Below are 122,871 nucleotides of genomic sequence, written 5' to 3' on the forward strand. Positions count from 1 at the left end.
AGTGTCTGGTCTTACATTTAGGTCTTTAATCCATTTTGAGTTTATTTTTGTGTATGGTGTTAGGGAGTGTTCTAATTTCATTCTTTTGCATGCAGCTATCCAGTTTTCACAGCACCACTTATTGAAGGGGCTGTTTTTTCTCCATGGTATATTCTTACCTCCTTTGTCATAGATTAAGTGACCATAGGTGCATGGGTTTATCTCTAGGCTTTCTATCCTGTACCATTGATCTATATTTCTATTTTTGTGCCAGTACCATACTGTCTTGATTACTGTAGCTTTCTAGAATAGTCTGAAGTCAGGGAACCTGATTCCTTTGGCTCCATTTTTCTTTCTCAAGATTGCTTTGGCTAGTTGGGGTCTTTTTTGTTTCCATACAAATTGTAAAATTTTTTGTTCTAGTTCTTTGAAAAATGCCCGTGGTAATTTGATACGGATTGAATTGAACATGTAAATTGCTTTAGGTGGTTTAGTCATATTCACAATATTTATTCTTCCAATCCAAGAACATGGTATACCTCTTCATCTGTTTGCGTCATCTTTCATTTCCTTCATCAGTGTTTTATAGTTTTCTGAATACAGGTCTTTTGCCTCCTTAGGTAGATTTATTCCTAGGTGTTTTATTCTTTTTGTTACAATGGTAAATGGGATTGGTTCCTTAATTTTTCTTTCTGATCTTTCAATGTTAGTGAATAGGAATTCAAGAGATTTCTGTGCATCAATGTTGTATCCTGCAAATTTTCCAGATTCATGGATTAGTTCTAGTAGTTTTCTGGTGGCATCTTTAGGATTTTTTACATATAGTGTCATGTCATCTGCAAGCAGTGACAGTTTTTTGTTTTTTTTTTTTGCGGTTCGTGGGCCTCTCACTGTTGTGGCCTCTCCCGTTGCGGAGTACAGGCTCCAGATGCGCAGGCCCAGCGGCCATGGCTCACGGGCCCAGCCGCTCTGCGGCATGTGGGATCTTCCCAGACCGGGGCACGAACCCGTGTCCCCCGCATCGGCAGGCAGACTCTCAACCACTGCGCCACAAGGGAAGCCCAGCAGTGACAGTTTTACTTTTTCTTTTCCAATTTGTATTCCTTCTATTTCTTTTCCTTCTCTGATTGCCATGGCTAGGAGTTGAAGAACTATGTTGAATAATAGTGGCAAGAGTGCATATCCTTGTCTTGTTCCTGATCTTAGAGGAAATGCTTTCAGTTTTTCACCATTGAGAATGATATTTGCTGTGAGTTTGTCATTTATGGCCTTTATTACGTTGAGGTAGGTTCCCTCTATGCCCACTTTCTGGAGAGTTTTTATCATAAATTGGTGTTAAATTTTGTCAAAAGCTATTCTGCATCTATTGACATGATCACATGGCTTTTTATCCTTTAATTTGTTAATATGGTGTATCACATTGATTGATTTGTGTATATTGAGGAATGCTTGCATCCCTGGGATAAATCTCACTTGATCATGGTGTGTGATCCTTTTAATGTGTTGTTGGATTCTCTTTGCTACTATTTTGTTGAGGATTGCTGTGTCTATGTTCATCAGTGGTATTGGTCTGTAATTTTCTTTTTTTGTGATATCTTTGTCTGGTTTTGCTATCAGGGTGATGGTGGCCTCATAGAATGAGTTTGGGAGTGTGTTCCTCCCTCTGCAAATTTTTGTAAGACTTTGAGAAGGATGGGTGTTAGCTCTTCTCTAAATGTTTAATAGAATTCGCCTGTGAAGCCATCTGATCCTGGACTTTTGTTTGTTGGAAGATTTTTAATCACAGTCTCAAATTCAGTGCTTGTGATTGGTCTGTTTATATTTTCTAATTCTTCCTGGTTCAGTCTTGGAAAATTGTACCAAGACTGAACCAGGAAGTTGCTTGTAGTAGTCTCTTAGGATGCTTTGTATTTCTGTGGTGTCTGTTGTAACTTCTCCTTTTTCATTTCTAATTTTATTGATTTGAGACCTCTCCCTTTTTTTGTTAATGAGTCTGGCTAAAGGTTTATCAATTTTGTTTATCTTCTCTAAGAACCAACTTCTAATTTTATTCATCTTTGCTATTGTTTTCTTCTTTTTCTATTTCATTTATTTCTGCTGTGACCTTTATGATTTCTTTTCTTCTACTAACTTTGGCTTTTCTTTGTTCTCTTTCTAGTTGCTTTATGTGTAAGGTTAGATTGTTTATTTGAGATTTTTCTTGTTTTCAGTTTCAGAAACAGAAAAAGTATTCCCTTTTTCAGTTGTAATAGATACTGATAAATGTCCAATCAAAGTGGTGGTACTAATTTTCACTCAACCTCACAGCCTATTAATCAACAAGTTCTCAGATTCTCCTTCCTAAGTAACTTTTCTGGTCAGTTCCTTTCACTCCATCCCCACCCACCACCCTTGTTCAGGCATCACCAACCCTGCATTGTTGCAATATCTCTTAATGAGGTTCCAGTCTTCATTGATTCCTATCCACATTGCAACCACAGTGAATGAAGACCTAATCTTGGGAATGAAGATCTAATCATGCCACTGGCTAATCTGAATTCTCTAGTGCATCCCCTTGACTTGTGGATAAAATCCACGTCCTTAGAATGAACTTCAAGTTGCCTCGTGTTTTGCCCTGGCCTCATTTCCACTCCCTTCCCACATTCTCTCCAGGCATATCAGAAGCTTCCAGCTGGGTCTGAAATGGGCTTCCTATTACACATTTTTTCTCTATCTGAGAAACTCTGCCTTTCCTTCAAGGCTTAGCTCAAGCACTGCCTCCTCTCAACTGGGAAGGATATCTCTCCATGCAACTTCTAGTCATCTCTATCGGTACACTTGTCACCCTGTTTCACCAGTCTTTTTTTACTGGGAAGTCTTTGAAGTAGGAAACCATGTCCTGTCTTGTCTCTTTAGAATCTAGCCCTATGCCTGGAGGTGCTCAATGGATGTTTGTTGGATGAATGAATACATGAACACATAAACACATGAGCTCCACCATAAAGTGCTTATGTTATAGTTATAAAGACAGAACAGATACATACAAATGATGCAAGTCACTAATGCTAAGCGTGAAATACCAAATGAGTGGAACAAATGACCAGAGCTATGCAATTAGAAGGGAGAATTCACCCCAGCTGTCAAAGGCAGGGCAAATTGGATCATTCCCAAAGAACAGCTGGAGAGACTAACATAGGTGTGTTCAAAGTTTATCTTGACTCCTTTCTCCTCAATTAAACACAGAAGAGGCCGAATGAAAGGGTGTGGATGACTTGGCATAATTATAACTTCCCAGAGACATAGACCCCTTTTGCATAAACCAGTGTTTTTCAACCCTTTTTTCATTTTTGTCCTCCTTAAGGAAGCTTTTCAACATATGTTCCCTTATCTCGTCCCCCCCGCCGCATGAAATTTTAATAACGAAATATACTGTCTATCTGTTTTATGTCCTATAGCCCTTTGGAAAGCCACACATCATTGTAATATCTAAAATCACAAATTTGTACTTCCTTGGGGGTCATAATGCCCCCTTTGAGAGCACATGGTGTAAACCAAAGGCAGAGTGTGATCCCAGCAAAGAGCTTGGTGATGCAGCACAGAGCTCATCTTCAAAAACACTGGTCTTCAAAAAATGTATTTTTAGCAATAGGCAGTGAGGGTTCTTTAGTGAGAGGCAGACTAGATGGCCTCAGAGGCACTTCCAAATTCTACATACGGAGCTGTCAGAACCCAGAGATCTCAGGGGGAATGTCCTGGTATTTAATTAGGAAACTAATTTAATTTGGAAAGAAAGTAATTAGGAAATTCATGTTCTATTACAGGGACTTGAATGAAAATTGCTTTCCTCTTACTCTTCTCCAGTCAATAACCAGGGTGACAACTATAGGAGAGAGGGAAGTGTTATCTAAAAGGATGAAAGGGATAAGCATACCTCTGGTTTAGGGACTTGTAGCCCAAAATAGATGAAATGCAAATCAGGAGACTGAGCTTACCCCAATGTGGTGGAAGCAAGGAGCTCCCTTCTATTCAGCCACACATGGCACCGATGGGGCATCCAGCTAGGACGGGGAGGGAGCAGCTGCCAAACTCACTGCCTGACGCTCTGTGACCTGCAAGTAAGGCCTCCTCCGGAGGCAGCACTCCTGGTACTGTGGTGGACACTTGGCCACTCACTGGCTTACCCTCAGGGACAGGGTCTGATGGGCACTTGTCTCAACAGTAAAGTATGCGTCTTGCTGCACATCAGATTCATCTCAAGAGAGCTTTTCTAAAATACAGAGTACTAAGTTTTGTGTGACCCTACTAAATAAAGGCTCTGGGTTGGGGCCCAGGAATCTGCAGTTTGAATCATACCCACTTCTCCCACCACTGGTGATCCCAATGCAAGGGCATCTTTCACCTGATGTTTGGAGACTATTGCATTCGACTGGAAAGCACCACCCTGGTCATCAGGTCTCACCTGGAAGCTATCTTCCTGCCCTCACTGACCCACAGACTCACACAGGAGTGTGGGGCAACATCTTTGTAAAAGCAGAACTGAAAAGGATTTCCCAAGAAAGGCTGGCATGCAGGAGGAAAGGGAGGGAGGGGGAGGGAGGTGGCTAAGAGGGGGATGGAGAGGGAAGGGAGAAGGAAGGGAGGGTGGAGGAGAGAAAGAGAGATGGAGAAGGCTGAGGGAGAACGTGGAGAATTCCGCACAAAGAAGACAAAGAGGGTGAACGCAGACCAGACCCTGGAAAGGAGAGGTGAGGAAAGGAGGAAACAAGGGAGCCAGAGGCCTGTACTTTCTCTCTCAAGGTGGGAGAGAAGTAAAAAGTCCTCACGTCCAGGTCCAGGAGATAGTACCAGTTGGTGATTAAGAAAATGTGTGTTTGGCCAATTGCTAGGCGGGTGTTCTAAGACAAGGTACTTACCTTCCTAACATTCATCCTCCTCACAGGTAAATGTGGGATTGTAATCGTGAGGACTCCATGAATAGTGCATCTTAAAGCAGGTTATAGATATAAAGCACTTTAAGTTGTTAATCTTAGGGCTGGATGAGACCATTGGGTCTATTTCCTCCAAATCCCTCTTTTCACAGAAGAAGAAACCGAAGCCCAGAGACAAGTGACCCACAGGGTGTCACATGGTGAGCGGTGCGTCAGTGACAAAGTATATGCTGAGATACTCAGTCACCAGCTGTCAAGAAGTACGAGGGAACTCCAGCCCACCCTCAGGCAAAAGGGGAGGTAAGTGGGCGAAGGCTGTGAGCCCTCTTTCCCAATCAGCCCCCTCGGCTGACGGCCCCCAGGCCACAGGAGAGCACAGCACTCGGGCCAGCCCGCGAGCTGGATCTTGGTCTGTCCCACCCTGCCCACCCCCTCGTGGTCTTGTCAAGAGGAGAGGCCAAAGGAGGCATCCCCAGAATTGGGGGACGAGGAGAGTCAGCATCAAACAAGCAGAATTGTCCCTGCAGGAGCACCCCACCCTAAGAGGTACTGGGCACCACACACATGTCCACCATTAAAATGCTCACTTGAATGTACCCTCAAGACTGGAATGCAGCTGGAAAAAGCAAGAATAAAATCAGTTATTTTGAGGCTGGGCTTCGTGGTAGAGGGATGTGTTGGCTGAAGGGGAGTGACTGGTCAATATGGAGCAAGAAACACATATAGTTAGAAGCAAGAATTTATCGTCTTCATCCAGTGCTAACCAAGGAGAAAGACTGTACTGGCGAGGAAATAAGTATTACAGAAATGAAATCCTTTTGGAGAAGGGGCAACTTGTCAAGCTTTTCCTTTACCTGCTTTATTTTCTCCCGAGCACATTTAGTTATGTATGTTCTGAGTCAATGTTCTGAGCTAAGCTATCCCTTGCTACTTTGATCTCAGGTGAGGGGCAGGGTGGGGGGCGGAGCGTGGATGGGTGGGGGCGGGGAGCATCTCATAAGCAGGCACAAGTAATTCAGTCACTGCAGAGACATATCCTTTAATGTTAATGAATACACAGGGCTTCTGGTTTATAAGCATCGGTCAGTCCTTCGGAACCTAAACAGACTGATAAACATGAGTTTCTGCATCTGTAAAGCTGAGGTCTTGGTCCTACTCAGGATTTATCCTGCCTTGCTGCGAGCCCCAAGCCCTGCCCCACCCTACTTGCCACCATCTCAGCTACAACAATACTCTAATACTGCCCAGATCACACACTTACATTTAAGGGAAACACCCCAGAAACACCAGTGCCTTAACCCATTTCCCTTCAACAAATGTATTAACCAGCTATGATCAGCCAGACACTACACTAAAAGCCGGTATTACAAAGGTGAATAAGACATGGCACCTGCCTTCAGGGAACTCAGAGGCAGGACCTTGCCACTGCAAGTGTGGTCCATAGGCCACCAGTGTCAGCATCGCCGCAGAGCTCGTTAGAAATGTAGATTCCGAGGCCCTAGGCCAGACCTACTGATTCTGAATCTGTATTTCACTAAGATCTCCAGGTGATTTGTATGCATATAAAGTTTGAGAAGCGCTGATCTAGTAGCAAAGATTCAACTAAAGCCATGTTGAATTAAACTTCATGACGATGAAGTAAACTAAGTATGGTGGGAACATCGAGAAGGGTTTGGTTAATTCTGAGGGAGAAGTAGCCATTTGCACTGAAATTGAACTGGCCAACAAGTTGGGGCTGGGGGCAACTGAGAGTAGGTAGGAGCATTCACCTGTGGAAAAGGGCATGAACAAAGCTGTGAATGTGCATGTTGTGTCGGTAGTGGGGGGGGGATGTTGGTGAGGGTGAGGGTAGGCCATGTGCAGAGCCAGATTGGGACAGACTGGAAGAAAGGTCTTTCAAGGGCTCCTAAATCTCACCCCAGCATGGATGGCTGCCCAGCCTATAGGTGCTGTGCTCTTTGCACTGCCCTTGTTCCCAGCCCTCCATGCTAGGATCTGACCAGTGCATGGACAGGGAGAGGCCTCTTCCCAACTTCTGGCCCTCAGTGACCCCTTGGGGATGAGGGGCTGATGTTTGCAGACAGCAAAGGATGCCGAGTCTCAGATCTCACGCCAGGACACCTGGTCCCTGGCAACAACTCTGCAGAACGACCTTGGTAGGAAGTGGATGCACAGATTCCCACGGATCCCACGGATTACTGGCAGCCCAAACAGCCTCCGAAGAGAGGGCTTCCCCCTTATTCAGCTTGTAAGAGAAGCTGACTCTGGAGAAAGTTGAGAAAGTAATGACATGTTATGGAAGGGGATTGGGTCAGAGTCTGGAGGCTGGGTTCCAGTTCCGACCAGGCCTCTAGCTGTATAACCATAAGGAAGTCTCTGGGTCTCAGCTGTAAAATGAAGAAGATGGACAAGGTGATTCCCAGGTCCTTTCCAGCCCTGATAGTCTGTGATTCTGGAACCTTCCAGTTGTAGAAAGGTCTGCCATGTTCCCCTTTTTCAGACTACTTGGATTCTTGTGGAATTTACTGCTGAGTGTCAAAATAAAACATCCTGAGGACAGGATCTCCATCCAACTAACAAGGGCGTCTGGATTATATTGTCCATTGGGTTGCATTTAGAGGACTAGATAGATAGATAGATAGATAGATAGATGACACACAGACAGATTGGCAGACAGATAAATTATGAAACTGACATTAAACCTCTACCATGGGTTGTGTTTGGCAATTGAGTTCAGCACCCAAAATGCAGAACCTTTGATTCTGGCCAAAATGTTGTCATATATCTTTGGAGAAATATGACACATATTAACAAAGAAGAAAGCACTATATAATTTCATAATAAAGTGCTCTGTTAATGATAATTGTTAACATTTTACAGTGCTAAACACTTTATAGGAATTTCCTCATTTATCTGCCTCAAATCTATAAGGTAATAAATCATGTAATATGTTTTTGCCTGTAAATAACAGAAAACCCTGATGATGCTGGCCTAAGCATTAAGGAATTTATTCTCTCACTTAACAAGAACTCCAGAGGCAGTGTACCTCCAGAGCTGGTTAATACAGTGACTGAATGAAATCGTCAAGGGTCCAGTTTATTTCTAGTTTTTCTCTCTGCCATTCTCATTGGCCTTGTCCTCAGATTAGTGACCATAATCGTTTCAAGATGCTGTCACACTTAAAGATGCCATATCCTCATAGAATGTCCAGAGGCAGAAAAGACAGCTCTATCATATACATAAAATATTCCTTTATGATGGGGGAGCACTTTACCAGAAGAACCAGAGCAGGCTTCCCCTCGCATCTCCCTGCCTGGGCTTGCATTTCACGCCCACCCCTAAACCCACCACCAGCGAGGGAATCACTGCGGGGCTCAGCCTGCTTTACTGTTGTTTTACTCCTTGCCTGTGGTGGGCACGCAGGCCCACCTTCCTCGGAGAGGGAGGGGAGCTAGTGAAAAGAAAAGGAGGGGGTGTTCTATAGGAAAAAAGAAAGGCAAGTGGTTTCAAGGCAAAAAAAGAAAAAATATCATTTTACAGTACAAGAAATGGAAGTTTCGAGAATTAAGTAACTTGTTCAAAGGCATGCAACTTGCAAGCAGCAGAGTTGGGATTCAAAACAGAGCCCATACCCTGACACATTCCAAATCAGGTCAAAGTCACCTGCCCCCTGCAGCCTCCGCTGCATTCCTGACCTCAGCCCCCAGGCAGTTACTCACTCTGGGGTCAGAGGCTTCTTGCCCCATCAAGGTCACAATGCACAGATGTTATTTGCTCTCCCAGCCTTCTCCAGGGCAGGGACTAGATTTCATCCATCTTTTTATTTCTCTTTTATCCCCACCCTCTAACACCATGCTTAGTTTCTTTTTTTTTTTTTAATTAATTTATTTATTTTTGGCTGCATTGGTTCTTCGTTGCTGCGTGTGGATTTTGTCTAATCGTGGCGAGCGGGGGCTACTCTTCATTGCGGTGCGCGGGCTTCTCACTGCGGTAGCTTCTCTTGTTGTGGGGCACGGGCTATAGGCACGTGGGCTCAGTAGTTGTGGCACACGGGGTCCGTAGCTATGACTCGCGGGCTCTAGAATGGAGGCTCAGTAGTTGTGGCGCACGAGCTTAGTTGCTCCGCGGCATGTGGGATCTTCCCGGCGGGAAGTGGGATGTGGGGATTAAACCCTTCTGCTATGTTGTCAAACAAAGGAAGTCCTTGGACTAGCTGTTCAAGATAAGCTCATTTTCTAATTCATTTATGCAAATGAATTACTTTTTAGTGACAATAAAACCTGTTTATTTGCCATCAAGTTGTCTAGGAAACTGGAATTAAATTCGGCGTTCAGTTTCAGTTTTTAAAATAATCTTAGACATGAATATTGCTAAAACATGTTGAAACTTCTCTGCTGCCTTTAATAAGGGATGGTGAAAGCAACTGACGTTTTTATTTTTTGTGGCTCAGTTAGTTATCTTGTTGTGCCATCATATAGGAAGGAACACCATGGGGTGGGGGGATACAGAGGCAGCGCTGTGATTATCTACACTTCACCCCAAACTGGTAAGATCGTTTAAGTTTTGCTTTGCTTGTCAGAGTTTCTTCTCTTAGGCTACCAGCTAGTTCTTCTCTGCTGTCAATATGTCAATTTTCTCTTCAATTAACATACTATTTCTAACTTATGACCGAATAAATGAATCAGGAAGATACACTTATTAACATTGCATATGAAAGAAGAGCGAATTGGCGCGGAGAGAGGTTTCCAGGTCCTCTCTGCGTGATTGCCACTGCTTGAACTTTAGAACGTTGATTCCAGCTGAAGTGTTTAAGGGGGCTCTTTTCTCTTGGACCTTGTCTGTATTCTGGATACTTGAGGTTTCCGATCTATAATCTTCCAGAAGTGAGTCAAGTATAAGTATGGACATTATTCTCAGAGATTCCACTCTTTAACACCTAACTCCATGTGTAAAAGTGTGGATTTGAGCACTCTTTCATTTTTCCTTTCTGTGTTCCCTCCCTCTCCCAGCTAATATTGCCCTGTCCCCTTCTCTCTAAGCATTCATGCCGGCAGCATATTGTCAGGAAATAAAATTGGCCTCTGAATTTGCACCACTCAGTCGAATTCCTAATTTTTCTTAGGACGTAAATTTGGAACGTCAAATGGCTGCTCTGAACCTCAATCACCTCATTAAAAAGAGTGATAATTCTTCTTAGATGGGAAAACTGAAGGTGGTAATGCTGTGAAAGCATTTCCTAAAAGTATTGTCATTCAACAGTGTAACCTTCTCACATGTCCTTGCTAACAATTATTGACAATTATTCTGTGACAGACACTGAATTAGGCTTCATAGATTTTTCTCATTTAATCTTCACCAAGAAATCCTAATTTATGCTGCAATTATGCTAATTTTATCCTCATTTTGAGAAAGAGGAAACTGATGCTTAGAAAGGCTAATTAACCCAGGTTGATGCAGGTGATAAGTGTTAGAGTTAAGGTTTAAGCTCAGGCAGGAGGACACCAGACCCCAAATCTGAGTCCCCATACGATGGCAGAATTCAGGTATCTTGTCTGGTGGGGGGATCAGGGAAAGAGGAGGGGTGAATTAGGGGAGCAGATTAGCAAAGGCCTCTCAGACCACAGCCCCACCGGTGGCTGTCTCTCCATCATGCTCCATTCAGGCCCAGGGCAGCCCCGGTCCCGCATTCCCACGACAGCTTTCAGAGTCCCACTTCAAGAATGATTCAAACTCCCTTCCAGGTAGAGGTCGGACCACCTCCCTCACAGGCCACGCTGAATTTCTATGGATTCCTGTATGTAGCTGGCATTGCAACTTTTCCGTGGTGAAGTGGGGCAAGCAAGGCCCTAACACCCATGGAAACACATCTGTGTCTCCATCATGCCAGCCAGCACTTGATGATCTAAGAGAAAGCTATAGCTCTATAGAGTTCTATATATCTCCAAGCTGCTGATGGAGCCCAAAGTCACTGGTTTACAAGCACTTTCATTGCCTGCTCCTTCCCTCTGGCTATGCACGTGCCTAATCTCTCTATGTGAAAAGCCCCAGGATCAAAAAGGATATTGAATCATTACCTAATAATCTAACAATCTAAAGAATTCAGCAATGACTGCAATCTCCTGTGAGAGCTTTCCTTGCAACTTGGACCATGTAAACAAAGTAGGATTACCAAAGAGGGGACTATAATCTGGGGCTAAGTGGGGTTTAACTAGGTGGAACTGTCACGTTCTGGCCAAAAAGTACTGGCGCTTCTCTCCCGTGGTTCTCCATTTACCCCATCATTTATTGACTCCTCACAACTGGATGGCATTGAAACATAAACTAATGGCATAACCCTTCTTATGCAACACGCTCTGTGGGTAGCAGATCCTTACAATAAGCGTCACCCTATTTGACAGATAAAGTAATTGAGGTTTAAGGACTTGTCAGAGGTCACATAGGCAGGAGGTGAAAGACTGGGATTCAAACCCAGGTTCAGCTGGGACCAAAGCCTGGTGCTTGCCCCGGGACCACATGGCCTCTTGGACTGACCGTCACCACTCATTCCCTGGGTAACTGGACTGTGCCAGCCATGTCTGGTCAGAATCTCAATACCATACGTGATAAGATGAATAATCCTACCTCTAAAATACCCAGCCGGCTAGCAGTTTTCTCGCCCTGATTCACTGAAATGAAGAGGCATTGTTAAAGCATATATTAGGCCCCTGCCTGAGAACCCAGAGCCTGCTGCTAACAGGCCGCTGACAGTAGTGCCTGGCTTTCTGCAGACACAGGCTGTTTTAAAGCCAGCATCAAATGCACTCATTCAGGAGGACCCCTTCTTCCCACCCCTCCTTAGATCCCTGGTGAGTTTCTATTCCCCATTAATCTTTATCCCAAGAATTGTATTCCCAGGATGGCCCTAACTCAGGAAGGAAACTGAAGGTTGGATTAGCATAAAAATATGTGCTTTTCATTAGATTGGCGGCAGGCAGCATGAGTTGTAACCTGCCCAACTTCAACACTTGGAATAGAAGCATAGCTCACAGTCTGAGAAATACAGTCAGTGCTAGATTCCCACTATGCCCCTGACTGTTCGGGATCTCTGGCTCCCTACTGGTTCATCAGACCCAAAATAAATGCCACAGTCTGGCATTCAAGGTCTTCTGTCTGCTGTCTCCAGGGCTCCCTAGTCAACCCTGGCTGCTCCGCCCAAAGCTCCCCGGCTTGGCAGGCAGCTGCCCCCAGCTCCTCCCCATCGTGGTGCCTTGGCTTATGCCTGAAACACCCTCTCATCTCCATCCTACCCCTCTAAGCCCATCATTCCTTTTAAGACTCACAAGGCTCCAGGAAGGTCTTCCTGACCAGCCCCTATGTCTGCATTTCTTTCCATTAGCCCTTACTCGGTAGACCTCCCATGGGTCATCAAGACCTTCTTTGGCCAACATTTTCTGAGCCCTTTCTGTGTGCTAGGCACTGGGATAAGTGCTTTGCATATGATCCTCTTGCTCTGCTCCCCTTTACAGGAAACCTCCTCAAAGAAGTTGTTTATACTCGTGTCTCAATTCCTGTCCTCTCATGCTCTTTTGAACCATCTTCAAACAGACCTTGTCCCCGCCTCTCTGCTGAAATTGTTCTTTTCAAGGTCACTGATGATTTCTACACTGCTAAATCCAATGATCACTTTCCAATCCTCTTCCTCGTTTCAACAGGATGTGATGCAAGCATCGGACTCTATCATACCTTCTCATGTTGAGTAAGTTTTACTAAAGAGAAGTTAGATAATACCCCACCAAAATTGTCTAGTTCTTCCTATTTGACCTTAAGAAATAAAGGCTGAATATAAATACACACACACCCCTACAATTACTATAATTGTTTCAGCTGCAACTGTAATGTCATAGGAGGTGTGACTACTCAAATAATGGGTCTTGCTGCTAACAATGTATTTTTTCCCCCAAATGGTAACTTTCGATAATATTCTGAACAAAGCAAAGTACAATGTTCCTTTGATTTAAATGATTAAATATTAAGTGTATGTTGCCATACTAAAAAGAATATTTTGTAAAGTGGAAAGAGAGTCGAGGTTCAAATAATTCCAATAATTATAATTTTTTTCACTTCAGTGAATGCCTGACAAAACATTCAAAGTTGTGTGGGACATGAGATCGTTCTCTTTGTGTGATACTTGTCTCGCACATTGCAGGATATCGAATAGCCCTGGCTCCTGCCTATGAAATGCCAGTAGCACCCCCAGGCATTGCAAAAGCCAACAGTGCCCCTTAAGAATTCCACAATGCTGCTTCAGGGGTGACACCATGTGGGGAGACACTTGTCCTGCACTCCTGAACAGCTCATGAGCAGAGAAGCCGACTGGCTTTATTCCGGACTGTCTTTCCAAGGATCTTTGTGTAGCAAACAGCTTGGAACATACAGATAGTGTCCGTCTCAGAGCAAAGGATAGGCGTGCCTACCTCCTGTTACAAAAGCTTCAGGCTCCCTCAGCCTGGGGTTCCTTTCCTGTCATGCAACCCACTGTGTGTATGCAGGCACCTCTGGCCCTCTCCACATTGCCTTAGGCAACTGAGACTCAGGGAACAGGGCAGGGAAGGGCGGGTACTCTGGCTACTGCTATTGCTGAGAGTAATAATGTCTTTTGTCTGTGACCCCAGGAACTCATGTTTTCTGCCAGCATCCGTGAGGCTGGGGTAAGCTGACCTTAAATAGGGTCAAACTCAGATCCTTCACAGTTCCTGACAATCACTCCACTGAAAATCAGTAGAACTCTACGCTAACTCCCATTTCTATATACTAGTCCTGACCCCTTCCTGAACTCCAGACACTTATAACCAATTACCATCAACACTTGAACGTCCAACAGGCATCTCAAACTTAAAGTGCCCCCCAATACACTCCTTAACTCTCCCCCAAATCCCTTCCTTCCTGAAGCCTTTGTCATCTCAACGGAATGCAAATTCATCTTTTCTTGCCTCAGGCTGAAAATCTTGGCGTTGGGGTTTGGGGAGGTGCTTTCCTTTCTCTTGTATCACACATCTAGTCAGTCTCTTAGTCCTCTTGACGCTACCTTCAAAAACCACACAGACTCTGACCACTTCTCACCGTCTTCACCTCTCTCACCCTGGTCCACACCACCATCACCTGCAATCTGGATAACTGCCATCGTCTTAACTGGCCCCTTCCCCAGACAGTGCATGACTCACTAGCTCATGTCACTTCTTTTAGGTCTCTGCTCAAATGTCACCATTATCGCACAGGTTTTCACGTATGACCCTATTTGAAATAGCATCCCCTTGCAGGCCTGGTGAATCCTATTCCCTTTCTCTGCTTTATTTTTCTCTCTAGACTTTATAGCATCTCATATATACATACATTGCTTGCTTATCTTTTATGATCTATCTCCTCCCATTAAAATGTAATTGTCTGTTGAATGGGTGAATCGATCGATACAATCTTCACAGCACACCCCTGGAATTCCAAAAGTAAAATTTGCAATAGTTGCTACAATTGAACTGCTCATAACCTGTATGGAGGGAGAGGATGAAATGCCATGAAACAACTGACAAACAAAACCTGGAACCAGGAAGCCTAGGGTCAGATCCTAGTTATACCGTTGGCTAGCTCTGTACTACTGGGTAAGATAATAACACTGACCTACAGTTATTTCATTTGTCGAACAAGTACATTCCCTGCTGATCCCATGGGTTGCGGTGATTGTCAAACTTAGTAAGTTATCCCCCAAAGCTCTGCAAACTGTAAAGGACTGTAGGATGTGTTTCTTGCTGTTTATCTTTAAAACATACCACATTTTTCATTCCCATTGTCACAGTTACAGCCTGTATGATCTTGATCGGCAAGCATTCCTGTGCTTTGTTGTACACCTGGATTGTCTCAAGCAGTTCTGTCTGTTTTACATGCCTTTGCCCCACCCTTGCCATTTGCCCTGACCCAGATCCCCTGCTACAAAGACTCCAGGTCCTACGATGGAATGTCTTTCCCATCCCTATACTGCTTTGGAATGGTACTGTCAGGCTTCTCAGGGTGTGAGTGTTATTAAAGGTGTTACTGCTCCTTAGCAGCTCCTAGGTTGCAGGTATTGGGCCTATTCACCTTTGTGACTCCCCGACTCCTAACACAGTGTGGTTATAGCACAGCCTCTACTTGGCTGAATGAGCTCAACATGTCAGGGAGCAAGCTGGAAGCAATTTATGATTTCTCACTGACATCCTCTGTAAAGAAATCACCACTTTCCAATCTCTTGTCAACCTCAACTTCTTACATGGGCTGCGTGATGGACAAAAGCCAGCAGCGTGACTCCAAGCCTCCCTTAGAAAGTCTTGCATAGGGGCTCCAGCACCTCCCCTTGGAATGACAGCAGGATTTCACATCAACGGTTGTATTACTAACCATTGAAGCCTCTGCTGAAACTTAGAGACAAAAGAGTGAGTTACAGTGAAGATCTTATTTCAAGCATTTGTTGACTTGAATACCAAAAATTCAAAATGACAAGATATAGCTCCAAACGAGGTGTATGACACTTGAGACGAGTCCAGAAGACCCACTCTGCTAGGAACAGAGCGGCTGATGAATTGTTAAGCTCCTTTCTGGAAATGTCTTCAAACAGAAGACTGGGAAAGCAGTGAAGGAAATGTCTTTGAAAGAAGATCTCTTTGGTGATGCGGATGTGAGAAGACACTTGCAAAAGATGCTCATGCCATCCTGCAGTTTGTAACAGGATGGGAACAGTTCAGTCCTGGACCCGAGGGCCCTTTGATGACAGGGAGGAACTACCTCTGCTGGGGACTGCCTGTGGCAATCCTAAACCTCCTCAGTTAACCCTCAGTATTGACCTGCCGATCCCTCCCTTTTTTGCCCCCAAATTCCATGTCCCAGTAGAAATTCCTGGGAATCTGCTTCTCACCAGCTTAGGGACTGCAGTGAAGGGGAGAAACAGAAACAGGCATGAGGGACAATAACTTCCATTATTCGAGCACATACAACGATCTACACACTTCCCTATTTTAACCCATTTAATCTTTACAATTATTCTGAGGAGTATACAGAACTAGCCCTATGGGGAAACTGAGGCTCAGGTTGCTGAAGACATTTTCCCATGAAAACACAGCTAGAAGAAACAGGGGAGGTACAATTTGCTGTTCCCAGAACCTTCCCTGGACTGCCCTGCTGGCGCTCACCCTGTGTACTCCACCTGAAAGACCACTGCTCATCTCTACTGGTCCAGATCCCACTCTTCTTAAAGGGGCAGCTCCCATCTAATTACCTGCATACAGCAGTCTTGGTTCCTTCCAAGGTGGAAGCAACGGCTTCTTCGTCCATCAGATGAAACTTTGTACGTTTTACATGTCACAGTCCCCCACTCCTGCCCCCAACGTGGCCATTTGTGTACATCTTATTTCCTCTACTAGAAGAAAAAAGCCTTGTGGGCTGTGACAGTGTCTTATTCACCTTGGTAATACCCAAAGCATATAATCAAAGCATTAGAGCAAGTGTCTTGCTCATAGTAGGTATTCAACACATGTTTGTTGAATGAGGAACACAGAGGCATTGTAAAAGGTGAAATCTCAGGTATTCTGGTCCCAGAGCCCCTTGTTTTCAGCTCAGATGAACAAGATCTGAGGGTTCGCTGTCATCAAAAGCAAACGCTGGCCCAATTCCAGAGGGCATCTACCCCTTCCTGGCTTCTGCTTCAAAGTTTCCCCTAAGTCCCAGTCGCAGCCCTCTTGATCTTTCCCTGTTTGCTCATTAAAGTTAATTTGGGACATGAAAAGATCCAGGACTGAATATTTCACTCAGGCCAGGTCTCCTTAATACAGCAACTGCAGACAAAACGTACAAAGATGGCAGAGGTTATCAGTACGAGGCCAGTGCATGGAGCACCTGTTTACACCCTGGACCCTCTGTTCATGGATATAGATCTTCAGTCAGCTTTGGGATGCTAAGAATAGCAGGAGAAGTAGATTGTGTCTCTTCATAGAGATGTCAAGAGTCTTCAAGAAGTTCCACAGCTCTCCTTCTGGGAGGGATTAAGAAAATGTCGATTTGTGTGAAAATGGCCTTATGTTGAGTCCTGGGTATGGACGAAGATCATTGTTAAGAATATCAGTTATTGGGGCTTCCCTGGCAGTCCAGTGGTTAAGCCTCCACACTTCCCTTGCAAGGGGGCACAGGTTTGATCTCTGGTTGGGGAACTAAGGTCCCCCATGCCGCATGGCGCAGCCAAAGGGAAAAGAAGCAAAGGAATATCAGTTATCATCTTCCGAGTTCTTCCGGTGTGGCGAGGATCGTGCTGAGTGTTTTCACATCGATCACCTCTTCCAATCCTCCCAGCCATCCTCCAGGTGGTATTATAATTGACCTTGTATTTCTTATGAGGAAAGCATGGCCTAGAGAAGGTCAGTTACTGGACTGAGATCTTACAGCTATTGGACAACAGGGAAGGTGACAAAGCTGAGATTCCAGCCATGGCAGAATAGGCCCAGGGTCTGGACTACTAACCACCACATCCTATTGCTCCTTAGGATGTCTCAAAGTGTATTTTTTAGCAGGCAGAAAAGATGCGAACCAATAACTGCTGCCTTAGATGGTGCCGCTCTGAAGAGTGGGGTAAGGCCTTGGCTTTTGTTAAATTTCACTTATAAAATTGATTTATTTGAGGAATGAAAGAACAGAGGTTGTCGCATAAACAGTTGGTGCCGTGAGAACCCAAGGACGACTTTGCCTATGTGACGTGCCTATATGGCATGTCAAGGTTTCAGGATTCAACGGGATGGTCTGTAAAGTTTACAAAGCTGGAGCCAGAGGGGTGAGGACAGTGGACGAACACAGAAGCACAGTAAAGTATCGCCATTCTCAAGTGCCCATCGCCTTTGATTCTAACAGACATATATTTGCTTTAGAAGAAATTTTAATTCTAGTCAATGTAAGTTACTCAGTCCTATGGAAATATTTTTAAAAGCGGAACTGGGGTCAGGACTAAAATAAGAAACAATGCAAGCATAAAATAAAATTCTACAACTACGTCCAAATATATCAATGATCACGGTAAATGTAAGTATCTTAAATTCCCGTCAAAGTAATAGATTTTCAGAACAGGTCAAAATACAAAGTCAAGCTATATGCTGATTATAAGACATATGCTTAAACAACTGGGCACAGAAAGGCTGAAAACATAGGCATTAAAGAAGACTAGAAAAATAATGAAAATAGATGTTATAATACTAACATCAGACAAAAGAACACTAAAGATGAGAATCACTAACATTAAAAGGGACAAATATATTTTGTCCTTTCTGTCACCTTCAAGTACAAAGAAGATATAACAATTATCAATTTTAATGCGTTAACACTGCAGCCTCTATATGCATAAAATAAAAACTGATAGAAATAAAAAGAGAAATGTTTTCCAGATAACTTTTGGGTTAAATAGAAAATAAATAAAGTAATAATGACAATATAAATGGAAAAATTATTCAGAAGTGAATGACAGTGAAAGAGCTCTATGTACCAAAATCCATGGATGCAGCGAGAGTGGACTCAGCTCAAAAGAAGTCACCTTGCCATTTCCTGAGCCTTCAGGCTCTTTACACCAGCACTGCACCATTTGCTGCAGTGGCCACTGTCCACATGTGGCTAGTTAAATTTCAATCTATTACAATGAAAAAGTCGCTTCCCTACTTGTACTGATCACATTTCAAGTTCTCAGTAGCCACAAGTGGCTAGAAGTTACCATAGTGGACAGCACAGATTTTAGGAACTGCTCATCCTTGCAGAATGTTCTGCTTGGCAGTGCTTCTGCAGAGTTTGCCAGGGAAGTTCCAGTATGTCAACTTTGCCGACTGTAGGCCACCATTGAGCCCAGGTTTCAACTGGCCAAACTAGCCAACTATCGATATTTATACCATTCCCAGATGCTCAAGCCACGTATTAACCCTAGAATCTCAGGAGAGTCAACTCATATGGATAAATGAGGCTCAATCAACTCTTCAGTTGCATTCTACATAGTCAAACACCTTTAGAATTCATTCACACCCACGTTCCCCATACTCTTGCCAATGCCGATGGGTGAGGTCTTGTTACACTTTTGGTGGGTCGATTCCCTCTCACACCTCAGGGCAGGTCTTGTACCCCTTTTCTGGGCTGTGTTGGGATCTACTCTTGGTAGGGACATGCAGGTATTAAGAGTGGTGGGAGTAGGGCCTACAAAGACTGGCATCCCCTGGTGATGGGACCATCCCGGGTACAGTCACTGAAAGGTGTTTATGCAGAGGAAGACATTTTCTCTCAAGTGGGAAGGCGGGTTTCCTCCATCAGAAAGAGAGGTCCTATGGAATTGGGGAGTTCAAACCTCAGCCTCCCCTGTTTCCCCATTCCAGATCTCAAGGTCCCATGCCTTCCTCCACAGGAGCCCTTGTCTTAGCGTTAGAGACTGGGGGAGCAGGCCTTCAATTGGCCCTGCCACTCTACAACACACCCAGTACAGCACTGGGTCCTTAGCCATGTTGGCCCTGCAACGGTAAGAACGGACGGATTCCTTTCAAGTTGGTATAAAGGCTTTTGAAAGTACTTGACACTAGAAGCTTCCCTGAGTTTCTGGCAGTTTTCTAAGACATAGCCAGGGATGATTCTGACCAACCTTGAACCTCCCCCAGGAACACCTCCTGTCAATGAACTATTCTAATCTGCACTCGACTCATCATTCAGCATGACATTCTCTCATTAGTGTGCAATTTGAATATTTCCTGTGCGTGTCTGAGTCTGCTACACCTTTAACTATATCGTAAGCTTTGTGAGGGCAAGATTATCTCACAACATTTAGTGAATTCATATGTACTGAATTCCTGAAGGCATTCTGGCTCATCCTGGCATTTCATGCCAGACAAGTGGCAGTGGCTGTGCCTGGGGCCCCTCAAGAACGTGGGGTGGTGGTCAGGGAGACAGGTCTGAGGGGGAGTCTCGCCGTGGAGCAGCCAGGCCATGAAGGACGACTGTGGGCTCCTGTGGTCAAGCTGAGTTTTCCTCAGGAAACTCTTTCGAGGCACTCGGTGTCCACAGACTCTGGAGCTGTCTGCCATCTCTGCTAATTCACCATCTTTGGCTTCCTTCTGGTGACTGGTGGGCCGTGTCTGGTTTGGGATGGGTGATTCCTACCTTCAAAGTCTTGGTCAGGAGGTTCCTATTTTAATGAACACCATGCAGCCTTGGTGCCTGGCCAAGGTGGGGGCCTGAGCAACCCGGACGGGACCTGAAGTGGGGCCCCTTGTCCTCATGCATGCCACTTGCAACCTCACACTGCTGTGGGCTCAGTGCTGCTGTTCTCTCTCCTCCTCCAGCCACTGGCAATCAGCTGCCGGAAATGGCCAAGAGGTGGAGAGAAATGTGGTGGTCAGGAGATGACCGGTGTCTGCTTGCCCCTCAGTGTCCACTCTGTCCCTTAGAGCTACAGCTCTGAGGTGCTGGACATATCATTAGGAGCGACCTAAAACAGCCTCTTTTGACACCTGCAGTCCAATCTAGGTAGAACTGGGCTACCCAGAAACGTGCACTGGCTCTGTGCTGATGGTGAATACTCAGCGGAGCAATGGCCTTTGCTGCACAGAGGGCCACTTCCGCTCACAGCAGCTCAACAGCTCCCCAGAGCGCGGGCAAGAACGAAAGAGAATACTGGAGATTTCTCCTCCCTGGTTCACTCATCACAGTGTCACGTGCATGACTTCGCTTTGTACCTCCTCTCCCTGAGCATTTAGCTTTTTGAAGTTTTCTGGGTGTTTTGATCACTAGTTAATAAGGAAATACTGTGGGGTTACACAATTACTCCCTTCTAGGCAACAACCCCATGCTTCCCTCCCTCTTTCTCTCTCTCCCTTCTTCTCTCTCTCCTTCCTTCTCTCTCTCCCTCCTTCTCTCTCTCCCTCCCTCTTCTTTTCACTTCTGTGCTTTCCAACCCCCCACCCCACAACGCCCATCCTTAGACAAGACAGGTGACAAAGCTCTTTCTTTTTTTTCATAGAGAAACCAAAGCTCTGCTATTTAGGGGGAAATGGTGACCAGATTCCTGGTCTCTCTATTTCCAGTCATTCTTTTACCCCATTTCACCACCCTGCTTTCTTAAAAGCTAGGATTCTACAGCAAAATATTAACAGTGGTTATCATCAGGTTTAGAATTGCAGGTGCTTATTTTTTCTCTCATTTTTTGCTTACAGATTTTTCCAAATTTTCCTCTAAAGGCTCCATATTAGTTTTGCCTTAGCTCAGGTAAACTAGCTGCTATAACAAACAATGTGAAAACTTTCCATGGCTTAATCAAAAAAGTTTGTTTCTTGACCACATGTAGTCTAAAATGAGTGTTCCTGAACAATGTACAGGCCTCCTAAAAGGTGTAATCCAGGAAATCTTTCCTTTTCATCTTGCAGCTCCTCCATCCTCAGCAACATATGGCTTTCAAGTAAGCTGTGATATTCTGTATAAATCCAGAGGAAAGGAAAATAGCATGGAAGAGTGTGCGAGACAGGATTTTATGGATGTGACCAGAAAGTAATATATGTCGCTTCCATTCACAATCCATTGGCCAGAACCCAGTTGCCAGGCTGCATCCACCTGCAAGGTAGGTGGAAAATGTAGTTTATCAGCATACAGAGGAAAAGGAAATGAATATGGTGAATTGCTGGCCAATCTATGCCACACTTGCACAAGAAAAAGAAAAGAAAGTTGAAGTTAACATGGAATAAGGAAGGTAAGCCCTTCCGTAAAGCAATCTTAAGCTCTCTCTCCCACAGCATTTTCACACTGAAATCCCCACTGTCCCACAGTCAAGAAAATGACCTTCATCCTCAAGGGCATGGACAGATTGGACTTTCTGATATTAAAGAGTTATAGGAAACGGAGAAGCTGAGGGCTGAGACTGAGGGTTCACAGGCAGTGCTGTGACCTGGGTGCAAACTCTCCTCCTCTCCACTAGGGGCGCTGTCAGCACATGAGTGCTGCCTCTCTGCCCCACAGCCTTGCTTACACGGTAAGGACAGATGATTATGCAGAAGACTGTGAGGTCAGCATCATTCATGTTGAATAATGGCCTTCCTCTCCTCTAAGCACTCCTATCCCTCCCTCCCAGAGAAACTTTGGTTCCATGTACCTCTTACAATAAATCCAGAACCACTGGTGTTCCCAGGGCATGTCTCACATTCCCTGTACCTTGTTCTTCACCATCCCCTTTACATGTAGACTCTTGCCTTGAATACAGTCCTGCAAATGCAACTGAAAGTCACCTAGTGCCTAGAACTCTTTCTACCTGTGTATGTTTTATTTTATTTTTTTGCACTCTAATCCTAGGTTTATTCAACACAATTCTTTTCTCTACACAACAAAGTACAAACACAATATTATCTAAAATGCTACAAAGTTACAAAACTGAAAACAGAGAAAATGTATAGTACTGACTGTACAATAAAAGCCAAAAAAGCAATGAACACATTGCCAAGGTAACCTACACGACCACCATGAATACCGACACAACGGGGGGCGGGGGGGCGGGGCGGGAGAGGGGGCAGTTCTGTGATGACCCGACAGAGCTGGCTCTCAACTTACCAGTTTCAGAGAGAAAGGGAGATGTGCGCGCGTGTGTGTGTGTGTGTGTGCACGCACATGAGTACACGTGAAAAGAACCATTTCGGGTATTTGGCCCTTGAGGTCAGAAGAGGACTCAAACGGGCGCAGGGCCAGGCTAACAGGAACGGCAGTTGCGTGAAAGCACACCCTTTCCTGTGGGACCCTGCAGGCCAGCAGGTTAGGGCACGAGCAGGCCACCAGATCGGCCCCAGGTCATCTGTGGAAGGGGAAAACATGCTCCCAGGCTGGGGCTGTACCACCACCTGGAGCCCCCTGCTCATCCCTGCTGACTTTGCCACTAAACTGCCTCTCAGGAACTAGAAATGTGGAAGCTTTCTAGCCAGAAAACTGGAGGGCATCTTTATAAGCGTGACCCCCAAACCAACAACGCCCCTGCAGCCGGAACTCTGCCGCCAGGGGAAACGTAGCAGTTACTGCCTTCACCTCCGAAGCCTGCCCCTGAGTGAGGGATTTCTTTCCTACCGATCCTCCTTCGGCTAGAAAAGTGACAGAAGTGAGTTGGATGGGATACAAGTCACAGGGCAGAGCTGCCGTGGCCCTGCTTATACGGAGGAGTTGAAGCTGGAGCGGCTCCTGTGGCGCCGGCGCACCGGGGACCTGTGCTGAGGGGAACGCGACCTCCTCCTCATCCGTGGGGGGGACCTGTGCCACATGGGAGGCGGTGGCGGCATTCTCCAGGGACGGCTGAATCGCCGGGGGGCGGGGCGGCCGAGGCCAGGGAACCGCCACAGCCGTGGCAGTGATCTCCTGGCCATCGATGTGTCCTCCCTCCACGTGCTTCAGCGCCTTCTCGGCCTCATCTGGATTCTCAGACTCTACGGGGGTGCATCCTTTCTACAGGCACGTCAATCATTTAAATTTTCCCATAGGTGGAGAATATCTCCAGGATATGATCCTTGGTCACATTCCTGGTGAGCCTTCCAATGTGCCCTGTGGTGGGTTTAGGGGAAGGGCTCCGCCTTTTCCTTTCCTTTTTATCTCTTCTGGGTGGTTTGGATTTGGAGCGGGAATGCCGCCGTTGTCCTGCCTGCGCCGAGAAGGACTCGGAGAGCCAGGGGAGCTGCCGGAGCTGGAGCTGCGGGATGTGCTGGAACTTCCTGAGCGGCTCGATGCTGAAGATGAGCTGGAGCCCGTGCTGGTGCTCGAGCCCGAGCTGCAGGTCGAGCTGGACCGAGAGCTGGTGCTGCTGCTATCACTGGAAGCGCTGCGCCTCTTTGGAGTTTCATCCCTGCCACGATTCTTCTCGCTGGACTCCTTGGCGGCCCCCTTATCTTTAGAGCGATCCTTGGACTTCCCATCAGAGCGGTCTTTGCGTTTGGTAGGAGGACCTCAGTGCTGGACTTTGTATTATTTTCTTTGACTCCTAGCAAGCTCTTCTTTTTCACTCCTGATAAATCCATTCTCCCCTTCTGAGGTGTTCAAAGCAGCAATGGCGGCCTCACTTATCTGAACTCTCCCTTCTAACTTGAGTCTGAGAAACGATCCCTAATCGATTGCAATTTACGCCAAAGTGCAGCATCTTTCCGCCGCCGCGACCTCCTCCCCCTCTCCTCAGCCACTGAGGCCCGCGCTGCTCGGGCGTCACGATTAGGGAGCGGGGAGGCCCTACTGTATGTTAGACACACAGCAGATGATAATTAGAGAATAAAGTTGATGAGCTAATTCATACTCAATACATATGCAGATATGTTGAATATGTAATATTCAACAACATATCTTGATATTAATAAGAAATGATACCCTGACATCCCAAAATTAATCTCAAAAGCTAGTTTTTCAGGTTCATCTACTGTCCAGTGGAGAGAGATTTAGGGGCAGGTGAGGGGCTTTCTAGGTGCTCCCCCAAATCTGTCTGTTACAGAAAAATGAAGAGGCTGGATAGATGCTCAGTATGTATAATGTGAGCACACTCCCCAATGTTTATACGGTTTCATGCTTTCAATAGATGACCAAACATATGAGTAAGGGATCTTAAACGATGTGCAAATGTTTGTGAGGAACCCAGGCCTTTTCTGGATAGTCTCCGTGTTTGTGGACCTGTCCGCCTCTCCTCTAAGCACTGGACAGGAGCAGAAGAAAGCAGGCCATGGGAGAGAGGGACAAGTGTAACCAGAAGCATCTCAAAGGCCCAAACAGACATCAGGAGTGCACACATTCTCGCAGGTGCACACTGGGAAATGTTTACCTTCCTCCTTTGGCAGAAGGCAATTAGTTCCCAGTGTGCTAGAATGGAAGGGAACAGTGAGAACCAGTTCACCAGACGTGTAGGCTCGTGTCCACAACTTTCCATTCTGCCCGGGAGCAGTGGCCAGAGGGAGATGATAAAAGTAGGTAGAAGTTAGCTCTGTACATACGGCCCCAAACTTGAGGAGCCCTCAGGGAGAAGGCGGGTGGAGACCTCCTGAGTTTTGCTCTTCTCTCCTTTGTTAGACAGATGGATTCTGCCTTGTCCTGTTTCTCACATTGTTTTTTGGGGGGAGGTTTTGCCTCAGCAACTAAAAGGGAGGCTGCTTAAGAGCAGGGACTTTGTGGGACTTCCCTGGCAGTCCAGTGGTTAAGACTCTGCACTTCCACTGCAGGGGCCATGGGTTCGATCCCTGGTCAGGGAACTCCTGCATGCCACAGGACATGGCCAGAAAAAAAAAAAAAGGGAGCAGAGACTTTGTCATATCCTAGCTACCTAATTTGCTCTGCAAGTTCCAGAAGAATATAATGTCCTCTACACAGTTGATACTTAATAAAGTCTCCTTTGCTTCTAGCGCCTCCCTTTCCTGTCTCTCCTCAATGTAATGTCTGATTGCCCTGTGAACTCTCAGGGAGGCATCAATGGTCTAAAGTCTGAATTATCTAAGCAGCGGGTCCACTCTCTTTCTGGTCTGTGTGTAAAAACACGCCACTGACTTTGAAAGAGTTTCTCTGTATATCGTTGCTTAATATCTCTACGTAAGGTGTGCCCTCTTGGTTTTCCAGAAATCTCCATAACTGAGACTCCAACAGGTTAATTTGCCCAAAGACTCATGGCTGGTCAGGGATAGGACAGGGATTTAAGCTGGTAGGCTTGAAGGCCAAGCCCCTGCTTCTGTCATCTGGCTTCCACTGACTTCTCTGCAGAGAACGGGGTGATTAATCAGACAACAAAATGGGTAAAAAGTGGGCAGCAAGGAGAGTGTGCATGAGTAGAACAGTGAGAATATCCCCCATCCTCCTAAACAGTATGTATACATCATACTTTCTGTCTCTATCCCCAGGTTCCCCAGGGTGTGGAGAGGCTAACATGCCTCCACGTTCCCGGCTGGAGCTTACCTTTCTCGATACAGGTCAGAGTGTTTCAAATCCTTCTTGTTTCTCCTGTTACACTTAGTTACTTGGCTCTTTCCTATTATTTTTCTTCTGGGATGCCACTTTTTTATCGCCATTTTTTAATACAGCCATGGAAAATGATGAAATAACTCAGAAAACACTTCCTCCTTGCTCTTAGCAAGTTATTTGTGCTCCAGTTCTAAACTGCTAGGCAAATCTCTGATAATTAATGAATTTCTACCAACATAATAGCTCATAAAACATATCTTTTGGGTAACATACCTGCATTTATAGAAACATATTTAAATTAAATGCACTCCCAATCCAAAAAAAAAAATTGTCCACATAATTTTAATGGAATTCAGCAAACCCATTCTAAAATATATCTGGGAAAGACATTTAGAGAAGAACCCAGGTCTTTTTCTTTTTTTTTTTTTTCCCAGAAGGAAAAATGAGGAATAAATTGCTTTACCAATTTTCATAATACATTATACATATTCAACAATTAAAACTGTGGTGTAGGAGCAAGCAAGTATCATATGCCCATAAATTAACATAGTATGATGTAATAGAGACTCCAGAAACAGAAACATGCAGTGTGAGAACTAAACACATGTTAAGTAAGACATGACACCATAAAACTCCCAGAAGAGAGCATAGGCAAAACATTCTCTGGCATAAATCATACCAATGTTTTCTTAGGTCAGTCCCCCAAGGCAATAGAAATAAAAGTAAACAAATGGGACCTTATCAAACTTATAAGCTTTTCACAGCAAAGGAAACCATAAAAAAAGAAAAAATGAGAAGACAACTTACAGAATGGGAGAAAATATTTGCAAATAATGTAACATCATTTGAATGATAGAGAGAAGGAAGGAGAGAGAGAAGCAGGGAGAGAGAGAAGGAGGGAGAGAGAGAAGGAGGGAGAGAGAGAAGGAGAGAGAGAAGCAGGGAGAGAGAGAAGCAGGGAGGAGAGAAGGAGGAAGAGAGAGAAGCAGGGAGAGAGAGAAGGAGGGAGAGAGAGAAGCAGGGAGAGAGAAGGAGGGAGAGGGAGAAGGAGGGAGAGAGAAGCAGGCAGAGAGAGAAGGAGGGAGAGAGAGAGAAGCAGAGAGAGAGAGAAGGAGGGAGAGAATGAAGGAGGGAGAGAGAGAAGGAGGGAGGGAAGCATGGGGTTGTTGCCTAGAAGGGAGTAATTGTGTAACCCCACAGTATTTCCTTATTAACTAGTGATCAAAACACCCAGAAAACTTCAAAAAGCTAAATGCTCAGGGAGAGGAGGTACAAAGCGAAGTCATGCACGTGACACTGTGATGAGTGAACCAGGGAGGAGAAATCTCCAGTATTCTCTTTCGTTCTTGCCCGCGCTCTGGGGAGCTGTTGAGCTGCTGTGAGCGGAAGTGGCCCTCTGTGCAGCAAAGGCCATTGCTCCGCTGAGTATTCACCATCAGCACAGAGCCAGTGCACGTTTCTGGGTAGCCCAGTTCTACCTAGATTGGACTGCAGGTGTCAAAAGAGGCTGTTTTAGGTCGCTCCTAATGATATGTCCAGCACCTCAGAGCTGTAGCTCTAAGGGACAGAGTGGACACTGAGGGACAAGCAGACACCGGTCATCTCCTGACCACCACATTTCTCTCCACCTCTTGGCCATTTCCGGCAGCTGATTGCCAGTGGCTGGAGGAGGAGAGAGAACAGCAGCACTGAGCCCACAGCAGTGTGAGGTTGCAAGTGGCATGCATGAGGACAAGGGGCCCCACTTCAGGTCCCGTCCGGGTTGCTCAGGCCCCCACCTTGGCCAGGCACCAAGGCTGCATGGTGTTCATTAAAATAGGAACCTCCTGACCAAGACTTTGAAGGTAGGAATCACCCATCCCAAACCAGACACGGCCCACCAGTCACCAGAAGGAAGCCAAAGATGGTGAATTAGCAGAGATGGCAGACAGCTCCAGAGTCTGTGGACACCGAGTGCGTCAAAAGAGTTTCCTGAGGAAAACTCAGCTTGACCACAGGAGCCCACAGTCGTCCTTCATGGCCTGGCTGCTCCACGGCGAGACTCCCCCTCAGACCTGTCTCCCTGACCACCACCCCACGTTCTTGAGGGGCCCCAGGCACAGCCACTGCCACTTGTCTGGCATGAAATGCCAGGATGAGCCAGAATGCCTTCAGGAATTCAGTACATATGAATTCACTAAATGTTGTGAGATAATCTTGCCCTCACAAAGCTTACGATATAGTTAAAGGTGTAGCAGACTCAGACACGCACAGGAAATATTCAAATTGCACACTAATGAGAGAATGTCATGCTGAATGATGAGTCGAGTGCAGATTAGAATAGTTCATTGACAGGAGGTGTTCCTGGGGGAGGTTCAAGGTTGGTCAGAATCATCCCTGGCTATGTCTTAGAAAACTGCCAGAAACTCAGGGAAGCTTCTAGTGTCAAGTACTTTCAAAAGCCTTTATACCAACTTGAAAGGAATCCGTCCGTTCTTACCGTTGCAGGGCCAACATGGCTAAGGACCCAGTGCTGTACTGGGTGTGTTGTAGAGTGGCAGGGCCAATTGAAGGCCTGCTCCCCCAGTCTCTAACGCTAAGACAAGGGCTCCTGTGGAGGAAGGCATGGGACCTTGAGATCTGGAATGGGGAAACAGGGGAGGCTGAGGTTTGAACTCCCCAATTCCATAGGACCTCTCTTTCTGATGGAGGAAACCCGCCTTCCCACTTGAGAGAAAATGTCTTCCTCTGCATAAACACCTTTCAGTGACTGTACCCGGGATGGTCCCATCACCAGGGGATGCCAGTCTTTGTAGGCCCTACTCCCACCACTCTTAATACCTGCATGTCCCTACCAAGAGTAGATCCCAACACAGCCCAGAAAAGGGGTACAAGACCTGCCCTGAGGTGTGAGAGGGAATCGACCCACCAAAAGTGTAACAAGACCTCACCCATCGGCATTGGCAAGAGTATGGGGAACGTGGGTGTGAATGAATTCTAAAGGTGTTTGACTATGTAGAATGCAACTGAAGAGTTGATTGAGCCTCATTTATCCATATGAGTTGACTCTCCTGAGATTCTAGGGTTAATACGTGGCTTGAGCATCTGGGAATGGTATAAATATCGATAGTTGGCTAGTTTGGCCAGTTGAAACCTGGGCTCAATGGTGGCCTACAGTCGGCAAAGTTGACATACTGGAACTTCCCTGGCAAACTCTGCAGAAGCACTGCCAAGCAGAACATTCTGCAAGGATGAGCAGTTCCTAAAATCTGTGCTGTCCACTATGGTAACTTCTAGCCACTTGTGGCTACTGAGAACTTGAAATGTGGTCAGTACAAGTAGGGAAGCGACTTTTTCATTGTAATAGATTGAAATTTAACTAGCCACATGTGGACAGTGGCCACTGCAGCAAATGGTGCAGTGCTGGTGTAAAGAGCCTGAAGGCTCAGGAAATGGCAAGGTGACTTCTTTTGAGCTGAGTCCACTCTCGCTGCATCCATGGATTTTGGTACATAGAGCTCTTTCACTGTCATTCACTTCTGAATAATTTTTCCATTTATATTGTCATTATTACTTTATTTATTTTCTATTTAACCCAAAAGTTATCTGGAAAACATTTCTCTTTTTATTTCTATCAGTTTTTATTTTATGCATATAGAGGCTGCAGTGTTAACGCATTAAAATTGATAATTGTTATATCTTCTTTGTACTTGAAGGTGACAGAAAGGACAAAATATATTTGTCCCTTTTAATGTTAGTGATTCTCATCTTTAGTGTTCTTTTGTCTGATGTTAGTATTATAACATCTATTTTCATTATTTTTCTAGTCTTCTTTAATGCCTATGTTTTCAGCCTTTCTGTGCCCAGTTGTTTAAGCATATGTCTTATAATCAGCATATAGCTTGACTTTGTATTTTAACCTCTTCTGAAAATCTATTACGTTGACGGGAATTTAAGATACTTACATTTACCGTGATCATTGATATATTTGGACGTAGTTGTAGAATTTTATTTTATGCTTGCATTGTTTCTTATTTTAGTCCTGACCCCAGTTCCGCTTTTAAAAATATTTCCATAGGACTGAGTAACTTACATTGACTAGAATTAAAATTTCTTCTAAAGCAAATATATGTCTGTTAGAATCAAAGGCGATGGGCACTTGAGAATGGCGATACTTTACTGTGCTTCTGTGTTCGTCCACTGTCCTCACCCCTCTGGCTCCAGCTTTGTAAACTTTACAGACCATCCCGTTGAATCCTGAAACCTTGACATGCCATATAGGCACGTCACATAGGCAAAGTCGTCCTTGGGTTCTCACGGCACCAACTGTTTATGCGACAACCTCTGTTCTTTCATTCCTCAAATAAATCAATTTTATAAGTGAAATTTAACAAAAGCCAAGGCCTTACCCCACTCTTCAGAGCGGCACCATCTAAGGCAGCAGTTATTGGTTCGCATCTTTTCTGCCTGCTAAAAAATACACTTTGAGACATCCTAAGGAGCAATAGGATGTGGTGGTTAGTAGTCCAGACCCTGGGCCTATTCTGCCATGGCTGGAATCTCAGCTTTGTCACCTTCCCTGTTGTCCAATAGCTGTAAGATCTCAGTCCAGTAACTGACCTTCTCTAGGCCATGCTTTCCTCATAAGAAATACAAGGTCAATTATAATACCACCTGGAGGATGGCTGGGAGGATTGGAAGAGGTGATCGATGTGAAAACACTCAGCACGATCCTCGCCACACCGGAAGAACTCGGAAGATGATAACTGATATTCCTTTGCTTCTTTTCCCTTTGGCTGCGCCATGCGGCATGGGGGACCTTAGTTCCCCAACCAGAGATCAAACCTGTGCCCCCTTGCAAGGGAAGTGTGGAGGCTTAACCACTGGACTGCCAGGGAAGCCCCAATAACTGATATTCTTAACAATGATCTTCGTCCATACCCAGGACTCAACATAAGGCCATTTTCACACAAATCGACATTTTCTTAATCCCTCCCAGAAGGAGAGCTGTGGAACTTCTTGAAGACTCTTGACATCTCTATGAAGAGACACAATCTACTTCTCCTGCTATTCTTAGCATCCCAAAGCTGACTGAAGATCTATATCCATGAACAGAGGGTCCAGGGTGTAAACAGGTGCTCCATGCACTGGCCTCGTACTGATAACCTCTGCCATCTTTGTACGTTTTGTCTGCAGTTGCTGTATTAAGGAGACCTGGCCTGAGTGAAATATTCAGTCCTGGATCTTTTCATGTCCCAAATTAACTTTAATGAGCAAACAGGGAAAGATCAAGAGGGCTGCGACTGGGACTTAGGGGAAACTTTGAAGCAGAAGCCAGGAAGGGGTAGATGCCCTCTGGAATTGGGCCAGCGTTTGCTTTTGATGACAGCGAACCCTCAGATCTTGTTCATCTGAGCTGAAAACAAGGGGCTCTGGGACCAGAATACCTGAGATTTCACCTTTTACAATGCCTCTGTGTTCCTCATTCAACAAACATGTGTTGAATACCTACTATGAGCAAGACACTTGCTCTAATGCTTTGATTATATGCTTTGGGTATTACCAAGGTGAATAAGACACTGTCACAGCCCACAAGGCTTTTTTCTTCTAGTAGAGGAAATAAGATGTACACAAATGGCCACGTTGGGGGCAGGAGTGGGGGACTGTGACATGTAAAACGTACAAAGTTTCATCTGATGGACGAAGAAGCCGTTGCTTCCACCTTGGAAGGAACCAAGACTGCTGTATGCAGGTAATTAGATGGGAGCTGCCCCTTTAAGAAGAGTGGGATCTGGACCAGTAGAGATGAGCAGTGGTCTTTCAGGTGGAGTACACAGGGTGAGCGCCAGCAGGGCAGTCCAGGGAAGGTTCTGGGAACAGCAAATTGTACCTCCCCTGTTTCTTCTAGCTGTGTTTTCATGGGAAAATGTCTTCAGCAACCTGAGCCTCAGTTTCCCCATAGGGCTAGTTCTGTATACTCCTCAGAATAATTGTAAAGATTAAATGGGTTAAAATAGGGAAGTGTGTAGATCGTTGTATGTGCTCGAATAATGGAAGTTATTGTCCCTCATGCCTGTTTCTGTTTCTCCCCTTCACTGCAGTCCCTAAGCTGGTGAGAAGCAGATTCCCAGGAATTTCTACTGGGACATGGAATTTGGGGGCAAAAAAGGGAGGGATCGGCAGGTCAATACTGAGGGTTAACTGAGGAGGTTTAGGATTGCCACAGGCAGTCCCCAGCAGAGGTAGTTCCTCCCTGTCATCAAAGGGCCCTCGGGTCCAGGACTGAACTGTTCCCATCCTGTTACAAACTGCAGGATGGCATGAGCATCTTTTGCAAGTGTCTTCTCACATCCGCATCACCAAAGAGATCTTCTTTCAAAGACATTTCCTTCACTGCTTTCCCAGTCTTCTGTTTGAAGACATTTCCAGAAAGGAGCTTAACAATTCATCAGCCGCTCTGTTCCTAGCAGAGTGGGTCTTCTGGACTCGTCTCAAGTGTCATACACCTCGTTTGGAGCTATATCTTGTCATTTTGAATTTTTGGTATTCAAGTCAACAAATGCTTGAAATAAGATCTTCACTGTAACTCACTCTTTTGTCTCTAAGTTTCAGCAGAGGCTTCAATGGTTAGTAATACAACCGTTGATGTGAAATCCTGCTGTCATTCCAAGGGGAGGTGCTGGAGCCCCTATGCAAGACTTTCTAAGGGAGGCTTGGAGTCACGCTGCTGGCTTTTGTCCATCACGCAGCCCATGTAAGAAGTTGAGGTTGACAAGAGATTGGAAAGTGGTGATTTCTTTACAGAGGATGTCAGTGAGAAATCATAAATTGCTTCCAGCTTGCTCCCTGACATGTTGAGCTCATTCAGCCAAGTAGAGGCTGTGCTATAACCACACTGTGTTAGGAGTCGGGGAGTCACAAAGGTGAATAGGCCCAATACCTGCAACCTAGGAGCTGCTAAGGAGCAGTAACACCTTTAATAACACTCACACCCTGAGAAGCCTGACAGTACCATTCCAAAGCAGTATAGGGATGGGAAAGACATTCCATCGTAGGACCTGGAGTCTTTGTAGCAGGGGATCTGGGTCAGGGCAAATGGCAAGGGTGGGGCAAAGGCATGTAAAACAGACAGAACTGCTTGAGACAATCCAGGTGTACAACAAAGCACAGGAATGCTTGCCGATCAAGATCATACAGGCTGTAACTGTGACAATGGGAATGAAAAATGTGGTATGTTTTAAAGATAAACAGCAAGAAACACATCCTACAGTCCTTTACAGTTTGCAGAGCTTTGGGGGATAACTTACTAAGTTTGACAATCACCGCAACCCATGGGATCAGCAGGGAATGTACTTGTTCGACAAATGAAATAACTGTAGGTCAGTGTTATTATCTTACCCAGTAGTACAGAGCTAGCCAACGGTATAACTAGGATCTGACCCTAGGCTTCCTGGTTCCAGGTTTTGTTTGTCAGTTGTTTCATGGCATTTCATCCTCTCCCTCCATACAGGTTATGAGCAGTTCAATTGTAGCAACTATTGCAAATTTTACTTTTGGAATTCCAGGGGTGTGCTGTGAAGATTGTATCGATCGATTCACCCATTCAACAGACAATTACATTTTAATGGGAGGAGATAGATCATAAAAGATAAGCAAGCAATGTATGTATATATGAGATGCTATAAAGTCTAGAGAGAAAAATAAAGCAGAGAAAGGGAATAGGATTCACCAGGCCTGCAAGGGGATGCTATTTCAAATAGGGTCATACGTGAAAACCTGTGCGATAATGGTGACATTTGAGCAGAGACCTAAAAGAAGTGACATGAGCTAGTGAGTCATGCACTGTCTGGGGAAGGGGCCAGTTAAGACGATGGCAGTTATCCAGATTGCAGGTGATGGTGGTGTGGACCAGGGTGAGAGAGGTGAAGACGGTGAGAAGTGGTCAGAGTCTGTGTGGTTTTTGAAGGTAGCGTCAAGAGGACTAAGAGACTGACTAGATGTGTGATACAAGAGAAAGGAAAGCACCTCCCCAAACCCCAACGCCAAGATTTTCAGCCTGAGGCAAGAAAAGATGAATTTGCATTCCGTTGAGATGACAAAGGCTTCAGGAAGGAAGGGATTTGGGGGAGAGTTAAGGAGTGTATTGGGGGGCACTTTAAGTTTGAGATGCCTGTTGGACGTTCAAGTGTTGATGGTAATTGGTTATAAGTGTCTGGAGTTCAGGAAGGGGTCAGGACTAGTATATAGAAATGGGAGTTAGCGTAGAGTTCTACTGATTTTCAGTGGAGTGATTGTCAGGAACTGTGAAGGATCTGAGTTTGACCCTATTTAAGGTCAGCTTACCCCAGCCTCACGGATGCTGGCAGAAAACATGAGTTCCTGGGGTCACAGACAAAAGACATTATTACTCTCAGCAATAGCAGTAGCCAGAGTACCCGCCCTTCCCTGCCCTGTTCCCTGAGTCTCAGTTGCCTAAGGCAATGTGGAGAGGGCCAGAGGTGCCTGCATACACACAGTGGGTTGCATGACAGGAAAGGAACCCCAGGCTGAGGGAGCCTGAAGCTTTTGTAACAGGAGGTAGGCACGCCTATCCTTTGCTCTGAGACGGACACTATCTGTATGTTCCAAGCTGTTTGCTACACAAAGATCCTTGGAAAGACAGTCCGGAATAAAGCCAGTCGGCTTCTCTGCTCATGAGCTGTTCAGGAGTGCAGGACAAGTGTCTCCCCACATGGTGTCACCCCTGAAGCAGCATTGTGGAATTCTTAAGGGGCACTGTTGGCTTTTGCAATGCCTGGGGGTGCTACTGGCATTTCATAGGCAGGAGCCAGGGCTATTCGATATCCTGCAATGTGCGAGACAAGTATCACACAAAGAGAACGATCTCATGTCCCACACAACTTTGAATGTTTTGTCAGGCATTCACTGAAGTGAAAAAAATTATAATTATTGGAATTATTTGAACCTCGACTCTCTTTCCACTTTACAAAATATTCTTTTTAGTATGGCAACATACACTTAATATTTAATCATTTAAATCAAAGGAACATTGTACTTTGCTTTGTTCAGAATATTATCGAAAGTTACCATTTGGGGGAAAAAATACATTGTTAGCAGCAAGACCCATTATTTGAGTAGTCACACCTCCTATGACATTACAGTTGCAGCTGAAACAATTATAGTAATTGTAGGGGTGTGTGTGTATTTATATTCAGCCTTTATTTCTTAAGGTCAAATAGGAAGAACTAGACAATTTTGGTGGGGTATTATCTAACTTCTCTTTAGTAAAACTTACTCAACATGAGAAGGTATGATAGAGTCCGATGCTTGCATCACATCCTGTTGAAACGAGGAAGAGGATTGGAAAGTGATCATTGGATTTAGCAGTGTAGAAATCATCAGTGACCTTGAAAAGAACAATTTCAGCAGAGAGGCGGGGACAAGGTCTGTTTGAAGATGGTTCAAAAGAGCATGAGAGGACAGGAATTGAGACACGAGTATAAACAACTTCTTTGAGGAGGTTTCCTGTAAAGGGGAGCAGAGCAAGAGGATCATATGCAAAGCACTTATCCCAGTGCCTAGCACACAGAAAGGGCTCAGAAAATGTTGGCCAAAGAAGGTCTTGATGACCCATGGGAGGTCTACCGAGTAAGGGCTAATGGAAAGAAATGCAGACATAGGGGCTGGTCAGGAAGACCTTCCTGGAGCCTTGTGAGTCTTAAAAGGAATGATGGGCTTAGAGGGGTAGGATGGAGATGAGAGGGTGTTTCAGGCATAAGCCAAGGCACCACGATGGGGAGGAGCTGGGGGCAGCTGCCTGCCAAGCCGGGGAGCTTTGGGCGGAGCAGCCAGGGTTGACTAGGGAGCCCTGGAGACAGCAGACAGAAGACCTTGAATGCCAGACTGTGGCATTTATTTTGGGTCTGATGAACCAGTAGGGAGCCAGAGATCCCGAACAGTCAGGGGCATAGTGGGAATCTAGCACTGACTGTATTTCTCAGACTGTGAGCTATGCTTCTATTCCAAGTGTTGAAGTTGGGCAGGTTACAACTCATGCTGCCTGCCGCCAATCTAATGAAAAGCACATATTTTTATGCTAATCCAACCTTCAGTTTCCTTCCTGAGTTAGGGCCATCCTGGGAATACAATTCTTGGGATAAAGATTAATGGGGAATAGAAACTCACCAGGGATCTAAGGAGGGGTGGGAAGAAGGGGTCCTCCTGAATGAGTGCATTTGATGCTGGCTTTAAAACAGCCTGTGTCTGCAGAAAGCCAGGCACTACTGTCAGCGGCCTGTTAGCAGCAGGCTCTGGGTTCTCAGGCAGGGGCCTAATATATGCTTTAACAATGCCTCTTCATTTCAGTGAATCAGGGCGAGAAAACTGCTAGCCGGCTGGGTATTTTAGAGGTAGGATTATTCATCTTATCACGTATGGTATTGAGATTCTGACCAGACATGGCTGGCACAGTCCAGTTACCCAGGGAATGAGTGGTGACGGTCAGTCCAAGAGGCCATGTGGTCCCGGGGCAAGCACCAGGCTTTGGTCCCAGCTGAACCTGGGTTTGAATCCCAGTCTTTCACCTCCTGCCTATGTGACCTCTGACAAGTCCTTAAACCTCAATTACTTTATCTGTCAAATAGGGTGACGCTTATTGTAAGGATCTGCTACCCACAGAGCGTGTTGCATAAGAAGGGTTATGCCATTAGTTTATGTTTCAATGCCATCCAGTTGTGAGGAGTCAATAAATGATGGGGTAAATGGAGAACCACGGGAGAGAAGCGCCAGTACTTTTTGGCCAGAACGTGACAGTTCCACCTAGTTAAACCCCACTTAGCCCCAGATTATAGTCCCCTCTTTGGTAATCCTACTTTGTTTACATGGTCCAAGTTGCAAGGAAAGCTCTCACAGGAGATTGCAGTCATTGCTGAATTCTTTAGATTGTTAGATTATTAGGTAATGATTCAATATCCTTTTTGATCCTGGGGCTTTTCACATAGAGAGATTAGGCACGTGCATAGCCAGAGGGAAGGAGCAGGCAATGAAAGTGCTTGTAAACCAGTGACTTTGGGCTCCATCAGCAGCTTGGAGATATATAGAACTCTATAGAGCTATAGCTTTCTCTTAGATCATCAAGTGCTGGCTGGCATGATGGAGACACAGATGTGTTTCCATGGGTGTTAGGGCCTTGCTTGCCCCACTTCACCACGGAAAAGTTGCAATGCCAGCTACATACAGGAATCCATAGAAATTCAGCGTGGCCTGTGAGGGAGGTGGTCCGACCTCTACCTGGAAGGGAGTTTGAATCATTCTTGAAGTGGGACTCTGAAAGCTGTCGTGGGAATGCGGGACCGGGGCTGCCCTGGGCCTGAATGGAGCATGATGGAGAGACAGCCACCGGTGGGGCTGTGGTCTGAGAGGCCTTTGCTAATCTGCTCCCCTAATTCACCCCTCCTCTTTCCCTGATCCCCCCACCAGACAAGATACCTGAATTCTGCCATCGTATGGGGACTCAGATTTGGGGTCTGGTGTCCTCCTGCCTGAGCTTAAACCTTAACTCTAACACTTATCACCTGCATCAACCTGGGTTAATTAGCCTTTCTAAGCATCAGTTTCCTCTTTCTCAAAATGAGGATAAAATTAGCATAATTGCAGCATAAATTAGGATTTCTTGGTGAAGATTAAATGAGAAAAATCTATGAAGCCTAATTCAGTGTCTGTCACAGAATAATTGTCAATAATTGTTAGCAAGGACATGTGAGAAGGTTACACTGTTGAATGACAATACTTTTAGGAAATGCTTTCACAGCATTACCACCTTCAGTTTTCCCATCTAAGAAGAATTATCACTCTTTTTAATGAGGTGATTGAGGTTCAGAGCAGCCATTTGACGTTCCAAATTTACGTCCTAAGAAAAATTAGGAATTCGACTGAGTGGTGCAAATTCAGAGGCCAATTTTATTTCCTGACAATATGCTGCCGGCATGAATGCTTAGAGAGAAGGGGACAGGGCAATATTAGCTGGGAGAGGGAGGGAACACAGAAAGGAAAAATGAAAGAGTGCTCAAATCCACACTTTTACACATGGAGTTAGGTGTTAAAGAGTGGAATCTCTGAGAATAATGTCCATACTTATACTTGACTCACTTCTGGAAGATTATAGATCGGAAACCTCAAGTATCCAGAATACAGACAAGGTCCAAGAGAAAAGAGCCCCCTTAAACACTTCAGCTGGAATCAACGTTCTAAAGTTCAAGCAGTGGCAATCACGCAGAGAGGACCTGGAAACCTCTCTCCGCGCCAATTCGCTCTTCTTTCATATGCAATGTTAATAAGTGTATCTTCCTGATTCATTTATTCGGTCATAAGTTAGAAATAGTATGTTAATTGAAGAGAAAATTGACATATTGACAGCAGAGAAGAACTAGCTGGTAGCCTAAGAGAAGAAACTCTGACAAGCAAAGCAAAACTTAAACGATCTTACCAGTTTGGGGTGAAGTGTAGATAATCACAGCGCTGCCTCTGTATCCCCCCACCCCATGGTGTTCCTTCCTATATGATGGCACAACAAGATAACTAACTGAGCCACAAAAAATAAAAACGTCAGTTGCTTTCACCATCCCTTATTAAAGGCAGCAGAGAAGTTTCAACATGTTTTAGCAATATTCATGTCTAAGATTATTTTAAAAACTGAAACTGAACGCCGAATTTAATTCCAGTTTCCTAGACAACTTGATGGCAAATAAACAGGTTTTATTGTCACTAAAAAGTAATTCATTTGCATAAATGAATTAGAAAATGAGCTTATCTTGAACAGCTAGTCCAAGGACTTCCTTTGTTTGACAACATAGCAGAAGGGTTTAATCCCCACATCCCACTTCCCGCCGGGAAGATCCCACATGCCGCGGAGCAACTAAGCTCGTGCGCCACAACTACTGAGCCTCCATTCTAGAGCCCGCGAGTCATAGCTACGGACCCCGTGTGCCACAACTACTGAGCCCACGTGCCTATAGCCCGTGCCCCACAACAAGAGAAGCTACCGCAGTGAGAAGCCCGCGCACCGCAATGAAGAGTAGCCCCCGCTCGCCACGATTAGACAAAATCCACACGCAGCAACGAAGAACCAATGCAGCCAAAAATAAATAAATTAATTAAAAAAAAAAAAAGAAACTAAGCATGGTGTTAGAGGGTGGGGATAAAAGAGAAATAAAAAGATGGATGAAATCTAGTCCCTGCCCTGGAGAAGGCTGGGAGAGCAAATAACATCTGTGCATTGTGACCTTGATGGGGCAAGAAGCCTCTGACCCCAGAGTGAGTAACTGCCTGGGGGCTGAGGTCAGGAATGCAGCGGAGGCTGCAGGGGGCAGGTGACTTTGACCTGATTTGGAATGTGTCAGGGTATGGGCTCTGTTTTGAATCCCAACTCTGCTGCTTGCAAGTTGCATGCCTTTGAACAAGTTACTTAATTCTCGAAACTTCCATTTCTTGTACTGTAAAATGATATTTTTTCTTTTTTTGCCTTGAAACCACTTGCCTTTCTTTTTTCCTATAGAACACCCCCTCCTTTTCTTTTCACTAGCTCCCCTCCCTCTCCGAGGAAGGTGGGCCTGCGTGCCCACCACAGGCAAGGAGTAAAACAACAGTAAAGCAGGCTGAGCCCCGCAGTGATTCCCTCGCTGGTGGTGGGTTTAGGGGTGGGCGTGAAATGCAAGCCCAGGCAGGGAGATGCGAGGGGAAGCCTGCTCTGGTTCTTCTGGTAAAGTGCTCCCCCATCATAAAGGAATATTTTATGTATATGATAGAGCTGTCTTTTCTGCCTCTGGACATTCTATGAGGATATGGCATCTTTAAGTGTGACAGCATCTTGAAACGATTATGGTCACTAATCTGAGGACAAGGCCAATGAGAATGGCAGAGAGAAAAACTAGAAATAAACTGGACCCTTGACGATTTCATTCAGTCACTGTATTAACCAGCTCTGGAGGTACACTGCCTCTGGAGTTCTTGTTAAGTGAGAGAATAAATTCCTTAATGCTTAGGCCAGCATCATCAGGGTTTTCTGTTATTTACAGGCAAAAACATATTACATGATTTATTACCTTATAGATTTGAGGCAGATAAATGAGGAAATTCCTATAAAGTGTTTAGCACTGTAAAATGTTAACAATTATCATTAACAGAGCACTTTATTATGAAATTATATAGTGCTTTCTTCTTTGTTAATATGTGTCATATTTCTCCAAAGATATATGACAACATTTTGGCCAGAATCAAAGGTTCTGCATTTTGGGTGCTGAACTCAATTGCCAAACACAACCCATGGTAGAGGTTTAATGTCAGTTTCATAATTTATCTGTCTGCCAATCTGTCTGTGTGTCATCTATCTATCTATCTATCTATCTATCTAGTCCTCTAAATGCAACCCAATGGACAATATAATCCAGACGCCCTTGTTAGTTGGATGGAGATCCTGTCCTCAGGATGTTTTATTTTGACACTCAGCAGTAAATTCCACAAGAATCCAAGTAGTCTGAAAAAGGGGAACATGGCAGACCTTTCTACAACTGGAAGGTTCCAGAATCACAGACTATCAGGGCTGGAAAGGACCTGGGAATCACCTTGTCCATCTTCTTCATTTTACAGCTGAGACCCAGAGACTTCCTTATGGTTATACAGCTAGAGGCCTGGTCGGAACTGGAACCCAGCCTCCAGACTCTGACCCAATCCCCTTCCATAACATGTCATTACTTTCTCAACTTTCTCCAGAGTCAGCTTCTCTTACAAGCTGAATAAGGGGGAAGCCCTCTCTTCGGAGGCTGTTTGGGCTGCCAGTAATCCGTGGGATCCGTGGGAATCTGTGCATCCACTTCCTACCAAGGTCGTTCTGCAGAGTTGTTGCCAGGGACCAGGTGTCCTGGCGTGAGATCTGAGACTCGGCATCCTTTGCTGTCTGCAAACATCAGCCCCTCATCCCCAAGGGGTCACTGAGGGCCAGAAGTTGGGAAGAGGCCTCTCCCTGTCCATGCACTGGTCAGATCCTAGCATGGAGGGCTGGGAACAAGGGCAGTGCAAAGAGCACAGCACCTATAGGCTGGGCAGCCATCCATGCTGGGGTGAGATTTAGGAGCCCTTGAAAGACCTTTCTTCCAGTCTGTCCCAATCTGGCTCTGCACATGGCCTACCCTCACCCTCACCAACATCCCCCCCCCACTACCGACACAACATGCACATTCACAGCTTTGTTCATGCCCTTTTCCACAGGTGAATGCTCCTACCTACTCTCAGTTGCCCCCAGCCCCAACTTGTTGGCCAGTTCAATTTCAGTGCAAATGGCTACTTCTCCCTCAGAATTAACCAAACCCTTCTCGATGTTCCCACCATACTTAGTTTACTTCATCGTCATGAAGTTTAATTCAACATGGCTTTAGTTGAATCTTTGCTACTAGATCAGCGCTTCTCAAACTTTATATGCATACAAATCACCTGGAGATCTTAGTGAAATACAGATTCAGAATCAGTAGGTCTGGCCTAGGGCCTCGGAATCTACATTTCTAACGAGCTCTGCGGCGATGCTGACACTGGTGGCCTATGGACCACACTTGCAGTGGCAAGGTCCTGCCTCTGAGTTCCCTGAAGGCAGGTGCCATGTCTTATTCACCTTTGTAATACCGGCTTTTAGTGTAGTGTCTGGCTGATCATAGCTGGTTAATACATTTGTTGAAGGGAAATGGGTTAAGGCACTGGTGTTTCTGGGGTGTTTCCCTTAAATGTAAGTGTGTGATCTGGGCAGTATTAGAGTATTGTTGTAGCTGAGACGGTGGCAAGTAGGGTGGGGCAGGGCTTGGGGCTCGCAGCAAGGCAGGATAAATCCTGAGTAGGACCAAGACCTCAGCTTTACAGATGCAGAAACTCATGTTTATCAGTCTGTTTAGGTTCCGAAGGACTGACCGATGCTTATAAACCAGAAGCCCTGTGTATTCATTAACATTAAAGGATATGTCTCTGCAGTGACTGAATTACTTGTGCCTGCTTATGAGATGCTCCCCGCCCCCACCCATCCACGCTCCGCCCCCCACCCTGCCCCTCACCTGAGATCAAAGTAGCAAGGGATAGCTTAGCTCAGAACATTGACTCAGAACATACATAACTAAATGTGCTCGGGAGAAAATAAAGCAGGTAAAGGAAAAGCTTGACAAGTTGCCCCTTCTCCAAAAGGATTTCATTTCTGTAATACTTATTTCCTCGCCAGTACAGTCTTTCTCCTTGGTTAGCACTGGATGAAGACGATAAATTCTTGCTTCTAACTATATGTGTTTCTTGCTCCATATTGACCAGTCACTCCCCTTCAGCCAACACATCCCTCTACCACGAAGCCCAGCCTCAAAATAACTGATTTTATTCTTGCTTTTTCCAGCTGCATTCCAGTCTTGAGGGTACATTCAAGTGAGCATTTTAATGGTGGACATGTGTGTGGTGCCCAGTACCTCTTAGGGTGGGGTGCTCCTGCAGGGACAATTCTGCTTGTTTGATGCTGACTCTCCTCGTCCCCCAATTCTGGGGATGCCTCCTTTGGCCTCTCCTCTTGACAAGACCACGAGGGGGTGGGCAGGGTGGGACAGACCAAGATCCAGCTCGCGGGCTGGCCCGAGTGCTGTGCTCTCCTGTGGCCTGGGGGCCGTCAGCCGAGGGGGCTGATTGGGAAAGAGGGCTCACAGCCTTCGCCCACTTACCTCCCCTTTTGCCTGAGGGTGGGCTGGAGTTCCCTCGTACTTCTTGACAGCTGGTGACTGAGTATCTCAGCATATACTTTGTCACTGACGCACCGCTCACCATGTGACACCCTGTGGGTCACTTGTCTCTGGGCTTCGGTTTCTTCTTCTGTGAAAAGAGGGATTTGGAGGAAATAGACCCAATGGTCTCATCCAGCCCTAAGATTAACAACTTAAAGTGCTTTATATCTATAACCTGCTTTAAGATGCACTATTCATGGAGTCCTCACGATTACAATCCCACATTTACCTGTGAGGAGGATGAATGTTAGGAAGGTAAGTACCTTGTCTTAGAACACCCGCCTAGCAATTGGCCAAACACACATTTTCTTAATCACCAACTGGTACTATCTCCTGGACCTGGACGTGAGGACTTTTTACTTCTCTCCCACCTTGAGAGAGAAAGTACAGGCCTCTGGCTCCCTTGTTTCCTCCTTTCCTCACCTCTCCTTTCCAGGGTCTGGTCTGCGTTCACCCTCTTTGTCTTCTTTGTGCGGAATTCTCCACGTTCTCCCTCAGCCTTCTCCATCTCTCTTTCTCTCCTCCACCCTCCCTTCCTTCTCCCTTCCCTCTCCATCCCCCTCTTAGCCACCTCCCTCCCCCTCCCTCCCTTTCCTCCTGCATGCCAGCCTTTCTTGGGAAATCCTTTTCAGTTCTGCTTTTACAAAGATGTTGCCCCACACTCCTGTGTGAGTCTGTGGGTCAGTGAGGGCAGGAAGATAGCTTCCAGGTGAGACCTGATGACCAGGGTGGTGCTTTCCAGTCGAATGCAATAGTCTCCAAACATCAGGTGAAAGATGCCCTTGCATTGGGATCACCAGTGGTGGGAGAAGTGGGTATGATTCAAACTGCAGATTCCTGGGCCCCAACCCAGAGCCTTTATTTAGTAGGGTCACACAAAACTTAGTACTCTGTATTTTAGAAAAGCTCTCTTGAGATGAATATGATGTGCAGCAAGACGCATACTTTACTGTTGAGACAAGTGCCCATCAGACCCTGTCCCTGAGGGTAAGCCAGTGAGTGGCCAAGTGTCCACCACAGTACCAGGAGTGCTGCCTCCGGAGGAGGCCTTACTTGCAGGTCACAGAGCGTCAGGCAGTGAGTTTGGCAGCTGCTCCCTCCCCGTCCTAGCTGGATGCCCCATCGGTGCCATGTGTGGCTGAATAGAAGGGAGCTCCTTGCTTCCACCACATTGGGGTAAGCTCAGTCTCCTGATTTGCATTTCATCTATTTTGGGCTACAAGTCCCTAAACCAGAGGTATGCTTATCCCTTTCATCCTTTTAGATAACACTTCCCTCTCTCCTATAGTTGTCACCCTGGTTATTGACTGGAGAAGAGTAAGAGGAAAGCAATTTTCATTCAAGTCCCTGTAATAGAACATGAATTTCCTAATTACTTTCTTTCCAAATTAAATTAGTTTCCTAATTAAATACCAGGACATTCCCCCTGAGATCTCTGGGTTCTGACAGCTCCGTATGTAGAATTTGGAAGTGCCTCTGAGGCCATCTAGTCTGCCTCTCACTAAAGAACCCTCACTGCCTATTGCTAAAAATACATTTTTTGAAGACCAGTGTTTTTGAAGATGAGCTCTGTGCTGCATCACCAAGCTCTTTGCTGGGATCACACTCTGCCTTTGGTTTACACCATGTGCTCTCAAAGGGGGCATTATGACCCCCAAGGAAGTACAAATTTGTGATTTTAGATATTACAATGATGTGTGGCTTTCCAAAGGGCTATAGGACATAAAACAGATAGACAGTATATTTCGTTATTAAAATTTCATGTGGCGGGGGGGACGAGATAAGGGAACATATGTTGAAAAGCTTCCTTAAGGAGGACAAAAATGAAAAAAGGGTTGAAAAACACTGGTTTATGCAAAAGGGGTCTATGTCTCTGGGAAGTTATAATTATGCCAAGTCATCCACACCCTTTCATTCGGCCTCTTCTGTGTTTAATTGAGGAGAAAGGAGTCAAGATAAACTTTGAACACACCTATGTTAGTCTCTCCAGCTGTTCTTTGGGAATGATCCAATTTGCCCTGCCTTTGACAGCTGGGGTGAATTCTCCCTTCTAATTGCATAGCTCTGGTCATTTGTTCCACTCATTTGGTATTTCACGCTTAGCATTAGTGACTTGCATCATTTGTATGTATCTGTTCTGTCTTTATAACTATAACATAAGCACTTTATGGTGGAGCTCATGTGTTTATGTGTTCATGTATTCATTCATCCAACAAACATCCATTGAGCACCTCCAGGCATAGGGCTAGATTCTAAAGAGACAAGACAGGACATGGTTTCCTACTTCAAAGACTTCCCAGTAAAAAAAGACTGGTGAAACAGGGTGACAAGTGTACCGATAGAGATGACTAGAAGTTGCATGGAGAGATATCCTTCCCAGTTGAGAGGAGGCAGTGCTTGAGCTAAGCCTTGAAGGAAAGGCAGAGTTTCTCAGATAGAGAAAAAATGTGTAATAGGAAGCCCATTTCAGACCCAGCTGGAAGCTTCTGATATGCCTGGAGAGAATGTGGGAAGGGAGTGGAAATGAGGCCAGGGCAAAACACGAGGCAACTTGAAGTTCATTCTAAGGACGTGGATTTTATCCACAAGTCAAGGGGATGCACTAGAGAATTCAGATTAGCCAGTGGCATGATTAGATCTTCATTCCCAAGATTAGGTCTTCATTCACTGTGGTTGCAATGTGGATAGGAATCAATGAAGACTGGAACCTCATTAAGAGATATTGCAACAATGCAGGGTTGGTGATGCCTGAACAAGGGTGGTGGGTGGGGATGGAGTGAAAGGAACTGACCAGAAAAGTTACTTAGGAAGGAGAATCTGAGAACTTGTTGATTAATAGGCTGTGAGGTTGAGTGAAAATTAGTACCACCACTTTGATTGGACATTTATCAGTATCTATTACAACTGAAAAAGGGAATACTTTTTCTGTTTCTGAAACTGAAAACAAGAAAAATCTCAAATAAACAATCTAACCTTACACATAAAGCAACTAGAAAGAGAACAAAGAAAAGCCAAAGTTAGTAGAAGAAAAGAAATCATAAAGGTCACAGCAGAAATAAATGAAATAGAAAAAGAAGAAAACAATAGCAAAGATGAATAAAATTAGAAGTTGGTTCTTAGAGAAGATAAACAAAATTGATAAACCTTTAGCCAGACTCATTAACAAAAAAAGGGAGAGGTCTCAAATCAATAAAATTAGAAATGAAAAAGGAGAAGTTACAACAGACACCACAGAAATACAAAGCATCCTAAGAGACTACTACAAGCAACTTCCTGGTTCAGTCTTGGTAAAACTTTCCAAGACTGAACCAGGAAGAATTAGAAAATATAAACAAACAAATCACAAGTAAGGAAATTGAAACTGTAATTAAAAATCTTCCAACAAACAAAAGTCCAGGATCAGATGGCTTCACAGGCGAATTCTATCAAACATTTAGAGAAGAGCTAACACCCATCCTTCTCAAAGTCTTACAAAAATTTGCAGAGGGAGGAACACACTCCCAAACTCATTCTATGAGGCCACCATCACCCTGATAGCAAAACCAGACAAAGATATCACAAAAAAAGAAAATTACAGACCAATACCACTGATGAACATAGACACAGCAATCCTCAACAAAATAGTAGCAAAGAGAATCCAACAACACATTAAAAGGATCACACACCATGATCAAGTGAGATTTATCCCAGGGATGCAATCATTCCTCAATATACACAAATCAATCAATGTGATACACCATATTAACAAATTAAAGGATAAAAGCCATGTGATCATGTCAATAGATGCAGAATAGCTTTTGACAAAATTTAACACCAATTTATGATAAAAACTCTCCAGAAAGTGGGCATAGAGGGAACCTACCTCAACATAATAAAGACCATAAATGACAAACCCACAGCAAACATCATTCTCAATGGTGAAAAACTGAAAGCATTTCCTCTAAGATCAGGAACAAGACAAGGATATCCACTCTTGCCACTATTATTCAACATAGTTCTGGAAGTCCTAGCCATGGCAATCAGAGAAGAAAAAGAAATAAAAGGAATACAAGTTGGAAAAGAAAAGTAAAACTGTCACTGCTTGCAGATGACATGACACTATATGTAAAAAATCCTAAAGATGCCACCAGAAAACTACTAGAACTAATCCATGAATCTGGAAAATTTGCAGGATACAACATTGATGCACAGAAATCTCTTGAATTCCTATTCACTAACATTGAAAGATCAGAAAGAAAAATTAAGGAACCAATCCCATTTACCATTGCAACAAAAAGAATAAAACACCTAGGAATAAATCTACCTAAGGAGGCAAAAGACCTGTATTCAGAAAACTATAAAACATTTGTGAATGAAATCAAAGATGACACAAACTGATGGAGAGGTATACCATGTTCCTGGATTGGAAGAATCAATATTGTGAAAATGACTAAACTACCCAAAGCAATTTACATGTTCAATGTAATCCGTATCAAATTACCACTGGCACTTTTCAAAGAATTAGAACAAAAAATGTTACAATTTATATGGAAACAAAAAAGACCCCAACTAGCCAAAGCAATCTTGAGAAAGAAAAATGGAGCCAAAGGAATCAGGCTCCCTGACTTCAGACTATTCTAGAAAGCTACAGTAATCAAGACAGTATGGTACTGACACAAAAATAGAAATATAGATCAATGGTACAGGATAGAAAGCCTAGAGATAAACCCATGCACCTATGGTCACTTAATCTATGACAAAGGAGGCAAGAATATACCATGGAGAAAAAACAGCCCCTTCAATAAGTGGTGCTGTGAAAACTGGGTAGCTGCATGCAAAAGAATGAAATTAGAACACTCCCTAACACCATACACAAAAATAAACTCAAAATGGATTAAAGACCTAAATGTAAGACCAGACACTATAAAACTTTTAGAGGAAAACATAGGAAAAACACTCTGACATAAATGACAGCAAGATCTTTTATAACCTACCTCCTAGAGTAACGGAAATAAAAACAAAAATAAGCAAATGGGACCTAATGAAACTTACAAGCTTTTGCACAGCAAAGGAAACCATAAACAAGATGAAAAGATAACCCTCAGAATGGAAGAAAAGGTTTGCAAATGAAACAATGGACAAAGGATTGATCTCCAAAATATACAAACAGCTCATGCAGCTCAATATCAAAAAACAAACAGCCCAATCCAAAAATGGGTGGAAGGCCAAAATAGACATTTCACCAAAGAGGACATACAGATGGCCAAGAGGCACATGAAAAGATGCTCAACATCACTAATCATCAGAGAAATGCAAATCAAAACCACAGTGATGTATCACCTCACACCAGTCAGGATGGCCATCATCAAACTAAACGCCGAGAGGGTGTGGAGAAGAGCGAACCCTCTTGCACTGTTGGTGGGAATGTAAATTGATACAGCTACTGTGAAGAACAGTAGGGAAGTTGCTAAAGAAAACTAAAAATAGAACTACCATATGACCCAAAATCCCACTACTTGGCATATACCCTGAGAAAATCATAATTCAAAAAGTCACATGTACCCCGATGTTCATTGCAGCACTATTTACAGTACCTGGGTCATGGAAGCAACTCAAATGCCCATCGATAAACAAATGGATAAAGAAGATGTAGTCCATATATACAATGGACTATTACTCAGCCATAAAAGGAAAGGAAATTGGGTCATTTGTAGAGATGTGGATGGATACTGTCTTACAGAGTGAAGTAAGCCAGAAAGAGAAAAACATATATCGTATATTAATGCATATATGTGGAATCTAGAAAAGTGGTACAGATGAACCTATTTGCAGTGCAGGAATAGAAATGTAGACGTAGAGAATGGACATGTGGACACAGGGTAGGGGAAGGAGAAGGTGGGATGAATTGGGACATTAGGTTTGACATAAATACAGTACCATGTGTAAAATAGCTAGCTAGTGGGAAAATGCTGTATAGCACAGGGAGCTCAGCTCAGTGCTCTGTGATGACCTAGATGGGTGGGATGGGAGGGGAGGGAGGTCCAAAAGGGAAGGGATATATATATATATATATATATATATATATATATATATATAGCTGATATAGTTCATTGTACAGCAGAAACTAACACAACATTATAAAGCAATTATACTCCAATATAAAATCCAATGGCTTGTTTATTCTGCATATTTTTCTTTTTAATCCTCACTACTATTCTATGAAGTAGACTTATAGATGATAACCTAAAACTCCAAAGTCTTAACAAAGTGGCTTAATGTAGGTAGACATTTAGCCATGTCACATAATGCTATAGCTGCGAGTCAAAGGAAATGGAATTCTGTGCGGGTAGAGTTCAAGTATTGGGATCTTGCAAAAGAATGTCTTTATGCGACCCATTCTGCTTTTCTCCCTGCTGTCCCCAGGATGTGGAGAATCTAAGTTTCCCTACTTGTGGTCACGGCTAAAATATTTATGCTTCGAACAGAGTGAGGCTGGGACAAGGATTCTAGAGAGCCATTATCCTTCTAGTTTCCCCCTTGCTTCTAGTTCCTAGGGAAACAAGATGTAACCCTTTTCCTTTGGTTCTGGCGTTATTCTTCCGTGTTAATTTTCTTGTTCAAAAGTTAAGGTGTAGCAGGGGTAAATGGTTGTCTGGCTGTTAAGAGCCTCTACTCTCTGGTTTTGGGGATCTGTGAGCATTCTGACGATTGCAAAGGAGGGAGGTACTACCCAGTGTTATTTACAGGGGGCTCAGCAGTGTCTCAGGATGCAGGCTGGCATGCATGTGCTGAACGTCCAGTGTGTGAGCAGCGGGCAGCTCTCCACGGGAGGCTTACACCTTGCACCAGTGGGATGATCAGGTAATGATGCTGTCCACAGGAGATGAGCCATGGTCCCCGGGGTGGAAATAAAATATTCCCCAGACAGTAGTTCAGCTTCTGTGCTTCTCCTTGCTCCTGGTGACTGTGGAGCTCTGCACTTGCCCCTGGAGGTTCTTCTCTGTTCCTGGTTGTCACCTCTGGGTCCCATCCCCGTGTTTCTTACCCACACCTTGGGTACATTTTCAGGCCTTGCCCAGCCTTGCAGCTCCTCCTTCCTGTGGCCTCGTTCGAACTCCTCTAGTGCCTTGAGTTTGGGGTGGCAGGGAGTCTGGTTTTCCTCTATATTCGTTCCTAGTGATTTGACAAAACTCTGTTTTCTACTTCATGCAGGCCTCCTCTTCTTCATATTAAAAGCATATTTTCGATTTATTTGAACCTAAAAATTGACTTTATTTTTTTGGTATTACAATCTGACCTCATCTTGAGGCAATGCCTTTCACTAATGGGAGAAAAGTTATATACAAGGGCAGAAACGAACAGACAAAATATTACTATTTTAAGGTATTTTCTCTCTACAAAGGTAGAAGTTGAAGAGATACCTCAGCCACTTTTTGACAGATCTGTCTTGCTTCTGAGTACTTTTGAGATCAGATACTGATGAGCTCATCTCTTGTAGTAAATTAATGCCTCAAAATATTATTATGTCTCACAATGTGTACCTTTGAGGTAAAATAATAAATAGTAGCAGGGACCTTCAAAGCCACAAAGGATCATTACTGAGGCCTGATATAATGGTGGAATGGGCAGGGCTGCTGTTTGGGTGATAAGGAACTTTCTGCATTCCTCATATCACAGTAGGTATGAGCACTCTGACTGTAATCCTTATGACGCTGGAATGTAAAATCAACTGAAGATAAATCTGGGAAAAAAAGAAAAATAAAAAACCCAAACAGAATTCTGGAGAGAATGGTGTAATTTTTACCACCATCCACCAGAGGGCCCCATCTTTGCATGAGCTAGGAAGGGGCCCTTGCTCTCCATTTGTGCTGAGGTATCAATTTTAAAAGAAATGAGGGAAGGATGAAGAGGAAGGTAGAAAAATACATAAGCTAGTGTTTTCCCAGCATCTAGTAAGCATAATGAAGGTCTGTTTGTTTCCTATTAAACTTAGATGTGTGGACATGAATAAGCATAAAATTCAGCTGATAGATATAGAGTATATATGTATAGATCTATATACACAGATACATAGATGGATATATAGATATATAGATAGATAGATAGATACAGATAGCTGTATATACATAAACATATAGATATATATGTTTGTGTGTCTCAAAAACACAGCAGTGTCAAAACGCTTGAGCTAAAATGGCTGTTTTTTAGCAACTCTATAAAAGTCATCAAAATGCTCATTTAGCTCATCACATAGGCATACAGTAAAGAGTTGGTGAATGAGTAAATAAAGCATCTAGTACAGGTGTAACATGGATGAAATGTCAATTTAATTCTGATCTGGGTTTTGAGGGATACACAGGAGTTTGTTAGAGGAGTTCAGGGGAGGCACTCTGAGGTCATACGTTCCTGTACTCATAAGCCCAGCACTGCAGTTCCAGTGATGGAATTTCATGGCTCGATGGTACCAGAGAAAACTCTTGAGTTCCTGCCCCCTAGGAAGGGTGGCTAAGGAAAAACCACACAAATTGTTTTATGGAAAGTTCGTTAATTTGCATTTCAGGTGAAAGGTAGAAGATTATTAATGGGCTCTTCCAATGGAGCGAGGTGCCAACCACAAAATGCTGGCAATTGCTGTGTTATAATCAATATTCAATATATTATTGTACACATTTATAAACTAATTGTTAAGCTTTTAAACTTGGCATATAGAATTACTTTTAAATGTAATTTTATTTTAAATTGCTTTCACTTTTTCCTTATTTTTCAATAAAATCATACATTTGATAAATCAAATTTTCCTAAACAGATACCACTTCTATATTTTGTTAACTAAAATTCCTTAGGCATTTCATATTATGGGCTGAAAATATGATTTTAAAAAATACTTTACATACCTAACAAGGCAGTTTTACAAACCTAAGAACTTTCTCCTAAGGACTTAAAAAGGCTCTTGTAAATTTAATGTCAGATTTTAAAATGCAAAACAAAATTTAAGCATTTTACTGTGCAAAAAACAACATACACAAAATAGCACACATTTTCTTAAAAGTACAATATATTTGCATGTGTGTCTTGATGTTTCATGTGTTCCAAGATGAGTTTGTAGCCTACCATGTTTCTTCAATCATCAATTACCTCATTCATTAATCAGGGTAACACACACACATGCACACATCTTTCCTTAGATTATCACTTCCTTTGGAAAAGAGATCATAACCTGGGCAAAGGAAATTCTTGTAGTTCTCTTCCTAGAAGAGTGGTCTATACAGCACTGATATATACCCACATTCCTTAAGACACTATGCTTTTTATTTTTTTTTAACATCGTTATTGGAGTATAATTGCTTTACAATGGTGTGTTAGATTCTGCTTTATAACAAAGTGAATCAGTTATACATATACATATATTCCCATATCTCCTCCCTCTTGCATGCCCCTCCCACCCTTCCCATCCCACCCTCCCTATCCCAACCCTCTTGGTGGTCACAAAGCAGGGAGCTGATCTCCCTGTGCTATGTGGCTGCTTCCCACTAACTAGCTATTTTACATTTGGTAGTGTGTATATGCCCATGCTGTTCTCTTACTATGCCCCAGCTTACCCTTCCCCCTTCTCGTGTCCTCAAGTCCCTTCTCTACATCTGCATCTTTATTCTTGTCCTGCCCCTAGGTTCTTCAGAACATTTTTTTTTTTAGATTCCATATATATGTATTAACATATGGTATTTGCTTTTCTCTTTCTGACTTACTTCACTCTGTATGACAGACTCAAGGTCCATCCACCTCACTACAAATAACTCAATTTTGTTTCTTTTTATGGCTGAGTAATATTCCTTTGTATATATGTGCCACATCTTCTTTACCCATTCATCTGTCGATGGACACTTAGGTTGCTTCCATGCCCTGGGTATTGTAAATAGAGCTACAGTGAACATTGTGGTACCTGAAACTTTTTGAAATATGGTTTTCTCAGGTACGCCCAGTAGTGGGATTGCTGGGTCATATGGTAGTTCTATTTTTAGTTTCTTAAGGAACCTCCATACTGTTCTCCATAGTGGCTGTATCAATTTACGTTCCCACAAAGAGTGCAAGAGGGTTTCCTTTTCTCCACAGCCTCTCCAGCATTTACTGTTTGTAGATTTTTGTTGAATGCCATTCTGACAGGTAGTTTTGATTTGCATTTCTCTAATGATTAGTGATGTTGAGCATCCTTTCATGTGTTTGTTGGCAATCTGTATATCTTCTTTGGAGAAATGTCTGTTTAGGTCTTCAGCCCATTTTTGGATTGGTTTGTTTTTTGATATTGAGCTGCATGAGCAGCTTGTAAATTTTGGAAATTAATCCTTTGTCAGTTGCTTCATTTGCAAATATTTTCTCCCATTCAAAGGGTTGTCTTTTTATCTTGTTTATGGTTTCCTTTGCTGTGCAAAAGTTTTTAACTTTCATTAGGTCCCATTTGTTTATTTTTGTTTTTATTTCCACCTAAACTTACAGCTAAAGCAATTAGAGAAAAAGGAACAGAAAAACCCCACAGTTAGCAGAAGGAAAGAAATCATAAAGATCAGATCGGAAATAAATGAAAAAGAAATGAAGGAAACAATATCAAAGATCAATGAAACTAAAAGCTGGTTCTTTGAGAAGATAAACAAAATTGACAAACCATTAGCCAGACTCAAGAGAAAAAGGGAGAAGACTCAAATCAATAGAATTAGAAATGAAAAAGGAGAAGTAACAGCTGACACTGCAGAAATACAAAGGATCATGAGAGATTACTACAAGCAACTATATGCCAATAAAATGGACAACCTGGAAGAAATGGACAAATTCTTAGAAAAGCACAACCTTCCAAGACTGAACCAGGAAGAAATAGAAAATATAAACAGACCAATCACAAGCACTGAAATTGAGACTGTGGTTAAAAATCTTCCAACAAACAAAAGCCCTGGACCAAATGGCTTCACAGGCGAAGTCTATCAAACATTTAGAGCAGAGCTAACACCTATCCTTCTCAAACTCTTCCAAAATATAGCAGAGGGAGGAACACTCCCAAACTCATTGTACAAAGCCACCATCACCCTGAAACCAAAACCAGACAAAGATGTCACAAAGAAAGAAATCTACAGGCCAATATCACTGATGAACATAGATGTAAAAATCCTCAACAAAATACTAGCAAACAGAATCCAACAGCACATTAAAAGGATCATACACCACGATCAAGTGGGGTTTATTCCAGGAAGGCAAGGATTCTTCAATGTATGCAAATCAATCAATGTGATACACCATATTAACAAACTGAAGGAGAAAAACCCTATGATCATCTCAATAGATGCAGAAAAACCTTTCGAAAAAGTTCAACACCCATTAATGATAAGACACTATGCTTTTTGACTTGTCTTCAATGAAGTTATGTGAAGCCACCCTCTACTCCTAATCACTGCCCTGCTATCTTCCCTGCAGCTCAAAGAGGCTGACTACTGGAGCTATTAGCAACCAAATGGAGTGTTGTCACCCCAATAATAGCAAGGACTAAAAGCCAACAAGGCTGGCTAGAGGCTTGAATTACATGATGGTTAGATCCCTGATCCTTTCAAGACCTTCTAGTTCCCAAAGTGAAAGGGTACCAGATGTCTCCTTTACTTGTGTGATGATAAGAATCACCTGGGGTGCTTGCTAAACACATCCATTGGGCTTCCCTGGTGGGGCAGTGGTTAAGAATCCTCCTGCCAGTGCAGGAGACACGGGTTCAAGCCCTGGTCCGGGAAGATCCCACAGGCTGTGGAGCAACTAACCCCGTGCACCACAACTATAGAGGCTGCAAGCCACAACTACTAAGCCCGCATGCCTAGAGCCCATGCTCTGCAACAAGAGAAGCCACAGCAATGAGAAGCCTGCGCACCGCAAGAAGGTAGAAGCCCCCACTTGCCACAAAAAGAGAAAGCCTGCGCACAGCAACAAAGACGCAACATGGCCAAAAATAAATAAATAAACAAATAATAAAACAAAACAAAAAAAACAAACAAAAAACACATACATTACCAAGTCCATGCTCTGACAACTCTAGCTTAGAAGAGCCTGGGTGAGGCTCAAGTGTTTTGTATATTTTACAAGTGCCCCAGATGATTATTATTATCAGGCAAATATAAAATATATTGTTTTTTAAAAAATTATACCTAGGTTCACGTCTCAGCTCTACCACTTACCAGTTGTGTGTTGGAGCAGATCTAGTGTGCAATGATTTCCCAAAGCTCTGGGCATCTCCTTTACTCCAGTGCACCCCTACCCTGGAAATGGCAGCAGATCTCTTTGGCAAAAGTTAGGAAGAGACTCCCAGGAAATACTTGCAAAAATATCGCAAGTTCTTCCTAAGGGGCAAAATGCTTTCTTTTCATTTAAGAGCTTCTAGTTCTGACTCAGGACTGAAAATTGGATGAGGGGTCTGGAATTCTACCTGACGGCTCATTTTTGGTTCATATTCATATTAATTCATTCACTCAAATATTTATTGAGCACTTCCACGTGACAGAAACTGCTCTAGATGTTTGGGATGCATCACTTGAAAAAAGAGTAAAAAATTCCTGCCACCATGTAGTTTATGTTCTCAAGTAGAATCTCACTGAGCCTGCCACACAGTTTTTCCAAGGGACCCTATGATCATTTGCCACCACAAAGAATCTGTGTGTTGGATCATTCTGATATCCATACACCATAGCTGCTATTATGATATCCACATATACTTTGATGGTTAGCACCACCTCCCATTGCAATCAAAGGTAATTTTCGACTACAGCATCTTCTTTCAGCCTTTGTGGACACCTCCACTGTGCCACTACTGCTGGCACCATCACCAATGAGCCTTTGCTGTAATAAGCACCACCATGCATAATCTCTCATTGCCCCTGAGCTTTTTCCTTTTGCTTTTTAAAATTATTATGATTATTATTGTTTATTGGAGTATAACTGCTTTGAGTCACCCCTTCAAGATGAAGAGCCCTGGATGGAGGATCTGACTGCTGAGTCTAGGACAGGTGCCCGTGTCCTTGCGGCCAGGACAGGAGAGGGACTGTCCGGCCCCTCTGGCAGGAGACAGTCCCTCCAAGACTCACACAATTTTCCAGCCCAAATAAGAAGGATGGTCAGAGACTGAGTGACCAAAACAAAGCTACACAAAACCCTAATAAATGCACTTGCCCCTGGCCCTCTCAGTGTTCAGCATCCTCTTTGGGCTAATTTACAGGGATCCTAGGACAGTGTAAGGAGGGATCTAAATGTGGCAAATCAGACCCAAACCCGGGACTACCCAAAATCATTTGCCTCTCCTTCAAGTGAACAAGAACTTACTCTTCAAACCCATTTGAAGGCAATAAAAAATGAGTATCAAAAGTTAATTTCCACATTAAAATCTTCTGAACACTTGTCTTATAACCAGCTGTTCTCTGTGAGTAAACTCATGCTGAGCTCCAAATTTCCAACTTGCTACAAATGTTTTAGACCTTGCTAGAAATTACTTCCGCCTCCTTTCTCTTTGGTTATTATTGTTCTTCATCTCTAAAACTCTTTTTATGTGGATCAAAAGTGTTAGTAGGCCTGGCCCAGTTTACAATAGAAAATCATTATACCATCCTGAGAAAAATTAAAATGAAAGAATTATAACTTCTTTCCCATATTGCCTCTTGCTTGCCTCTAGTTTTCTGGGGTGACTGGTCTAGATGGATGAGGGATTGATCAGGATTAGAACATTTCTGGTCAAAATTGGTCACAGAAAATCTGCAGTTCTTTTGTATGCTATGATTTGATGAAAATATTAAATGACTTTGTCTCAGTCGTATGGTAAAATTCTTAGATAGGTGGGGTACCTTTTTCTAAGTAGCTCCTTTCCATATAGATATTGTTTATGTCTTCCTTTATAACATCTGTGGGAAAGAAAGTCTAATTAAACATATAAGGATACGCACAAGAAGTGGCAGGAGAAATTATACAGAAAAACACATCATTGTGAGCAAGTCCAAGAGACTTATTTCTAAGCCCATTAAAACATGTTTTTCAAAAAAAAAAACATGTTTTTCATGTGAAAGGGAGGTTTGATTTACTGGCACATTTGAAATAAGGTGGGCTCTTGAATCACATAGGCAGAGTCCAATCTCAGTGTTGCACTTACTATCTTTCATTGAAAAGGAGGTGATGATAATCCCTATTTTGCATGGCTGAGAATGGAATGAGAATCAAGTATAAACACCTCATCTACTTCTTCCTCATGGAAGGCATTCAGTTAATGTTTATTCAATCTTTTTTCAAAGCCAGTGGATAGTAACCCACAGCCAACCAGAGGAAACTATTTGGGAAGGAAGAGAAGGGGTGGAAAACAGCATGGATATTAGGTTGAATTTTCCAGCTTCTCTGAGAGACAAGTCATTAAACATTCACTGTGTACCTGTTAAATTTCTAGCAGGATATTGGATCCAAAAGACACATGAGAAATGAATGAACAGATTCCTACTCCCTCGAAGCATAAAATCAAGTTAAAAAGACAGAACTTAAACTCAGGATCTAGAATTAGACAACAATTATAAAGAAACTGTCGAACCACACCAAATAGTATGGACTGAAGCCCTAAGTATGGGAAGAGTCTGTATGGTTAAGGGAATCCAGAAGATCAGGTAACGTAAAGATTTATTTTCAGACTGAGGTCTCTCCCAGAGGTATCGAATCTGGAACCCCTAGGAGAAGGTGTCATTGTGCATTCATAAGGAGCAGTGGCAGGAAGAGCAAGGCCACATGAGCAATGCTGGTGAGTCTCTGAGAGGGATGTCTCCGCGGCTTTGAGCCCCCCAAGTAAGGCAAACCACTCACCTTCGTGGTTGTTAACAGGAATGAGTCATTCAGGGACACCACATGTAGATTTTATGTTATTCATACCAGTTGTTTTTCTTCTCTTTTCTCCCCTTAACCCACCTTATGCCACCACATCTTTTAGGATCAGATAGAGTCCCATTCATAAGACAACTAAGGCAACTAGGAGGGATAACTAATAGGGAAGAATTAAAATGCATATTGGCCCATTGTGTGTCATACCGCCTCCAGGGAGAAGGCTAGCATGAGGTTTGGGGTTATCCAACAATTTCTTTGTTACCACATCAATATCACTATTGTGTGGAATGAATGTTGAAAACCTGCTCAGATTATAATGAAGTTTGAAGGCAAAACAGGTGAGAATGGAAAAACAAGAATGGAGAAATAGGACAGGGAAGTGGAGGATATGGAGAGCCTTGTTCCTACATCCCATGAAGACTGTATTGTTAATGCCAAGCACTGCTCTCAGTCAAGCCCCTTGTCACCAACAGTATGTGTGACTATAGAAAACAATCGATTGAGAAATGTATCCAAAACCTTGCTTTCCTGCACTCAGATCGTCTCAATAATCTTATTCAGCAAATCCATGCCAGGATTTATGAATAACAACAAATGAACAAAAGTCCAAACGATTGAAGATCTTTTCTTGAAAGAACAATTCATTCAACATTTACAGAACTTAGACACTGTGCAAACACTCTTAGTGTCTAGAGGAAGAAAGATGAAAAGACAAAAGTCCCACCTCTCATGGAGCTCAGGGTGTTGAGGAAGACAGTTGAGGAATACTCCTCCACTGCATAGGGGAGTATTGAGAGAGAGAGAGAGGGAAACAGAGCAACAGGAATCAAAGATGATTTTCAAGTTTCTGGTTTAGACAACTGGATGGTGGTTCCAGTAACTGAGACTGGGAAAACAGGAAAAGGAGAAGGTTGGGAAGGAAAATTATCAGATCAGCTTTGAAAATGTTGAGATGAAAGTGCTTGACAGGTGTCCATGTGGAGATGTCCCATAGCTCATTGGATATTTAAAACTGGAGCCAAAGAAAGAAGTCTGGACTGAGAACATAGATTTTGAAATTATCCATGGGGAATAGATAAATTAAATCAGGGAATTCTCATAAAAAGATGAGCAGAGGGCTGAGGAGGAGGACGATAGAAAAAAACACATAAATATTTACAACACTAGGTAGCAAAAGAAAAAGACATCTATGGATCAGAGGGCAAGAACGGGCATCAGTTCTGTCACAATCGTGTTTGATTGTCTGGGTTTCTATTTCTATTTCTATTATTAGAAGACAATAACCACCAAAGTGTCATTAGGAAAAGTAATGAAGGGGATTGTTTAGTTTTCTTATGTTATTACAACTTCACCCTAGTGGAGTGCCATGTACTTTTCTCACCAGACATTTAGCTAGCTGAGAGATAGGACTAGTGTATAATATTTAAGTTTCTCATTTTATGAGTGTTTTTTAAAAAAATAAATTTATTTATTTTTGGCTGCATTGGGTCTTCGTTGCTGTGCACGGGCTTTCTCTAGTTGTGGTGAGCAGGGGCTACTCTTTGTTGCAGTGCACGGGCTTCTCAATACAGTGGCTTGTCTTGTTGTGGAGCATGGGCTCTATCTAGGCAGGCAGCCTTCAGTAGTTGCGGCGCGTGGGCTCAGTAGTGGTGGCTCGTGGGCTCTAGAGCACAGGCTCAGTTGTTGTGTCTCACGGGCTTAGTTGCTCCGTGGCATGTGGGATCTTCCTGGATCAGGGCTCAACCAGCGTCCCCTGCATTGGCAGGCAGATTCTTAACCACTTTGCCACCAGGGAAGCCCTATAAGTCTTTTCATTATACACTTTAGGTATGATGGAAAAATGCTGGGCCATTGATAGAACAATTAACTTACTATTTACCAGTTGACATTATACACTAAAAAGCAGGGGCAGTGAATTAGAATGAACCTAGAGAGGCCACCTAGTCCACCTGTGGTCTCCATGCTTGGTTTTGAGGCAGTCAACATTTATTTCCTGAGATTAACTTGGGAAGCACAATGATCAAGCTTGAGAGAAATAATAAATATGTTGCATTACCGATATATTCAAAAAACCTCTTTTGGGGGCTTTAATGTTGGGCCCAAACCGACAAGTTGAAATTTGACTTGATTTCTGAAAAGTGACTGCACAAATTAAAGATAGTGAAAGCTAACCCCATTTCCGGCCATGCTAATATAACATAGAACATGGGTAATAGTTGTCTTTTGCTCCTCACTGGGAAGGATCTGGAATGATTGAGTTGTGGGTGCCCCTTCAGGCAATGAGAAGGGAACCAGACAGAAAGGAGGCCATGTGATGAATTACTGAAGAAATGCTTAGTGACTAGCTAGAGGGGGTGGAGGTAGGCAGAAGGTTGTAATGACTTTGTAAATATGGGATCTCTGTCCATTAAAAGAGGACTTAGATGAATTCAATCAAGCTTCAGAGGGCAGAGTTTCAACAAACAGAAAGAAGGTAAAGGAAGGCAGTTCACAGTAGGAAAGATCTTACGAAACTATTTTCTCTCTGCATAAATGGAATGGGCAGTCCTGTGAGGCGGGGAGCTCCCCACAGCTGGGAGTGTTTAAGCAACGCGATGTTGCAGACGAGGGTCCTGGAGAGGGGAGAAATTGAGTTAGATGACCCTAAAAGCCATCGTCATGCTGAGATTTACCCTTGTGAAATGATCCATTCAAATTGCTTCATTTTCCCATCCTCAAAGCAATCCTGCTTATGAGAGATTTTTTTTCTCCCCATATAGAGATGATTGGTTCTACAAATCTTATAATTCTTCTAGAGGATGAAACCTTTGCTGATTTTTTCAACACATTTCTTTCTCTCCTAGTAAGCATTCTCAGACTTAAATCCAAATGTTTCATCAACAGCTGAATAGTGAATCTTACTGAGCTGAGTTTCTTTTTTTTTTTAATTTTACATTATTTATTTTTTATACAGCAGGTTCTTATTAGTTATCCATTTTATACATAATAGTCTATATATGTCAATCGCAATATCCCAATTCATTCCACCACCACCACCCCTCCCCCGCCACTTTTCCCCCTTGGTGTCTATACATTTGTTCTCTACATCTGTGTCTCTGTTTCTGCCCTGCAAACAGGTTCATCTGTACCATTTTTCTAGGTTCCATATACATGCATTAATATATGATATTTGTTTTTCTGTTTCTGACTTACTTCACTCTGTATGACAGTCTCTAGATTCATCCACGTCTCTACAAATGACCCCAAATTTCATTCCTTTTTATGGCTGAGTAATATTCCATTGTATATATGTACCACATCTATTTTATCCATTCGTCTGTCAATAGGCATTTAGGTTGCTTCCATGACCGGGCTATTGTAGATAGTGCTACAATGAACATGGGGTACATGTGTCTTTTTGAATTATGGTTTCCTCTGAGTATATGCCCAGTAGTGGGACTGCTGGGTTATATGGTAATTCTATTTTTAGTTTTTTAAGGAACCTCCATACTGTCCCTCAAAATGGCTGTATCAATTTACATTCCAACCAACAGTGCAAGAGGGTTCCCTTTTCTCCACACCCTCTCCAGCATTTTTTAAAAAATAAACTTCTTACCAAATCAAAACTATTTCAATTTGAGCAAATAAATATGAAGTAGAAAATCCTCTAAAATCTCCAGGAGTTCCAGTTATTGATATAATGAAATCCTAAATCCCCAGCCTCCTTGATCGCCTTAGCCTGTACAAAGTTATCTTTCATCACACCCTTTGCTGGTACCCAGCGCTGCAGTGATGGCCGCTCTACCCTTGCAAAGCACACCTGGCATTCTCCCACCTCTACGCTTCTCCTTGACTGTGTTCTTAGTTTCCATAGTTTCACCCACCAAACTCTTAACCATTTTTCAGATCTCTAGTTAAATCCTGCTCTGCTTAAGGAGTTCCTAGGTCCTCCCAACAGGAACTTATTTCTCCCTGCCTCTGTGCCCCTTGACACTTTGCAACTTTCTTGTGTTATATGTGTGTATCTGCCCCACTGGATTGTGAAGTTGTGAATTCCTCCAGAAGGACCATGGATTATTCATTCTGCTCTACTCCCTTCACCCAGTGTTTGGCAGATAGCAATTGCTGAGTTGTTAACTGAAACCAAATTTATATATCTTCTCAATCTATGCAACTAAAACAAACCTCAAATATCAAAATATTCTTCAAACCAAACCTACACTAATCCTGCTTCTTTTTTGGTTTAAATATTTGGTTACATCTGAGCGCTGGTGCCTTATAAATAGTTGCTCATCTCAGTGCACCTTTTTCCATGGATGCTGCCTGTGAAAAGGTGAAATTTCACAAAACTAGAAAAGAACACTATTATTCCACAAACACCTATTGGGTGGCACTTTGTGCTAGACACTGAGCTTCGTCCTGGGGACACAGATATTAATGATACCATCTGTGTCTTCAAGGAATTCCAGTCTAACGTGAGAGACCAGTGTTTAAGGCCAGTGCGCAAAGGGTTGTGAGTGACATGACTGAAGTCTCTAGGAGGTAGTGGGGTACATTGAAGGAAGAGGCCACTCCTACCTGGAAGAGTCAGAAAGGTGCCAGTGAAGAGGTCACACAAGCCAAGCCTGGAAAGAAGACTAGATATTTGACAATGGTCTGGGGACGAAGATGGGGAGGGAAGGGTGGATAAAGAAGCAAGAGGAAAAGACGGGGGGTTGAGTATCAAGAGAAGCAGAGGCCTTAGGGACAGGACAGAGTAAGTAAAGGCACCACGGAATACAGTCCTATGGCACCTTGGGGGAACCTCTAAGGCTGAAGGAAAAGTTGTGAGAGGCAGACATAGCAAGAGATGAGGCCGCACAGCCAGGCCTCCGAGATAGGTAGGCCGAGCTTAGGAGTTTGGACATCATTCTGAGGGCAACAGAAAATCATCAGAGGTTTAGGTAAAGGAGTGACATGATCAGACTTTCATCTAGGAAAATTATTTCTGCAGAAGTCTGGCCATGGCTAGCGCTGTCAGGGGGCCACAGTGGAGACAGGGAAACTAGTCAGGAGATTGTTTCAAGAGTCTAGGTGAGAGGCGATGAGAGTCTAAAGGCAAAATGATGAAGAGGATGGATAAATAGGAGAGATTTTTCACAAAGCGAAACGCAGGACCTATCACCTTGAATTTCAGAGAGAAGTGGTAACAAGAAGAGAGGGATCAGGGTAGCAGGCGTGGGTGCCTGGGTGGATGGTGGTACCAGCGACATGGTAAAAAAGGGAAGGAGGAAAAGGCCTCGAAGAGCAGGTGTTTGGGGGTGATCCGCACTCATACTCTAGCATCTGCCACTGTCTTAATGAAAGGTTTTAGAAGTAACCTTAAGGCATTTTAGCTAATCAGTTTGTCAACTTAATTATGCAGCCCGCAATAATGTTATAGAAATGGCGAGCGTAATGTGGGAAGTAGAATCCTGAGAATGTCCTGGCCATTTAGGTCGCTGTGGTCTATTTAGGAAGAAAGTGGTATTTCATGTTGAGTGCTGCTGTCAATTTACAAATTTCTACCATTTAATGTCCATAATCACCCTGTCAGGTCAACATCACTCCCTCCTTACAGATGGGTCTCAGAAGTTAAATGACTTGCCTAAGATCACTTGGCAAATCTGGGGCAGTCCTAGAGTGACCAGGTCCTGTGGCTCCAGGCCTGGTGTGTTTTCCACATCAGCCTCCGGCCCTGAATGGCACAAATGTCACATGGTGAAAATGCTCCCACGCACTACTCCCACAAAATCTCACGATTTCACAGTCCCACCGCACATCCCATAAAGGTAACTTCACACGCCAGGCAGGGCGTGTCTTGTCCAACACCGAGTGCAGAGGAGGGAGGGGTCACTAAGGATTGAGTCTCCTTCATAGACCGATATTTGCGAAGTGTAGGCAACACCATCACCTTCCATCGATACAGCCAAGGACAAAGGGAAGAGATGGAGGGGGCCGCAGACTGACAAACGTTTGGGGCTGCCGGTCTCGGGGAGATGGTCAGAATGACGTGATGTGCTGAGAGTTCACTTTAGCCCCTCTGGTTTATCACAAATACTTTGGGGGCACTTTGAGATATTTTGATGCCTACAGTGAGACTGCTAAGCATAGCTACCTGTAAACATAGAAGCCCTTTCACATTAGTCTCAAAACTGCCTAGGTCACAGACCCTTCTCCTTGACAAAAGAGGACAGTAGCCTAGAATTTTCTATCAATTTTGGACACTCTTAATGCCCCCCCTAAGTAATTTGTACCTTTAATCCTCACATCCTCTGTTCTCTCTACTTTCTCCAGTTAAAGAATTCAGGCAAATCCAAAGGTATTTCTCTTTATGAAAAGGCTTTAAGCCTTTGCTCTTTCTAAGTGCTGTAGAAATGAATAATGCAATACACAAAATAAATACCTTTTAATGTCATGAGCTTTGGCCTTTGCACACAGGCAAGAGAACTCCCAGGTCGGGGCAGGATGGAGCCAAAAGGTAAATGAATCTTGCAGTTTAATCTTTCTTGGTTGTTTTGCACAAAGCAAGTTGATTCAGTGCAATGAAGTTACGAATTAATGTCCCTTGATATAGGAAAGCAATGGAACCTCTCTTCGCCTGTGGCTGCAGATGGACTGTGACATTTTCATGAAGAGAAACTCTAGACCCCTTTGGCTGTTTCTTAGCTTTCTTTTGCAGGTCTTTGGTCAGACACCATTTTACACTCTTGAAAATTCATAGTGGAGCTTGTGGCCAGAAATACCCCATGACTTGGTGAGTATGATTCTTGAATGGTGTATGGTCTGGGATGGGGGAAGAGGCAGCTGAATTTGATGTGTGGATTCGGACAGGGAGAGGGATAGGAGCTCCTGAGGGTGACTATGGAAGAAACTATAAAGCAGGTAAGTAGGACAAACAGCATCAAGCCAGGTAGACATTTCTGCTTTTCGCATTTTTACCACTTGGGCAAGCAACTGCTGGTGAGTTCTTTCCTCTATATTGTAGTCCATGGTTAGCAAAAGGGATTAAACTCTCATGTCCACTGTGGTCGTTGGGTAGGAGATACTTGGAGGACTGTGTTGAGAAGAACTCAGAGGCCACACCTAAGCCAGAAAGAGTCTGGGAATTGGTTTGTGATGCTTGCAATGGGTGTGAGATAGGCAGTGCAGCCCATGGGCCACGTAGCAATTATTTGAATTGTATGGTGTAGCTCAAGTCAAGATGACACTCGACAGTTCCTAGTTACTACTAGTTACTACTTGACCATGAGACATATCTTTCTCCCAATCTTTTTTTCTCTTTATATGTTTTTTCCTTGTCCTTGTTCACTGTCTTTCTCTTCTCCTTTTCCCCCCTTCCTGTTCTCCTTTTCTACTCTGTAGACCTTGGACTCACCAATGGCTTCCTCATGCCCTACCTGTGACATGTGGCATCAGAAAGATCACTCAGCCATGCTCACAACAAGGTTTTATTATTCTCTGGGATCTGGAGAGCTGAGAAAGACACTCCACTTGATTCTCATATTTGGTTTTCTTACGAGAGCCCCAAGACTTACAATTTTATTTTATTTCCTTTCTCTGGTAGTTAGATCCTTCAGGGATCCGTCCCGTATTCTAAATGATGTTATGTGTGAGTGTTTGTGTGTTTTTGTACACGTTGTGCTGGTGATATGGGTTGGGAGCTTGTGAGAAATTGTAAATGTGCTTACAAAGAAGCAAGTTGAGTAGAGTTATGACTTGACACAACAGACCAAAATCTCTCCTGCTTCTCTTCTCTCAAGCAAAACTTAGATTTTTTTTCTTTACTTTGACCTTTTCTTAAACAACCTCACCCAGGAATAAGAAAGATTTTTCTGATGAGAAAACAAGCCTTTCCTTTCCTACCAATCAGTCCTTTGAGAACCTCAACCCCAGTCTCCGCTTCCCTTAGATACTATTTTTAATCAACACACCTCTCCTCTGGGCCAAATACTACAAGCATGAGGTTATTTATTGCCCTTGCTAAGCTGCATTTCTTAGCGATTCAGTTCCATTTCTCTTTTCTGTTCCTTGTTTGTTTGGACTCTAGATTGCAAAGTACAAAGGATTATTGACCTGGTTGGAAAAATACCAGTCACCTTTCTTCTGTAAAACCAACTTGTGTTTCCATTACATTCTCTGTCAGGAGTTCATCAGTTTCGTTCAGTCCCCAGAAGGAGGTAAGCCGGCGGGTGTGTGTGGGGAGAAACCTGGGCAGCTAGGTTGCACAGCATCCCATGCCTGTCAGTCCTACAGTAAGGTACAAATACGGGCTGCCTTCATAGCCTTAGATGTACGGTTGGCTCAGGCTGTGTTGTGGCGAAATTATAGGCTGAAAAATCGGAACCAAGAGCAACAAGCAGGAGTCTGATGGGCTGGGCTGTTTGTCTCACTGCAGCCAGACATGAGAGAGTTAATGACGGCCAAATTGCCTACAATATGTTCAGAATCAAAGGTAGCACCACCTTCACTGTTATCACCTGGCCTAAGCCACCATCATTTCTCGCCTGGCTATTGAAATCATCTCTGAATCAGTCTCCTCACTGCTGCTCTTGTTCTCTGCTCCTAGCAGCCAGGGTGAGCTTTTTGAAACATCCGTTAGTTCATGTCACTCCTCTGCTCGCTGACCCTCCCCACCACCACCACCAATGGCTCCCATCTCAGTGTGAAATCCAGCACCCCTAAAATGCCTTTCCAGGTCCTAGAGACCTGGCGCCATTGCCTTTCTGACCTCATCTCCTGCTTCTCTCTTGCTCCCTCATTGCAGGCAGATTGACCTCCCTGCAGTTCCTCAGACATAGTGGACACATTCCCAGTTCAAGGCTTTGCACTGGCTGTTCACGCTGCTGAATACATGGAAGGCTCCTCCTCCATGTATTCACATGGACCTCCCTTCACCTCAAGTCTCTGGGCAGTTCTCACCTCCTCATTGAAGGCTACCCTGATGGCCCAATGCCCACTCATCCACCCCTGCCCTAGCTCTCCCTACGTCCTCCTTTCCTTTTTTCCTGTAATGCTTATAACTTTCATTCTCACTAGAGGATGTATTTATTATGCTTATTGTATATCGTCTCTCTCCTCTGCTAGAGTATAAGCTCCTTGAGGGCGGGGATTTTTGTTCTGTTTGTGGATGTATCCCAAACACCTAGAATGGTACTCGGCACTTAGTAGGCACATAATAAATATCTGTTGAAAGAATGAATGAATAAGATTTCCATCTAGGGTTGATTTACAACTTGATTCTCAGCTCAACTAGCCAAAGGAGAAAGGAAATCGGGAACGTTAAGATTCTGGAGATCCCACTGAGTAAAATGTTATAACAAATCGCCCATTGTACTCACCTCCCGCCTTCAATATATTGATATGTATTGGGAGAGAATTATAAAGCATATCCGAAGTGAAATCCCTGGGAGATATAAGAAAAAATCAATCCAGTGTCTGATAGTCCTCAGTCTCTTGCCTTGCAGACTGCTACCCTCTCCATCAGGGATATCAGTGGGAACCCCAACCCTAAACAGGGAAGGGCTTGAGAGAGACCAGTTGTCCTGAAGCTGGTAGGTGCCTGTTCCTGAGATAGTACTTGTGAGTGAAGGGTGGCTGGCAAGAATGAAGGGGAATTGGGACAGGGTAATTGAATAGCTCCTGCACTTCTAAGCCTGCATGGCATGTTTTGTTTTGTTCTCTAGTTGGTTTGTTTTATTTTTCAGTTGGGATTCTTGAGAACAAACTACAGTCCACAGGCCAAATGCAGTACATGTGGCCTAGGGGCTAAGAGTGTTTTTGTATTTTTAAAGGCTTAAAGAAGAAGAAGACTGTGCAACAGAGACTATATATGTGTTACAAAGCATAAAATACTTACTACTGGCTCTTTACAGAAAAAAGTTTGCCAACCCCTTCTCTAGAACATCAGATTCATTCAAATGTATTTATTTACTAACTGAGAAGGTGTTCCTAACCCAAATACAAATGTGTTCCAGAAGATTCGCTGTTTGGGCTTAGTCACACTCCTCTTTATTCATATAGATAACTGAGGATTGATGACATTAAAATCAGGGCTAGTTGGGAGTTTTTCAATTTGTCCAGTCCAAACTCTTTCCTCCAGTCAGATCTAACTTTGAGAAATCCCATTCAGAGGTACATGGTTCCTGTTCTTGAACATGTTTTCGCGTACCTCTTGCTTTCCTTTACAATAACTTTCAGTAGTCTGAAAAGTAACTTGAGGAATCCCACGAAATGGTTATTTCTCTGGGGAAGAAGGAAGGTAATCAGAGTAAGGGGTCACTGAGTGTTGAACAAACCCTAAAAACATGTTCACTATATATCTGACCTGTCGACACCCCAGGACACAAAAACATTTGGAAAAATTCAAAAACCTCACCATTCCACATCATTTTCATCCTTTATCTTTCTTTCCAGAGGCCCTTCTGAACCTTTCTGTCTGGCATCCCAACCAGTCAACCACCAGGAGGGAAATCCTGAGTCACAAGCAAAAAGTGGCTCTGTTCAAACTCCAGAGCTATTGGCTCCCAAACTTTTATACCCACGCTAAGACGATCATGGCCAAGGAGGAATCGTGCCAGGCTCTGATGCAGGAATATGAGACTCGCCTGTACAGTATCTGCTATACCCACGTAGGAGGGCTCCCTCTGAGTATGAGCATCAAGAAGGGGCACCACCCCCAGAAGCGGTACTCGAGCGGGAAGGCCAAGAGGAAGATGTGGCAGTTGACAGACCAGGGATCTTGGTCTCTGGAAGTGAATACCAACCCAGATACCAACACTTTGCTCCCCCAGGAGCTGTTTCCTCAAGACAAGTTGGTTATACAAATGCTTTCCCCGAAAGAGACCTCTTTAAAGGAGAGAATTATCAGTTTCCAGGAAGAGGATATTCTCTGTGCCAAGAAGTCCAATGTGAAGAACAAAGCCAAGAGCCACCTCCACATGGAGGGCCTCTTTGAGACATCATTCTTTACCCACCTGAGGACTGTCACCCCCATCATCAATTACTCCCCCCACATGACAATTAAGAAGGCCGTGGAGCAAAACCTCTCCTTGGGGTACACCCACTGGGCCTTGTGTGCTGATGCCTTGCAGGGAGTCCCATTTGGGACCACCTGAAGAAGCAAAATTTGAAAGTGGAGGTCCAACTCCTGGACCTCTGGCAGGACCTGCACGATTTCCTCAGTGTCCTGATGAGTAACAGAAAGACTGGGAAAGCCTTCCTGGGCACATGCTGGGCAACCGGATCTGTGAGCTCTACCTGAATGAGCAGATTGGTCTACGCCTACCACTAAAATCCCAAACCATCAAAGGCCTGAAGGAGCTGCTGCCATCTGGGGATGTGAACCTCTGGATTCCCAGAGCCCAGAAGGAGATCTGCAATGTAGGCCATGCCTCACAGAAATGGGTTGGTATCTGGAAGATTAGGTCAAGACTGACCAAAAATCCTATCTGGTCATCTATCCTGGCTAACTTAATGATATAACTACCCACACAACACTTTCCATATTGAAGAGTTGGTTGATCACTTAGGAGCAAGTTATATAAATTCCCAAGAAGCAGCCAAAACTCCAAAGTAGGATGGAGGCGGAGGAGTGGTCTTCAATTCCCCCTTATACGGAGTCATCCAAAACTGTGAACCTCGGACTGTTCTATTGAGGGAAGTTTTAAGAACTCTGTTCTAAACCTCATGTACTGAAATACAGGGTCTCCGTTTCCTAGACTAGCCGTCACGGAAATGGCCAAATGAGAGGGTTTATTCTTTATTATTATTATTATTATTTTTTTGCGGTACGCGGGCCTCTCACCCCTGCGGCCTCTCCCGTTGCGGAGCACAGGCTCCGGACGCGCAGGCTCAGCGGCCATGGCTCACGGGCCCAGCCGCTCCGCGGCATGTGGGATCCTCCCGGACCGGGGCACGAACCCGTGTCTCCTGCATCGGCAGGCGAACTCTCGACCACTGTGCCACCAGGGAAGCCCGGGAGGGTTTATTCTTATCCCCAAACATTAGATAAAAGCATGGGACTATCCTGGAGACACAGGAAGTAATAGTTTGATGATTGTAAGTCAAGATCTTGGCAGAAAACAAATAGTGGAGCCACATTGGGTAACAGATGAGAGCTTAATAAAAAGGCACTACTTACAAAGGAGGGTAGGGAAACCACAGTGGATACCCCGTGCAATACCCCAGGGCCAGTAAGGGTGGGCCACCTTCATCATTCTTAGGCCTGAAGAGTGGAAGAGAGGGAGCAGTTACCAGAACCAGGGGATAAAGAGCTGTGTAGAGTGGAGCACTGGTCAGGAGCTGTGACTGTCAGTAGAGGGACGTCTGGAAGGATCGGGGGGAATAGATATTCCAAGCTCACTCTCCACCTTTTGTTTCCCTTTTCCTACCAGCTCCGGATATATCCAATGAGAGGTCAAGGGAGTGTGTTAATGTGCCCATACAGGTTAATTTCCCCAGGCACAAGCAGGGTGAAGAAGGGTAGAGAGTGGATCTGGAGGGCAATGGCTATAAACAAAAAGCTATTTGGGGGGCTTCCCTGGTGGCGCAGTGGTTGAGAGTCCGCCTGCCGATGCAGGGGACACGGGTTCGTGCCCCGGTCTGGGAGGATCCCACATGCCGCAGAGCGGCTGGGCCTGTGAGCCATGGCCGCTGGGCCTGTGCGTCCGGAGCCTGTGCTCTGCAACGGGAGAGGTCACAACAATGACAGGCCTGCATACCGCAAAAGAAAAAAAAAAAAAAAAAAGCTATTTTGTGCATTATAACATATTTACCTGATAAGCACACTCACTACCTCCTTTGGGCTTCTTAGCACCTCCAAGGGGCAGACACTACTATACAACTGAGGAAAATGAGACTTAGAGAGGGTGTGTGGATTATCCCAAAGGCATGCAGCAGACTAGCGGAGGAATCAGGGTTAGAACTCAGGAGTCTCTGGCTCTAAATCCAGCACGATTTCTAATGCACCTTAATTATCCAGGGTTGCATATCTGGACAGTGTAGGGATGAGATCAGTCTAGTGGGTCCACAGCCAAAGCTGTTTGCACAGTTCTCGAGTAGTAGAAGCTCCAGAGAAGTCCTCCCTCCCCTCCCTTCCCCACCCTTTGTAGAGGCATTTGGGGCTAAAGGCTTAGATAGGCTGTGCTTTCTGGATCAGCAAATCCACACAGTAAAGCTCCCTCTCTAGGCCTTTGGTCTTCAGCAAAGATATTGAAGGTATTTGTGTTATCGATAATGCTGGACTATCAAAGTTTCTAAGATTAAAAATCTTGATATCATCTATGACTCTCCTCTTTGTCTCATACTCACGTCTAGTCTACCAGTGAATCCAGTTAGTTCAACCTTAAAAATATATCCAGAGTCTGGTATTCTTCCCCTCACCTGTTACAACCACTCTCATCCAAGCCCTGTCCAAACTTGCCTGGATCACTACAGCGGCCTCCTACCTGATGCCTCTGCGTCTGCTTTTGGCCCTCAGCAGGTTCATTTCCAGTGTGGCCACAGTGATTCTGCCGGAACATAAACTGTGTAATTTAACTGAAAGTAAGTAAAGTCAGAGAGGACCTTGAAAAGAGATGGCTGTCTCCAGTAAAAGCCAAAGCCCTTGCTAAAACCAACAAGGTCTACACTATCTGTCCTCTGCCTCTCCTCTCTGGCTTCATCTTCCTCTGCCTCTGTGCTCATCACATTGGCTAAGCCAGACACACCCCTAGCTCGGTTGTGCTGCTCCTGCTGTATGTAACATGCAGATTCCTGCACGGCTGAGTCCCCCACTCCCTCAGGTCTTTACTCAAGTCACCTCATGAGGCCTTCCCTGCCCACTTGATATAAAACTTCAACCCTATCTCCATTTTACTTTTCTCCTTAGCACTTATCGCGATCTGGATCAATGCATCCATCCTTCCATACATACATACATACATACATACACTTTGCGTGCATTCATGTATAATACATGTATAATCCTTACAATGCACATGTATGCATTTGTGTATACAATGTACATCTATCATATACACATATAATATACTTGTACTATATTTCAAATAAATACACTATATATAAGTTATATATGTTATATATATTGTGTTATATATATGCATATATAAATACATATATATTTAACTTAATTTGCTTATTTTCCTTCTCCCTATGAGGGCAGAAGTTTTCATCTGATTCGTCACTACTGTCTCCACAGCATCTAGAAAACTACTGGCAGTGCAGTGTTTAGTTCTCAGTAGGGCTGATAGATAGTCAAACGTCAACAGACATTTGTTGAATCAATCAGTCCTAGTTGGAGATGACCCTTCTTTGGGCTTTTCCACAATCTTTTCTGGTCTGAGACACCTGTCTCAGTGAGAACTCTGATTTTCATCTACCTGTTCAACCATCCTCCAATTATACAATCAGCTTTTGTTGAATGCTTAGAGCATGCCAGCTAATATGTCTATATCCTGACTTTTGACTCACTGATGTGGAAACAGAGTCCACGTGGAATAGAGGAAATTACTCTAGAATTTGTCCTAATTCTAGAGAATTGGGACAAAATCATATTTTGTTATATATTTGTGAATTCAATAAGTTTATACTTATGTTGAGAATACTATACTGTAAAAGGTAAATAAGTAGAGAGAAAAGGGTGTGAACCTGGAAGACAGAGCATCAGCCTTAAAGTCTGCTCTTGCTTCTAACCAAAGAGGGGAAGATTGAGAGATGGTGCTGAAGATGTCTGGGGTATGCAGTTTCATAGATACTGATCGGAGACCAAGTAGGATGACAAGAAATTTAACTAAAATTTCCTTAATTAAATAAAATCTAATGGAAAATAGATTCATAGTTACCAGAGACTGGGGGAAAGGAAAATGGGGAATTGTTTCTTAATTAGTACAGAGTTTCCATTTGGGGTGATAAAAGGTTTTGGAAATAGACGGTGGTGATTGTTGCATAATGATGCATGTAATTAACGTCACTGAATTGTACACTTAAAAATGGTTAAAATGGCAAATTCATGCTATATATATTTTACAACAATAAAAAGTTTCTTTTTGAAAGAAAGTAAAAGATACAAAGGACATTGAGTTTTAGTGAGGAGAGCAGACAGCAGTGAATTTGAATTCTAGCTTCTCCACTTTCAAATCATTTGATCTTAAGCAGAAGGCTGCCGGGCCCCTTTGATCCTTGTCTCCTCATCAGTACAATGGGGATCATAATGGCTCCCTCAAAGAAAGACACTGTGTGTATAGTGTCTGGCAAGTGGTAGTACACAAATGTTCACCTCTTACAACCCTTAATCAGAACCATAGGACCTTAGAATAGGACGAAGCCCTCGAGGTTCCCTCAGCCTCCCCTCTCATTGTACAGATGATAGAGCAGGGTCTAAGGTCCCACTGCTGTTTCCTGACAAGTTTGGAGCCAGTGTCCAGACTCCCCCAGTCTACAGCAGAGTCAGCAAACTTCAGTCCGGGAGCCAAATCCAGCTTACCTCCTGTATTTGAATAATCAGTGAGCTAAGAGTGGTTTTACATTTTTTAAATGGTAGAAAAATATCAAAAGAAGAATTCGTCATGCCACATGGGTATTATAAGAAATTCAAATTTCAGTGTCCATAAATAAAGTTTTATTGCAACACAGCTATGCCCATTTGTTTACATGTTGTCATGTGCTCTAACTACACAGTTGAATCATTGCAACAGAGACCGTTTGGTCTGTGGCCCATGCAGACTAAAATATTTACTATCTAGCTCTTTACACACTGTTCTGAGGAGAGGCCAAGAAGGTTTACCAAGTGATGGACAAACACAGTTCTGAAGGAAACACTAATACATTCTAACAAAAAAGAATTACAGAAAAATAAAATATAGGGACTTCCCTGGTGGCACAGTGGTTAAGAATCCGCCTGCCAATGCAGGGGACACGGGTTTGATCCCTGGTCAAGGAAGATCCCACATACCACGGAGCAACTAAGCCTGTGTGCCACAACTACTGAGCCTGAGCTCTAGAGCCCATGGGCGACAACTACTGAGCCTGCGTGCAACAACTACTGAAGCCCGCGTGCCTTAGATCCCATGCTCCACAACAAGAGAGGCCACTGCAATGAGAAGCCTGTGCACCACAATGAAGAGTAGCCCCCGCTCGCCGCAACTAGGGAAAGCCCGCACCCAGCAATGAAGACCCAAAGCAGCAATAAATAAATAAATAAATAAATTTTAAAAAAGAAGAAAAAGAAAAATAGTTCAAATTTTATTTAGGTCTTCTGCCCATTTTTGGATTGGGTTGTTTGTTTTATGGTTATTGAGCTGCATGAGCTGCTTATAAATTTTGGAGATTAATCCTTTGTCAGTTGCTTCATTTGCAAATATTTTCTCCCATTCTCAGGGTTGTCTTTTGGTCTTGTTTATGGTTTCCTTTGCTGTGCAAAAGCTTTGAAGTTTCATTAGGTGCCATTTGTTTATTTTTGTTTTTATTTCCATTTCTCTAGGAGGTGGGTCAAAAAGGATCTTGCTGTGATTTATGTCATAGAGTGTTCTGCCTATGTTTTCCTCTAAGAGTTTGATAGTGTCTGGCCTTACATTTAGGTCTTTAATCCATTTTGAGCTTATTTTTGTGTATGGTGTTAGGGAGTGATCTAATCTCATACTTTTACATGTACCTGTCCAGTTTTCCCAGCACCACTTATTGAAGAGGCTGTCCTTTCTCCACTGTACATTCCTGCCTCCTTTATCAAAGATAAGGTGACCATATGTGCATGGGTTTATCTCTGGGCTTTCTATCCTGTTCCATTGATCTATCTTTCTGTTTTTGTGCCAGTACCATACTGTCTTGATTACTGAAGCTTTGTAGTATAGTCTGAAGTCAGGGAGCCTGATTCCTCCAACTCCGTTTTTCATTCTCAAGATTGATTCGGCTATTTGGGGTCTTTATTTCTCCAAAGAAGATATACAGACTGCCAACAAACACATGAAAGAATGCTCAACATCATTAATCATTAGAGAAATGCAAATCAAAACTACAATGAGATATCCTCTCACACCAGTCAGAATGGCCATCATCAAAAAATCTAGAAACAATAAATGCTGGAGAGGGTGTGGAGAAAAGGGAACACTCTTGCACTGCTGGTGGGGATGTGAATTGGTACAGTCACTATGGAGAACAGTATGGAGGTTCCTTAAAAAACTACAAATAGAATTACCATATGACCCAGCAATCCCACTCCTGGGCATACACCCTGAGAAAACCATAATTCAAAAAGAGTCATGTACCAAAATGTTCATTGCAGCTCTATTTACAATAGCCCAGAGATGGAAACAACCTAAGTGTCCATCATCAGATGAATGGATAAAGAAGATGTGGCACATATATACAATGGAATATTACTCAGCCATAAAAAGAAATGAAATTGAGCTATTTGTAATGTGGTGGATAGACCTAAAGTCTGTCATACAGAGTGAAGTAAGTCAGAAAGAGAAAGCCAAATACCGTATGCTAACACATATATATGGAATTTAAGAAAAAAATAATGTCATGAAGAACCTAGGGGTAAGACAGGAATAAAGACACAGACCTACTAGAGAATGGACTTGAGGATATGGGGAGGTAGAAGGGTAAGCTGTGACAAAGCGAGAGAGAGGCATGGACATATATACACTACCAAACGTAAGGTAGATAGCTAGTGGGAAGCAGCCGCATAGCACAGGGAGATCAGCTCGGTGCTTTGTGACTGCCTGGAGGGGTGGGATAGGGAGGGTGGGAGGGAGGGAGACGCAAGAGGGAAGAGATATGGGAATATATGTATATGTATAACTGATTCACTTTGTTATAAAGCAGAAACTAACACACCATTGTAAAGCAATTATACCCCAATAAAGATGTTAAAAAAAATAAAGGTTATAGTCTAAACATTAAAAAAAAAAGCTAAAAATAGAGTTGCCATATGATCTAGCAACCCCACCCCTGGGCATATATCTGGAGAAAACTATAATTTGAAAAGATACATGCACCCCAACGTTCATAGTAGCACTATTTACAACAGTCAAGACATGGAAGAAACTTAAACATCCATTGACAGATGAATGGATATAGAAGATGTGGTATATATATATACAATGGAATATTACTCAGCCACAAAAAGAATAAAATAATGCCATTTGCAGCAACATGGATGAACCTAGACAGTATCATGTTAAATGAAGTTAAGTCAGAAAGAGAAAGACAAATACCATACAATATCACTTATATGTGGAATCTAAAATGTGATAAAAATGAACTTATTTACAAAGCAGAAACAGACTCAGAGACATGGAATACAAAGTTATGTTTACCAAAGGGGAAAGGAGGTGGAGGAGGGATAAATTAGGAGTTTGGGTTTAGCAGATACAAACTATTCAATACTATATATAAAATAAATAAACAACAAACTCCTATCGTATAGCGCAATATATGTAACATACACTCAAAATCAATACCCAGATTATATAGACAAAACATTAATAGGCAAACAAAAACACAACTTAGTACTAAAAAATAGTAGGATATATAAGTAACTATGACTCAGAAGAAGAGCAAATGATTAATAAAGATTAAAAATATGTTAACCTAAGGACTTCCCTGGTGGCACATTCGTTAAGAATCCACCTGCCAATGCAGGTGACGTGGGTTTGATCCTTGGTCTGGGAAGATCCCACATGCTGTGGAGCAACTAAGCCCATGCACCACAACTACTGAGCCTGCACTCTAGAGCCCACGAGCCACAACCACTGAGCCCTAGTGACACAACTACTGAAGCCCGCGTGCCTAGAGGCCATGCTCCGCAACAAGAGAAGCCACCACAATGGGAAGCCTGTGTACCGCAACGAAGAGTAGCCCCCGCTCACTGCAGCTAGAGAAAGCCCGTGCGCAGCAACGAAGACCCAACACGGCCAGAAATAAATAAATAGGCAGACTGAAATAGAGCTGTTCAAAACACAAATAAAAAATTAGTTTTTTGAATTTTATTTTATTTTTTATACAGCAGGTTCTTATTAGTCATCAAAAAATTATTTTAAAAAATGTTAACCTGGGCTTCCCTGGTGGCGCAGTGGTTGAGAGTCCGCCTGCCGATGCAGGGGACACGGGTTCGTGCCCCGGTCCGGGAAGATCCCACATGCCGCGGAGCGGCTGGGCCTGTGAGCCATGGCCGCTGAGCCTGCGCGTCCGGAGCCTGTGCTCCGCAACGGGAGAGGCCACAGCAGTGAGAGGCCCGCATACCGCAAAAAAAAAAAAAAAAAAAAGTTAACCTAAACAATTTTGAGAAAAACAGATTTAAATAAAGTAGGATCTTTTTTTCACCATCAGGTTGCCAAAAATTGTCACAAGTTTTGAAGAAACAATATTATCCACTGCCGGAGAAGATTAGGGGAAAAGGAATATCATACACTGTAGATGGAAATATGAATTGGTCTACATTTCCTTGAAGTCAGCTTGGCAGACTTTTAGTGTGCAGAATTTAAAGTGCATATATCCTTCAAGCAAACAATTCCACTTCCTGCTACCTGCAGTGGACATTTGTCATGTGAACCTAACAACATCTTTGAAATAGCCTCCCAACACTTTCATCAGTTTCCACATTGTCAGGCCTGCCTTCCTGATAGATTTCTGTTTTTAACCACTGACCTCCCTTGTAGCCAGCTAGGGTACAGGCATGTGACCAGTTAGACACACCCACTTAAGATTTCAACTGAGAATTGAGCAATGTAAGAAAACTGAATCTGCATGGGGTCTCTATTCTGTAACAAGAGTAGTGGCAAAGACGGCAGCCTCTGTTCATCACCAAGCTGGTTTGCCCTGTAGTTCTGAGGTCAGTGCCAGAAGCAGAAACCTAAACCCATCTGACAGTGAAGCCCTGGGCATCGGTCCTTGAAACTTAACCTGGAGCCTTTCTCCAGCCTTCCTAATGATTCTGTGAACTAACATCTATTTTAATAAATTTCTTTCCCTTAAACTAGCCAGAATGGATTCTTGCCTGTAGCTAAGAACTCTTTCACAGTGTCTATTCTAGAAATACTCACATATCTATACAAAAAACATGTACAAGAATAGTCACTGAAGCACTGTGTCCATAGGTAGCTTTATTTATTTTTTATAAATTAATTTGTTTTTATTTATTTATTTTTGGCTGCATTGGGTCTGCATTGCTGTGCTGGCTTTCTCTAGTTGCGGCGAGCAGGGGCTACTCTTTGTTGCGGTGCGCGGGCTTCTCATCGCGGTGGCTTCTCTTGTTGCAGAGCACAGCCTCTAGGCATGCGGGATTCAGTAGTTGTGGCACGCAGGCTCAGTAGTTGTGGCTCGCGGGCTCTAGAGCGCAGGCTCAGTAGTTGTGGAGCATGGGCTTAGTTGTTCCATGGCATGTGGGATCTTCCCGGACCAGGGACAGAACTTGTGTCCCCTGCATTGGCAGGTGGATTCTTAACCACTGTGCCACAAGGGAAGTCCCCACAGATAACTTTAAATAATAAATGTTCACCAGTAGGGGAATGGGTAAATAAATTATGGGGTACTATGAACCAGTGAAAAGGAATAGGGGAGATCTGTGTCTTAAAAGATCTCCAAGATGCAGTGAAAAAAGTTAAATGCAGAAAATATAGGGCATATGATCCAGGTTTTGGAGACAGTTGTGTTCTTGTTAACTTCAGAAAGTCTTAAATTTTCTCCTTACACCTGTCAAGAATGGCTAGGACCATAGAGCAATCAAGAGAGAGGACATCTTGATGGGTGTGACTTGCTTTACTTAACATACCCTACAGCAGATTTTATCTCCATTTGAATAATGATCCAATTGGATTTTAACCTATAATTAATGTGACTATATAATTTATTATTTAAACTTGGACACGAGAGAAAAGATGCAAAATTAACTCTTCCACTGAAACAACAGGTAAACACCAAACTACTCCAGGCAAATCAGGATCTATGGTTACCCTACCATAACCTAAAAAGAGATGTGCCGTATATTTTCAATTTGCCCCTCCAAATCCATCTTTCACCTCCACCCTTCTCCCTCTCCCAGGAGACTGCCCTGGTCTGTAACACATCATTGAGCCCCCTTATCCTCTGGCTTCGGGCAGCACTTGGCCAATGACTAGCCCCAGCCGGAGGATGGAAAGAATAGTGAGATTAGGGTAGTATTGTCTTAGCTACTATCTCTGGGGTCACCTCAGGCTGGCTGTACCCTGCTACCACAACACCATCAGTATTAGTTTCCCAGGCTGCCACAACAAATGACCACAAACGTGGTGGCTTAAAACAACAGGAATTTATGCTCTCACAGTTATGGATGCCGAGGTCCAACATCAAGGTGTAGGCAGTACTGGCTCCTTCCGGAGGCTCTAGGAGGCTCTGTGCCATGCTTCTCTCCTAGCTTCTGATGGCTGCTGGAAATCCTCAGTGTTCCTTGGCTTGTAGATGCACCACTCCAAGCTCTGCCTCCACCTTCACATTGCTCCTCTGTGTGCCTCTGTGTCTCAAAAATCCCTCCGCCTTTCTCTTATAAGCTCATCTGTCATTGGTTTAGAGCTCACCCTAAATCCAGGATGATCTCACCTCAAGATCCTTAATTATATCTACAAAGACCCCTTTGCCAAATAAGGTCATGTTCACAGGTTCTGGGATTAGGACTTGCAAGTATCTTCTTAGGGGCCATCTTGCAACCCACGACACTGTACTTGCACATACCCAGGAACTTCGCTCATCCCATGTCCCCTGGGGCCTAGAGGTAGTGATAGCTCCAACGGTTACTCAACTATTCCTTGTGGTGTCCTTACACCGTACCCATGTCTATGTAAGAACCTTTATCAAACCTTCCTTGAACTATCCCAACTTGGGTTGCCATCAATTTTCTGTTGGGACCCTATCTGAAACACCAGTGGAGTACTTGCACAGGAGGCCATAAGCCTTAAACAGAATTTACTCCCAGATATTTGGAACAATGACAAGAGAAAAAAATTTACAACTGAATTTCACAAAAGTGCACATACAACGAAGGAGATTAATTTGTAAATTTGCAGGTAATACATTAAGGAGGTCTTCCAAATTCAATCAAGATGACCAAATGATTAATTAATTCATTAAAAAAATCCTAAAATAGCTACTATTTTCCAGGTACTGTGAAGGTATTAGCAATATAATAATGAGAAAGATACAAAGATGTGCACAATTGTATTGCAACTTACAGTAATGAACAAAAAGGAGGATTGGATGGCCTGGTAAGCAGAATTCTAGATGGCCCCCAAGATTCCTGCCCCTGGTATACATGCTCTGTACCCTCCCCTTGAGTGGGAGTGGGACCAGAGAATATAATGGAATATCACTCCCATGATTAGTTACTAATCAGTTGAGTTATGAATTAGTGAAAAAGAAGATTGTCCTGAATGGGTCTGACCTAGTCAGGTGAATCATCTAGGAGATGTACTCCAGTTGGCCTGGAAGAAAGCAAACAGCCATGCTGTGAACTCCACTGAGGGCCACATGGCAAGGAACTGTGGGCAACCACTAACAGCCAGCAAGAAATGGGAGCTTCAGTCCTAGAACAGCAAGGAGCTGAATTTCGGAAACAGCCAGTGAGCTTGCAAGAGGATTCTGAGCCAGACAACACCTTGATATCAGCTTGGTGAGAGTTTGAGCAGAGGACTCAACTAACCCATGTTGGATTCCTGACCCATGGAAACTGTGAGATAATAAATTTGTGTTGTTTAAGCTCCTAATTTTATGTTAATTTGTGGCATAGCAATAGGAAACCAATTAGGTGGTATTAGTTTGGGGTGAAGCACTGGTCAGTGATGAGAAACACCGTATCTCATTAAGATGTGTGGCCCTGTTATTGGAAGATTGTATCCAAAATGAAGCAGAGGTCCTAATGAGAATGAGAAGCTTCAGGACCACCAAGATATTGTGCTCCTTATCCAAAATCATAAGGCACCTTTGTGAATTCACTTTCCTGGGCCCCAGAAGCAGTGGCTTGGACAGGGTATGTGAGAATTCTAGACTTTGGGATACTGGAGGCAGAGGAGGGAGTTGGATGGGAGTAATCAACTTAACCCTTCAGGTAGTTTACATCAAAGGTGATGGCCAAGAGTTGCATTTACATGAGCTCTCAGTGGGCCTGTTAGAGGCCTGGTAGACAATGTAGATTCATTAACTGATTTAAAACACATAAACCCTTAAATCATATTGGCTTAACACAACAGAAGGTTATTTCTCCCACATTCATAAAATTAAATGCCAACACTTCTAGTTAGTAGGCAGCCTTTCACCTGGTCCTTCAGAAGCCAGACTCTTCCCATCTTGTAACTTTGTCCTCTAGTGCCTCACAATCTTCTGTATTCAGCCAGCAGATATGGAGAAAGAAAGGGTGAAGAATGAGGAGAGAGGTTTCTATGGGCCACGTCTTGAAGTGGTGTACATCACTTCCACACACATTCCACTGGCCCAGACTCAGTCACTGAACACGCAGGTAACATGGTCCCTGGCTAGGTGGCAACTTCCCAACAACACCCTACATTGTGGGAGGGGAGCAAGGATATTCAGTGGGGAGATAGATGTATCTTCCACAGGGAATTTTGAAATTTACAGTGGGGTTCCCAAATTGCAGAGTTAAGAATCCTGCACAAGAGGGCACAAAGGTTAACTCCTGATTTGGGGATGCAGATTCTGGTTTGGAAGAGGACTGATCTATGGAGAAACAGACTCTGGGTCCTTGAGTTCTCTCCTCAGCCACGGGTGTGAGTTAATACCATAGTCATAAGGGAAGAAATAGGTATAACAGAGGTAAGATGAGTATGTGCTTCCACCTTGCCAAAAGTTTCCAGAAGAAAAAGAAATTTGCAGCTGTTGAAATGTGATCAACAAAAGTAACTGAAATCTATTATATGAACTGTGAAACCTAAGTCATGGTTATGCAATGAGGTATAAAACTCCCATTATAGGAAATTTCAAAGAGGAAAATTATGAGCTGGTGTGCCAGGAGAAATAAAGCAAATATGTCCTTTCAAACTAAGAAATGAGAATGTTGTTTTCCATCTCTCATGAGCTTTGTTTTGGTAAGTTAGTGACAAACCCCAAGGCTTAGTAACCCCTACTTGAAATAAGATGAAAGTTTGGCACATAAACAAATGGGCTCTGACCTTGTTCTGATTCCATGGACCCACTCCCTGTGTAGTTCTGCTCAAGCACCTACCTCTGGCTTTCTCCCTTCCTGGGGTGTATTTCTGCCTAGCAACAAGGTGAGTTGTAATCATTTTTTGATGATGATGATGATAATGGTGCCCCTCCCAAACAGAAAGGAAGTAAATTAAAAGATGCTTTTGGAAAGCACCATACTAAAAGCCTACAACCATTAAGTTTTTAGTTTAGCTGTCTAGATGCCATTTCTGAAGAAACCTCTACCTCCACCATGAACTGTTCCTTTCACTAAAACTAAAATTCACTCAACATGTCATTCTATACTGTCTAAATCTGTGTATATCAATATAGCAGCCACTAACCACATGTAGCTATTGAGCATGTAATATGGCTCTTCTGAAATGAGATGCACTGTACATGGTAAACATAATGCTGGTGGGACTTCCCTGGCAGTACAGTGGTTAAGACTCGGTGCTTTCACTGCGGTGGGCCCGGGTTCAATCTCTGGTCGGGGAACTAAGACCTCACAAGTCCTGACGCACGGTCAAAAAAAACCACAAAACATTGTAGTTTGTAGACTTAGTATGAAAGGTGGAATCTAAAGTACTTCATTTATAAAAAAAAAATACTTCATTTATAACTTTTATATTAATTACATATTGAAATGATATGTGGGCATATTGAGTTAAATATCTCATTAAAATTAATTTCATCTTTTTATGTTTTTAATGTTGCTGTTAGAAAATTTGTTTTTGCTTTTTAATTCTTTATCGAAGTATAGTTGAGTTATAATGTTGTGTTAGTTTCTGGTGTACAGCAGATCAATTCAGTTATATATATATTATATATATGTTCTTTTTCATATTCTTTTCCATCACAGTTTATTACAGGATATTGAATATAGTTCCCTGAGCTATACAGTACGAGTTTGTTGTTTATCTATTTTATATAGTTTGTATCTGCTAAACCCAAACTCCTAATTCATCCCTCCTCCACCTCCTTTCCCCTTTGGTAAACGTAACTTTGTTTTCCATGTCTCTGAGTCTGTTTCTGCTTTGTAAATAAGTGCATTTTTATCATATTTTAGATTCCACATATAAGTGATACCATATGGTATTTGTCGTTCTCTTTCTGATTTACTTCATTTAACATGATAGTCTCTAGGTTCATCCATGTTGCTGCAAATGGCATTATTTCATTCTTTTTGTGGCTGAGTAATATTCCATTGTGTATGTATATGTATGTATATATATATATGTATATACATACATATACATACACACACACACATACACACACACACACACCCCCTACATCTTCTTTATCAATTCATCTGTCAATGGACATTTAAGTTGCTTCAATGTCTTGGCTATTGTAAATAGTGCTGCTATGAACGTTGGGGTGCATGTATCTTTTGAAATTATAGTTTTCTATATGCCCAGGAGTGGGGTTGCTGGATCATATGGCAGCTCTATTTTTAGCTTTTTAAGGAACCTCCATACTGTTTTTCATAGTAGGTGTACCAATTTACATTCTCACTAACAGCAAAGGAGGGTTCCCTTTTCTCTACACCCTCTCCAGCATTTGTTATTTGTAGACTTTTTAATGATGGCTATTCTGACCGTGTGAGGTGATACTTCACTGTAGTTTCAATTTGCATTTCTCTAATAATTAGCAATGTTGAGCATCTTTTCATATACCTATTGGCCATCTGCATGTCTTCTTTTGGTGAAATGTCCATTTTTTGATTGGGTTGTTTGTTCTTTTGCTATTGAATTGTATGAACTGTTTGTATATTTTGGAAATTAAGCCCTTGTTGTTCGACACACTTGCAAATATTTTCTCCCAGTCCACAGGTTATCTTTTTGTTTCGTTTATGGTTTCCTTTGCTGTGCAAAGGCTTATAAGTTCGATTAGGTCCCATTTGTTTATTTTTGCTTTCACTTCTGTTGCCATGGGAGACTGACCTAAGAAAACTTTACTATGATTTATGTCAGAGAATGTTTTGCCTATGTTCTCTTCTAGGAGTTTTACAGTATCATGTCTTATATCTAAGTCTAAAGCCATTTTGAGTTTATTTTTGTGTATGTTGTGAGGGAGTGTTCTCACTTCATTGATTTACATGTGGCTGTCCAGGTTTTCCCCACTTGCTGAAGAGACTGTCTTTTCTCCATTGCATATTCTTGCCTCGTTTGTTGAAGATTAATTGATCATAGGTGTGTTGGGCTCTCTGTCTTATCCATTGATCCATATGTCTGTTTTCTGTGCCAATACCACAGTGTTGATTGCTGTAGCTCTGTAGTTTTGTCTGAAGTCTGGGAGGGTTATGTCTCCAGCTTTGTTCTTTTTCCTCAGGATTTCCTTGGCAATTCTGGATCTTTTATGCTTCCATATAAATTTTAGGATTACTCGTTCTAATTCTGTGAAAAATGTCATGGGTAATTTGATAAGGATCACATTAAACCTGTAGATTGCTTTGGGTAGTATGGTCTTTTTAACAATATGAAATGTTCCAGTCCAAGAGCATAGGATATCTTTCCATTTATTTGTGTCATCTTCAGTTTCCTTTATCATTGTTTTATAGTTCTCAGCACATAGGTCTTTCACCTCCTTGGTCAGGTTTATTCCTAAGTATTTTTTTTTTTGGATGAGATTTTGAAAGGGATTTTTTTTTTTTTTTTACTTTCTCTTTCTGATATTCCATTATTAGTGTAAAGAAATGCAACAGATTTCTGCATGTTAATCTTGTATCCTGTTATCTTGCTGAATTCATTTATTAGTTCTAGTAGTTTTTGTGTGGAGTCTTTAGGGTTTTCTATATATACTATCATGTCATTTACATATAGTGACAATTTTACTTTTTCTCTTCCAATTTGGATAACTTTTATTTCTTTTTCTTGTCTGATTACTGTGACTAGGACTACCAATACTATGTTGAATAGAAGTGGTGAGAGTGGGCATCTTTACCTCCTTCCAGATTTTAGTGGGAAGGCTTTCAGCTTTTCAACATTGAGTATTAGGCTGGCCATGGGTTTGTCATAAACGTATTTTATTACGTTGAGATATGTTCCCTCTGTACCCACTTTGGTAAGAGTTTGCATCATGAATGGATGTTGAATTTTATCAAATGCTTTAGAAAATTAAAAATTACATACATGACATTTGATTTCTATGGAACCAAGGTAGTCTAAATAGTTCTCTATATGTTGTGTGTTTGTGTATGTGTGTTTGAGTGTGTGTAGAGATGTGTGCCTTCAAATTGTAAGCCCTTTGTGGATAAGAACTACATCATATACTTTTTTATATGCCTGCTGTACTCAGCAGAATCCACAGCAGTTAGTAAATTCATAGGTACTGAATTCCTGAAGGCATTCTGGCTCATCCTGGCATTTCATGCCAGACAAGTGGCAGTGGCTGTGCCTGGGGCCCCTCAAGAACATGGAGGGGGGGGGGACAGGTCTGAGGGGGAGTCTCGCCATGGAGCAGCCAGGCGATGAAGGACCTCCGTGGGCTCCTGTGGTCAAGCTGAGTTTGTCTTGGGAAACTCTTTCCAGGTACTTGGTGTCCACAGACTCTGGAGCTGTCTGCCAGCTCTGCTAATCATTCACCACCCTTCGCTTCCTTCTTGGCTATTTGTGGGCAGTGAGTGTCTGGTTTGGGATGGGTGATTCCTATCTTCAAAGTCGTGCTCAGGATGTTCACGTTTTAATGAACAACATGCAGCCCTGGTGCCTGGCCAAGGTGGGGCCTGAGCAACCCGGACGGGACCTGAAGTGGGGCCCCCTGTCCTCATATGTTCCACTTTCAACCTCACATTGCTCTGGGGTCAGTGCTGCTGTTCTCTCTCCTCTTCTGACCACTGACTCACAGCTGCAGGAACAACTGGGGAGAGGAGGATAGGAGCTGGAGAAAGCTCTGCTGCACCCACCTTACTAGGACCACAGCCTCGAAGTACTAGAAGCAACATTAAAAGCAATCAAATGTGGCTCCTCTTGAGGCCTGTAACCACATGCTTCCTGTCCCGGTCCTGCTGATACATAGAGGAGCGATGGACCCTGGGCCTCTCCCAGAGCAAATCCAAGAACCTAAGAGAATCCCTCGGGTTCTCTCCTCCTGACGACTTCAGAAGCGTCACTCAGATTTTCCCTTTGAATCTCCTACCTCTGAGCATTGAGCACTACAGAGCTCTCCCAGTGTTTTGGTAATTCACCAAAAGGGAGAAGACAAAAGATAAACATGTTCACTTCTGTGCAACCATATTCATGCCCTTTTATTTTCACTTTAATAGAAAGTTAAGTTGAACACTCAGTTTTTTTTAGATGAGGGGTATGACATGCAGCAAATCAAGGGGAACTGGAGTGAGAAGGCAGATTTCTGACTTCCATCGATGCATTTTCCATTCTTCATGCTGCTTTCTTAGAACTGTGTTTCTACACCTCAGTGGTAACAATGGTCACCTCCAGATTGTGTAATGTTCTTCTTTTTGCTGATGCATTTTATCTGACTTTTCTATAAGGACTGTATATTAATTGAATAAAAATACTTAACTTTAAAATTTAAAGTTAGAAAATTCCCCCAGAAAGCTGAATTAAGTTTCGCTTTTCTAATTTCCCTTCACACTCAAATCCCTAGCCCCACCAAACCTCTAAATAGCAAGAAGAAATCTGAATTACTGTCATCCTCAAGGGCAGAAAGATTTAACTTTTTCTGGAATTAAGTGGACTTGTGGAAGTGTAGGTAGTTGGGTAGGAGTGAAGTCTCAGAGGCAGTGCTGTGACCTGTGCGTAAGTTCTCCTCCTCTTCACTAGGGGCACTGTCAGCATACAGGTGCTGCCTCTCTGCCCCACAGCATTACTTGTACCGTAAGGACAGATGATTATGCAGAAGACTGTGATGTCAGCACCATTCACGTTGAGCAGTGAACTTCTCCCCTCAGCATTATTATCACCCCCAGAGAAATTCCTATTCCATGTACCTTCCACAGTAAACCCAGAACCACTATGAGCTTCACATTATCTGTACTTTGTTTTTCACCATCCTCTCTGCCTTATACTCAGCTGGCTGTTACCCAATACCTAGGACTCTGTCTTCTGAGGTGCATTAGACACTAGCAGAGTCATAGATAAATGAAGCTGATGGGCTAATTCACATTAAAATCCAAATGGCCAACACTAGCACACTGGAGTCACTCCTCTCAACGGTATCTACATTTTAGGGATTACACCTTAATGCCTTGCATCAGTTAGGGATAGATCATGGGAATATGGATTTCTTATGGATATTAGACCTTACACATTTGTAGTGAGGAAGTCTATGGAAGGCTCTTGCCTCTCTGTGTGATGGGGTGGAGGCCATTTCAGCTCAAATTGGCAGCAGTCAGGAAGAAGTACATTACACGAAGTTGGGGAAGAGCAAGGACAAACTGCAGCTTATGAAGATAGACTGAAGCCTCTGTCTTCCCCTCATCACCTCATACTTCAGTGGCAGGTGGCCTGCAGAAGCAGCTGGTGCCCTTCGCACAAAGAGTAGCTGAGGGAGCTGTAGGCCTGGCTGTCCATGCCAAGGAGTTGAGCCAGCAGATCAGTAACTGAATACGTGAACTGCAGTGGCGCCTGGCACCCTACACCTTCAGAGTGTCTTAGGTTGCTTCATTTCCATCTTTAGGTTCTCTTGTAAACTTCTCTTGCAGCCAACTCAATCTGGAATCATAGAGGGAAGGTAACTCTAGGAATCATGGCTCAAGCTTGGTTAGGTTGACACAGTACAAAATACCCACTGTTCCTGAAATCAGTATCAAAAGTTAGCTTTTCAGATCCATTTACTGGCCAGTAGAAATGCTGAAGTGGGGAGACAAAGGTGGGGAGGTGAAAAGATAAGGGGAGGAGAGGAAGGGACCTTTCTTGGTGATCCTCAGAACACGTCTATAAAAGAAGAAAAGCCAGATAGGTACGAAACATGCTCATATATCCAAATGTTTTTAAATATATGTGTCCAGAAAGAAAACTTTGTAATCAGGCCAAAGTTATGTCTGAGAGATACCAAAGGAAACCTGAGGATTTGTGAGTGCCCAGGCTTCCTCTGGAGACCATGGCAACCCCTAATCCCATCCCATGCTTCTGTGCCCTTCTCTGAGTGCTGGGCAGTACCAGGGGAAGGAAGCCATAGGAGAAAGGGACAAGTATGACCAGAAGCGCCCCAAGGGCCCTAGAGGGGAGCCCCTAAAGGCACATTCACCAGCTGTCTTCTTTGGCAGAAGCCAGTTAGTCCCCAACGTCCCAGAATGGAATGGAGCAATGAGGCTTTACACCACCAAAGTCGTAGGCTTGTTTCAAGAAGCATTTCCTCTCTGTGGGGGAGCAGTGGGTGGGGCGAAATGATAAAAGTTGGTGGAAGGCAATTCTTTCCAGAGTCCAGATCTTGAAGTGGCCCCAGAAGGTGTGGACGTGCCTTGGTTTTACTCTTCTCACCTTCTTTAGAGGGATTTCTAGTTCAATGGGAACCTTTATCGGTCATGCGTACCCAGGGCTGTTTCTACTCTCATATGGGCTGTATCAAGCAGTAGTGGTCTCCAAAGCTGTGATATTCAGTGACTCTTTCCTGTATCCTTTATCACCTCCCAGGAATAAGGGGAGATGGGCCAGGCTGTGGAAAATATCCTACGGAGGTTTGCTGAAGACGCTGGCTGGCTCTGGCTTGTTAGTGTATGAGATAAGCTGCATGAAGAGAGGGCTGATACTGATGAACAGGGAGCTGCCCCTGACAGTTATGTACGCCAAAGAGTGGCAGCACGTCACCATGTACATCCTTCTCACCCTCAACGGCTGTGTAGAGGTCGTGAGCAAGAACTTGCTGCCTCAGCACTGTGTGCCCCTAGAAGAAGGGACCTTGGTGCTGACTTTCTATGTGCTCCTGCTGTTGCTGGTGTCACATGTTCAGGACTCAGCCGGGGTGGAGCTGCAGGTTCACTCTCTGCTCATCTTGGTGGTGTTGTTGCTGATGCTGGTGTTGACCGTACAGCTGTGGGTTCCCGACACGTTTCAACTCTCAGTGATCGGGACCTTTCTGTTTCAGATCCTGAGCTCCTGGCTGGTACAGGCCGGCTTCATTCTGTACAAACCAGGCACCGGCTACCCGGGGCAGGATGATGACATCATTGACATCACGTTTGTCACCACCTTCTTCTGCTGGCATGTGATGATCGATGCTTTGTGCCTGTTGGGAATCTAAGGCGTCTCTTCCTTTTGGCATTGTTGTTACCGTCCCAGCTGGAAGCTAACAGGGTCCAGAGAAGCTCCATGTTACACGACCACCGTGGGACCCCTCTACAAATTGCTGCAGGAAGTGGATCAGTCAGAGTCTGGCAGTCTCTCAACCTCTAGCTGGGTCTTAAATGTCTGGGCTCAGATCCTAGTGAGGGCTGAGGATAACAACTGTTGTGACCAAGTTTTCTGATCCCTGCTATTTTCCCTTAATTCTTGGTTCCTAGACTCTTTCCAATTACCTTTGTTGGGGGAACTCCTTTTTTGTCTACCTCTCATACACACTGATGTCAGATGATGAAAAAGCACAGGTGCTGCCAGCTGCCCATTTCTAGTCATTTGAGGCCTAATTTTATAATGATAAACAAACCTCAAGTAATCAATTGATATCCCCCACACAATATCTCTAAAATATCCAGTGTAGGTAATAAACTTGCATGCTATTAATTTACTATAGTATTTGAGATGTAACAGAGAAGCCCTCCCCTTGAAGGCCAGCCAAGAAAAGACTTCTCAAACACTCTTAAGGTTGGGGGGAGAAATTTGCAATTCTCACAAAATTCCACCAGAGGGCACTATATTCACATCACCCCAGCCAAGCCTCTAACTCTCCGACCCAGTAAAAAGTCTCCTAAGAACCGGTTCAAAAAAAGTGGGGGGAGGGGAAAGGAGGTCAGGAAAAATATAGAGCCAAGTCTACGTATTGTCCAAATATCCAGAAAATGTACCCAAGCGCTGTTTGCTTCCCGCTAATATTTGGCGTGGAAATGTGAAATAAACAAGGATTCAAATCAACTAATGGGATAGGAGTGAGGGAGGATGGGCTGTGGATCCAGTTGAGGATATCTTTGGGAAAAGTACCAACTCAAGGACACACTCTGATCCTAGTCCGTTTTTGACCACGATGCTAAATTTCCTAAACTTCTAAATAAGCTTCAATAATGTTCCAATCAATCTAGAGAACAAAGATAAATCCATACATACCTTGAGAATAGGAAGAAAATTTATCTGTGAAGATCCCACATTCACAAAACGACGAAACAGATTATTAAATACACAAAATGATCTCCAAAGATTCCTTTAAAAAGAACCTGTCATACAGCAATTTTTCCCCTGGTAATCTAGTTATTCACAAAGAATATATTGAATGTCCATTGTATGTAAGGTATTGGGTAAGCCACTATGCAGGATTCAGAGGTAAACTAGTTGGTTCCTGGACTGGGTACTTTCCTTAGTGGGTACAGTAGGGATTTCGGAGTTTGGAGGTGGTGGCCCAGGAATGCATCACCCACAGCCGGAGAAGGCTGAAGGAAGGGCAACAGAAAAAGGCTCTCAAGGGAATTGCACCTTGGAAGCATATTAGCCTGTGAAATGCTGCACTAAGGTGAATCCAGCTAGCTACTGCAAGTGAGCACGTCCTCAGCTTCCTCACTGGTCAGCTAGAATGATTTGAAGGTTCATTCTAGAATTATACAGCTGTAATTTTCTCAGTAGCACTTATTTTACCATGTCGTTAGCTAAGATGAACTTAATTCCTCCCAACTCTCCAAGCAGTTTCCTGTGAGAGACAAGATTTGGGGTAGGGCTCAGACCCAAACCTTCAGTCATAAGGTGTAGGCTGGGAAACGAAGTGTTCTCTATTTTTGAATGGTTTCCAGGGGCCTTCAACAAAACTCAAATCAGACAAAAAAAAAAAAAAAAAAAGCTGAGACTTGAATTTCTAATTTCCTAACCTGAGCTTAAGAATATCAAACAATCAGAAAAGAGATAAAGAACAATTCCTCTGGGTTCAGTGTTAGATACCAAATTGACGTAAAACCTGGTCTTTCCTTCTTTAATTGTGTACTGTGAAATTTGAAGGCTTGGTCAATTGCAGCTTTTCCCCAAAATGTGCTTTAAGAGTAATGACATCAACTTCCAAGGCTGTTTCTTTTTCTTTTGTTTTATTTTTGTTTTGCTTTAAGATATACAATGGTCTATTCTTTTGGAAAGAACTGGCGTTGGTTTATTGAAAAAAAAATTTATAATTCTGGGTTGGGTTTCCAGGGTGTTCCTCAAGCCTGAGTCTCAGCTATGTCTCTTTAGCCTAAGTTAAGGGTTTTGTTCAATGCCTACTGAAATCATTCAAATGTTGGAAAAACTCCATTTCCCAAACTACATGTTCTGGTTGAAGGTTTGAGTACGTTTGAGCCTTACCCCAAATCTTGTCTCCAATGAGTGCAAGGCAACCAACCACACAGGCCTTGGGAAGGCACGCTCAGATCACTAGATTAAGGGCTTACGACCTGCAAAGTGAGAATGGGTCCTTTAAAAGAGAGTGAAAGAAATTGAGAGAATTCACAGGTAAAGCCCAGCCAAGACAAGGCCTTTATTTCAAGCAGCAGAACAACACTGAAGAAATGCTTTTTTTCAGTCCCCAGTCATTTCTGCAGATTTGGAACCAAATTTTTACCTGTGATATTTCTCTCCCACTCCACCCACCCCTTGGACACAGCTGCTCTATTCTAAGAGAGAAAAACCTGACTTCAAAGCACACGTAACAGAATCCCCTGTGTGCTTTGATACTGGGTGTACCAGGAGACAGAAGAGTTCATCCGTTCAAGTGCTCTAATGCTTTTTAGGGAGCGAGTGGAGAATGTGGGCGGGTAGCAATTTAGGGAAGAAGGAGAAAGAGAACAAAGGGCAGCAGACACAGCAAAGTCAAACAGGATCAAACAGTCCATTCTACTTCTAACTTCTCTAAAAGTACAGTCTGGGTTTCTGGGGACGAACCAGTTAGTTTAAGGACTTTCTTCTGCTTTTTCTTCCCTCATACTCTTTTAAGGTTCCCTGAACAATCATTGGGCTCATTTGGGCCCTAATTCGGTTGGGTTAAGTAAGTATGGTGCTGACTAAGGGGGACAAGGCCTCTTGTTCTGCCTGAAAAACTCAGTAGTCATGTATTACCTTCCTAACCCTCACAAAGTATGCCCCGTCACGTGAATGGATCAAAGCAAATCCATTTCCATTCTTGGAAAAGCAGCTCAAAGCACATGTTCTCTTGATGGTGCCGCTGTCATTTCTGTGTGGTCAACAAACATCGGTTATTGACCACTCACCCTGGACACTCCTGGGGGACACTAAGATGAATAAGCTGCTCAGGAAGGTTAAGACACCAGCAAGGGCGGCAGGCACCCACAGACTAGAAGCTTTAAGAACTGCACATGCTTCCTACTTTTCCATTTTCTATTCTGTGTGCCATCCCCGCCTCGGGTGCTGGTGGTGACGAGTACAGTAAAAAGCTCTGGTTCACTTCTGGCAGTTTGGCAACTGGAAATTAACATTTTCTAAAACAAGAACATGACTCTTCCCCTCCCTCACGCCCCCTCCTCAACAATTTAAACTCAAGACCTCACAGAAAGAAATGGAATGAAGACATCTCAGTTTGCTACCAGGTCTAAGCCCACTCTCATAAAACCAACGGTAGAGCATTACACGAAGTTAGGAAGTTGTACTTCACAGGTTGTGGTGGGGAAAGAAAGAATCCAATCCCATCAGATTATCTTGGCCTATAATAATTATTATTGCTCTTTTCTAAAAATTTACTATATGCATGTGCCATCACAATTAATCCTTACAATATACAAGGTAGACGTTATTCTTATTTTGACTTTTTTTTTTTTTTTTTGCGGTACGCGGGCCTCTCACTGTTGTGGCCTCTCCCGTTGCGGAGCACAGGCTCCGGACGCGCAGGTGCAGCGGCCATGGCTCACAGGACTAGCCGCTCGGCGGCATGTGGGATCTTCCCGGACCGGGGCACGAACCCGCATCCCCTGCATCGGCAGGCGGACTCTCAACCACTGCGCCACCAGGGAGCCCTTTTTTTTGACTTTTTTTTGTTGTTGTTGTTATTCTTATTTTGGAGGCAAGGAATCTGAGGCTCTAGGGCTAAGTACCTACCCCAACACAAAGCTGGTAAGAAGTAAAGCCCAGATCTGAACCTGCGTTGACTGAACTGAAGCCCAGCTTTTAACCATCATATCGAAGGATCACATAAAGGATGGAATCCCTTACACTTGCAAGACGACTTACCTGGTCCACAATGTTACCTGTCTGAAACATACCAAAAGCCCCTGTTTGAGATGAATCTTGCATCTCTCATTTTAAATCACTACAGTGTTAGACACACTCTCACAGGGAAGGGATGTTGACCAAAGAAGCCAAGTTATGTGTGTGTGGTCACAGGCAACATTTCTTTTCCATATTTGTGGTACAAAAAATAACCAGAAGTGCAAACTTCTTCCCTTCCTCTTCCAAAGGCCCTGGAAACATGACTTCTTAGTCTTCAAACAGAAAACCTCAAAGTCTCAAATACTGGGGCTCTTGAAAGATGCAATAAAGGCTAGACACCATCAGATGGATTCAGGCAATAAAAATAGTATGATCAAGTAATAGCACTGGTAGAAATGAAAACATTATATTCACGTGTGTGTTGTGTATGTGTTGTATACATATATATATAGTTATTGTGTATCTGTTGACAAGCATCCACTTCAAGACTGTGTTCACATACACATACACGTTTTCTCACCTATCATAGTAAGGCTATAAGGAGAGAGGAGGAAGGGGTACTGATTCTCATTTTCCATATTACAAAAACGTGCAATAAATTACTTGACAAACAAAAACAGACAGAATTCGTTTCAGGAATTCTAAATTTTTGACATACCCTGAGCTTCGAAGAGGAGATGCCAAGACTTCACCTTCCTTTCAGCTGTCCTCGGGAAACAGTTTGCACACAGAATTTCAAATCTGATGGGCGACTCTTAAGGTCCTTTCTTGAACCGCTTTACTGAACAGAATTTCAGATCTGATGGGCGACTCTTAAGGTCCTTTCTTGAACCACTCTATTTTATTTTTTTAATTAATTTATTTTATTTTATTTTCGGCTGCGTTGGGTCTTTGCTGCTGCGCACGGGCTTTCTCTAGTTGCAGAGAGCGGGTGCTACTCTTTGTTGCGGTGCGCGGGCTTCTCATTGCAGTGGCTTCTCTTATTGCAGAGCACGGGCTCTAGGCGCGTGGTGTTCAGTAGTTGTGGCTCACGGGCTCAGTAGTTGTGGCTCGTGGGCTGTAGGGTGCAGGCTCAGTAGTTGTGGCTCACGGGCTCTGGAGCGCAGGCTCAGTAGTTGTGGCGCATGGGCTTAGTTGCTCCGCGGCATGTGGTATCTTCCCGGACCAGGGCTCGAACCTGTGTCCCCTGCATTGGCAGGCGGATTCTTAACCACTGCACCACCAGGGAAGTTCCGCTTTATTTATAGATGAGGGAACTTGGGCCCAGAGGCTGCGAGAATTGCCTCAGGTGTGGCAGAGGCAGAATCAGGTCTCCCGACTTGTGTCTCCGCCCGCCAGGATCCCTTCTATGGAATGAGACAAAACACAGCACTTTCACTACCAATGTGAGATCCTAGACTTCTGTTCACATCCCCAAACCCGCCGAGAGACCTCCGGCAGCCCCGTCTGCGCCGCCCCCTCCGACGCCTGGCCACGGCTGCGGCGAGCCCAGGGCTTCCCCCACCCCGCGAGCTCCCTCACAAACTTGACCCGAGGGCCGGGAAAGGGGGCCGGGGGTTCTCTAACAACAAAAGGCAAAAGTGGGTGCCCGTGGGTCAGAATTTCCTCTGGGAGCTCTGGGGCGTGCAGTGTGACCTAGTAAAAGAGCGAACTCTCCCGCAAAATATCCGACCTGAATGCAATACTGGGCTGCGGGGCCGGCCCCAGGCCGGGCGGGCGGGGTCGCCGCGTCGCTGCGCGGCAGCCCAGGCCGGCGGGGTCCTTCCCGGCAGGCACTGGGCCCTCCGCCGCCGCCGCCGCCGCCGCCGCCGCCCCGCCCTTCCTCGCTCCCCTCCCCCACACCCCCTTCCCCCACCGCCCTTTCCCTTTCTTTCTTTCCCGGGCCGGGTCGCCCCCACCCCGGCGGCGCCCGCTCGGCGGCTCGCCCAATGGCCGAGTTGCCGGGACGCGCATCAGCTGATCCGCCCGGGTTCCGGGCCTCTGGGAGCCAATCAGGGCGCCGGGGGCGGCCCCGGCTGCAGATAAAGCGTGCGGGGCCGCAAACGGCCTTGCAGAGTCGAGAATGGGAGAAGAGCCGGCTGTGTAAGCAGTTCTTCCGGCCTCCTCGCCTCTCCTCTCCGCACCTCGCTCTCGCGGCCTGCCCACCCTGCCGCCTGCTCGCCGCCCAGGTAAGCGCCTGGCCGGCCCGGGGGGCTCGGAAGTGTCGCGAGCCGCCGCGCTCTGACCGATCGGCTGAGCTCGGTTCGGCCCCTTCCCACCTCCAGCCTCTACTCTGCGCCCCGGCCTGCGGGCCCTCCCGCTTGCTTCCGCCGCCCGTGCCTCCCGGAGGGTCTGGGTCGGCGATGGCGGGGCGCGCGAGTCGCCAGGGCTTCGAGAAGGGCGGGGAGTTGTTTTGATCTTCCTTCAGCTGCTTGCAGCCCCAAGCGCCGCCCCCTGGATGTCGCTCGGCAGGGCGAGCTGTGGAGGCACTGCCCGGGCCCGGCGCCCCCGGCTCGGCCATGTGGTGTGCGTGGTGGATGGAGTGGTCCCCTGCTGGAGCCTCGCTCTCTTCCTCCGCGGAGGCGGGCCCTGGGGCGGTCGTCGCGGTTAGCCGCCTGCGCGGAGGCGAGGGGCAGTGAGCGTCTGTGTTGCGGCCCGCTCCCGCCGCGGGCTCCCGGGGGCCTACCCCTGTGACTGAACAATGGGGAGCCCGGGATGCGGCATGGCCGGCGGGCGCGGCGGGTGGAGAGGACTGGCCGGCCGGACAGGGGCAGCAGCGGCACGCTGTCCCTCTGGCGGATGTCCCCATCCCCCGCTCCTCCTAGCCCTGTCCTTGGAGAGGGATGGCCCCCCTCGGCTAGGCCCTGAGATCCAGACGGGGGCCCAAGGGGCGGGGCGCCGACTTTCGGGACCTTTCTGTGGGAAAGGGCTGCTCTCAAAGTGGATTATCCCAACCACCCCGGGGGCGGGAAGCGGGGATCCTCCCCTGGCCGCAAATCCGTGAAGAAGACCATGAACGAAGGTGACGACCTGGAGTCTCGGTCCTCGGGGTCCCCCTCCAACTGCTTCGGCTTCGTCGCCTACTCAGTGAACGCCAGAGAGAAACTGCGAGTCAAGATCGAGACGTTGACCTACCAGCCTTCGCATTCCAGCTCGTCCCGGTCCGATCCCTACCGCTCTCCAACTCCCTCTCCCTCTCCGTCTCCCTCGCCCAGAAACCTCCGGTGCCTGGACCAGCGAGAGCCGGAGACCCACGAGAGGCGCGAACGCCACTCGGAAAGGAGAAAGGCTAAGGAGGGCATCGATACCGTTGACCTTATGTGGCTGGGGTGAGTGAGGAGCAGGGATGAGGACCCCGGCTCCCACTGCAGCTGCAGAAACAGCTAAAAACTGCAGAATCCCATCCCTCCCAGCACCCACCACGTAATCTTGGCACCTCGGCGGCACCAGTTGATATAGTAGACTAGGCTGTTGGCATTGCAACTCGTCACCAAAAAGAGCAGGATCCGAGGCTTAAAGGGAGACAGAGTGGTTTGAAATTGGAGGTGTAACAGGTTGGGGACGAAAGCCAGAGACCGGGTTATAGCTTTTAGTGGGAGCTGAAAGGGTCAGGGATTGCTCCCTCTGGCTTTTAAAGGCAGGATGGGCGTCGGGGGTGGGATTTGACTGACCAAGTCTTCTACAGGAGTAGGCAAAGGTAGTGGTTGTCTGCTAACACTGCTTGACAGACAGCTTCTCCGCTTTCGGGGGGTGGGGGTGGGGGGAGAAGGGTGAGGCTGTTGGAGGGAGAAGCAGTTATGTTTTCAGCTGGGCAAACATGGACGGTTGCCCATAGAAACTTTGCCACTGTACTTCAGAAAGTTACCCAAGTCATTGGAGGAGAACAGTGTGTTCCCTTTCCAGCCACCCTGGGCTGTCGACAGCAGAGGGAGGGGTGGAACGTTTCCTCTTAATGTTGAGGTTTGGTTTTGTGGCTTCAGTGTCTCTTCTTTCAGGGGTTTTGCGGTGGAGCCTCGCAGTTTTTAGCATGCCTCAGCTTTTGAAACCCCAGAGCTTTTTGATTTAGAAGTGGGAATTTCTTAATTACTTGAAAAGCTCTCTGGTGGAATCTGGTCAAACTTAAATCTCCTGTCTGAAGTGAGAACTTTGCCTCAGACTGATGCAAATTATGCCATCGTGTATCTTAGAATCCAACTTGGATTGGCTATTTTTACATCTTGGTAATTGTAATAACTGCTGTTCTTCTAGGAAGCCACCAGTCTCTTAAATCTTCTAGCTAGCCCCCTTGTTTCATCCTACCAACTAAATGGGGGGGGGGTGTTTATTTTTTGGAAGGGTGGAGGAATCTTCAAAAGCACTCTTTACTGAGATATCCTCTGGGGTGTAAGGAAAAGGGAAGACTTAACCCAGAGATCATAGCAGCCAAGCCTTTCTGTGGCTGGATTTTACTTGGAGACGATGTCTGTTCGGCAGACTTTCTGTTTCAGAACTTTTGTATCTTCATTGTGTTTTGGGGTTTTTTTCTCCCTCTAGTATCTTAGTGTGAAAAATGAAACAATTCCTCTACCTCTGATAAACTGCAAAAAGTAGAGCTTAGTGCTCACAAGTTTAGATTCTGGCTTGAGGAAGCTTATAAGGAGACTTTTGTCTAGTATAAAAGTTTAATCTCCCTGAAAGCAAGTTAAATAGGGAGGGGCCACCACTCCCGCTGCTTCTTGATTTAGTTGTCCTTATTGCGTCAGAGGATCTGTTTGGAGTTGGTGTTCTTATTTTATTTTGTCTCTCTCCAGAACACCTTCCACCATGGCCACCTCGGCGAGCTCCCACTTGAACAAAGGCATCAAGCAGGTGTACATGTCCCTGCCTCAGGGTGAGAAAGTCCAAGCTATGTATATCTGGATTGATGGTACTGGAGAAGGACTGCGCTGCAAGACCCGGACCCTGGACTGTGAGCCCAAGTGTATAGAAGGTGAGGGACTGAGCTGGCTGGGAGCAGCGTGAGGGTGGGCGGCAGCCTGAGACCAAGCCACTAGATTTGGCCTCTGTTTGTGATGCTTTTCGAAGGCGGGACTTTTCAGACTTCATTCAACCAACATTAAGCTCCTACACTGCCTCCAAGCATAACAGCAATGGACCCCTTCATTTAAATGAAATCTTGCGTGTAAGCCAGTATATTGAAGGAAAAGAGACAAAGTCTGGGGGCAAGAGGGGTTGGAACCTTTGTTTACTTGGGCAGTCCTACTTAATTGGCCCTAAGGTACCGCCAGGAACCCAGTTTGAAAACCACCGCTGTAACCTGACTGTGCCATCTACTTTACAAACTCTTTGAATGCTGTTTCAGACTCATGTGTCACTGAGGTTCTACATGCAAAACAAACACCCTAAAGTGGTCTCTAGGACCAGCCATCATTAGTTTTTAGTTGATGCCACTTCTGGAAATTCTTAAACTGGCTGATTGCTTATCCTACAGGAGCTATTATATGAGTTGTGACAACTTCATTCTTTTGGTCTAGAACAAACCATAGCCACTCTCCTTCTGGAAAGGGACCGTGGTCCATCATCTTTTACCTGCTTTTAGGTTAGGTTACTCTTCTGATAATGTTCACATTTGAGCAAATGAATGAATGACTATAATATAAAGCATATACTGTGCACCTGCTATGTGGCAGGTGTTGGATAGGCCCTGGGAATACAAGATGAGAGTCTGGTCTCTGCCTTGGGAGAACTCATAGTCACCTGGAGTGATGAAGGAACTGGCCTTTAAAACATAGTGTGGATACGTGACATGGGAGCACCATTGAATAAGTCATCCGGCTAGTGTCTGTTTCCTCATCTGTTAAAATAAGGACACCACTTGAACTAGGACAGTCCGTCACACAGCGGGGGGAGGAATTAGAGAAAGAAGCAACACAGTTGGCTCTCAGAGAATCTTTATTTCTCCTATTTCAATACTTTAAATGAGGACTGACTGACTGACTGGTGATATCCAGTTTGTCTCCTTGGTGTCCAGTAGACTTATTTACAGAGGAAACGTCATTCTTAGGTTGTTCTTGTGACTGTTACTTCTTTTAGGAAAGTGATGCAGTGGTCTTACTTGGAACTCAGATAGGAAGGACTGTAGGGCTACCTGCAAACATCAGGGTTTGTGTGTTAATAGTGGCAGTCATGCATGCCTCACTGGCTTTCTGGACAAGAGAGTACAGATCTTGTGAAGATCTGAAAAGTTCCTGTGCGTTTTAACTATAATTTTCCCCTCTCTTTTTTACCCCAGAGTTGCCGGAGTGGAATTTTGATGGCTCTAGTACTTTTCAATCCGAAGGCTCCAACAGTGACATGTATCTCGTCCCTGCTGCCATGTTTCGGGACCCTTTCCGCAAGGACCCCAACAAGCTGGTGTTCTGTGAAGTCTTCAAGTACAACCGAAAGCCTGCAGGTGTGTATAGGATAGGTATGGATACCCCACCCCAGTCCATGAATTGTAAAGGTGGGCGGGAGAGGATATTCCAAAATCGGTATTGGAAAGACGAGCTTACCTCAGAACTGTCTTAGAAGTCTGAAGGATTGGACATGGACCTCTCCATCCTGAACTTCCTTGTTCAGAGAGGTTGTATGGTCCATCCTCCCATTGTTGGTTCCATAAAACGACATTGGATTCTTCTAAATCTGCTGGGGGAGTGCCGCATGTCACAGTCCTCCTGCCTGTAGATTTTAAGAACATGGATTCTGAAGTTAGAATGTTGGGTTTGAGTTCTAGATCTGCCACTTACTTGGTATGAACTTGGGCAAGTTACTTTTCTCCTATACTTTTCACTTCCCGATTTTAAAATGGGGAAAATAATGAAATCCGTCTCATAAAGTTGTTTAGAGGATTAATTGAGTTAATATGTGCAAATGATTGAGAAGAATTGTATGTTATTGGTTGCCTTTTCATTCCAGAGAGCTTGTCTTCTTTCTCTGTCCACTGACTAAAATAAGAGCATCTTGGTTCACTGATAACATACGTTTGCCTTGAGGTTTGCTGTAACTGCACCTTTGGTTTTTGTCTGGCATACCCATTGCTCCCAGTTCTCCACCATTCACCTTTTTAAGCTCAGCTGGAGTCTCACGTCCATGAAGTCTCTTGCTACACTCAGCCAGTGAGACTTTTTGGCAAGTCACTTAGTGACTCTGGACCTTACTTGTCTTTGTTTTGAGAGGCATTATCAAATTGTGGTAAAGGGCCTGAGCTCTGAAGTCGACAAGCAGGGTTTCCGGACCTTGCTGCTTGTGCTGTACCCTGGGCAGGCTACCTACCATCTCTGAGCCTCATTTTCTCATTTGTGAAAATGGAGACTTGTAATACCCACCTCAGGGCTGTTAGGAAAACGAAGTTGGGGGTTTTCTTTGATGTAACGTAGAGATCTTAAAATGGTTCCTGGGACATAGTGAAACAGCCATAATGAGTCTATAAAGTTCCGGTCTGGGTTAGAAATTGTTCCCAGTTGAGCTCGTCACATTTTATTTTATTTTTATTTTTTTGTACTAACCAGTACTATAGAACTTAGCACTTTATCTGCTCACCTGGAATGTAAAGCTCTTAATAGGCAAATGATTCTCTCAATAAAAATTGTAGATTTGGCTCTAAATGCTTGAGAAACTAGGAATAAGTCTGACAGCTAGAAGCAGTTCTTTTGTGAATAGAGGGTTTACGTGCCTGACATTTGGTATTTGGGAAGGAGCCAGCTTGCAGATAAGGTGAAAACTTGCTCTGTTCTGGATCCACTCCCATGTGACTCTGTTGTAACCCAGTTTAGTTATAAATAAAGCCTTTTGAGAGTCTCCCTGCAGATATATAATCATAGCTTCTCTTATCGTCCCCTTTTACACCGACCGACGGGGGCACAGAAAGGTTAACACTGGGTCAATTCAGCTTATAATCAACATCTCAAGTACCTGGAGTCCAAGGAGTATTTCCCATCAATGCAGGGATTCAGTACATTTGTCCATATGTCTCTAATAGTGTGTTGACTCTTTCTTTTTCCTAGAGACCAATTTAAGGCACACCTGTAAACGGATAATGGACATGGTGAGCAACCAGCGCCCCTGGTTTGGAATGGAGCAGGAATATACTCTCATGGGCACAGATGGGCATCCCTTTGGTTGGCCTTCCAACGGCTTCCCTGGGCCCCAAGGTAAGTCCCCTTGGTGAGGGGTGAATCTTGCTCCTCCCCAAGTGCTTAATTAGCAAGGAAAGTCTCTCTCTCCAGAGATGGGATTGAATCCTTGTGGATCAAAAAGCTAAGGGAGTATCCCTGAGTTTGGCTGAAATAATACCGTAAAGAGAGAGAGCCCTTGTGCTACCCAAATCCAGACGTGGATGTTGAGACATTAACATTGCGGGAAAACCTTTGGCCCTACTGAGAATGTGGCCAGGAGGGCCCCCTGCACTCCACTCCTGCACCTCCAGGTGAAGGCAGGGATGGTGATTCCAGAGAGCAAGTGTTGAGAGCTTTCTGACTTCTGACTTTGGGCCGTGCATCTCACATAGATAGGAATTTTCTTGATGTCCTGCCTCTTGACCTTCCATCTTGACGCCTCTGCAGGTCCCTACTACTGTGGTGTGGGAGCAGACAAAGCCTATGGCAGGGATATCGTGGAGGCTCACTACCGGGCCTGCTTGTATGCCGGCATCAAGATCGGGGGCACGAATGCCGAGGTCATGCCTGCCCAGGTAAATGGCTCAAGTCCGTCACCTTCCCCACCCAGAGGCGAGTGGAGACTTTTGCTAGCAAGGGCTGCTATGAGGCCCCGCTCCTTAACCCAAAGTCCTCAAGGTGGCTTGGAGTAGGGGTGAGAAGGGTGCACGTTTCAGAGCTTCTGGGTTGGGGTGAGCAGTGGGTTTTAAAGGCCAGTCTTCTCGTTCTCTCTAGTGGGAATTCCAGATAGGGCCCTGTGAAGGAATCGACATGGGAGATCATCTCTGGGTGGCCCGCTTCATCTTGCATCGTGTGTGTGAAGACTTCGGAGTGATTGCCACCTTTGATCCTAAGCCCATTCCTGGGAACTGGAATGGTGCCGGCTGCCACACCAACTTCAGCACCAAGGCCATGCGAGAGGAGAATGGTCTGAAGTGAGTGCCGCCTCCTGCTGGGGCTGTTTCACTCTCTTTGCAAGAATACTTGCCAAGGGTTTGATGTATCGGGAATGAGTCAGCCGCCTTCTCAGTTCGTACCTTGGCCCTTGGCTTCAAAAATTGTCTTCTGATCCTGTCATTTTGTTTCTATTTGAAAAGTACCCCAAAAATACTCTAGGAGTAGGATTCAAGGATGGTGATAGGGGAAAGTTGACACAGATGAATGCATTTGAAAGTCTTTAGTAAGAACTAAATTAGTAACCGTACAGGCTTATGAATGAATTCAATGCCTGTGGGTGGGAGAAAGTCCTTGATTGGGATCTTTTCATTCAACAAATGCCATCTACTGCATGTCTAGCACTCTTCCGAGCACTAAGAGACACAGCTTACAAGGCAAAGTGCTGCCCTTGTGGAGAATTTGTTCTCCTGGGGCCGTGTTTTGGTGAAGTAGACCCTGGACAACAGTCTTGGTAGATGAGTCACTCCATTCTTGAATCCACACCTGCTCCTCTGCCCTTGAAGGGCGGGTTTCCTGGTGGCAGGTTGGACGCTCATCTTAACTGTCTCCTCCAGGTACATTGAGGAGGCCATCGAGAAACTAAGCAAGCGACACCAGTACCACATCCGAGCCTACGATCCCAAGGGGGGCCTGGACAACGCCCGGCGCCTAACTGGATTCCACGAAACCTCCAACATCAACGACTTCTCTGCCGGTGTGGCCAACCGTGGCGCTAGCATCCGCATTCCCCGGACTGTCGGCCAGGAGAAGAAGGGTTACTTTGAAGACCGTCGCCCCTCTGCCAACTGTGACCCCTTTGCGGTGACAGAAGCCCTCATCCGCACGTGTCTTCTCAACGAAACTGGCGACGAGCCCTTCCAGTACAAAAACTAAGTGGACTAGACTTGCAGCCGTCAAAACCCCTCCTAATCCTACATCCTGCTGCCACTCTCGCCCCTCTCACCTGTTATAATAGCTGTTAACTCAAAGGGCAGGATGTCAACGTCTTTTTTTATTCCTCACTCTTGCTTTCTTTGGCCAGGATAGAGGGGTCAAGTTCTTAATCTCTTCACACCCACCTACCCCCCCACCATTTTTTTTCCTATCACTGAAGCTTTCTAGTGCGTTAGTCGGGGTGGGGTTGGGGAAACATAACCACTGCTTCCATTTAATCAGGTGTGTTTGTCCAATAGGCATAGCTATCCGGACAGAGAGCATAGTATTTGTGAAGGGAGGGGGAGGACTTTCTCTGCGTGGTAGCTGAGTGGGGGGCAGGGGGCTTGATTCTGTGGTAAGGTTAGGATTTCCCTTTCTTGGTGAGAAATTCCATTACTTATAAGGTTAGAACCAACTTTCTATTAAAAGTGAGAATTAGGGGAGAAGGAGTGGTGGGAAATCAGGTAGGAAAATGCCCTAGATCTCCTAGTGTGGTGCTTCCCTTGCCTGGGGCTGAATGCCCTGACAAGCTCAGCATAAATGGATGGATAGCCCTACCTTAAAAGAAAGAGTTCCATGTTGTTTGGTCCTCCATTTATAACACAAAGCAGAGTAGTATTTTTATATTTAAATGTAAAAACAAAAAAATTATATATACGGGTGTGCAGATAAATGTGTGTTTTCTCCTTAGCAAGTAAAAACCATTCTGGTCACGGGGAGCCAAATTTGAGTTGAGTAGTCTGGTCTCCTTTTGGGAGGGGGGTGCTTGACAAGTTGGCTACTGGGCTCTCATCCCCTCACTACCACTTCAGGGCTTCTCTGCCCTGCTCACCCTTCTGGGGAGGCTGGCACGGGTTGGCTGTGTCAGCCCGCGGGAGCAGCAGCAGTCACCTGAGCCCTGGGGCTTTGGTTCAAAAGACACACACGTACTTGTACACACAGGGGTTTGGAAATATGAGTTGGCTGGTCAACTTGAGCATGTTACTGACAAGGGGGGTTGGGGGTTATTTTCTGGTGGGACTAGCATGTCACTAAAGCAGGCCTTTTGATATATTAAAAAAAAATTTTTTTTAAAGCAAAACAAGTTTAGATTTTAATCGTATTTGTAGGGTTTCTAAGCCTTTGTTTTACAGAATTGCTTGTTTGCTTCAGCTGTCTCCTTCCCATGTCTGCTGTTGGAGGAGATGAGGACAGGTCTGGAGTCAAAATACTTGTAATTTTGTGTCCTGGTGTCTATTCTCTGAGTGTGAAATATTCCCTTCCTTTGTTTAGATTCCTGAGGAGTTTTTTTTTTTCTTTTATAATAAAAACAAACCCCACCTTTGTCCCTACATCTCCCCTACTGTTTCTGGCTGTTTCTGTGTTGGCTGCAGCAGGCAGGCTATGGTTTTTTCTTACCATGACAACTTCTAATTGCCATGTACATACAGTATGTTCAGAGTTAGATAACTACTCATTGTAAACAAACTGTGTTAACTGCCCAGAGCAGCTCTTATAAATCAACCTAACATTTATAAGACCTCTTCTGACTTGATTCTTTGTTATTCTTTTAAATCGCTATGTGCCTCTTCATTCCCTTTTACTACCAAAAAAGGGGAGTTTTTTAAAAGAGGCAAAGTAAGTTCAGGTTTACCTGTTCTTGGAATAAAAAAAAAAAATCTTTCCTGAGTCTTGTTGCCAACCAGATCTTTCCCATGCTTTGGGAATTTGGATATGTGGGTTAAGGCATATCCTAGCCTTAGAATTTTGCAGTAGGGTACAAACACCAGCCATCCCCTGCCTGTGCTCCAGAGCTTGCCTTTGACCTATCATGCTATCACATTGTTTTGAATACCCCTCTGCCTTAATTTTATAGCAGCCTGAAGTGTTTAGTGTGCTTTCAACTGGTCTCACTATCCCTACTGGTCTCCATTTCATCCTGTGCCCAGCTGCCAGTGATTCATCTAAATAGCAAATATTGACCACGTTGCTATGCTGGTTAAAGCCTTTTTTTTTTTTTTTTTTTTTTTTTGCGGTACGCAGGCCTCTCACTGCCGTGGCCTCTCCCGTTGCGGAGCGCAGGCTCAGCGGCCATGGCTCACGGGCCCAGCCGCTCCGGGGCACGAACCCGTGTCCCCTGCATCGGCAGGCAGACTCTCAACCACTGTGCCACCAGGAAAGCCCTGGTTAAAGCCTTTTGAGGTTACCTGTGCTGAGGGCAAGCCAGCCCCAGACATGCCTTGGATACGCTTTTCCTTGCACCAGACCAGTGAGCTGCTTGTGATACCCTCGAAAGCACTATGTTGACACCTCAGTGCCTTTGCTCCCTGTCCCTTTACCTGGAAATTCTTCCACCTCGTCCTGGCTTCTTCCTACCCTAGTTTCATTTCCACATCAGGCTGGGTAGGAGCTCCCTCCTGCTCTCCGGTGCTGTGCACATACCTCTAGCAAAAAGCACTTATTCATCCTTTGTCCTTGTAAGGTACCAGGTATTGTGGGCAATCGTAATTATCTTTTTAAAAAGTAGTGTCCTCTATCAGTTTGGAGGTAGCTGGTGCCTGTTACAGCAAATTTATTATAGAGATGAGTTTTCTTTGGGCAAGTGCTTATTGCTCTAGTCTTAGGTGATCCTAGATATCTGCATTTTTTTTTTCTAAGTTATATCCCATTTTCAAAGTAGGATGATCTTACCTGTTGGTTTGCTGGGAGTGGTCCCAGTTTGCACCATGTTTTGGCATGATTTAAGAGTGCCCTCTTGCTCTCGGTGTTTTCCAGGTTTTGCTGATAAATTATTTATTTCAACTGAAGCTCTATTTCCCTCTCTCCAGCCGAAGTTGGCTTCCCTTCCCTGGGTCACCAGCACAGTTCTTGGTGAGGGGGTATTCTGCACAGCGCAAGCACTACATTAAGGAAATAACCTGAGCACTTTGCTTGTGTGCTCATTGTAAGCAATTCTCTGACAGATTACGTAGAAAGGAATTCTCAATGTGATCAGGATTTAGGTGGAAACAACTAGTATATTTCCTTCTCCAACCTCTTACATAGAGTTAGCTTTGACCTACAGGTCACAGTGCAATCCCCTTGTATTTCTAAGGTGTTCTTTATAGCTCATTTAGCAGACACTAGGTTACGTGATAACTTTATCAGTGATAGATTAAACAGAATGACGGCCAAGCCTTCAGCCTTAAAGAGACAGGCCAGTATTCACAAAAGGAGTTTCTCCATTTTAAACACGAGTTCCCTTAATTCCATCCTGCCAGTTATTGGATAAGAGCTAAATGACAACACAAGCTAGAAGAAGAACATCAAGGAGCTGATAAAGGATTCCAAGGAGTTCCTTGGATGGTTATTACTGGGATCATTTAACAAGCCAGATCTGCGCTGCTGGGTAGAATTTTACCCTAGTGGATAAAAGAACTTCCTAAACAAATACTTGGTGCTGGGGCTCCAAATATCTCACCAAAGCCTGCATTTAGGTAATTCCAGCTACTCCTTGGCCCTTACACCAATAAAAGTACAAAGTTTGAAAAGTAACTTGCTATCGCAAAGAAAGCCCTTCACTCACTAGACTTTTTGATTGTAAACTTCATGAAGGCAGGGATCCTGTTTTTCTTTCTCAGGGCTGTATCCCGACCTGTCATGGTGCCTGCAGGGCTTGTTTCATGAATTATTTTTAAGTACCAGTTTTGCAAGCTTTAAGCCCACAATTCTATTGGGTGGTGTTAAACCCATGAGGTCTTGGTGGTTTGGCTGTGTTTTAACTCTGGTCATGGCACTAAGGTGAAGTTCTGTTTTACTGAATTTTTAATGACTGCTGGCGTGGTTGATTCTGGCTGGAGTCAGGCTGCCAAGAGCCTCATGTTGCTTTATGAGTAGTGGCAAGTTACCGTGTCATTCCAAAGGCTTCAGGTAGATTGCTACTGTAACCAATTTGACTTGATTAGAGCCCTATCATTTTATAGGCTTTAGCTCAATCACCACCTACTCATTAAAAAAAAAGGTCAACCTGATTTTATAATATGCAGATATATGCACATATATAAAATATAGACACATACCATATTGGGACATATGCATATATGTACACATTAGAACACAATCTAGGTACCTTACATGAACCTTCTGCAAAAGCTATAGCACCTTATAAAGGAGACAGGAACTTAAGAATATCTCTTCCAGAAGCAGTACATATTCAAGCAGATTCACTGGTCTGAAAAGCTGTCACTAGGAGTGGGGGGGCAGGACATAGATGCTATAATCATTCTCAAAGCATGGTTCTACCACCAACCCTTTCTAATTCTACCCTCTCCTGTGCTTAATGGACAAGAAGTTTTGGGGCACTGTCAACTAACTGTTTATCTATGATTCACTGCCTGGAGCCCCTCTGATATAAAGGGGATGGTGTCCTAGTCCCATGTTACAGAGGAAGTGTCTATGCAGTTCCTATTGTTATTTTATGACTTTCTTTTGCAGGGCCTTGGACCTCAGCAAGTTGTCCTCTTTCTCATGGATTTCAGATTAAGTTACTTGCATTGTCTTGAGGTTGTGACTGTCTCAGCTTCCTCTACTCCTCCACCTTATGGCATAGTCAGCAGATCTATAGGCTTAACTCCAGTGGGTGCACACTCGTCAAATCTAAACTCTGCATGACAGCCTTTCTGCACTTGCCTTTCAAGAAAGATTCAGAATAACTCCTCCTTTGTGACTATTATTCTGCTCTACTGACGTTAAATGGAAGAGGCATTCAAGATACCTCCAAAATTTAATAGATATAATGTGGACCAAATAGGCACTACTTTTTGGTGTTTTGCTGCAAACATAGGAATGAGGGTGTCAACTGAGTAGAAATTCTTCCTCTTCTTCATGCCCCTCCCTCTTACAGCTAAAAGAGTGTCATTGGCATCATGAAACAGTATGAGACTTCAGGACATATTGCTATGTATACTAGCTTATCCTCAAATGATTTTTTGAGCTGTTTTGATAACTACTCAAATAATGCTGTATAATGAAGTACAGTATCATACTGGTAGAAGGGAGGAAAGAGGATTGGGGGAGGGGCAGAGAAGTGAGTTGTCTGGTCTCTGGCAAGGAATTTGTGATATGTTAAGAGAGACAGTATAGTAGGAGAATCCACTTCCCCAGGGCTTTCTTTACAAGAGAGGATCATGAAATGAATGTACTGGGTTTCTCCTCCCCAAATAACCTACCTCCAGACTCATTCCTAGATGGGCTTAGGAACCAGAAACTGCCACCCTATTTTAACATCTTTACATAAATACATTATGGCCTAACCTACTTAAGGCACTGTAGCCATGTAAGCCTTTGGTAAATGTTTGTCGAATTAACTGGAAAGGTCATTATCAGTGTCAGTGGCTAAAAGAAGTGAATAGAGGGTGGAGGATGGGGGTGGGAGGGCAGTTTACCACAAGCATGAATCTTAGATGTTTATGATTTGTGTATGAGCTTCCTTACTCCTGCAGTTCGTCCCAAATTACCTGGTCCAGAAATAGTCTCCTCTCCCTGGTCCCAAATGCAGGGCCTTCAAGGATGTTCACCCCAACTGCTCTATCCTGGAAACAGCTGAGCCTTGCAGGTTCCTCCCTTCCCTAAGGAGGGAACAGTTGGGAGCACATTGATACCTAGACTATCTGGCATTAAATGATTCATTTGTACAGAAATTGACACCATCCTAATAGAATCAGCCTGAGATAAGCTATGGACATCCCTGAAATTCCTTCTGGATTTAGAATTCCATGCAGTGAACCATGTTCTACTGTGAAATGAAGCAGTTAAGGGTTAAATTTGCTTTCTTGGAGGATGACTGCTTTCAATTTACAGTTATTTATTTGTGATCAAGGTTCACAGCTAAATTCAGAAAGTCAGGGATGTTGGAGAAGTCTGAAAGAAATGAACAAGTCACACCTTGACACAGCGTTTCTTTGAGGGTAAAAAATATGAGGCAACATTTTAGTATGAGTAATGACAGGAACATTTAACCTATTTAAAACTCATTTCTTCTAGGTTAGAGAGAACAGTTTCTCTCTGTTTGAAGACTCCTGCTTCATGTACAGGAATCTTAAAGCTGGATGACAATCTTTCCCAGGGAAATTAGCCCAGTACTCTCCATCCCTGAGGGCTATATATAATTTGAAAGCATTGAAGTGTGTTACCCATCATTGCATAACAAATTACTCCAAAAATATAGCAGCTGAAAACAGCAAATATTTATTATCTGATACGGTTTCCTGGGGTCAGGAATCTGGGAGTGATGTAGCTGGGTGGTTCTGCCTCAGAGTTTCTTTGGAGGTTGAGTCAAACTGTCAGAGCTGCAGTTTATGAAGATGTGACTGCACTACAGGATCTGTTCCCAAGCTCAGTCACATGACTGGGTAGGAGGCTACAGTTCCTTGCCACACAGGCCTCTCCACAGTGCCACTCGTGACACATCTTTCTTCAGAGTGAGTGAAGCAAGAAAGAAAATGAAAGCAAGAGAGAGAGAGAGATGGAAGATACAGTCTTTTTATAACCTAATCTTAGAAGTGATATCCCATCACTTTTTTTTTTTTTTTTTTGCGGTACGCGGGCCTCCCACTGTTGTGGCCTCTCTCGTTGCGGAGCACAGGCTCCAGCCGTGCAGGCCCAGCGGCCATGGCTCATGGGCCCAGCAGCATGTGGGATCCTCCCGGACCGGAGCACGAACCCGCGTCCCCTGCATCTGCAGGCGGACTCTCAACCACTGCGCCACCAGGGAAGCCCCTCCCATCACTTTTGCCGTGCTGTATATGCTGGAACTGAGTCACGAAATTCAGTCCACGCTTAGAGGAAGGAAAAGCTCCACCTCTTGAGCTTAGGCCAATCTTTAAATGTATCACGGTGAGCAGCTTTGGCCCTAAGACAATAGTAAAGATTAAAGTATTATCCTGGGGAGAAAGTCTTTTATTTACAGTTTCTGGTTTCATTTCTTTGATTCCTGTTTTTAATGATTCTCTCTTGTCTGTCGGAGAGTGGAATTAAGGATTTCCAGTTCAATGCCTGCACTTAATTGGGAGCGAGGAATAATTTGGATATGTCTTTCCCTTTCTCCATCCCAAACCTCAGGAAGGTCCTCTGGGAGCTATACAGGGAACACGGAGCAGGCAAGAAAATAGAGGCAATGTTTCCAGGGACCAAAAATGCCCCCAAGTGTGTGTGCATATAAAGTAAATTCCCAGACTGGACTCCTATAGGCCTTCCAAAGCCAGGTGCAACCTCTCCATTCATATTAGCTCCACTACAAGCCCAAACCTGCATGCTCCTCTGTGAGATATCGCCTTCCTGTCAAAGATGCCCTTGATGGTCATTGTAATCCACACTTCACCTGGATTAAAATGTTTGGAGAAGATATATACACAGTGTGATTGATTCCCCTTTAGCCTGGGCTAAACTTTCTCTAATCCTAAAAAATGACATTATGGATCAGCCCTTCTCCTGATCCATATACTTAGGAAAAAAAGGCGAGTCCTCAGCAGAATGAATACAAACCCAGAAACCGCAAAAAAACTATGTTCTTACCACAGCATTCCCAGGAGAGACCCCTGGGGGGGGCTTGCATTAATATTTCTGCCTGAATAATCAAGATCTGGGAGCCAGGGACATCTCCCAGGGGACGAGGTTAACTTAAGTCACTTCTGGGAGCTTGAAACTATTGATATGGACTTGCCCTTTGTCTTCCCATCTATTGAGAAACCAAGAACTACATCTAGGGGCTAGTAAACTAGTGTGTATTGTGCAAAGTTTTCAGCAGAGAGGCCAACTTAGAATTCCAGAGGTGGTGACAGAGTATGGAAAGGATGGAAGGTTCCTGTCCTAGTTCACACGTTTATTTAATCATTGAGTCTGTCTTTGCCACCGCTCACTGCAGCCCCACCTTCCCTTGTCTCTGACCTGTTCTGCCTCTGCCTTCTGGAAAGCTCCAAGACCTGACTGAGTTCATCTCAAGAGAGACTCAGATGTCTGGTGCCCTCAGAGCACGCAAGCCCTTTTCTGCTGACCCTCCTTGCGAAGAATCCAAGAAAACCCAGAAGCGCCGAGCACCAGGTTTTTTTTTTTTTTCATCTGGGTTTCACCCAGCCTGGCATGGCAGGCGGCAGGGTTATTTTGCTTTCATAAGCCATGTTATGTAACTAAAATTTTGAATAGTGACACTGAGCCAACTGAAATGTCACACAGAAGGGGAGGGGAAGAGCAATCAAAGAAGTGGAGAGAGAATACGGAAAGAGAGTAAGAATGGAGGAGCAGAAAAGAGAGAAAAACTGGAAGGGAGAGTGGGGATAAGGAGACTATTTATTTCTCCTGCCTGTTCGTATGTTCTTGGTCTCCAGTGACAGGATATGCTACCTGAAAAGTTCTCCTCCCCTCATGTGAGCTGGGCTGGAGGCCTCCTTCAGGTCCCAGTCTGTGGAAAACCTTGCTGAGTGGCAGCTGTCTGCAGGCATCACCCCGGGGCCCACTGGTGTCCTATTGGAGGCTGCAGCTGCCTGGCATGGTGTAGCACAGAGTGTTCTAGGTGGAAGACAAACAGGCATGACACTGTCTCCAATCATGCAGCCTCCAAGACAATTCCAGGCTGACTGCGGGAGTCAGGGGCTGGTGAGTAGGAAAGCCCCAGAGGGTTCTGGAGACCTGAGGCCTTCTTCTTCTGCCATATTTCAGAAGATTAGAGTCTACTCTCACCCGCTTCCAGGAGCTTGGGTAGACATCAGGAGCAGGTATCAAAGAAGGCTAAAGGGTTTTGAATTTGTACCCACAAAATGTCACTTTGTTTCACTTACTACAGATTAGATCTGAAGCCAAGGGAATTCCCTGGCAGTTCAGTGGTTAGGACTCCAAGTTTCCAATGCGGGGGGCCTGGGTTTGATCCCTGGTTAGGGAACTAAGACCCTGCAAGCCATGGTGTGGCATGGCCAAAAAAAGAAAAAAGAAAAAAATCTGAAGCCAAAAGTAGTGATGCTGAGGTAGGGATGGCCCACATCTACGTCCCAGGCATCCAAAGAATCCTCTTTTCTTGTCAATGCATGCTCATTGGAAGTTTCACTGACCTTTGGCACACAAAGATGTTGGTGCAGGAATTTCAATCCTAGAGTCAGAAGTGGAAGTCAGACTAGGGCAGTCACCCTAAACTTGATTTTGGGTTATTCCTTTCTTGGACACTCTGGTTTAAACATACGAATAGAAGCAGTTATGGATAGATACAGATGCCCCCCTAAAATAAGCTTTATTTATAATTTCAGTGTGTTCAGAGTCTGCCTGAAGCCTACCCAGGGATTCAGGTTAAAAACTCCTGCCCAACGGCTGATTTTGTGCAGCCTTCCAGGTTTAGAAACTGTTTTTACAGCATTCATTATAGGCTGTCATGTACTTTATGCTCAAACTCTCTAGGGCAGGGAGATCTCACTATATCATAAGGAAGCCCTTTCCATTTATGCAATGCTTTATGCTTTTCTTTATGATGAGGTAGAAGTTGCTTCTCTGTAGTTGTTGTTTGTTCTTTCCTTTCTTTTTTCTTTTCTTTTCATCTTTATCCTCATTCTGCCCTCTGAAATTACACAGACCCAGGAAGCTAATCTTTCTCAGGTGAAAATTCTTCAGAGTTGAAGACAGGACTCATGTCTCCATTGAGTCGTTTCTTTTTCACATTGAACATTCCCAGTTACTTCTGTCCTGCAATGACTTCTAGATCCTTCCCCAGCCTGTTCTCATTCCTCTAGATATTCTCTGGATCACTGATCCAGTTCTAAAAGGCTGATTCTCTAGGACAATTCTAATGGATATGATTTTTAAACAGGTGTCTTGGACATCCCTGATGGTGCAGTGGTTAAGAATCCGACTGCCAATGCAGGGGACACGGGTTCGTGCCCTGGTCTGGGAAGATCCCACCTGCCATGGAGCAACTAAGCCCCTGCGCCACAGCTACTGAGCCTGCGCTCTAGAGCCCACAAGCCACAACTACTGAGCCCGCGTGCCACAACTACTGAAGCCCACGCCGAGAGCCCACACTCTGCAACAAAGAGAAGCCACCGCAATGAGAAGCCCGCGCATCGCAATGAAGAGTAGCCCCCACTCACCACAACTAGAGAAAGCCCGCACACAGCAACGAGGACCCAACACAGCCAAAAATAAATAAATTTAAATTAAAAAATTTTTTAAATAAAAATAAAATAAAAAGCTTGCCAGTCTCACTACCAAAATTTGTATTTTAAAAAATTAGGGCAGCGTTCACCCAGTGTATAGTATCCTGTCTACCCTTGTGCTAAGGTTACTGAGGGTGGTTCCAAGAGCACTTTATCAGGTAGTCCTCCCCTCCCCCACCCCCAGCTGACCCCACAGCTTGGCCATCGGTTAGCTGGGATTTTTGTTTCTTTGCCTCAGGGGAAGGTTGGGTTGCTGGGTGGAAACCGAAGCTGGGTGGAAATCTGAAGCTACCGGGGAGACTACTTCCCCAGTAGTCCTTAAATGAAAGCTCAAACACTTTAAATCTTACTGGGGGAGGGCACAGAGGGCTCCCCAAGAAAGGGAGCCTCTGAGAAGACTTAAAGGAAATACTCCCCAAGACATAAGGGACATTGATATTGTTTTGGGGGTCCAGGAAGGTGACAGGAAGGGGGCAGGTTTCACCTGAAGAGGCTGGGTCAGAGTGGCGAGGAGGCCACCTGCTTCCAGGGTACCATGGGCAGTGACATCGCCAGCAGCAGCCACTTGCTACCTTTTCCTTGTGTTCTGAGCACCAGGTAATTCTCCTGAATTTATTTCCAGCTCTGGGCAGGGCCAGGGACCCAGCAATGCAGGCTCGGAGTGCAGCGAGGGCTCCATTGAAAGGAGGGGCACAGGGCAGCTCTTCGGTCATCAGGGCAGCCTGGAGACTTGTCCCTGAGTTTAGAGAACAGGGACACTTTTTACATAGCTTGTAAATCTATTTGGAATGGCTGAGTAGAGATTCTGATGGAGATTACGAGATTGCTGAAACCACCTCAATACCACTACTATTGGCTTCAGATGAAGTAAAATAACATTTTATGGGTGTAAATTCAGAACCCTCTACCTTATCTTTGGCATTCTTTCTGATATCAATTCAAGTTCCTAGTAGATACTCAATAAGTGTTGTTGAATGCATGGATAAATTCAGGGGTTTTTTGTTTGTTCTTTTTGGCCCTGCCGCTCAGCTTGTGAGATCTTAGTTCCCTGACCAGGGATCGAACCGTGCCCCCTGCAGTGGAAGCACAGAGTCTTAACCATTGGACAGTCAGGGAATTCCCATGTGGATGAATTCTTAAAGGAGCTGAGCTACTCATTTATATTCCTTTATCTTTTGAGCATGTGCTTTAAAAAAAGTATAAACTCAGGACTTCCCTGGTAGTGCAGTGGTTAAAATCTGCCTGCCAATGCAGAGGACACGGGTTTGAGCCCTGGTCTGGGAAGATCCCATATGCTGTGGAGCAACTGAGCCCGTGTGCCACAACTACTAAGCCTGCATGCCACAACTACTGAAGCCCGCGTGCCTAGAGCCCGTGCTCCGCCACAAGAGAAGCCACTGCAATGAGAAGCCTGCACACCGCAACGAAGGGTAGCCCCTGCTTGCCGCAACTAGAGAAAGCCCGTGTGCAGCAACGAAGACCCAACGCAGCCAAAAATAAATAAATAAATAAATTTTAAAAAATATAAACTTTACAAAAATCTCTATAATAAAAGACTATCGGTAAAGGATTTTTTTTTTCCCTATTGGTAATTACTGCATGCTAGGTGCTGTTGACTCACTTAACTGCACAACAATCCTATGAGCTGCTGTTGCTATTATTATTCCCATTTTGCAGATAAACAAGTTGAGGCACATAAAGATTAAGTCACTTGCTAAAGGCCACACACAAGTAAGAGGCATAGTTAGGATCTGATCCCAAACAGTCTAGTTCCACAGCTTCCTGGGACTCTGGTCTGTCATCCTTAAAATGGCAGTGATAGCTGTCCTGTGCCCACCACTACAGCTGCATGGACACAGTGAATGTGAAAGTGCTTTGTAACTTGCACTATGTGGCACTGGCGTACAGTAATTTTACCTACGAGAGTAACAGAGCCCTTTCTCTTGTTTGAACTTTCTGTGATGTGGCCACAGTTTTATTTTAGAGCCTGTGTTCTTGGCTCCTGCTCCATTGCCTTTGTGTCTCAGAAAGGGAACATTTCTAACTCAGGTTAAGTTTGACTTCTTGGTTGCCTCGGTGTGTTCCTCTGAAACCTTTCCTAAGAAGTCGAGATGGTGTAACTCACAGAAGCAATCACCTTAGGACACATCTAAATTGAGATCAAGCACAGGTGCTCACAGACACAGTTCAAAGTTATGGCGGTTTGATGCTGAGATGCTGAGTGTGGTTCCCAGGAAATAGCTTGCTGGGGCCACTCTCACTGCTTGGGTGGGGTGTGTGCTGCTCTACAAAGGAGGCTCCGGCAAAACAAACACTGAACCCTACTTTCACTTTTCGACTTTTCTTGTAAAAGCAAAATTCCTCTTCGGATTTATTTCAGTTAGCAAAAACAGGTACTGCCATAGGTCTTTCCTAAAATCGGAGAGGTGTAAAGGAATCTGAATAAAGTGAACTTTTTTTAGAAATTTTATTGATTGATTGTTTGATTTTTGGCTGCATTGGGTCTTCGTTGCTGTGCGTGGGCTTTCTCTGGTTGCGGCGAGAGGGAGCTACTCTTCGTTGCGGTTCGTGGGCTTCTTTTTTTTTTTTTTTGCGGTACGCGAGCCTCTCACGGTTGTGGCCTCTCCCGTTGCAGAGCACAGGCTCCGGTCGCGCAGGCTCAGCGGCCATGGCTCACAGGCCCAGCCGCTCCGCGGCATGTAGGATCTTCCCGGACCGGGGCACGAACCCGTATCCCCTACATCGGCAGGCGGACTCTCAACCACTGCGCCGCCAGGGAAGCCCCGTGGGCTTCTTATTGCTGTGGTTTCTCTTGCTGCGGAGCACGGGGCTCTAGGCGCACGGGCTTCAGTAGTTGCAGCACATGGGCTCAGTAGTTGTGGCTCACGGGCTTTAGAGTGCAGGCTTGGTATTTCTGGCACACGGGCTTAGTTGCTCCGCAGCATGTGAGATCTTCCGGACCAGGGATCGAACCCATGTCTCCTGCATTGGCAGGTGGATTCTTAACCACTGTGCCACCAGGGAAGTCCCTAAAGTGAACTTTTGAAAAGTGGGGGATACCTGTATGTCAAATCCATTTAACTTTTCCTTTGTGATATGAAAAGACTAAGTGTAATGATAATACCTCTATAGTTTTTTGTTTTTTTTTTTCTTTTCTGGCTGTGCCTCACAGCATGCAGGATCTTAGCTCCCAGGCCAGGGATCGAACCCACTCCCCCTGCATTGGAAGGGGAGTCTTAACCACTGGACTGCCAGGGAAGTCCCTCTATTGTATTCTTAAAGAACTGCAACAAGGGTTAAAATGACCAGATGGATGAAGAAGAAAAACAAACAGCTTGAATTTTCCACTATGATTCTCATAGTTTCCTGAGCTCTTCACACCTAAGGACATACTAGGAGCTAACGGGCATCCTTCAGGACATCCCTAAAAGGCAGGTGGACAGGAGGTTCAAGTAAAGAAAGGAGCAAGGAAACTAAGTGTGATGTCCCTGAGAAAAATGATTAATAGATCTACAATTGCTATACAGCTAGTGTATTCGTTGACCATATAATTCTTGCTTTCAAAAGGCAAAGGACTTATTTGTATGCTGTTTGTTTTTAATTGGTGGGGATATATGAGACTAAACTAGAGCCAACCTTTCACTTCTCCTCTACCTTTTCCTCAAACATCACAATCATATAAAAGATGGTCCTGTAAAATTCCAAACTAACCAAAGAGTTCTGTGTTCCCAGCAGCATCTTCTTTCCACAACTGCAGTAATGGGGCAAATTATAAACTTTCAGAATTAGGGACCCCACCGTAGACCTAACTACATAATAATCTCCAGAGGAGGGAGAGGGGGAGTACATATTTTTAAGAACCGTTCCAGATGACTCTTCTCAGTCAAGTTTAGGAAATACCTCTGAGCTTCGGAGTGCCGGGCCAAGCCCAGATTTTGGACTCAAAGGACCTAGTTCACTCTCCATCTGGCATCAATTTTCTCAAACTCATCAAGTGTAATTTTCTACACTTGTAAAGTGGGACTCATAATACCTCAAGCTGCACAAGGGAGCTTGTTGCTACAAAGCCTAATCTCCTCACTCAGACATCAGGAATATTCTGGAGTGTACTTTGAACTGATTACCCAATACGAATTCCATCCCTCAGCCTTTATCGCAGGGTCTCTCATATCCATGCTGTCCCACACATTCCCTAATGTGGACCAATTTATTCCTCCCCTCCCCACATCTGACCCCTCCACTGTGCTTGCTAGAACGCCTGGCTTGTGATCGGCAGACTTTCTATACATATAGTCCTAACTTATTCCTTCCATCTCATTGCCTGGACCAAGGCTCCCCTTCAGGGCTAGTTGGATATGAGTCCGGAGCTCTTGGTTCCCAGATGTTTCTGTGAGTTCTTAGCCCTTTCTCATCCCCTACATCTCACCTGGCCTTTCCTTTCAATCTCTTTCACTGGTTCCTCCTCCTCCCTTGACTGGCTCCAATGTCTACATTTTAGAGAGTTTCTAGGGCTCTATCCTAGACTCTTTTTTTAATGTATATCCCTCCCCTGGTAACCCTCAGACTACATGTCCCAACTTTTACCTCCAGCCTAGATCTTTCCCTTGAGCTCTTGACTTCTATATCCAATTACATACTTGAGAACCTCACTTGGTTATCAATAAGAATCTAAAACTCAAGTATGTCCAATAAAGAGCTCTTTATTTCAGAGCACCATTTCTAAGACTCTTCCTCCTCTTCTCTCTGGTACCAGTCATTGTTGCCCCAAACCTAGCAACTGATCTTGCTTCTTCCTTTTCATTTACAGCATGCTCTTTCCCCATCTTGTCTATCAGCAAATCCTCTATGTTTTATTTACAAATGTATTGTGAATCCTCCCATTTTTATCTATCTCCACCATTACATTCCTAGTCCAAGTCACCATCATCTCTCACTTGTCCTTCCACTTAAGCCTTGCAAATGGTCTTTCTCCTTCAACTCTAAGCTCTGATGAATGCATTTCCCAACAGCAACCAGGGAAATCTTTCAAAAACCCAACCTGGATTATGTCTCATCTCTTCTAACACTTTTTAATGGTTTCCCATTGTTGTTATGGAAAATAAGCTCCATTCTGTTGTCTCTTAGGTCTTGCTTTGATCTGGACCCTTCCTGCTTCTCCAACTTCATCTTAGACCAGTCCACCCTCACTCCCTCTGCTCAGTCCCTCCATTCTGCTTTCTGTTCTGTGAACACACCAAGATGGTGACCTCTGGGTGTGCTGTTTCTTCAGTCAGAAGAGGTTCTTCCTCAAATTCCAAGCAGAGCTGTTTTTCGTTAAGTCTCAGCTCAACTGCCACCTTCTCAGAAAAGCCTTCCCTAACCATACTCTCTAAACCCTCTACTCTGGCCTCTGCTTTATTCTAGCACATCCATCTTAACACTTCTTTCATCACAAGTATCATAATTAGCATAACATTATCATGCTAATCTATTTATTTGTGTGTTGATTATCTGTATTCCTTATAATGGTAATTATTATTTTCAATATGAGATACTAGAAAGAGTTTGGGATATGGAATTCAATGGAAGGCATAGGTTAATTTTAGGTCTCATTACTTACCTGCTAAATGATCTGGCAATTTACTTTCTCTCTGTCTTATTTTTCTCATTAGTAGATGGGATTAACATAGCAATATGAAGTCATTACAATTAATGAGCTAACATCCATGAAGGGCTAAGCAAAGTTTTTCCTGTTACTATGCACTGGACGTGGCATTTTTAAAGACGTTCACTTTCACAAAATTACTTCCCAAGTAAAATCATTTTAAGAATTACTTAAGGGCTTCCCTGGTGGCGCAGTGGTTGAGAGTCCGCCTGCCGATGCAGGGGACACAGGTTCGTGCCCCGGTCCGGGAAAATCCCACGTGCCGCGAAGCGGCTGGGCCCGTGAGCCATGGCCGCTGAGCCTGCGCGTCCGGAGCCCGTGCTCCACAACAGGAGAGGCCACAACAGTGAGAGGCCCGCGTACCGCAAAAAAAGAAGAATTACTTAAGAAGTTTTTTTCTATAGTTCACCTCCCATTTTTATGGTATGAATCAGGGAATGCTCTGGGCACCTGTATCTTGCAAACCAGTAGAATGGACACAAGGGCCCTCACTCTTGGAGAACAGACACTAGGGAAAGAAGGCAAAGCTTTATGGACCCACACAGTAAAAACTTCAGAGCCAGACAAGCCCAGTGAGGCCCAGGGAAGGCCTTGGAGAGGTTCAGTGGAGACAAGGTAGTACTATAAAGTAGATCCATGCAAGCGCTGGACTTCTGAGGCTCAGAAAGAGGGCTGGCCATTGGACCTTCGGTTGTTTAGTGATTTGTTCAAAAGTTTGTATTGCTTCCTTTACTCCTAGGAGCTAAGCTCCAAAGGTAGAGACACTATCCCTTCTGTTTCATTTAAATTCTGACTTTCTCCCACCTCCTTTAGACTATGTCTATGTGGAAGGTAATTTTGCATAAAAGGAAAAATAAACAAATACTAGAATTAAAAACAGAAGTCCTGGGTCTGGGCACTGGTTCTGTCAGATACAATGTGGAAAGGTTCTGGGTCTTCTGGCAGGTTGGGAATCACTAGCAGTCTCTCAGACATTGTTACTGGAGGTGGAAGTTGGGACATCCTTTTGGGAGGGCAATCTGGCAATTTAAATTACTATTTCCCATACATGTACCACAGTGTTCATTGTAGCACTATTTATAATAGGCAGGACATGGAAGCAACCTAAATGTCCATCAACAGATGAATGGATAAAGATGTGGCACATATATACAATGGAATATTACTCAGCCATTAAAAGAAATGAAATTGGGTTATTTGTAATGAGGTGGATGGACCTAGAGTCTGTCATACAGAGTGAAGTAAGTCAGAAAGAGAAAAACAAATACCGTATGCTAACACACATATATGGAATCTAAAAAAACAGTACTGATGAACCTAGTGGCAGGGCAGGAATAAAGACGCAGACGTAGAGAATGGACTTGAGGACACAGTGGGGGAAGAGGAAGCTGGGACGATGTGAGAGAGTAGCATTGACATAAATACACTACCAAATGTAAAATAGATGGCTAGTGGGAAGCAGCTGCATAGCACAGGGAGATCAGCTCGGTGCTTTGTGACCACCTAGAGGGGTGGGATAGGGAGGGTGGGAGGGAGGCTCAAGAGGGAGGGGACATGGGGATATATGTATACATATAGCTGATTCACTTTGTTGTACAATAGAAACTAACATAACATTGTAAAGCAATTATACTCCAATAAAGATATTAAAAAAACTAAAAAAAAATTACTATTTCCAATGCACATATCCTTTTGACACAGCAAATATCCTTCTAGAAATATATATGCTTGTATATATGCATAAATATGTGTAAGGAAAGATCATTGCCCTATTGTTTATATTAGCAAAATATTGAAACCAAGTGGTTAGATAAGTAAGGCCCATTCATAGGTAGTACGCAGCTGTTAAGAAGAAAGAAGGAGGTGTATGTGTACTGATAGGGAAATTGGACCTATATTGTTAAGTGAAAAAGCAAAGGTTGGAGCACACCAAAAGCAGACACATACACTCCCAGGCACAATTATATGCTTATATTCATAAACTATTCCTGGTAAAATTTTCAAGTACTGATGGTGACTTCCTTGAGACAAGGATAAGAGTGAATTGTTTGTGATTGCTTTTCTCTGCAGTTTGGAGTTTTAAAAAAATCATGCATTTATCATCTTTTCAGAAGAAAAAGTCTACACTTTTCAGCCCCATGGCCGTAAGTCTACAGCACTGAGTCAGTGAAGGAGCGATGTCTGATCCTCTTACCTTTGGGCAAGTCATTTAATCTTGCTGAGATTTTTCATCACCTACAACATGTTTATAATGATATACAGCCCTCGGGATTAAGTAAGGTCACTCTGTGGATGTGCCAAAGCACACTAGTAGGGAACACAGCCGATGTCTAATAAATGCTCGTTAGCCTCCCTTTCTGTCCTTGCCACAGTAGGTAGAGCCGTGGGCACATCATCTCTTGTGGCTTGGGTTTCCTTTCTTAGGCCAGGAAAGTTGCTGCGGATGCCACAGCTATTTAAATCAACTGACCTTTCCTGCTAAGGCTGCAGGGCAGCCTCTATCTTAGGCTGGGGATGACTAAAGTTGCTGATGATGGAGGCTGCTGACGGTGGGTGTGTTGGGAGGTGGGGCAGGGGTGGGGCCATTCTTTCCTCAGACCCTTCTGACCTACTGGCTCTCATGCTCTGCAAATTTCTCTTGACAGAGATGCCTGCCAGCCAGACTGGTAAACTCTGGGAAGATAGAAATAGCAGGGCTCGTGGCTCCACCTCCCATTCTTTGGGAAGGGGACTTTGGCCTGAAGTCTTTTTTCCCTTTTGCCAGAGTTTTAATTCCCTTTATTGCCTTGGCCGCCCCAAGCCCTCTCCTGAGGGTGATGGAGCTTTGTCAAAGCAGTAGGCTGGGCTTGCATGCTTTCCAGAGGACACGATCTAGAGAAACACCCAAGAACATTTCATTGTCTCCTTAAGAGGTGCTGTCAGGATGTCATTGTCCCACCTGGTTCCTTCAAGCCAAGTGACCTCATTAAGGAAAGTCATGTGATTTAACCACCTCCATCCACAATTTCCATCAGCTCTACTGCGAACTCCTATCCTCATCATACAATCTAAACAAAAGCAGTGAGGTTGCTCATTCCAGAGAGTAAAGCACTCCACGCATACTACCACACCTACTAGAAAACTCTTCCTAGAATTAAGTAAACTTGCCCAGGGTTCAGCACCTGGCATGATTTCCACAAATACCGTTATGGTATGAGAAGCAGCTTACACAGAGCTCCATTCGACCCTCAGAACTTTTATTTATAAAAATCTTTTACAAAGTGTTAATTTTTTTTTTTTTTAAATTTTTGACCACATTATGTGGCATGTGGGATCTCAGTTCCCCGACCAGGGATCGAATCTGCACCCCTTGCAGTGGAGGTGCAGAGTCTTAAACCACTGGACGGCCATGGAAGTACCAAAGTGTTAGCTTTATATATCAACTAGCCTGGGCCATGGTGCCTGCCCGTGGTTTCTGTGAAGGTGTTTTTGGATGAGATTAACATTTCAATTGGTGGACTTTGAGAAAAACAGTTTACCCTTAATAATGTGGGTGGGCCTCCTATAATCTGTTGAAGTGGGACAAAGAGTAACTTCCCAGAGCAAGAAGGGACTTTGCTGTGACTCAAACTGGAACTCTTCCCTCAATCTCCACCCCCTTTGGATTTGCCAAGCCTCCATGATCCTGTGAGCCAGTTCCTGAAAATAAACCTCTCTCTCTCCCTCCCTCTCTCTCCCTGTCTCTGTCTCTCTCTCTGTCTCTCACTCTCATATATATATTTTATATATTTATATTTATTATAGGTATACATATATATATTTGTATTTACAATTTTGTCCTAGAAGAAAATAAAACCTAATTAGGTTTTATCAGCATCTTACCAAAGTCAAAACCAAAAAAAAAGCACACATTGAAAAAAACTGGAAAAAATATGTTAAAATTAAATGGTAGAACTATGGGTGATTTTCCTACATTTTAAAATGTTTAGTAATGAGAATGTAGGACTTTATAATGAAAATGTTAAAAATTAATTTTTTAATAGGGAGGTTTATGTTATGACAAGATAGAGGTTTTAAGTAAAACAAAACAAAAAAGGGTGTGCTTCCTAAGCAAATAGAGCTTCAAATCAAATATCCCAGAGCTCTCTTTCAACCATGCTGCCACTAA

General features: G+C 44.2%; 4 protein-coding genes, 1 long non-coding RNA gene and 1 pseudogene across 10 annotated transcripts; 3 read left to right on the forward strand and 3 right to left on the reverse strand.

Moving 5' to 3' along the window:
• Nucleotides 1-22,213: 22,213 nt before the first annotated feature.
• On the reverse strand, nucleotides 22,214-24,812 carry LOC101285871 (RNA-binding protein with serine-rich domain 1-like; annotated as a pseudogene).
• Nucleotides 24,813-42,511: 17,699 nt separating this feature from the next.
• Nucleotides 42,512-96,104, reverse strand: LOC125964335 (translation initiation factor IF-2-like). 5 transcript variants are annotated; one of them, XR_007477276.1, is made up of 3 exons: nucleotides 94,580-96,104; nucleotides 93,566-94,253; nucleotides 42,512-42,692 (listed from the first exon to the last, which is right to left on the reverse strand). XR_007477276.1 is itself a non-coding variant. In XM_049709561.1 (2 exons), exons 1-2 carry the CDS (start codon nucleotides 95,693-95,695, stop codon nucleotides 94,149-94,151), a joined length of 1,221 nt encoding a protein of 406 aa, XP_049565518.1. In that variant the 5' UTR covers nucleotides 95,696-96,104; the 3' UTR covers nucleotides 93,298-94,148. The 5 variants fall into 5 exon arrangements, 1 of the variants encoding a protein (XP_049565518.1); XR_007477280.1 differs by lacking the exon at nucleotides 42,512-42,692 and adding an exon at nucleotides 85,763-87,297; XR_007477282.1 differs by lacking the exon at nucleotides 42,512-42,692 and adding an exon at nucleotides 88,735-88,930.
• RGSL1 (regulator of G protein signaling like 1) lies at nucleotides 60,149-69,411 on the forward strand. Its single transcript, XM_033427980.2, is given in 6 exon segments — nucleotides 60,149-60,290; nucleotides 64,128-64,202; nucleotides 65,496-65,743; nucleotides 67,788-68,530; nucleotides 68,533-68,667; nucleotides 68,670-69,411. Coding segments are annotated over 6 exon segments (1,572 nt in total). The 5' UTR covers nucleotides 60,149-60,179; the 3' UTR covers nucleotides 68,930-69,411.
• TEDDM1 (transmembrane epididymal protein 1) lies at nucleotides 88,091-89,050 on the forward strand. The gene is given in 1 exon segment (XM_012532981.3): nucleotides 88,091-89,050. A coding segment is annotated over 1 exon segment (960 nt).
• GLUL (glutamate-ammonia ligase) lies at nucleotides 94,940-104,263 on the forward strand. Of its 2 annotated transcripts, XM_012533020.3 has the most exons (8): nucleotides 94,940-95,075; nucleotides 96,102-96,215; nucleotides 97,677-97,855; nucleotides 99,158-99,319; nucleotides 100,911-101,057; nucleotides 101,469-101,596; nucleotides 101,796-101,995; nucleotides 102,572-104,263. In XM_012533020.3, exons 2-8 carry the CDS (start codon nucleotides 96,205-96,207, stop codon nucleotides 102,888-102,890), a joined length of 1,146 nt encoding a protein of 381 aa, XP_012388474.1. In that variant the 5' UTR covers nucleotides 94,940-95,075; nucleotides 96,102-96,204; the 3' UTR covers nucleotides 102,891-104,263. The 2 variants fall into 2 exon arrangements, with proteins under 2 accessions (XP_012388474.1, XP_004269878.1); XM_004269830.3 differs by lacking the exon at nucleotides 96,102-96,215 and having other exon boundaries at nucleotides 94,941-95,075.
• On the reverse strand, nucleotides 99,244-100,931 carry LOC125964342 (uncharacterized). Its single transcript, XR_007477283.1, has 2 exons — nucleotides 100,819-100,931; nucleotides 99,244-99,585 (listed from the first exon to the last, which is right to left on the reverse strand). It is a non-coding gene; the product is annotated as an uncharacterized LOC125964342 (long non-coding RNA).
• Nucleotides 104,264-122,871: the final 18,608 nt, after the last annotated feature.

Source organism: Orcinus orca, chromosome 1 (assembly GCF_937001465.1).
Source record: "Orcinus orca chromosome 1, mOrcOrc1.1, whole genome shotgun sequence".
NCBI lineage: Eukaryota > Metazoa > Chordata > Mammalia > Artiodactyla > Delphinidae > Orcinus > Orcinus orca.

What these genes read in the sequence shown, in the direction of transcription:
- LOC125964335 (XM_049709561.1), bottom strand. Translation starts at nt 95,695, where the DNA reads ATGGGGACATCCGCCAGAGGGACAGCGTGCCGCTGCTGCCCCTGTCCG. An exon ending in CAGCCCAGTATTGCATTCAG is followed by an intron (nt 94,254 to 94,579) that starts GTCGGATATTTT and finishes CTCATTCCATAG; the next exon opens with AAGGGATCCTGGCGGGCGGA.
- GLUL (XM_012533020.3), top strand. An exon ending in GTACAACCGAAAGCCTGCAG is followed by an intron (nt 99,320 to 100,910) that starts GTGTGTATAGGA and finishes TCTTTTTCCTAG; the next exon opens with AGACCAATTTAAGGCACACC. An exon ending in CCGAGGTCATGCCTGCCCAG is followed by an intron (nt 101,597 to 101,795) that starts GTAAATGGCTCA and finishes CGTTCTCTCTAG; the next exon opens with TGGGAATTCCAGATAGGGCC.